This window comes from Stenella coeruleoalba (genome assembly GCF_951394435.1).
Source record: "Stenella coeruleoalba genome assembly, chromosome: 2".
NCBI lineage: Eukaryota > Metazoa > Chordata > Mammalia > Artiodactyla > Delphinidae > Stenella > Stenella coeruleoalba.
This window is the reverse complement of record NC_137147.1, coordinates 24,981,733-25,093,404: the sequence shown is the minus strand read 5'-3', so window position 1 is coordinate 25,093,404 and position 111,672 is coordinate 24,981,733. Positions and strand designations below refer to the sequence as shown.

General features: G+C 43.6%; 6 protein-coding genes across 9 annotated transcripts; 2 read left to right on the top strand and 4 right to left on the bottom strand.

Annotated features, from left to right (window-relative positions):
* Nucleotides 1-402: 402 nt before the first annotated feature.
* TMED8 (transmembrane p24 trafficking protein family member 8) lies at nt 403-33,116 on the bottom strand. 3 transcript variants are annotated; one of them, XR_013827274.1, is made up of 7 exons: nt 32,984-33,116; nt 19,509-19,590; nt 13,787-13,916; nt 11,914-12,040; nt 11,206-11,511; nt 8,501-9,950; nt 403-8,306 (listed from the first exon to the last, which is right to left on the bottom strand). XR_013827274.1 is itself a non-coding variant. In XM_079914434.1 (6 exons), exons 1-6 carry the CDS (start codon nt 33,099-33,101, stop codon nt 9,733-9,735), a joined length of 981 nt encoding a protein of 326 aa, XP_079770560.1. In that variant the 5' UTR covers nt 33,102-33,116; the 3' UTR covers nt 403-9,732. The 3 variants fall into 3 exon arrangements, 2 of the variants coding, with proteins under 2 accessions (XP_079770560.1, XP_079770561.1); XM_079914434.1 differs by having other exon boundaries at nt 403-9,950; XM_079914435.1 differs by lacking the exon at nt 32,984-33,116 and adding an exon at nt 32,096-32,523 and having other exon boundaries at nt 403-9,950.
* A 423-nt stretch (nt 33,117-33,539) lies between these two features.
* Nucleotides 33,540-67,642, top strand: SAMD15 (sterile alpha motif domain containing 15). 2 transcript variants are annotated; one of them, XM_079914431.1, is made up of 3 exons: nt 33,540-35,059; nt 35,898-35,996; nt 67,286-67,642. In XM_079914431.1, the coding sequence occupies exons 1-3, from the start codon at nt 33,560-33,562 to the stop codon at nt 67,583-67,585; spliced, it is 1,899 nt and encodes a 632-aa protein (XP_079770557.1). In that variant the 5' UTR covers nt 33,540-33,559; the 3' UTR covers nt 67,586-67,642. The 2 variants fall into 2 exon arrangements, with proteins under 2 accessions (XP_079770557.1, XP_079770558.1); XM_079914432.1 differs by lacking the exon at nt 67,286-67,642 and adding an exon at nt 41,723-43,310.
* On the bottom strand, nt 45,712-62,235 carry NOXRED1 (NADP dependent oxidoreductase domain containing 1; the record flags this gene model as incomplete). Its single annotated transcript, XM_079913186.1, has 6 exons — nt 61,937-62,235; nt 60,023-60,219; nt 55,532-55,712; nt 54,835-54,986; nt 53,977-54,199; nt 45,712-45,889 (listed from the first exon to the last, which is right to left on the bottom strand). The coding sequence occupies exons 1-6, from the start codon at nt 62,089-62,091 to the stop codon at nt 45,712-45,714; spliced, it is 1,086 nt and encodes a 361-aa protein (XP_079769312.1). The 5' UTR covers nt 62,092-62,235.
* On the bottom strand, nt 64,959-90,937 carry VIPAS39 (VPS33B interacting protein, apical-basolateral polarity regulator, spe-39 homolog). The gene is made up of 20 exons (XM_079914433.1): nt 90,803-90,937; nt 87,971-88,063; nt 87,010-87,115; nt 85,112-85,255; nt 83,966-84,004; nt 83,547-83,611; nt 82,770-82,826; nt 78,907-78,999; nt 78,225-78,258; nt 77,614-77,716; nt 75,331-75,358; nt 73,892-73,965; nt 71,862-71,937; nt 71,289-71,423; nt 70,641-70,682; nt 70,229-70,318; nt 68,837-68,923; nt 68,173-68,262; nt 67,649-67,753; nt 64,959-66,667 (listed from the first exon to the last, which is right to left on the bottom strand). The coding sequence occupies exons 2-20, from the start codon at nt 88,061-88,063 to the stop codon at nt 66,647-66,649; spliced, it is 1,482 nt and encodes a 493-aa protein (XP_079770559.1). The 5' UTR covers nt 90,803-90,937; the 3' UTR covers nt 64,959-66,646.
* Nucleotides 90,938-91,392: 455 nt separating this feature from the next.
* AHSA1 (activator of HSP90 ATPase activity 1) lies at nt 91,393-99,243 on the top strand. Its single transcript, XM_079914193.1, has 9 exons — nt 91,393-91,599; nt 92,967-93,157; nt 94,854-94,936; nt 95,338-95,455; nt 96,556-96,644; nt 97,499-97,627; nt 98,088-98,189; nt 98,681-98,732; nt 98,850-99,243. Exons 1-9 carry the CDS (start codon nt 91,520-91,522, stop codon nt 99,020-99,022), a joined length of 1,017 nt encoding a protein of 338 aa, XP_079770319.1. The 5' UTR covers nt 91,393-91,519; the 3' UTR covers nt 99,023-99,243.
* Nucleotides 99,244-104,145: 4,902 nt separating this feature from the next.
* ISM2 (isthmin 2) lies at nt 104,146-110,611 on the bottom strand (the record flags this gene model as incomplete). The annotated part of the gene is made up of 5 exons (XM_079913557.1): nt 104,146-104,943; nt 106,247-106,330; nt 108,412-108,763; nt 109,855-110,094; nt 110,459-110,611. The coding sequence occupies 5 exons, from the start codon at nt 110,609-110,611 to the stop codon at nt 104,426-104,428; spliced, it is 1,347 nt and encodes a 448-aa protein (XP_079769683.1). The 3' UTR covers nt 104,146-104,425.
* Between the last annotated feature and the right edge of the window lie 1,061 nt (nt 110,612-111,672).

Below are 111,672 nucleotides of genomic sequence, written 5' to 3'. Positions count from 1 at the left end.
GTGGCTGGCTACCCCCTCCCTCCCTGAATGTCTCTCTCCTCTTTCAGGGCCCTGGAAGATCATGAAGGAGCAAATATTTCCCCAAGTGCATAGACTTTTCTCTAGAGGTCAGACAATGGCTCCAAGGCTTAGCAATAATTAAGCTTCTATAAAGGGTTTTTAAAAACTACCCCCCCGCAATTCCCTCAAGTCTGCAAATAAATTCTTATTTTGGGGGGTCAGATGTATCTCTCAAACCAAAAACCATCACCTATTCAGAGGATGTTTTCCAGGAGGGGTTTCTCCCCAAAGGCTGACTGAATGGTGAAAGTCAGGTCCTTCTTCATTTCCACATCAGTTGTTAGATCTGTGAAGAACGATCCACAGACACCTGATCTTGGGACGCCAGGGACCGCAGGGAGATCTGATCTGCCATCTTCCCGCAGTGGGCGTGGCCACAGCGGATGAAGAACAGACGTTGGAGTGGCCTGATGCTGGTAATTAGATGTGGAGGATCTTCCAACTCTACGGAAGTAGTAAGTCCTGGCAAATAGTTTAGAAGGATGAAAGCAGGAAGGGGGTGCTGCCAGGAAATATTTGAGAACAAAGTTAAATACATACGATTTTATTCCAAAGCAATTTTATATAACCATTAAGGAAAGTAGTAAACTTACTGGACAAGCAGGTGGTGGACAGTACCTGGACACATATTCATAAGATAAGTACTCACTCTACTGGCTCCTCCTAACTTTTAAAGATAACCTATTTAGCTCTTGATTCCAAGGTTGTAAGCAGGTGTCATCCCATTTGGGCGAATACCTGAACTAAGATGGCTGCTGAGTGTAGCCAGAACCTCATGGGCTAAGGAACATCAGGCTGGATGTCAAGGCTGCAATGTGTGGCCTGCACAAATTCATATGATCCTGAACTATGTCAGGGTCAGTGATACGGCAGATATGAGTGCCTTTAAAAGTTAGCAATAATCTCCAGTATGTTCTGTGTCAGCAGTGACACACTACCTTTGGCTCACCCAAACACAAGGCATTAAAGGTCCCCAGCTATGTGTAGTCTGCCTGGGCTTTTTATTATTGCTTGTGGTGTAGTTTGGTGGGAAGAGTATACTCATTTAACTCACAATTAGTTCAGATCTCTTCCTCCTTTATACATCAGCCTCTAAAATATGTGGCAAAGGAAAGCAGGGAAAGATCTAACAGGCTCATCTTAGACCACAGATATCGCCGAAGAAAATATTTAAATGGCACCCCTCTCTGCTCAGATGTGAGTCCTTCCTGTTCTGTAATAGGCACCAACGATGTGCAGAGGCAACATTTTGAGAGATGTCAAAGATATCTTATGGTGTCATTTCTGTAAATGAAAGTAGGCTGGATTAATATCACCTAGACTATGTTAAATGATTACCGTGGTGTCCAAACTACTAATTCCAAATTTGAAAGAGTAAGTCAGTAAACTGGAAAATGAACATCACTGGGGACCAAATACTAACAAAACTCAGTAATATTCTATTAAGTAATCATTACTCTAAACCCAGTTTTTCTGCCCTTGGGCCAAACCCAGATCCCAGTTCATACTCAGCCATAAATTTAAATGCAGATGAAAGATCTATCATTAATCTCATTCTCCATTTTTCTTAATTTTTCTAATAATAGATTATAAAATAACTGGTATAGATTTAAAGAATACTTTTCTTAAGATGCAGACGAGAGATGAATAAAAAAATTTTAACTCTAAGTCACGTTCATTAAGATATAACTCAAGGGCTTCCCTGGTGGCGCAGTGGTTGAGAGTCCGCCTGCCGATGCAGGGGACACGGGTTCGTGCCCCAGTCCGGGAAGATCCCACGTGCCGCGGAGCGGCTGCATCCGTGAGCCATGGCCGCTGAGCCTGCGCGTCCGGAGCCTGTTGCTCTGCAACGGGAGAGGCCACAACAGTGAGAGTCCCGCGTACCGCAAAAAAAAAAAAAAAAAAAAAAAAAAAAAGATATAACTCAAATGTTTCAGGTGAATAGTGAAAAAGTTTATTTATGACAGATTTCAAAATTCGGAAGAGAAGACAAAGAATGCACAAAAGCATCACGAAACTGTTACATAATATAAAACACAAGAACTGAGCTATTTCAGGAACCATAGCTCAGTATCATCTATGTATCTCAGCAACACATTCAGTGCCACAGGGTGGTAAAAATATGGTGTTTTAAAGGAAAAACCACTCAGCAGGACATAACAAATAACAATTTCGGTAAGAGCTCTTAGAAATCATAGGAGATGCTGACAGCATTCCTCATGATAGGGTACATGTAAAACAAGTTGACCTCAATAAACGATCGCTTGGGATACTTTGATTTTAAAGAAAAGACTGTGACACTGTTTCCCTTCCAGACCCCTTTTTGTAACGTCAGCATCAGTGCACGATACAGAACGATAAGGAAAGAATGCCATTGTGGTTGCCAGTTGCTTAAATATTTACCAAGAAAGCGTGATCATCTTTCAATCAACTGATAGATCTCAGTGCATGGCACCAAAGCAGGCCTTTCAGAAACATAAGCTAAATGGCATAAAGTAGTTTAGGAAAATCCTTACCCAAAGTCTGGCTTCCTTATAATCCATCACTTTAATTACAAAGCAGCTTTCTTCTGGGGATTTCAAAACACTTCCCATTATTAAGGGAAATGGGTGCACCAGATTCATGGGTTACTGGATCGCTTTCTCCAGACTCTACTTGCTCTTGAACATGGCTAAATGGAAATAATTCAACTTGATTAAATAAAAACAAATCCATTTATGGGACAATAATCTCAGAAAGGGCTGCTAGTGTTTTTAATACAGAATTTCTTAGTAAAATGTACTGCTTAGGACATGAGAGAAGGAATTAGGATAATGTTTTCCAGATGATTCTTGCCTGAACCTGAAAACCAACAATAACAGTCACTTACAGGTAACATTACAGATGAGGCATTTCAAACCTGAGTGAGAGAAAGAGTTCAGGAAGAGAGCTCCTTTACATGACGGTGAGTTAAGGGCTCTTCTGTAATCCCATATACTATAATATTTCAAACCAAAACTTTACAATTGTTCATGACCCTATATCAGAACATTTAGAAAATACATTTTGTCCCCTGGAAATCATTTCACATATATTATTTTATCCCTAGATAAGTCAAAACTATCTGCTTAAAATGACAGAAAACTGTGGAATTTAATTTTGAAAAAGTCTATATCTCTAGACTTCTGGGGCACCTTTTCCTTATCTCTTAAGAGTGAAGAACAGCCATGAAATGAACTCTGGTCCACATGCCTGGGGGACTAAAAGACATCAGATCATGAGTTCAAACCAGTGACTGGGACTACAAATAATTTCAAAGCCAGAGTCTTGTGCCTTTGGACTTAGTTTTTGAGGGACTGACTGTAAATGAACCCCACTATCAAGGCTTTAGGCAATTAATTGGGTTTTCCCAGGTTGGTGATAAGACTTTTAAATAGGAGGAGTTTTGTTTGGCCTTCTTGGTTCCAGCAGGGACATGCAACACCCCAGAGGGAGCGGTGATTTCTGAAATCTGGCCACGCAATACTTAGCAAAGGTTCTCTCACCCTTTGGGTCCCAAATCCTACCCTAACCTCACTACCTAAATAACTGGGTAGATGTCAAAGGAATGCCCACAGGTGCTGGACTGGTTGGACAGAGCAAAGGGGCAACACTGACCATAACCAGGTACCAAGAGAGCCAAAGCAGCTCTTGCCGGGGTGTCTCCACCCATTCCCAGAAAAGAGACCACCAGGAACCAACTCCCAGAAGGTTCTCCTTTGCAGAAAGCCAGAGTCACTGCCCACAGAAGACTGGTTCCTTCAGTGGGCTCTAAAGCCAGACTCTGAGAACCTGCAGAGCTCACGCTCACTCTGAGATTCCACTCACAGCCGGTGACAGAATCTACTTCCCGTAGATGGAGGCCTTGCTCTGTTTCTTAGCCAACTCAATTAATTTGTCGTCCTCATCAGCATAGCATTATCACATCCTCTGCACTCACCTGGTAAAGTTAATAAGCGTTCCAACCACACAGTCATACACGAGTTACCCAGCTACCCCAATGTGGGACTATAAGTCATAATCCCTCCTCAGCCCTACTTCCAACCTAGGTTGATCGCCTTTATCTACCCATGTTATTATTTAATTCTGATTAACCGGTAAACTGAGGCCTTGGATACCATGCTGCCAGTGCTAAACAATACTATAAATGAGAGAAGTGGAGGGGGGCCTCGTCCCTCTCTTTACCTCTCAGCTGTGTGGAAATGAAGGCCTAGGGACAGGATCCCATGTGCATGAAAATTGGGACTTTGGCCATAGGAATATTCATCATCTACTGGATTGCTGGAGAGCACCCAACTTGTGACTGGCTTTAGACACCTGTTCCCTATTGACTCCCTGAAGAATCAGGCATCATGGCTCCGTGGGCACAATCAAATACGATGAATACAATGACTTGCTCTCTAAGGAGCATAAATCCCTTAACAAGCTACCCCTCACAACAACAAAAAATGAAATCACCTTCCTTCAGACAGAAACTCACTTTCCCTTTTCAACCACTGAGATTCTACATGGATGGTGCTCTTTCCTTTTCTAGCAAATTCAGGTTTCTAAAAGGTCTACACTTTTGGCCAGGTGGAGAGACTAGTTAAAGTGGTTGATTTGGACCTTTTAGACCCGGGAGAAATTCTAAATGGAAGCTCTAAAAGGAAGGACAAACTGTGTCTGTTTGGTTGGTCCCATTGCCTGCTGTGTGTATGACTGTCCCACACAGATTAAAGAAGATGGCGATTCCTACACCTCACAGGGAAGTCAGCCTACAGAGGGCAAAGCTTGTTCACAAACACACTCTTGTGGCTTGAGGCTCTTCTGGGATGTTGGTCAAAATTAACCTGTGTCATCCCTTTTTAGCCATAGTCAAAACCAACTGAGGCTCCAGTGACACAGCTGGAACTCCTCCTAGCCACTTTCTAAACTCACCATCTTTTTTCATGGCACTGGACTCACAAGTCTCAGAGAATATAGAGATGAAATCAATCTTCAGGTCAGGATTACACTTAGCAGAGGAGACCTACTGAAAAATATTTCTAAAGTCGATCCTGTTGGAAAAGACAGGTAGGTTTGGGATTTCTCCAACAAGCACAGTGAGAACCAGTGAGGCTTCTGGCTTAAAGAACAATTCCAACAGATGAAATGCAAACTAAAGAACTACACAAAATCAGGATATGCGCAGAATTCTGGGATACATTTGATAGCTTTTCTCTCTTCCTCTCATTGTTTTCATTCCTTACTATCAATATAAAAAGTCAGTTCACAAGCTGCATGAACTGTTTCACTCTTGCCCCTTCCTCTAAAACAATAGCCTTTTGTGTAAATATTAGGGTCACTCAGCTCTGTACCTTAGAACCTTATACTTTGGGGTTAAAAGGCAACCTTTTGCAGAAAAGCAGTCTTAAAATAAATACAAAAATACAGACTTTAGCGTTTGGGCTTCACCTAATTCTTTCAAAGAGGGACTGGATAGGGCTCATCAAAAACATGCAAACATGTATTTTCTCTAAATGATGTTTTACAACAATATCTAAACCCAGTGATCAAGATAAGACAGTGAGCTTTCAGGTTTAACTCTTCCATATACATATTATAAGGGATAATATACACTTTTTAAAAGTCTAAGGTTTTCTTTCCTAAATAACAGATAAAAATATTTTTAAAGTGCATGAATCAATTAAGAAAAAAATAACTAAGAATGGCCTAATTTCAAGTTGCTACCTACTTCCCTTTTAAAGCTACATATTATCTGAGGATTGAGTTTTAATTTCAGAGTCCTGAGGATGTGTTGGAAAGCAACAGAGACTAGAATAAAGTCCTTCCAGAGCAGTTTCACAATTACCTTCACTCTGACATGCCAGGTAGAGAAGAAAACATTAGAAATTATAGCCTGAGGGAGAGAGGAAATACAGCATGAGTTTTGAAAGATGGAGACCAAGAAACATTTTTATGAGGACCACCTCCCCAGGTAACTGGCATTGAATGAAATAATTTTGCTAATAAACCAGGAGCTCTCTGACATAGGAGAGCTTATGTCTGTGCAGGGAACATACTCTATTGAATACCTGTCAAAAGGAACAGAATGGCAGAATCATCTTTGTTTAAAAATTAGCAGTTTATAATTTTAACATCTATGTGCTGGATATACATAAGGGTGCTTACTACATAATTCTTTAAAAATTTTTTTTAAACATTCTTTTTTTAAAAAAAATTTATCTTATTTATTTTTGGCTGTGTTGTGTCTTCATTGTTGTGCGCGGGCTTTCTCTAGTTGCAGAGAGTGGGGGCTACTCTTTGTTGCGGTGCGTGGGCTTCTCATTGCGGTGGCTTCTCTTGTTGCGGAGCATGGTCTCTAGGCACGCAGGCTTCAGTAGTTGTGGCTCGCAGGCTCTAGAGCGCAGGCTCAGCAGTTGTGGCGCACGGGCTTAGTTGCTCCACGGCATGTGGGATCTTCCCGGACCACGGTTCGAACCTGTGTCTCCTGCACTGGCAGGCGGATTCTTTTTTTGTTTTTTTTTTGCAGTAAGCGGGCCTCTCACTGTTGTGGCCTCTCCGGTTGCGGAGCACAGGCTCCGGACGCGCAGGCTCAGCGGCCATGGCTCACGGGCCCAGCTGCTCCGCGGCATGTGGGATCTTCTTGGACCGGGGCACGACCCGTGTCCCCTGCCTCAGCAGGCGGACTCTCAACCACTGCACCACCAGGGAAGCCCGGCAGGCGGATTCTTAACCACTGCGCCACCAGGGAAGCCCTCTTTTAAATTTTGTTTGCTGAAAATTTTTTAAAGTAAAATGTTGGGAAAAATTAATACTCTAAACTTTCTAAAAGCCCCGTCTCTCAACAAAGTAGCAAAACTAAACAAACTGAAGAAACTTAAGAACTCAGCCACTCTGTGGAGAGACTTCCAGGCTCTCTCCTACTGTGAAGTACCTTCTTTCCATTGTATGTTAATACTTATTTATCCTCTAAAGAAGACGGTGAAGGTGAAAGCAATGATTTTCATTTGATTGTTTGGTTCTGTAAACTCAGATAGGGAGAGACTAAGGAAGTGACTACCTCTTAGGGTCTGGTGGACTATGAAATTCTCAGTAATTACCTGTGTTTGTTAAGTAATATTTTGTCCCTAAAGTTCACTAATTTCAGATACTTAATATAGGATAGTGAATTAATTGGATGGTGAATTAATTTACCTATTTTTTTGTGAATGGATCAAAGAAGCACTGACTTGTTAATGACACACCAGTACAGAATGAAATGTAACAATGTCCAGGACTTCAAAAGGGACCAGACAATGAGAGGCACACAGAGGCGATGGGAACAAGTCCCTCAGGCTTCCTTGATGCAACAGAACTAGGATTCCAAAGAAAGTAAGTACAGGCTCTGATGGCAAAAATAAACAACAATAAATGTTATCCCAGGGAGCTTCCGATGGCCTGACAGCTCCATTTTAAGAGAATGTCAGAAGTCAATAATAAACAGGAAAAATAAGCCAGGCTTTAGCTGACTGGAGAACAGCTCAGTAGAAAATTATTTTATAAAGATTCTACTCAATTAGCTAAGGCGTGATTCAACTTCAGTGATGAAAAGAGCAGTCATACAGTTACCAGATGGGATGACGCAGAGCAAGTTTGCTTTCACTGCCCAAATAGGCAGTCACTAAAATAATTTCTAACTTCTTACAAGGTATATAAATTTGGGCCAGTATAATCCTCTATAAAATGCACTCAAATATAAAATAATGGAGGTATGAGGCCGCTCAGAGGAGGCGGATGCTATGGTGGTCCACAGCATCCTCTCCTACTTGGGGCTTTGCCCCCAGAGGAACAGAAGGTGCGGCTGTATCACCCTTTGTTCATAACGTAGGTGCCACTACAGACCTATTGTGAGAAGCCCTGTTCTTTGAGTTTCTGCTTCTGTGCAGAGGGAAAACTTGGTGTGAGGCACCCACACAAGGAATGAATGAGCTAAAGGAAACATCGTGAAGAAGCTGACTCCTCAGAGCAGGCAAAGGACTTTGAAGTCCTAGAATCACAGGCTGCCTCTGGTTGGCTAGTCAAGTCCTCTGCACAATCTGGGGCAAATGGGCAGATTCCCTCACAATCTAGAATTCCTAACAGGCAGCGCTGGGGTAAGCTGGCGTAATCCATCCATCTGAGAAGGGGCAGACTCCACCCAAAGCATTACAGGACTGACCTGCAGGAGTGGAACATTATCCCTTCCCCACTTCTCCTGAAATCGCCAGCTTTAACTCCACAGAAGAGGTGCCCTCAATGGCTCAGAGCAGATGGAAGCCTTCTGAGAAACAGACGGAAACTGTCTCAAAGGCAAAATGAAATGTGCTTTAAAAATAAATAAAGTAATAAATAAATCTAATTATTCCTCAAAATCCTAAGGCAGTAACAGGCTTGACACAAGGGATAAGAAAGAAGGAGGTACAGATAATCGCAGTGGTCCCTTCTCTGCCCCCTCCTCCGCTGGGGCCCTGGGCACCCCCCTGCTCTGGTGACACTGGCTGCAGCACCCTGGGCCTCAGGGCCCACAGGGTGGAAAATGCAGTCGCCAGGGACTAAAGAACAAATACACCAGCAGCAACAGTGAAGTTTCATTATCACCTTTCCTGAGAGACTTTGAACACCAAAAGTTTTGAGCCCTCAACGCAAGAAACCTAAATCCAGAAACTCTGGAAATATGACTGGTTCCAAAGCAAAATTTCTAAATAACACTCCTAAAGACCAAAAAAAAAAAAAAAAAAAAAACAGTCGTGGGAAATCTGGAGTGTTGTTTTATTTGTTTTTTTAACATCCTCTCTCAGACTGTACCCCTCCTTCTTCGATTATACAAAAAAAAATAATTTAGTAATACTTGACTTTCAAAAATGTGGGTTCTGACATCAATCCAGTACCTAATTTCTACCCTTTCCCCTTCGACCACCAGTGCATCTTGAAATAGGAAGTGAAAAACTGGAGGCAGTTTTTCTTCCCAGAAGACCTTAGACTACAGTGATCGTCATTTTGGATTGCATGGAAGTTCTTGCTGTAATGGCAAAGACACAGACTTAGAAAAGGGAAAAGAGGAGAGAAAGAGGTGGAGTGAAACCACTAGGACTAATAACACCCCTCCAGAGGCAGTGAGGGCTCCCAGCCTGTGCTAGAGACCACAAAGAAACAGCAGGTGGGAATATGGCAGTGGTGAGAGGCTGGACAGAGCTTTCTCCATCCAGGAAACTGGGCTCCTTCATGGACAATGTGCTTTGCTCTCTTCCAGCCCTTGCAAAAAGTGAAGAGAGTGGGTGCCACTAAACACATCTGCAATAAAAGCTCTGGAAGAGAAGAGAACAGCAACTGAAATAATACACCTTGTACCAAAACAAAACTATATTTAAAACGCAACACCCAACTTCCTTTCAGGCTTTTGCCTGATGGTTTCCTCCACAGAGAGATTTTGCTGGAGTCTAAAGCCAGAAGAGCGTGAGTCAGGGACCACGGAACAGGGGCACTATACCACCATCTGCAGAAGCCTGGGCAGGGGAAAAGCTACATGGGGTCAACAGTCAGGCACGCCAGCCAGGGCGTGAGGGTCGGGAGCTCTTGCCTATCCAAAACAAGAGGCCCCAGCTGGCAGCCTGCTCCAGCCAGCAAACACCGCCTGCCCCCTGTCCCAGCGGGCCTTCAGCTGGTGTAGTAGATGTGGAAGTAGAGAGTCTTGTTGCGCAGCAGGGAGTAGGAGTTGTCGAACTTGAGCAGGTAGATGCCCTCGCCAGGGTAGTCGTGGCTGCCGGCCTGCACGTCTCGGTGGCTGTCCCGCCGGTACACGGGCATGACCTCCCCATAGCGGCCCCGCAGGGAGCTCCTGGAGCCTCGCTCCACGTCTCCAGCTGGGACAGGGTCTGCATGAGCAAAAGGCAGAGTGCCTGGATATGAGTTCAGAGACCAAATACGCCTACCTGAGGGTGAAAAGATGGACCAGGTAACCCAGTGGCTTTCACCCAGGGGAGATACTGTTGCCCTCCTATGGGCATTTGGAAATGTCTGGTGGCCTTCGGGCCATCAGAGTGACCAGTGGGTGATACGGGCATTTAGTGCTCAAGGGTCCAGGAGTGCTAAATATAGGGATAGTACCTTCTCAACAAAGCAGTGTCTCACCCCAAATGCCAATAGTATCTGCACTGAGAAACAGTGATTTAGCCTTATAGAGCCTTCCTAGCTCCAAGAGTATCTGGAAATTTCCAAGGGGGAGAAAAAGATACTTAGAAGGGAAAATTCTGACATCTTTTCATCCAACAGGTAAAAGAACTAGCTAAAGGAGGTAGGAAATGTGGAAAAGTGCTGAAATGCTGAAAGTGCTATATGGAGTGACCCCGAACTCCTACTGGTCCCCCGGAAGGGCAGCAAATAAGATCTGAGGTTCTCCTCCTTCCTGAACACATGCAGATTTCCCTGCAGACTTGCTTTTCCATGAAGAAGCAAGTTAAGGGAATGACTTAATGACTTAATCTTTCCCGTAAGATTATACGGGAAAATAAAGGAACAAGGCTAATGCTTAGAACCTACTCTTATACTACAAAACAAACAAACAGAAAAAAGCGGCTTCAGGGCCATGTGAGCAGGCGCCGCAAGTAACAGCTGGAACAGAGCACAGAGACTATTTTTAAAACTGCTCTTGTCAACCAGCTGTGACATTTGGAGGGCGGAGAGAATGGGTACATTTAGCAAATTGTAATCACTCAGTTTGGTTCCAGACCAAGAATAAATGTAAATATCCCACAAGTAAGAGAGAAACATAAAAGAATCTCAGATTTATACATGTGATCTGAAAACCACTGCCCATACATACACCAGCACGGATCCACCCCTTTTCCTGCCCCCAACCTATCCCTGTCCCCAAGGAGATCTTGGGGGACACGGCTAGGTACTGATTAAAAAGAAAAGAAGCTTTCCACTAAGGCATCAAAGCCACCCCACCAGAATGTTCTTTGAGGGTCTGACTTTGACCTGCATCACTCAACTTAGCTTGCCATGCTGAAAGGGATTCTTCACCTGCATTCTCAGGAAGAGGACGACTGGTACAACACAGGAAGTGATCGCTGCAAATTAGGTTGAGACAGAAAAGGAAACTGCAGATTATGTTAAAATTAAATTTACCTTCAATCTCCTCCTCTTCCTCCTCATCTTCATCCTCATCCTCACTGGAATCACTGACCTGCACCGTTATGTCAGTGCTGGTTACAGGGGTCCAGTCAAAGTAAACTCCAAAGCCAATGTCGTAGTCATCGGTCGCAAACTCCCAGCAGACACGCTTCCCCTCTGGGTGGGTAGGTACCCGGATGGTCACCACCTCACCCCGCTTCACCACCAGACGGCTGTTCTTCTCTTTGCCCAGCTTGCTTTTGAATTCCTTCATCTTGGCAAAGGTCCAGATGCACGGAGGTGCTATCAGAGGCGGGGAGACTGAAAGGACAGGCAGCTCACCACCGAGAAAGAGACCCGGAGGAAATGCTGCCACACCCGGCATTTTGCTTAGGGAGGTTGCCATAGTCGAAGACATTCTTCCTACTGGCTTCCCTGACTTCTTTTCACAAGGAAGGAGAGAGCACTGCCCTGAGGTGTGTCAGCTACTCAGCTTAAGAAATAGGTCTCTTTACGTACCATATATATACCTGGTACTCTATCCAGAATGTAATATTCAGACACTAGCTGTTTTTCCTCCTTTTGTAATATAATCACCTATGTAATCTTACGCTTTCTCCTTCCTTTCTTTCTTTCCTTCCATCTGTCTGTCTGCCTTTCTTTAAGTACCCACTGGGAACCAAAAAAAAAAAACCACACCTTCCACACCCCCAAAGGTCTCACCTCTCCTGTGGTCCCCCAGAAGGTCTGCAGATTCCAAATCAGCTGAAAGAATATCTACAGCTCCTGTGTGCTCAGACTGGATCATAACGATGTCCCCAGACCTTGGCAGACCATGGTACTTGGCCATCTGCACAAGAGAACTCTGGTTACAGGACATATATAAAGGCGGATTCCAATTAGCCTCTTTCCACCTGAAGGCTGCCTCCCCTGCCCTATTACCTCCACTCTCCCAACTCACAGTCTGAGTGCTAGTCAACATTCCTGCTCTCTCCTCCAGCCACAGGTTGCTAATAAATTCTACCAACTTTTTTTAATGCCATCAACATGTTCCCTAGTTTAAAGCTTCTTTCTTGTTCTCTCCTGCTTTTTGCAACTTTCCCACTTCAGACCCTTCATAAAATCCTTGCCCAAGAACATCCTCAAAATTTGCTACTGACTTTTCCATCGACAGCATTTCTGGGCGCAGCGTTTCTGGGCCATGCCTGCACAGTCTCTCCCTTCGGCTCCTCTCAGGACAGCTCTTGCATCTGGGCTTTAGCTCAACCTTCACTCGGCCACACATCCTCCTGCTACAATTTCCATCCACAGGTTACTTCCAGGTCACTGTCAATCAGTTCACCAAAGTACTGCAGAGAGAGAATCTGGCTCCTACTCTCTGGCTGTCTCTGTCTCTCTCTCTCACCCATGGCACACCTTGGATGTCTCACCCTATAGGTTGTCTCATTCACTAACAATGTTGTATAAATAATCACAATCTCACCTTACACCAGCCCCAGGATTTGCATTTAAACAGTATATTTGCTGCCTGACATCTAACTTGCATGTAAGTGCAAATATCACTTGATACTCACAAAGCCCTCCCTGACCCATGGCAGGAGCCTGCAGTCTCTCCCTAGTGGGTTTCACTTCAAACCACTCAGATTACCATTCCCCTATTTCATGCTATTATGACTTAATTTCCTGCCCCTCCTCCAAGCAGTTGACAAGCAACTCAAGAAGAAATGTACGCCTACTGCCAACACGGAAGAGCACATCGGTGAGACAGCAGTCCAGTTAAGGAATCAGAATTATATTTGCAATAAATGAATGAATGAATAAATGAATACTGTAATCCTCCCAGACTATTTTCTCATAATATCTGTTTCTGAAGAGTTAAGTTCTTCAGCTCTTATTTCCAATGTTAAATGAGGTAAATCAGACTTTGACTAACTTGCTTGAATGAGTCCTTCCTCTTACAGAAGGTTAAACAAAAGATTTAGTTTGCAACTTATTAGTTGCATAGACTTGGTAAAGTCACTAACAGCTCTGAGCCTCAGTTTCCTCATCTTTAAATTGGGGACATAATGGTACCTATCTCACAGGGTTGTTCTCAGGAGTAAATGACGTATTATGGATAAAAATGCTTTGTAAACTCTAAAGCATCATACAAATGTAACTATAATGTTCGGCATTGTCTTTACTGACACCATTTGTTATTCTAATATATATGTTAATAATGGTATGAACAACCCATCCCTCCATGGCAGGGAGACCACTACTACTGCTACCATTTCTATGGAATCTTTACCATAAATACCGAGTAGATCTACCACAAGAAAACTGAGACTAACACATAATCCAATGGTTGAAGTTTCCTCACATCGAGTGGATTTTAGACAACATGGGAACATTCATTATAACACTTCATTATTTGAATAGGTGCTTACTGGGTCCTAGTACAGTGATGGGCCCTGGGGAGGATACACATGATCATTCCCCAAATAATTAAACCTGAGATGACAGTGCTTTCTAATTCCAACCCACCCAAATGCATCTGAATTCTGTTGTCACAAACTAGTGCTTTTCAGAGAGAGAGTAAGAATGTGCGCCCTACCTTGCTGAGGACCTGGGCCTGGTCTGCAGACAGCAATTCCTGTTCCACCGAGGCCTGTGACTCCATGGCACTGGCTGCCTTCTGCTGATCTTCTGTGGCATCCTCCCTCACCGGAGATACCATCTGTGGCCTCCCAGAGAAAGAGAGCATGTCAGTTCAAGGACTCTTTTTTTTTTTCCCTGGCCACACCGTGCGGCTTGTGAGATCTTAGTTCCCTTGTGGGATCTTAGTTCCCCAACCAGGGACTGAACCGGGGCCCTGGGCAGTGACAGCATGGAGTCCTAACCACTGGACTGCCAGGGAATTCCCCTCAAGGACTCTTTTCAAAGGCACAATGGTCCTGGAGAAACTCAGAAAGAAAAAAAACCTTCAAAGGGTACCCCCAACCCCTGTTTCCTCTGGCATTTGGGCCCACCGTCATTTCAGCTGACCACTGCCCAGGGCTGAAATGGCCTACAATGAAGCAGTGACAGCATGTGAGGGCTCAGGACTGACAACACCACATCCCAGGCTCCGAGAACCACAGTAAACACACAGCTCAGTCATCTGAGATAGACCGCAGGTCTGGTTTTTATTCCTCAGTCTGGGACCGATGCCATTTGCTCTGCACAGAATTTCAACAAAAGAAGAGTTAGAATCCCAGGTCTGTTCCACACATAAAGCTGCTGTTAGAAGCAAAGGGAGGAGGCCTCGCCTAAGCCAGAAGCTGATCACAAAACAAAGGAAGTACAGACTGATTAGCAAGGCAACCCTCTCCGCCTTATCCCAGGAGCATTCAGCGTTTCCATTCACACCCTATCACTGATATCCATAGCACACCCAGTTCACTTTTTTAAGCACGTTAATCTACCATCCCAATAACTTAAAACACAACTATTGGGACTTCCCTGGTGGCGCAGTGGTTAAGAATCCGCCTGCCAATGCAGGGGACACGGGTTCAAGCCCTGGTCCGGGAAGATCCCACATGCCATGGAGCAACTAAGCCCATGCGCCACAACTATTGATCCCACGTGCCACCAACTACTAAAGCCCGTGCACCTGCCCGTTCGCCGCAGCTAGAGAAAGCCCGCATGCAGCAACAAAGACCCAACGCAGCCAAAAATAAAATTAAAAAAAAGAAAACCACTATTCCAATAGCTGATTTTAAAGAAGCAAGGGAATAATTTATGCTCTCTTCCATTTCTTCTGGCTTTGGAGAGACCGAAAGTGAGTTAAGAGCCGGGGCTGTAGCACAATACCCCAGGCTTCTTGGAAGCCTGTTGCCAACAAAAGGTGGCGTGGAGTCTTTAGACAAGCAGTTATCAAAGTATGGTCCAGGGACCCCTGGCGTCCTTAAGACTCTTTCAGGGGAGTCTGTGAAGTCAAAACCTTTTCATAATAATTCTAAAATATTATTTGCCTTTTTTCATTTTCATCTTCTCAAGAGTTTACAGTGGAGTTTTCCAGAGACTACATGACATATGATATCACAACAGAACGAATGCAGAAGCAGATCTGAGAATCCAACTGTCCTTTGTTAAGACACACATTAAAGAGATTTACAACATCCCTCTTCTCACTAAATTATTTTTTCTTTGGAAAACAATTGTTTTTCATTAAGGACATGTTATTTATATTAACATGTAATGAGTTCCTTATTATTTTAAATGAATAACTATTTTTTAATTTTCTAGTTTTAATTACTAGTAAACATTGTAAGATATAATTCACATAAACAAAAATTCTTTAAGGTCCTCAATAAATTTAAGAGTGTAAAGTTTTGAGAACTGCTGCTTTAGGGTATCGTCCATTTCCTCAGACAGGCTGAGCAAACAACTGGGAAACAGCACTACGAACTGCACGGGGAAACAGAGGGCTTATTTTGGAGTTCATTAGTTTCTTTCTTTCTTTCTTTTTTAACATAAACAAGAAAGATCACTCCTAGTTTATAAATTACCTCTTCTTCAGATAAAACAGAGCCATCTTTTAGAATATCTAAGTCACTCCAATTGACCTCAGAACAAACAAGAGGTAGTTACTATGAAAATCAGAGCTGTGGTTGATTATTCTGTGTGAACTGTAAATTGGTCTAGGCTGTGAGCCTATTTTATTCTCTTAAATCCAGAAATTAGAGCCCATTTTGGTTCCTTGGCACTACTTATTATGTCTCCTCCTCTATTAGGAGGTGAGCTTGATGGCAGGGACTGGGTCTCACTCCCTCTAGACTAACAGCTTCCATGGCCAAGCTTGTCGCATGGAACCCTGAGGCCCTTTGCACTCTGACCTCATCTCCTAGAATGACCTCCTCTTGCCTTGCCCAGTCCACGCCAGTCACAATGGCCTGTTGAATCTCTGAGAGTCCTCGAGCACCTCAAGCACTCCCCCACTGAGGGTCTGGGGGCCTGCTATGGCCTCAGCCTAGAATACTCTTCCCCCAGTTACTCAGGGCTTCCTTCCATCCTTCAGGTTTCTGCTCAGCCATCACTTTGGGAGAGGCTTCCCCTCCCTGGCTCATCACTCTTTACACCCGTACCCTGTTCATTTTTCTTCACTGCACTGATGACTGCCTGACATATTATGCACCATATTTTGTTGACTGCGAGATGCATATTTGTTTTCAGATTTTAATACAACTGAAATACAGGATGCCCTAAAAACTGCCGTGGGCCTGGAGTGACACGGAATCCCTCCTCAGGGGATTTGCATTTGCTTCTGCCAGGGCTTGGGAATGCTACCAACTGAGGTGACTTGAATTATGTTCTGTTTAAGAGTTTTGTTTGGACCACACTGGCAGAGTGGATTTACACAACAGACTTGTGGCTCATATTCTCAGGGGAGGTATTTTTCCCCCCTTACACAGCGCCAAGGTTGAGACATTCAAGTTGCCCTGCTCTCCTTTTCTGTGTGGAGCAATCTCTTTCCTCGTTTGTCTTTTCACTGAAGGTGCAGGCTTTTGCGGGAGGTCTCTTATTAGCCTATCTTGGGCATTCTTTCCTTTCTTGGTGGTATATAAAATAACAGTACATCTTATAGTTGATGACAACTTAGATTCTATGAAATACGATGTATACTTTTTTTCCATCTACCTCCCCCACTAGAATATAAGCTACATGAGGCCCGGGATGTGGATTGTCTGTTCATTTGTGGTGTCTTCAGTGCCTAGAACACTGCCAGGTAATAGCAGGCTCTCAATAAATATCTGTTGAATGAATAAATGAATAAGTTAACTTTTGTTTGGGAACAAAAGAGGACTATTCGGAATGTGAGAACACAATAGTTAATCTGACCAGCAGCCTGACCTTACTGTATATGGCAGCTAAAATGTAGTTTCTTCTTTGCCTTTGTGCATGCTACTTTGCACAAATATGGTTCTGCTTATTTAAAAAATATTTTAAACAGGACACGCATAAATTTAATATTCACATTAGCATTTTATGCTCTGAAGAATTAGTGAAAGGTACTTTGGGAAAGATAAATTGCAAATCACTTGATGCAGATGATAAACCATGTAAAGGAAAAACTCTCACTGTAAGCCTTCTGGTTTATGCTAACCCAGAGCAGGGAGGCCATCCCAAAGGGAGGGAGAGATTGGCCAGCCAGCCTCACTAGAAAAGATCAAGAGTCATGCCGTTTCCATTTCTAAAATATACAAAACACAAACACCAGACTTCAGGCGTCACGCATGCTGGATTATTTTTCTTCACGCATCAGATTTTAGAAACAAAACTTGAAATTTTTATCTCCTTTTTTCTAAGAATAGTCTATATTCTTCACTCAAAAAATTTATTTACTCTTAGTATGAAAACATCAGCTCTGTACCAAAAGCCATCTCCCAAGGATCCTTCAAATCAGCATGTGCAGGGACTTCCCTGGTGGTCCAGTGGTTAAGACTCTGCGCTTCCACTGCAGGGGGCAGGGGTTCGATCCCTGGTCAGGGAACTAAGATCCCGCATGCCACGGGCCATGGCCACAAAACAAACAAACAAGAATCAACACGTGCAGAAAAAGCGTGGTGGTAGGAAAACGGAAGGACAGAAGGACACTCTTCTCACAGGATTTGATGAGAACATGAATTATCTCAAATAATCAATGCCTGGAGGAGGCTATGTCTTCTAAAAGTATCCTTATATGTAATAACCTAGTAGCTCTAAGCATAGAACTCAAAACCCTTCTGTTGCTACTTATGAGAAATAAGCTGTAGAGTAAACAAAGCTAAAGCTGTGTGAACTTGGGAAAATTATTAAATTCACTGTTTCATTTTCCTCATCTTAAAAAAATACTTTATTCGGTTTGTTACGAGGATTAACTGAGATAATACATTTTAACACCTAGTACAGTATTGAACGAACAGAAATATTTGATAAAAAGTAACTATTTTATTATCATTATTACAAAGAGGCATTCAATAAAGGGTGGCTATTATATTATTATCACAAACTGTATTAAAATTATATTAATTATTATTATTTTCCATTGTCTGAATTCTGGGGGAAAAAGTTTTATTTCATATACAAAGGTAAGAAGAGAGAATTTCTACTTAAGAAATAACATTTTAAATATATCATGGGACTTCCCTGGTGGTCCACTGGTTAAGACTCCACGCTTCCACAGCAGAGGGCACAGGTTCGATCCCTAGTCAGGGAATTAAGATACTGCATGCCGTGTGGCATCACCAAAAGAAAAAGAAATCTTAACATACCCCCACCCCCAGCAATCAACTTTGGGTGGGGCATGGAGACCACAGGTTCTACTGGACGGTACTGCACCATGAGCTGATCAGTTGGACTATAATATTCACTAGCTCAGCATTCTCCAAAATAAGTTTTTCATTAATTATTCCATTAATGTTTTGTGGCTTCCACTTATTCTAGGGCACAGTACTACTATTCCCTTTCTGCTATATACTCTGATATCAGTGATGGCAGGAGGATGAGATGGGTGGAGAGGGAAATTAAGAATGACAACCTGAAGATCATCATCGTGGCTGCAACACTGTGTTTGTGTGTGTGTGTGCATTTTATGGGTAAAAACCAAACACATGTTCTCTTGAAAGTCCATCTGTGGACACTCTTTTTCTTTCTTTTTTTTTTTTCTGGGCTGCGTCAGGTCTTCGCTGCCGTGCGCTGGCTTTCTCTAGTCGCGGCAAGCAGGGGCCACTCTTCGTTGCGGTGCGTGGGCTTCTCATCGCGGTGGCTTCTCTTGTTGCAGAGCACAGGCTCTAGGCGCGTGGGCTTCAGTAGTTACAGCATGCGGACTCAGTAGGTGCAGCACACGGGCCCTAGAGTGTATGGCCTTCAGTTGTGGTGTGTGTGCGGGCTCAGTAGCTGTGGCACACGGGCTTAGTTGCTCCACGGCATGTGCGATCTTCCCGGACCAGGGATCGAACCCATGTCCCCTGCATTGGCAGGCAGATTCTTAACCACTGTGCCACCAGGGAAGTCCCTGGGATCCATTTCTAATGTTTTAACATTTTAACCTGGTCTTCAAGAGGAGATAAATGAAGACACTACACTATTTGTTACAGTTCTATTCTCTGAGAGTTAAAGAAAATTTTATAACCTGAAATAGACCTGCATTCCCCCTAAACACACTTAAGGATTGATTAATTAATGACAAAACACTCCATACTCTTCACTTCATCTTGTCTTCCCCCTTAAAGTCACTGTTTACTTCTTTCATCAATTACTACCTCAGAAGATAAAACTCCGAGAAGCATTATATCCCAAGTAGTTGCTGTCCCTACCTGTAGGATGAGGAATGGGGTTCCGGATCAGAGGCAGAAGCTGCTAGAGAGGTGACCTTGGTGACTTCTAGATCTTCATTCTCTAGAAAATCATGGGAAGAAAAATTCAATACCGGAGAAGGAACACAATCATAATTATCTTGTATCTTTTTAAAAAATCTGGCAGTTTCAACCAACTTTCTCTTTCTAAAAATAATCTAGGCACAAACTTTATACTCTGGGAGCCCCAGTACATAAATTATTCAAGTCATCACATCCAAGTATTCTCAGACCATTATAACCTACTCATAAAAAAAATGTCATTTTCCAAAACAAGTCCCCACAGAATTCATCCTAATTAAAGGATCACATTTCACAGAAAGCAAATGGTTAAACTAGGCAGAACGTAAAGGACAGAATGGAATGTAGAATGAAATGAACTAGAATTCAGTGCCAAAGTAGAGAGTGCCACCTCTACATTCGATCAGCTCACATCACTGTATCCAGGGTCAGGTAAAGGATTTTTGTAATTTCATTCATTTACTCACTCACTCATTCACCAATGACTTACTGAATAACTGCTCAGCATCGTCAAGGAATATACAGGTGAAATGTACAATGAAGACCAGTTTCCCAGGCTCACAACAAGCCTGTGACTGGTATTATCATTGCCATTTTGCAGGTAAGGAAACTAAGGCATAGAGATAGGATGCACATCCAGGCAATTATGCTCTTAACCATTAGGTGTTACTAAGTTTCATGGTGTATTCATGTAGCCTTTCCTGTGAGCACTCAGAAAAGCATATGGTTTAGTGTGTTTAGATAACCCCTGGTGAACCTCCTCTAGTTAAGACAGCAAAAAAACTGAAGCCCAAAGTTCACTTCTCAATATAAAATATAACTTACTGATGTAAACCTCAAACACTGAAAATTTCAGAATTTGGTAGCAACATAAAAGTATAAAAGGTAAATATTTGTGATTCAACTTTAGTCTCATTTTTTTTTTGTATGTGAATAGGATCTATTTTCTTTTTGTCAACTCACATTCTCATAGGTAGAAAGACCTTACAGCTTATGCTACCTGATTTTCCTCTTGTGAGATAATAGAAAATACATATATTAGTTTCTGCCCCCAGTTCCTGGCACAGAACTAAAACCTTTATAATTCCCTAAGTGATTAGAGCACTATGAGTACCTTTTGTTCTAATATTTGGTCTTTGATTTGGTTCCTGCCACAGAGTTCCTTAATTCCATGGAATTTCCTGGGTGATAACAATGTCTCTTGTTCTAATGAGGTACCTCTTGGGCCCCTACATGGGGGCTGGTAAAGAAAGAGACAAAGCCATGATTAGAAGCTTGGGATTTTCAACCCCACCATCCTTTCTCCAGAGAGGGGAGAAGGGCTGGAAATGGAGTTAATGATTGATCACACCTACATGATGAAGCCTTCATAAAAATCCCAAAAGTACTGGATTTGGAGAGCGGCCAGCTCAGTGAACACATCTCTATAGCAGGAGGGTGACCCACCCCAACTCTGTGGGGACAGAAGCTCCTTCACTTGGGACCCTCCCAGACCTCGCCCTCTGTATCTGACTGTTCATCTGTAACCCTACCATATCTTTTAATAAACTGGTAAACGTAAGTGTTTCCTTGAGTCCTCTGAGCTGTTCTGGCATTTAATCAAACCCAAGGGGGAGGAAGTCATGGGAACTACCAATTTGTAGTCAAGTCTGACAGAAGTTGTGGGTAACCTGGGCAACTACTACTGGCAATTGGCATCTGAAGTGGGATGGGAGCAATCTTGTAGGATTGAGCCCTTAACCAGTGGGATCTGACACTATCTCCAGGCAGATGGTGTTTAGAATTGAGTTAAACTGTAGGACACCCAGCTGGTGTTGCAGAGTTGCTTGGTGTGGGGAAAAAACTCCACACATCTGGTGTCAGAAGTGTTGAGAATGTGGCTGTGGGACAGAGTAAAGGAGAAACACAGGAGGACTGAGGTTTTCTTTACACCTCTCAACAAAGGAACTGAGTCTAAGACAAAAGTCAGACGTTCCCCAGGGTCCCCTAGTCTGTGAAGAGGCCCTTTTCACCAAGAGATAATGAGAATAAAAAGTTCTTCCCTATGTTGACCTAAGTAAAATTCGCTTCCTAATAAATTCTGCTCTTCGATCAATACTCCCCACAATATCCTTTCAAATATTTACAGCCTGCTATCACATTTCCTGCAAGTTCCTTCCCAGGCCGACCATCTCCAGTTCTCTCCATCATCTCTTTGTTCCATTTCAAGAAAAGAGCTAAAATGGACAACTTTTTCAGATGAGTCCTAAACCATGCAGAGTACATGGAGACAATCATCTCTTAATAAGGACACAGTATTTCTTGACGTAAGACATTAACTGGGCACTAGATTTTTTTAACTGCAAACTTACCCCATTGGCCTAAATAAGTCAATCAAGATCTCCAAGGGCTTATAAAAATAAACTTATTCCAAGCTCAGTCTCTCCTATGCTCTATTTTTGAAACAGATTTTTGGAACATAACTGACTTCTTAACTTAAACGCAGGACTTCATGTATCCGTATTACTGATTTTAAATTAGGTTTTTGAAATGATACAAGTACATGCTTTGCGCATTGTAGAACAAATTAAATACAGATAAGAAAACATTCCTTATTTACCCTTCCAGACTTTAATATACAAATAATCCATTATTCAGTGTAGAAAAATCAGGAAATACAGACAAGAAATAAACAAAACAACCAAACACAATCCCACTAGCCCAAAATAACCACTGTTAACATTTTGGTGCATATCCTCTCAGAAATATATTTATACATATACATACACATATATGTGCATATTTATATGTATTACACATATAGATAAATGTATACGTATAGACATCTATATATTTATATATTTTCCCCCCCTATCCCCAGCAATCAACTTTGGGTGGGGCATGGAGACCACAGTTTCTACTGGACAATACTGTACAATGAGTTGATCAGTTGGACTATAATACCTACTAGCTCAGGTATGAATACAGCTTTTCATTAATTATTCCATTAATGTTTCATAGTTTCTACTCATTCTAAGGCTCAGTACAAATATAAATGTATATATAATATTTATATATGTATTATATAAGTATTTATATAAAAATTCTATTTATATACCTATATTTCCGAAAGGACATGTACCTAATATTATTGAACATTATTCATGAAAATTTTTCAGGGTCAATAAAAATGGGACTAGGGCTTCCCTGGTGGCGCAGTGGTTGAGAGTCCGCCTGCCGATGCAGGGGACACGGGTTCGTGCCCCGGTCCAGGAGGATCCCACATGCCGCGGAGCGGCTGGGCCCGTGAGCCATGGCCGCTAAGTCTGCGCGTCCGGAGCCTGTGCTCCGCAATGGGAGAGGCCACAGCAGTGAGAGAACCGCGTACTGAAAAAAAAAAAAAAAAAAAAAAAAGGGACTAAAAAAATAATTTAAAATGGCAGCATATTACCCCATAGGCTGTACCATAATTTCTTTAACCAATCCCCAAGCCCCTATTGTTAGAGCTAGACTCTGTTTCAAATCTTTCCCTGTTATAGACAATTATGTTATATTAGAGATGTCTACAATCCTCTCTTAAGAACTTTGCCTGTCCACAGCCTTGAAGGGGCAGTCCTGTCACCAGGGAACACTATGTTGGCTATTGGTTTTGGGTGAACATCTGCCCCACAGTTTCCAATTCTCTTCCCCCGAGTCTGGGGTTGGTACCAGAGCCCAAAACAAACTGTGAAGAGCCTCAGTCGGGTCAGGGACTGAGGCTACCTTTTGGAAGAAGCCTTTGCATGCCATGCAAAAGCAGATGACTAAGCAGAGGAGACAACTGTCAGAGACAGAAAATAATGCATTCAAGCAAAAAGAAACAAGGCGTGGTGGGGTCCAGGCAGCTGGTGTCAGGTGAACCCGGATTAGGGACAACCAAAGGAAGCTGCACCTTGGCCTCCTCTGAGCCAAAAGCTGAGCCCTGGATTGTCATTTTATTATTTATAGGAGTTCTGGATACAAATTTTTGTCAATTGTATGTTATAAATACCTGCTTCCACTCTGTGATTTACCTTTTCACTCTTCTAATGGTGTCTGTCCTTTGATGAACCAAAGTTCTTAATTTTAATGTAGTCAAAATTTATCAATCTTTTCCTTTATTAGTCTTTGTGTGTCCTGTTTAAGATGTCTTTCCCTACACTGAGATCAAGAAAATATTCTCCTTTATTATTATTGTCTAGGAGCTTATTGTATTTTTTTTCACATTTTGATCTACAGTCCAACTAGAGTTGATTTTTTGTGTTTATGGTGTGTGAGATAAGGATCAAGGTTTTTTTTCTTTTCCTTCTTTCTCTTAGGATATTCAATTTTACCAGCAATATTTACCATTCTTGCCCCACTACTCTAAAGTACAATCTTTGTTGCAAATGAAAGATTTTGTTTCTAGGCTCTTATTTCTATTCCTAGGGCTTAACTGGGCTATTCTGTAAAAGCCTTAAAATAAGTCTTGATTGTAAATCAACTATAATTCAATAAAACTTTTTTTAAAAAGTCTCGATACCTGATAGACCAAATCTTCCCATCTTGTTGTTCTTACTTGAGTGTCTTTGGTATTGGCCTTTCATTTCTCTATATATTTTAGAACCAGCTTGTCAAACTCCACCCAAAAGGCCCACCAAAACCTTCTAGGAAATTTATTGGGATTGTATTTTATCTATAAATCAAGTTGGGGAGAACTGACATCTTTACAATACTGAGTCTTCCAAACTAAGAATATGGTAGACCCTTCCATTTACTTATTCTTTAATTTCTCTCAATAATAATGTATTATAATCTTCTGCATAAAGATTTTGCATGTATTTTGTGAGATTTGTTTCTAGGTATTTGAAGTTTCTTTATTCTATAGTAAATTACATATATATATATATATATATATACACATATATATTTAACTTCTTTGCTAGTATACATGAATGCAATGGAATTTTGCATATTGACCTATATCCAACAATCTGGACAAATTTATTAATTTCAATAAATTATCTATAGATTCTTTTGGATTTCCATGTACACAATCATCATCTGCAAGTAACAGACTGAATAGGATTCCTTTATAATCCTCATATATTTTATTTTTCTTGCCTGACTGTTCTAGCTAGAATATCCAGTAAAATGATGAAAAGCAAGTGGTGAGAGTGGACAACCTTGTCCTATTCCTAATCTCAAAAGGAAAACTTTCAAATTTCCCCATTAAATTTGATGCTGCTTGTAGGGACTTTGTAGATATGCTTTATCCAATTAAGAAAGTTTCCTTTTATTCCTCGTTTGCTAAGTTTTGAATCATAAGTAGAGGCTGAATTTTACCACTTTTTTCTGCTTCTACTAGACTGATAATTTTTATCCTCTACTGTATTAAAATGGTGATTATACAGCTGACTTTTTTAAAAAAAATGTTAAAGCAACTTTTCATTCCTAGAAAAACCCAACTTGGTCATATATATTGCTGGATTCAGTCTGTTAATCTTTTGCTAATGACTTTTTGCATCTATGTTAATGAGGGAGATTAAACTGCAATTTTCTTTTCATCTGGGATCATTTTGATTCTGCCTAAAGAATTCAGTTACCTGTAGGTGATAAATCCTGTTTTTGATTGCCTGAAAATATCTTTATTTCACCTTCATTCTTGAAGACTATTTTCACTGAAAAAAATTCTATATTGGTAGTTATTTTCTTTCAGTATTCTAAAGATAATCTAGCTTTCACTGCTCTGTGCATAAGTCAGCTTTCAGTCTAATTATTATTCCTTTGAAGGCAAACTGTAATTTTTTTCTGGCTACTTTTAATATTTTGTCTTTGCTTTGGTTTTATAGAGTTTTAATTTAATGTGTACCTACTGTGGCTTATATACCCCTACCTGGGGTGTACAGGGCTTTGTGAATCTGTAGATTCCACTAGTTTTGGAAAATTCATAGCTATTATCTCATCAAACATTGCTTCTGTCCATTCTTGCTCTCCTTACCTTCTAGGACTCCAATTATACAAATGTTAGACCTTTTTACCATATCCTCTATGTCTCATCTCTTTCCTGAATTTTCCATTGTTGTATTTTTACATATTTTCTTTTGACCTTTCTTCCAGTCCACTGTTCTCTCTTCAGGTCTAATAACTTGTTGTTAAACCTATCAACAGAATTCTTCATTTTCATCTGTATTTTTCAGTTACAGAATTGCTATTTGGTTCTATTTTTATAAATTTCAATTCTCTGCCAAATTTCTCAACTTTCTCTTTTACCTCCTGAACATAATAAATATAATTTTTAATTGAAGTATAGTTGACTTACAATATAATTATTTTTAAGTCTGTATCTGGTAAGTCCAAAATCTGATGCTCCTATGGATCCATTTCTACTGTCATTTCTTTTGATTTTTGTTCATATTGTGTCTTTTCATGCATTTGGTCATTTTTGATACATGCCAGAAATTGTTCCAGTAAAACTGTTTGTCAAAATAATTTGAAGACTACAGTGACCCTTCAGAAAAGATTTGCCTTTGCTTCTTCCACATACCTGGGGGCACTAGCACCCTGGGGTTAACTTAATCCAATTTCATGAACTCAGATGTTTCTGAAGCTGAGCTGTAGTCTTTGCAATGGCCTGCTTCTAACTTACCCTTACTTCTAGAACATGGCTTTTCATGGTCCTAACCCAGAGAAAAGGGGGTTAACCAGGGTTCCCCCTACTTGATTAACCCCTGTTGCTTTAGTTCAGAGAAGCACTTCCACAGTCTTGCCATTAAGCCTCCCCACTTAGGAGTTCACCATATCCTCTCAGAGGAGAAAGGAACCCCAAATTGGACTCTCATCCTTGGACCTCTATCTTTTTTTTTTTTTTTTTTGCAGTACACGGGCCTCTCACTGTTGTGGCCTCTCCCGTTGCAGAGCACAGGCTCTGTATGCGCAGGCTCAGCGGCCATGGCTCACGGGCCCAGCCGCTCCACCGCATGTGGAATCTTCCCGGACCGGGGCACGAACCCGTGTCCCCTGCATCGGCAGGCGGACTCTCAACCACTGCGCCACCAGGGAAGCCCTGGACCTCTATCTTTATACTTCTGCCCTCACATGGATCATAGCCTAATAATTATTCATTATCTGACTAGCTGACTAGCTTTCCAGGATCTTCAAGCAGATGTTTATATTTTGACAATTATTTCCTAATTGTCCCCAGTGGGAGAAATAATCCCAATTACCTAGTCTAACATTACACAAAACAGAAACCTGCATTGCCTCTACCCTTTTCAGTTTTAAGATACCTTAGTGAATAAAATGGAAACAAAATAGAATTTTTACAAGTCTGCCTTCTTTCTGTCACTGGCAAACAGTATCAGCCTCTGTAAGTAGTGGATCACAGTGAAGACTTCGATAAGGTTGAATTTTTAGACAGAAATGAAAATTAGCACAAGAATAAAGGAAGTCAGTAGTGGATTTAAAGAGTAACATAATAAAATAAGCTGTAAGGATATACTGTACAACACGGGGAACATAGCAAATATTTTATAATAACTATAAACAGTATAACATTTTAAAATTGTGAATCACTATATTGTACACCTGTAATTTATACATTATACATCAACTATACTTCAATTAAAAAAAGAGGGCTTCCCTGGTGGCTCAGTGGTTGAGAGTCCGCCTGCCGATGCAGGGGACACGGGTTCGTGCCCCGGTCCGGGAAGATCCCACATGCCGCGGAGCAGCTGGGCCCGTGAGCCATGGCCGCTGAGCCTGCGCGTCCAGAGCCTGTTGCTCCGCAACGGGAGAGGCCACAACAGTGAGAGCCCCGCGTACCGCAAAAACAACAACAACAACAACAGAATTGTATGAAAATCATCCTTAAGGAGATTTACAAACTGTATTTCATAGAAACTTTATCCGAGATTAAAAAACCCCAGAAGAGGTCAGTTCCTGATGAGCAGAAAGGCAAAAAGAGATACACAGAATGGCTCCAACTTACAATATAAACACAGTGAAGAATCTCATGACATGCTTGTGTGTATTTTTTTCTCAATAGGTAATATATGCACATTATTCAAAATTCAAAAAGCATAAAAGTATACAGTGAAAACTTCCTCCCATCTCAGTCCCTACCTCCAATGTTACTAGGTTTTGGATAGTCTTCCAGAGATATTTTGCATTAAAAAAGTGTGTATGTGTGTATAAAAAGAATATATATATACTTTTTCACACAAATAATGCACATACTAGACATGCTAGCATACACGTTGTTTTTTCTACTTAACATCTCAGAGACCTTTCCATAACTATATATAAAAAAACTTCCTCATTCTTTTCCACAACTGATTAATATTTCAATGGCTGGATATTCCATAATTTATTTAACCACTTCCCTATTGACATTTATGTCCTTTCTAATCTTTTTTTTTTTTTTTTTTTTTTTGCGGTACATGGGCCTCTCACTGTTGTGGCCTCTCCCGTTGCGGAGCAACAGGCTCTGGACGCGCAGGCTCAGCGGCCATGGCTCACGGGCCCAGCCGCTCCGCGGCATGTGGGATCCTCCCGGACCGGGGCACAAACCCGTGTCCCCTGCATCGCCAGGCGGACTCTGAACCACTGCACCACCAGGGAAGCCCCTTTCTAATCATTTACCATTACAAGCAATGCTATAATAACCTTGTGTCTGTGTCATTAAATAGGTGTGTGATCTATAGGATAAACTCCTGGAAAAAAATGGATCAATGAGGACATATATTGTAATTTTGAAAGATATTGACAAATTGCCCTCCATAGCATTTGTATCAATTTCCACACCCCTCAGCAATACATGGAAGTTTGTGTTTCTGCACACCGTTGCCAACATATAGTGAGATATTGAACTACCCAGCATAGTTACAATTTTCACTTCCCTTATTGTGAGTTAGGTTGAGCATCTTTCATATGTGAAGAGCCACTTCTCATAGCATCTTAACAACTTAATGTATGCAGGGAAAAAAAAGTGAAAAGAGATATTGCTTTTGATTTTTAAGGTTAAATATATTCGCTAAACTATGTAAGAACTACTGGTAAAACAACTTGTAATTGGATTCAGAGAGGCAGGAAGTAAGAAAAGGAGAAAGAAATATATGTTTATTTCCAGAAGTTTAAAGTGTGGAAGATGCAGTCCTGTTTTAAACAGAGAGAAAACAGGGCTTCCCTGGTGGCGCAGTGGTTGAGAGTCCTCCTGCCAACACAGGGGATGCAGGTTTGGGCCCTGGTTCGGGAGGATCCCACATGCAGCAGAGCAACTAGGCCCGAGCTTCACAGCTGCTGGGCCTGCACTCTAGAGCCCGTGAGCCACAACTACTGAGCCCGCGTGCCTAGAGCCCGTGCCCTGCAACAAGAGAAGCCACCGCAATGAGAAGCCCACACACCGCAACAAAGAGTAGCCCGCGCTCGCCCGCCACAACTAGAGAAAGCCCGCGTGCAGCAACAAAGACCCAACGCAGCCAATAAATAAATTAATTAATTAATTAAAAAAAAAAAAACAGAAACCCAAAAACCACTGGGGCTCTTTGGCATAGACTTCCACTCTTTTGCTCCACCTAATATAGTAACCACCAATTTTTAAATTTTAATTGAAATCGAAATAGCCACAGATAAGCAACATTTCCATCACTGCAGAAAGACTTATTGCACTGCTCTAAGTCCTACATAAGAATAATGAACAAGTTCACCTGACCTGTTTGCAGTCCTTGACGTCTACATGCATCGATAGCTCTCAGGGTCATATATACCAGACCAAGTTCTGCTCACTTCAAGGTCATAACAGATTTTGCCCTTTATTTTCCCCAAAGCTCCCTAAACTTAAAAAACAAACAAACAAAAAAACGATGAAAGAAAGAAAAGCCCTGTTCTTAAGTGATGTAACATATGCCTCAGAGAGTTTCACTATATAAAGAGTGATCTCTCTCTCCTCTTGGGAACTGAAGGACCCAGGTGCCCCCAAATAAAAGACTATTAAAAACAATTACAGTTCATAAAACAACAAGAACACCATGACCAATGGAGAGCTTAGTTCAGAAGAACATCAACATTTTTCTTACTTTATTACCAAAACCGCAGCTGACAAACACGAAGACCCTCCAAAGGTATTCTTTGCCTAGAATACCTTTAAAAAACAAGTCATGGTTATTCTGGATAATTATAAATTCCTGCTTTGAAGAACAAGACACATTGAAAAAAATCAAAACCCTTAATTCAATAACAACTCCAATCTCATTTCTTATTGCTGAGAGAATGACACAAACCTCTTTTGTTGTTATTGTTGTTTTTGGCTGCGTGGCATGTGCGATCTTATTTCCCCAACCAGGGATCGAACCTGCTCCCCTGGCAGTAGAAGCACGGAGTCTTCAACCACCAGACCACCAGGGAAGTCCCCCGAAACCCCTTTTGATTTCATTCTTAGGCCTCTATTGCTTACTCATTGGATCATTTTCCAGAGGAAGGTGGCAGAAAGATCCAATCAAACAAACTGCTAGTTCCAAGCAGTGTTTTGAGTTTACTCCCAAGCCTATACAGCTCTGAGTTAAGCCAAATGCATGCTTTGCACACCACTTTGGAAACCCAGCTGAACTCTAACTCATGGTTTCTCAACAGCTGCACTACTGACATCTGGGCCAGATAACTCTTCATTGTGGGGGCAGTTCTGTGCATTGGAGGCTGTTTAGCAGGTTCGCTGGCCTCTACCCACAAGATGTCAGTAACAGCGCTTCCCCTCCTCCCCAACCCAAGTTGTGACAATCAAAATGTCCCCTGGGAGAGGCAAAATCGCTGCTGGTTGAGAACAACTGCTTTCACCTAAAGAGCATTCTTGATATCTCAACCCTAATTCCTCATATTCATTTGATGCTCCTTCAAACCTGTTGAGACTTTGTCTCACAATCCAGCAAATATTTACAGAACCTCTAGGACACATCAAGGACTCTAGGAGAGAAACAGACAAGATAGATTCTGTCCTTACCCTTAAGCTGGTTTCTTGGGGGTATGTACATAAAGAACTGTAATAGGGACTTCCCTGGTGGTCCAGTGGTTAGGACTCTGTGCTTCCACTGCAGGGGGCGAGGGTTCAATCCCTGGTCAGGAAACTAAGATCCCACATGCCGCACAGTGTGGCAAGAATTGCAATAAAAGACACCCAATTATATAAAGTTTTGAATGGTCGATTTTTCTTCCTGGGTACTCTCATCTTACCAAACTAAAAACCCCTAGACAGCAAAGACCGTAACCTGCCCTAGAATGCCAATACTTGATTAATGGCCAATAAAAATAAAAATAAACTATTCTGAACTTCATCATAACAAGGTGACAATTTCAGACAGACAGTAAAAACTCCACACCTAACTTGAGCAAATAAGTTAACTTCTCTCAGCTGTAGTTTGTTCTTCCGTAAAATGGGGAGGAAATGACTGTTGACAGGATTAAGTCAGATAATACAAGGAAATCTTTTTCCACATTCTGGCACAGAGTAAGCATTCAATTAATGTAAGCTATCATTACTATTATTTTATTAGCTATTTTATTAGCAACAAATCTTACCTCAAGGGGAAGAGCTTGCTCTGAGCTACAATAACAAACCCCTACATGACATAAAAGAAATCAACACTCACCCTGTTTTCTGAGGGCAAGAAGAAGAAAGTAATCATAAGTATTTCCATCAACATCCTGGGAGGAAAATGTGAATGCAGGAACCAATTACAAGGTTTGGGGGTGGGGGGAGAGACACACTCAGAGACAAACCCACTATCCTCCAATACATTCCTGGACTATTCTTAAGACCTTTCTGTTTAAAATGCTTGGGTATATTTGCCACAAGGATCTAAAGAGGAAGTAAAAAAAAAAAATCCTTAATTTATAAATATTAACACATGCAAGGGACAGATGTTTATGAGACTTCCTAAGTGTTCATTTGATTAATCGTTCAGAAAGTATGCTTAAAATTTCTATTGCTATAATGTTAAATACATGCCAGCAATTCTGAATTTACTACAAAGCATAAGAGTTCATAAGAAGGAAAAAAGACAATTGTTAGATATTTTAAAGTAAGAGAATATAAAGTCACATGAAAAAGCTGGGTGATTCAAAGCTTGTGGGTGTGTGTGTTTGACCCAAGCAGCATTAGGAAATGGGAGATATTTAGGATAGAAGTAAAAGACGGGGAAAGTCACCATACCCGGAGATACACATCCAGGAACACCACCTCTGACAGCACGTGGAGTTTCGGTGAGCAAAAACAGACCTTATTCTCATAACGGATAACACCGGTTTACTGTGTACCGTGGCTTAGGCACCAAGTGCCTCATACATAGTGGTCCATGCAATCCTATAGTGCCCACATTTTACAGATGAGGAAACAAACACAGATGAGTGATTTGCCCAAGTAAATTCAAGATTCACACTCCAACCCAGGCATCATGGTACCACCTCTACCGCTATACTTCATGGTGTCTATTTTAATTTCAGAACTGGAAATTTAATTTTTACTTGCTACTTAGTGAGCCCAGTACTCTCCCCCTACCTACCCTTCCGTATTTCAAATGAGCATCTTTTTAGTTGCATCCCGTGTGGTGATGATAAGGAGGCTCGGAAGGTAAGTGTAATCGCTGGACACTTTCGCCTTCGGACACTGACAATGAGGTAATCCACACGGAGGAACTAGCGTGGGTGGAAGTAAGACAGTCTCCGGAACAAGAGGAGGGTCCCGGAGAATGAGGGAGGGTCGCCAAAGTTCCTATTTCAGCCCCGATTTCCTGCCTTGGCTCTGGCCGCTATGTTCATTCAAAAGACCCCAGAGCCCACCTATTTCCAACTGCGCTTTTCATCTCGCCCACTCTAAAAGGCGGAGAGGATGGATGCGAGGTGAGGCGCGGGGCCCTATATGCAGGCAGGCTACAGCAAACGGGATTCTGGACAGAGCAAGGCGAGGCTGCCTATTCGGATGGGGGCAGAGAGGCGCGTGGAAAGGCTGGGACCTGGGACAGAGGTGAGGATCGGGGTGGGGAGCCAGAAGCAGGGGCAGCAAGGCCGGTGGGGTCGGGGTCGGCAGCCAAGGAGTGATGGGCAGGCGTGCTGAAGGTGAAGAGGCGCCAGGGTCAGAGATGCCCTGTCACTACCATCCGGGCTGTTCTGCGAAAGGAAGCGGGGCAGGAACCAAGGCATTTCGAAACAGGAGTAGAAAATAATCTCGAGCGAAGACCAGGCCCGAAGGATGGCGGCGGCGGGGGCGGGAGTCGCGGCCCGGGGGAGCCGGGCCCGGGCAGGAGCGAAGGCAGGGTCTCCGCGCGCGAAGGGGCTGCCCAGGCCGGTCCGCTCCTCCGGGCAGCGCGGGGCAGAGCGCGGCCGAGCCTCGCACCGAGGTGCGGGGTCCCGAGGCCGGCGGCACCCACCCGCCGGCGCCCGGCCTTGCGTACCTGAGGCGGCCGCCTGGCTCCCCTCCACTCCCGGGCCGTCCCCGACGCCGTGCGCCGGCCCTCGGCGGGCTGCGGGGCTCCAGACGCCCGGCCCCTCAGCCGCCCGCCGGTCCGACATCTGCAGCCCGCGTCCGCAGCGCCTCCGCAGCCTGCCGCAAGTGGCTCCGGAAAGAGCCGAAGGCCCAGCGCGCCGGGAAGAGCCGAGCGGAGCCCGCGGGCCGGAAGGGGCAGCGCGTCGGCCCCGAGCGGTCGCGAGAGCTCTGGCTAGCGGAGGCCTGCGACGCAGGCTCGGGGAGGGTTACTGCGTGCTTATGATCGCAGGTTTTTAAAGTCAGTGCTTGAAAGAAGAAACGAAACCTGGGCAAGATTCAGTGAGACCCGGCCGGAAGTCGTGGTATCCATAGACACGCTATCGGAAATTGGGGTTGCTAGGAGGCCTGGGCGCGTCGGCTAGTCTGCGTCACGGCTGAAGTCCCAGAAGGTTACGATTCCGGCCCCGGTGAAGATGAAGACCTGCAGCCTGAGAGACCAAAACTTCAGTCTCTTAAGGTGACTGAAGATGTCGAACCAGGCAGCATGGAAGAGGCAGGGCCAGAGCTGCCTGTAGGGACTGACCAAGAGCCACAACCAGAGACGCAAGAAGAGGGCTTCAAAGAGGAGACACCGGCGAGTGCTAAGAATATACACCTACGTCTGAAACCCACCTGGACGTCCGAGGAAGAGGCTCCCCAAAAGTCCAAGACAGACATTTCTAGCGAGATTGAGCTAGGGATTCCCAAAGAGGTAAAGTCGGAGACATCCAGACAGATAGAAGTAGAGCTTTTCAAGGATTTGGAGGTCCTTGTGGACGAAAAGCATGGGGAGCCAGAGGAGGAAGCCAAACCAGATGTCACAGAGGATATGCTCATAGAGGCAGCTAAGGAAACAGATCTAGAGCTACGAAAGGAAGCCGAGTCTGAGGTTCCAGGGGCCACAATCAGTGAGACAAGATTAGAGTTAGTAGAGGGGACCAAACTAGAGGTTTGGGAGGAGTCACTTAGAGAGCAACATGGAAAGACGGGTCTGGAACCTACAGAGCAGACCAAACCGGAATTTCCAAGTGAGAAACTAAGAAGATCAATTGAAGAGGCAGATCTTCAGCCACCAAAGATGACCACACCAGAGATTCCAGAGGAGACACAAAGTAAGTCACCTGAGGAGAAAAGGACAGAGCCACATGAGCAGGCCATACCAGAGTTTCCAGAAGAGAAACCAAGTATGTCTACTGAGGAGACACAAAGAAAGTCAACTGCAGAGAAAGTTCTAGAGCCACCAGAGGACACCAAATCTCCAGATCAAAAAGATAAGCAGAAAAAATCAACTGAGGAGACAGGTCTAGCACCATCACAGAAGTCCAGATCAGAGGAGACACTAGGAGAGTCAACTGAGGAGCAAGTTCCAGAGCCACCAGAACAGACTAAACCAGAGTTTCCAAAGAAAGAACCGAGAAAGTCAACTGAAGAAACAGGTCAGGTGCCACCACAGAAGATCATACCAGAGGTGCAAGAGAAGACACAAACAGAGCTAACTAAGAAGATAGATTCAGAGTTACCATATAAAGCCAAACCACTACTTAGAATAGAGACATGTGTAGAATTTGCCAAGGAAGATAGGCCAGAACCAATCAGACTTAAGTGTTCTGTAGACAGAGATGAGCCAGAGTACTCTGACTATCAAACAAGAAAGTTGTTAGTAAAAGAAACTAAAGACGTTTCAAAAGACTCTGTGTTAGAGTCTCTTCCAATAAGTGAAGTAGACTCAGTGAATATAGATTATGAGTTTTCTAAAGAACTCCAAAATCTGTTTCAGTTTTCTGATACCAATTATGAATTCTACTCATATTACTCTGAGTCTCAGAGGGATTTAAAAGAGTCCTCTAATGAAAAGAAAGATCTGTCCCCAGAGTCAGTGACACTGGTACCTAAAGATAAAGAAACGCAGCCAAAAAAAAGTACTGACCTACAATTTGAGTATCTTGAATGGAGCCCAGAGAAAGTTGCAGAGTGGATTTGCCAGCTAGGCTTCCCTCAATACAAGGTATACAAAAATAACATTTTTTGAAATCGTATACTCTCATTCCTCTACCTCTTATTCCTCTATCCTTACCTGAGCTTTTGCATCTTCACTAGAAGGAGTGTAGAAGAGGCATGGACTATGGTAGTAACTTGGATTTTAATTTTGGCCTTTCCACTGATATATATTTGTATATTGGAAGAGGAAGGAAAGGTCATGTTTGTTTTTCCTATTCATCACAGTGATTATACTTCTCTGCAATCCTTGAATAAAGACTAAGAAATTTATGTAGGTTTCTTTTCATAGAAATCTGTATTTCCAAAAAGATTTCATCCAAGGTAGACTTTTTGGTACTTTGTTAGGTTGTTTTAGTAGCAACTCCCTTAACTTGAACTTGTACTATTAATCTTAGTGTCTGCCCCAAATGTGTTATACGTATCATGATCACCTAACAGTACTAATTTATATAGCCAATTAACCAAGGATAGTTTTCTTTTTTAAATAGGGTGAATCCTATTATTTCACTGCCAACTATGTTCCACAAACAAAACAAGATCTGAAATCTTTGGTACCACTGTAGTTAAAAATGTAGTTGAGGCAAGAAAGAAGCACTGGTTGTATCGTGCCAAAAAAAAAAATTAAGCAGCAGTGTGAAATTTAATCAAGAGTTTAGATGGAAAATATGTGGGATTATTAAATTACAATTTTTTCTCAGTACAGAGCTAGAGACAAATATGATTTATTTATTCCTCCTCCCCTCCCTCCCTCTTTCCTTCCTTCCCACCTCCTTTTCTCTTTCTTGCTTTTTTTCTTCCTGTATTTGCCATACATCTTTTGAGTAATGTTCTCATTGTACTGACAGGAGTGTTTTACCACAAACTTCATCAGTGGCCGAAAACTCATCCACGTAAACTGCTCAAACCTCCCTCAGATGGGTATAACAGATTTCGAGGACATGAAGGTGAGTTGTGTATAATTTCCCACTAGAGCACTGAAACAGTGCTACCACCTCAAACCATCCTCCTTTTATTCCAACGTGGCCTCCAATTTCTCCCAAAGGTGTTATCATACCCCTAGTTTCCCAGGCTCAGAGTGGTTGCTTCCTCTCTTTCCTTTGATCCCCACAAAGATCCCAAGAACTATCAGTTCCTCCTATAGCATCTGGTTTTCTGCATTCCCACTTGTTCAGACCTTTATCAGACCTTTACTAGAATGTACCAGTAGCCTGCTTTTAGCCTCTGTCTATAGGCCCTTTGGATTCAAGGACCCTGCTTTTAGACTTTCACCTTCCAACTATTTATACAGCATACTACTCAAAGCTTCTTTGGATCCCCTCTACTTACAAGGTAGTCTCAACTCCTCAGCTTAGGATTCAGGCCCCTCCACAAGTTTTCTCCCACCACTGTTCTCTCACCTGGTACTCTTCTATGTGAATCTTCTGCTTCAGTCTCACAGGTCCAGCTCACACCTCACAAACCTGTCTTGTGCATTCTTCCCTCTACATCTCTGCTCAGTTCCCCGCCTCCCCCGCAAGACTAATATGAATCTTAACCATCCCTCAGGACCCAACTCAATTCTCATCTCCCCATGAAGTCTTTCCTGATCTTCCCAGCCCACAGTAACCTCTCCTCCAAAGCTGTCATACATTTTATGTCTCTAACACCTACAGAACTGACTCACCTTTCCCTTTGTTCTTCCTACAAAATACTAAGATGACAGAGAATGTATAGGTGAGACTGGTGAGGGGTGCAGGAAGAAAGAAACACTAATTTTTTTCTTTTCTTTTTTCATGGAAAGACATTTTAAATATAGCAGTGTGTACATGTCAATCCCAAACTCCCAATCTACCCCTCCCCTCCCCGCTGGTAACCATAAGTTCGTTCTCTAAGTCTGTGAGTCTGTTTCTGTTCTGTAAATAAGTTCATTGTATCGTTTTTTTTAGATTCCACATATAAGCGATATCATATGATATTTGTCTTTGTCTGACTTACTTCACTTAGTATGATAATCTCCAGTTCCATCCATGTTGCTGCGAATGGCATTATTTCATTCTTTTTAATGGCTGAGTAATATTCTATTATATGTACCACATCTTTATCTGTTCATCTGTTGATGGAAATTTAGGTTGTCTCCATGTCTTGGCTATTGTAAACAGTGCTGCAATGAACACTGGGGTGCATGTATCCTTTTGAACCATGTTTTTCTCTGGATATATGCCCAAGAGTGGGATTGCTGAATCATATAGTAGCTCTACTTTTAGTTTTTTAAGGAACCACCACACTGTTGTCCATAGTGGCTGTATCAATTTACATTCCCACCAACAGTGTAGGAGGGTTCCCTTTTCTCCACACCCTCGCCAGCATTTATTGTTTGCAGATTTTTTGAAGATGGCCATTCTGGCGGGTGTGGGGTGATACCTCATTGCAGTTTTGATTTGCATTTCTCTAATGATTAGTGATGTTGAGCATCCTTTCATGTGTTTGTTGGCAATCTGTATATCTTCTTTGGAGAAATGTCTCTTTAGGTCTTCTGCCCATTTTTTGATTGGGTTGTTTGTTTTTTTGATATTGAGCTACATAAGCTGTTTGTAAATTTTGGAGACTAATCCTTTGTCAGTCGCATCATTTGCAACTATTTTCTCTCATTCTGTGGGTTGTCTTTTCGTTTTGTTTATGGTTTCTTTTGAGTTAAATTAGGTCCCATTTGTTTTCTATTACTCTGGGATATGGATCGAAAAAGATATTGTTGCAATTTATGTCAAAGCGTGTTCTGCCTATGTTTTCCTCTGTTTTATAATAACCAGTCTTACATTTAGGTCTTTAACCCATTTTGACTTTATTTTTGTGTATGGTGTTAAAGAATGTTCTGATTTCATTTTTTTACGTGTAGCTGTCCAGTTTTCCAGCACCATTTGTTGAAGAGACTGTCTTTTCTCCATTTTATATTCTCGCCTCCTCTGTCATAGCTTAGTTGACCATAGGTGCATGGGTTTATTCCTCGGCTTTCTATCCTGTTCCATTGATCTGTATTTCTGTTTTTGTGCCAGTACCATACTGTTTTGATGACTGTAGTTTTGTAGTATAGTCTGAAGTCAGGGAGCCTGATTCCTCCAGCTCTGTTTTTCTTTCTCAAGATTGCTTTGCCTATTCGGGGTCTTTTGTGTCTCCATACAAAGTTTAAGATTTTTTGTTCTAGTTCTGTGAAAGAGAAACACTGATTCTTCTCACCTGGCCAAGGGAGCACTGGAAACCACTATCCTGTCTTTCCCATTTATAGTGATGCACTAGCTTGGTAAAAAGGGGAGAGAAAGTCAATCTTATTTATTCTAGGGACAAGCTAGACAAGATAGCACTTGCTTCAGCTTTCTGTCTTAGAAAATAATTCACAAAATATTTTAAACTATTCACTCCATCAAGTGAACAAAAGAACTCTGTGATAAATATTTGGAGAAGAATATAGATGAATTGCTTATTCCTTTCATATGCATGATTTTATGTTACAAAGTAGAGCCTTATAAGCTTAATAATATCTCAGGAATTTTATTACACCTGCCTTATTGCAAGCTATTTAAATAGCACAAATTCATAACAACATGTCAGCAATTGTCACTAAACAAAAATATATATTTTTTAAAATTTTCAAATGATTTTAGTTTTACAGAACAGTTGCAAAGATAGTACAGAGAGTTCCTATATACTCTTTTAAAAATATATATTTATTTATTTTTTGGCTACATCATTCTCAGTTGCAGCACATGGGATCTTTCATTGTGGCATGCAGGCTCTGTAGTTGCAGCACTTGGGCTCTCTAGTTGTGGCGCATAGGCTTAGTTGCCCCGCGGAATGTGGGATCTTAGTTCACTGACCAGGGATTGAACTGGCGTCCCCTGCATTGCAAGACCAATTCTTAACCACTGGACCACCAGGGAAGTCCCCCATATACTCTTAACCCAGCTTACCCTAATGTTAACATCTTATGTAACCATTTATCAAACCATTTATATATTTATCAAAACCAAGAAATTAACACCAGCACAGTACTATTAAACAAACTACAGACTTTGTTCAGATTTCTGCAATTTTTCCATTGATGTCCTTTTTTCGTTCCAGGATCCAGTTGGGGATACTATCTTGTATTTAGCTGTTATGTTTCCTTGGTCTCCTCCAATATATGACAATTTCTTGATCTTTATCTTTCATGACCTTACTTTGAAGAGTAGTGATCAGGTATTGTGTAGATTTCCCTCAGTTTGAGTTTGTCTTATGTTTCCCATGAGATTATGCTTTGTGGGGAGAGTATCACAGAGATGATGAGCCCTTCTCATCTAATCATATCAGGGAGTACATGGCATCAATGTGATTTATTACTGGAGATGTTAACTTTGATCATTTGGTCAAGGTGGTGCCTGCAGGTTTCTTCACTACAAAGTTACTGTGTTTCCCTTTTCATATTCTATTCATTAGAAGTGGGTTGCTGAGTCCAGCCCATACTCAAAGAGAGGGGAATTAAGCTCCACCTCCTGGAGGGAAGAGTATCAAAGAGTTTATGGACATACAGTAAATACCACAGTAATAGATATACTGGGGGAGGTGGTTTGAGGCTATGCAAATTACCTGTTTCTTAAAGTTTTGCCCACTAATTTTAGTATTCATCAGTGTATCTTGCCTGCATCAGTTATTACTATGTTGTTCTAATGATAATTTGGTTTCCTCATTCCTTCCATGTTTAATTGGAACTCTGCTTAAGGAACTCTTCTGTTTAATTGTCCCTTCTTCCCTATTTGGGAACTCTTTCAGTTTGTCTCCTGTGTCCTTTTGACATGTTCCCGTTATTTCATTTTATTGTTTTTTAGCATTTTCTGGCACTAAACTTTACTTCAGACTCATTTTCTATTTTCCTTGCTACAGCCCTAGAAGCAGGCATGTTTCCAAGGAGCCCTGGTTGCTTTTATAAGAGAATGGTATTTAGAAATTAAGATGTGGTCACTAGTTGTGCTTGTTGCTACTGAGGTGTTACTGCTTCTAGGCACTCTCAGCAGAAGGATGTAGGAAATATATGTATATATACTAACCCATGTATACACAAATATTTATCTTATTTCTGTAAGCATGTGTTCGTACTGATATCCCTGACTCTAGTCCATCACCACAGGGTTCATACTAGCTTTCATCCTTCCTACTCCCTACCCCACTTTGCTTCTTTATAACTTCTTTCTCTGACAGTGAGAAACCTGGCTCTGCTTATTTATAAATATGTATCCCTATAAGAAACAAATTTACCAAAAGAGTACAGTATTTGTGTACGGTTCTTTTTGTCATTAGCCTTACACTAACTAGACAAAGCACTGTTTTTCAAAGTGAAAGTTATTTAGGTCAGCTCCTTTCTTCCCAGCCCCCTTCAGTGAGCTTATGTCTTAATTTGTAATAAAGTTAAGATTCATCTGCGCAGAGTTTATATTCCATCATGGGTTCCCACAACATCCTGGCTTTTAAAAATTTTACCTGCAGTAAAGTCACTCTTTTTAGTATACAGTTCTGTGGGTTTTGACAAATGCACAGGGTCATGTATCCACCACCACAAAACTGTATAGAACGATTCTATCACCCTAAAACTTCCCGTGTCCCCACAGTAGTCAGCCTATCCCTCCACCTAATCCCTGGCAACCATTAGTCTGTTTTTTGTCCCTATAGTTTTTCCAGAATGTCACACAAATAAAATCAAATAATATGTAGGCCTTGAGTCTTGCTTCTTTCCCTTAGCAAAATGCATTTAAGATTAATCCACACTGTTATATGAATCAACAAGCAGATCTTAAGGACATTATACATCTGCTTTAATAATGGTATTTTACCTATCTAAAATGTACTCCTAATGGGCAGTTTTGCATCAGGTTAAGAATTGTCTGTGGTGTGAATTTTCCAGCCTTGTAACTATGGCCAGTAGTTTTAAACAAACAAAAATCCATTCCACATACTCCTTTGACTATGTTCTAGCAGCAATTTCACGGACTACATTCTCACCCAGAGGCAGAATATGAATTCAAATAGCAGTGTTATAACAGACCTGCAATTAAAACTAGACTTTGAAAATGCAGTGACAGTTTAGGATACCAAGTGGCATGGTACTCAATGAATACAAAGTATGTTTTAGAGACACTGAAATTGTGGCAAAAGATATTTTAAAAGAATATACAAGTATAGGCACTGATAAAATAACTGGAACTTTAATGTCTGCTTTTTAGTGTTTGAGATTTCTTTCCAGGCAAATAAATTGAATAACTGAGTAATAATTTTTTTCTTAGTTAACTGAGTCCCTTATAAAGTTATTTATTAACCTTCCTAGAGAAAGTCATGGCTCCTAATCTGAACATATTATCTGCTCATATCATTGGTCAAATTGCTCAGCCAAGAAAAAGAAATGAACCCATCCGCGGCTATCTGATGCAAGGGTCTAGAAACATCTTTAAGTGGCACTTTTAAAAAGATAAATCATGTGATGTTTCTCTTAAGAACTGTGTTTTGATAATGCCAGGGTAGGAAGCCTTTCAATGTGTTAGCTCGTTATTATTTCCCCATAGAATTAGCTTAAGGGGTTAGCATTCAAGAGGTCTAGGAAACTAAGTAAAACTTACTTGATTTAGTTGTATTTTCAGGTTAATCCCATTAAAAAATTATCCTTGCATTACAGGTAATTTCTCAGCATACCCGGGAGCTACTGGGAATTGAAGAGCCATTATTCACACGCTCCATCAGCCTTCCCTACAGGGACAATATTGGCTTATTTTTAGAGCAAAAATGTCATAGTGGAGTTAAATCTGATTCCTTGACCTTGTCTGAATTTGTGCAAGCAGCGGGATTACAGGATTATGCTCCAGAAATAACCACCCCTGAAGAGGATGCAGCATTATGTTCCATTGAACCATAGGGCAAGCCGTTTCACTTAGCTTGAAAATCAAATTATATTATGTGGGGGAAGAAGTGTGGTATTTCTGCATTTTCTTTTTCTCTTCATTCAGGATCAGAGTTAGAACTGCTGGCTCCATTCCTAGTTCTGCCACTGACTCACAGCACCTTCCCTTTATTTGTGTGTCAATTTAGTCCCTTGTTAAAACAAAGATAGCAATATTTCTCTTTCTGGGTAATTGTAAGAATTCCTGATAAATTCTAGTACTTCGTCTGGTAGTAGGAGCACGATGGAGAAACAGACTAAAAGTAAAATCACCTGCCAACCCAGATAATCCTCTTCATAAGTGCAGACAAGGAAACAGTTGTATTATTGAATCAGCATAAAATCAGACTGTGATGCACATTACAGGCAGGCCACTAAAGAGATTGCCAAGTCAAGGAAATCTCACCCTTCTATATAGCCAGGCAGATATAATCCATTATTTACATGTTGACTGTCTGTATCCAAAGGAAAAATAAAAGTTCTCATATCTTAGTGACAAACAGAAAGTTACTCCCTGGAGCCAAGCACTTAGGCTAAACCCCCAGCGTCAGGGAGACAAAGCGCCATCCTTCTAAATGCCCGCATTTCAAAGAGGCGGCTCCAAGGGCCCCTCCCCCAAAAGACGGTCCCGGGATGGAAAACTGGCAGAAAGTTTAGTCACCTTTTTAGAAGAGTAGCATACATCTCAAAAACAGAGAAAAAGAATGTATATTACAAGTTTTTAAAAGGAAATGTGTTATGCTGTTGGTGGGAATGTAAATTGATACAGCCACTATGGAGAACAGGATGGAGGTTCCTTAAAAAACTACAAATAGAACTACCATACGACCCAGCAATCCCACTACTGGGCATATACCCTGAGAAAACCATAATTCAAAAAGAGTCATGTACCAAAATGTTCATTGCAGCTCTATTTACAATAGCCAGGACATGGAAGCAACCTAAGTGTCCATCAACAGATGAATGGATAAAGAAGATGTGGCACATATATACAATGGAATATTACTCAGCCATAAAAAGAAACGAAATTGAGTTATTTGTAGTGAGGTGGATGGACCTAGAGTCTGTCGTACAGAGTGAAGTAAGTCAGAAAGAGAAAAACGAATACTGTATGCTAACACATATATATGGAATCTAAGGGAAAAAAAAAAAGGTCATGAAGAACCTAGGGGTAAGATGGGAATAAAGACACAGACCTACTAGAGCATGGACTTGAGGATACGGGGAAGGGGAAGGGTAAGCTGTGACAAAGTGAGAGGTTGGCATGGACATATATACACTACCAAACGTAAAATAGATAGCTAGTGGGAAGCAGCCACATAGCACAGGGAGATCAGCTAGGTGGTTTGTGACCACCTAGAGGGGTGGGATAGGGAGGATGGGAGGGAGGGAGACGCAAGAGGGAAGAGATATGGGAACATATATATATGTATAACTGATTCACTTTGTTATAAAGCAGAAACTAACACACCATTGTAAAGCAATTATACTCCAATAAAGATGTTTAAAAAAAAAGGAAATGTGTTATGAAAAAGGAGAGGGGAAGTTCTCATTCCTTTTTGGCATCAGAGAACAAAATTTTAAAAATATTTTTTTAGATTTGTATTTACCTGTTAAAACAACATGGCTTATAGAAGTATATCATTGACCATGGACTAGGGTCTGGGTTTGTTTACAAGGCGTTTTATGTGGTAACTCCAGACTTTTATAAAATGAAATTCAGGGCCTCCCTGGTGGCGCAGTGGTTGAGAGTCCGCCTGCCGATGCAGGGGACGCGGGTTCGTGCCCCGGTCCGGGAAGATCCCACATGTCGCGGAGCGGCTGGGCCCGTGAGCCATGGCCGCTGAGCCTGCGCATCCGGAGCCTGTGCTCCGCAACGGGAGAGGCCGCAGCAGTGGGAGGCCCGCGTACCGGAAAAAAAAAAAAAAAAAATGAAATTCAGACCAGAGTCTGCCTGTGACTGGACTGTTCAAAAGAAATTAAAAATACTTCTTGTTGCTTGAATGACTCCAATTCCACTCTAGTTTTATAGACTAACTTCTCTTTCTCTTCCCAGCCACACTTCTTTTTTTTTTTTTTTTTTTTTTGCAGTACACGGGCCTCTCACTGCTGTGGCCTCTCCGGACGCGCAGGCTCAGCGGCCACGGCTCACAGGCCCAGCCGCTCTGTGGCATGTGGGATCTTCCCGGACCGGGGCACGAACCCGTGTCCCCTGCATCGGCAGGCGGACTCTCAACCACTGCACCACCAGGGAAGCCCCCAGCCACACTTCTTAATCCTAAGAACCACTGTAGGGCTACCATAATCCAGAAGGGCAATGATGTACCCTATCCAGTTCCTTACATCTGAATGAATAGTCAAAGGAATCCATTTCTTTTCCTACTGAGAGAAAGAACAGTACCTCAAATTAGCATTCATGTCACGTGTTAATGTTTGATGATGAACCTAATTTTTTCCCAAGTGGACTAGCAAAATTTTATCTTATACCATTTAACACCATACCATTGAGTCTGCTTCGCTCACAAGCATGCAAAAAAGAAAAATGTAAATGACTTACCTAAGACCATGGTGGTTTACATGTAGAGTGAATGGTTTTGTTCCAAAGTACTTTAGCGTTTGGCAAACAATAGTTCTGTTCGGTGACAGAGCATAGTCAGCGCCATGCTTTCTCAACTTTATGGTTACTGCTTTGTTTTCTACTCTATTATAATTGACATAAAGTAATTGCAAAATGTAAAGGAAATAAATTTGAACTGTAGGTATAAAATCTGTATTTTGCAGAATTATTTTTAGCCATTTAATATAAATGCTGGCTTTTTTTTGTTGGGGGGGTGGGGCTGTGTTGGGTCTTCGTTGCTGCGCACGGGCTTTCTCTAGTTGCACCAAGCGGAGGCTACTCTTCCTTGCGGTGCGTGGGCTTCTCATTGCGGTGGCTTCTCTTCTTGCAGAGCATGGGCTCTAGGCATGCAGGCTTCAGTAGTTGCATCACACGGGCTCAGTAGTTATGGCACGCGGGCTCTAGGGCACACGGGCTTCAGTAGTTGCGGCATGTGGGCCCAGGGCACGCAGGCTCCAGGGCACGCAGTCTCCAGTAGTTGTAATGCCAGCTATTTTTTAAAATGGTTTTATGGTTTAAAATAGTTTAAAGGGGAACAGCTTTAAATAAGATAGTACCAGAACAGTCATGTTTAGCTGAAATAAGCCTAAAATGAGTCATAATTCAATTAAGATTGTTTGCCACACATTTTATTTTTCTACTCAAAGTGTGGGACAATCAAGGTGTATCATTTGTCAGCTACATACTGCTAAAGGGAAAGAATGTAACTACATACTGTAGCTACATATTGTAGGAAAAGAATGCTACAGAAGAAGTATGTAACCATTTAATAATGACAATATAACTTCTTGAATTTAGCTTTTAGACAAGAGATAATTTGAATTAACTGAATTGATAATTAACTGCTGGGGAAGCAGCTTACTTAAGTGTGTCAGGTTATGTGGTTTCATTCAGTTGCTTCCAAAAGCCAGACACACCCAAATATACTGATGTAAAGAACCTTTTGTTTTATTCTAGATTTTAAAGAGCCATCAGTACAATTTTCTAATTCCTTACTGCCTAACATATGGCAAACACCATACAGGCACATGACTTCCACTGTCAATTATGATAATCAGGGCATTACCACTGTAGAGGGAGAAAAACATCCTGATTCCTGAGGTCTCTTCTCTTATTGGGATGAAAAACCTGTGGAAACCTCTGGCTCTTGTTCTTTGGTTAGGGTGATACCAAATGAATCACAGTATAGGTGGGTAAGGTTGTCCTGAAAAGTAGTGCTGTGTGAGAGATACTGGCTAAAGGGAGTTTCCTTGAGTTGCACAGCAGTCAGATCAAACCAGGGGAAAGGCCTGGGGTAAGGAAAAAAATAGTGTTACTTTTTTATGTCTGTTTAATACATCTGATTTTGCTGTTAAACATTTCCTTTAAAGAAAGTTCTCCTCCACTTGGAAATAAGGTTCTTCATTTTCTATATCAAACTAATTAAAATTCTTAGTTAAATTAAAAATTCATCTGGGTCTATTCAACATGTGGATTTAATTGTACTTATGAGTTTTCACACTTACAATTCTCTAAGTGCATTTAGGGAGGAATTCATAATTAGAGAATGATTATGACAATAAAATCAACATCCTTTTCAGTATATTTTCCTTGAATTTAGAAAGAAAATACATAAGAGGATCATGGACATTAGGAATGGAAGAGACCTCATTTCTTTTACAATATCCTCTTCAAAAAAAAAAAGATACCCTCTTCAACTGTATAGGGAAAGAGGTAGGAGTTAACATGCAAATAAAAATGGGGCAATGTTAAGTATTAGTCTGTAGTGGAATTCAACTTAACAAGCATTAAGACATAGGGTTTTATAGTATTAAAAAAATCAAGAGTAAAGCAAGGATATCTGCTCTCACCACACTTATTCAACGTACCACTAGAAGTTGTAGCCAGTGCAATAATGCAAGAAAAGGAAATGAAAGGCACACAGATTGGAAAGGGAGAACTGAAACTGTTGCTATATATAGATGACATGATGGTCCATGTAGATAATCCAAAGGAATCTAAAAAAAAGAAAAAATCTCCTAGAACTAATAAACGAATTCAGCAAGGTCATAGGATATAAAATAAACATAAAATAAATTTTATTTATATATATTAGCAATGAACTCTTGGGCAAAAAAACCCTAAAAATGCAGTTCCTTTCACACACAAAAAATAGAATACTTAGATGTAAATCTAACAAAACATGTACAGGACTTGTATATTGAAAACTAAGAAATACTGATGAAATAAGGAAGATATAAATGGAGAGATATACTGTGTACATGGATGGGAAAATTTAACATTATAAAGATGTCAACTCTCCACAAATTGATCTATAGATGTAATGGTAAAACAAAAATTAGTGACAACATCAAATGCTGGTGAGGATGCAGAGAAACTGAATCATACATTGCTAATGATGTAAAAGGATATAACAACTTTGAAAAACTGTTTGGCAGTGTCTTAAAAAAATAAACATGCAGCCAGTCATTGCACCCTTGAGCATTTGTCCCAGAGAAATTAAAACTTATGTTTACACAAAAACCTGTACATGAATGTTCAAAGCATCTTTATTCACAATAGCCAAACACTGGAAACATCCTAGATGTCCTTCAACAGGTGAATGATTAAACAAACTATGGTACATACATGCCATGAAAACATAACTGCCATGAAAACTACTCAGCAATAAAAAAGGAATAAATTATTGATACACACAGCAACTTGGATGAATCTCCAGAGAATTATGCTAAATGAAAAAGGCCAATCCCCAAAGGTTGCATAATATATGATTCCTTTTATATAATATTCTTGAAGTGACAAAATCATAGAAATGGAGAACAGCTCAATGGTTGCCAAGTTGGGGAGGAAGGATCAAGATGAAGGATGCCTAGTTATAGAATTGTTCTGTATCTTGACTGTATCAGTGTCAATATCCTGGTCGTGGTATTGTACTATAGTTTTACAATATCTGTGTATAGCTATTGTACTATGGTTTGTTCCATTGGGGGAAACTGGATAAATGGGTACATGGGATTTCTTTGTATTATTTCTTAATAACTGCATGTGAATCAAAATTATCTAAAAAGTTTTTTTAAAAGGGGGGATACAATTAAAAAGTATAATCTACCAAGAAGATGTAAAAAGTACAAACTTCTGTTCATCAGATGATATGGCTTCAAACTTTATAAAACAAAGATTATAAATATAAAGAGAATTTGAGAAACTACAATCATAGTAGAAATATTAATATGCCATGCCTCCCATTCTAACAGGTCATCTGATGTAAAAGACCATATAGCAGCACTTTTCCAACTTTAATGGACATATCACTTGGGAGCTTGTAAAAAGGCAGATTCTGATTCCATACATCTGGGGTGGGGACCCATAATCTGCATTTCTAAACAAACTCCCAGATGATGGCATGGTTATCAGGCAGTTTGAGTGGCAAGGATATGCTGAAAAGGGGAGAAATAAAGTGAAAAAATATATTCTGAATGATAAGACCACCCCTCTCCCTACACATGTGCAGCTTTCTTTCCCCAAGTTGGGTCCCAAAGACTTGAAGATACCAATATTCAGGGTTTCCCAAGGAAAAAGCTGATCAAACCACTCTGTAGTAAAGACCACAGTAGCAAACACAGAGTTTCCAAGCATCTTTTTAGTAACCAGGATCTTAAATATGAGCAGACAGGACTTCCCTGGTGGCACAGTGGTTAAGAATCTGCTTGCCAGTGCAGGGGACATGGGTTCGAGCCCTTATCTGGGGAGATCCCACATGCCACAGAGCAACTAAGCCCATGCACCACAACTACTGAGCCTGTGCTCTAAAGCCCGTGAGCCACAACTACTAAACCCACGTGCCTAGGGCCTGTGCTCCATAACAAGAGAAGCCATCGCAATGAGAAGCCCTGCACTGCAACAGGGAGTAGCCCCCGCTCGCCACAACTAGAGAAAGCCCATGCGCAGCAAAGAAGGCCCAACGCAACCAAAATAAATAAATAAACTTATTTTTAAAAAATATGAGCAGACAATCAAGGTTCTCCATATACTTGAAGAAAGCTCTAAAATGAATGATAGAGACCAAAATAAATGGTCAAAAATATCCTGAAGGAAAGACTCCTCAGAGAAGAAAAAACTATCATTTACATTCTCAAAGGGATAAAAGATGGTATTGCATAGGGAAATGACAACAGGATGCTACATAAAAAAGGAATATTTGGAGACTAAAAAAATCTTTGAAAGTCAAAATATAGCAAAATGAAAAAACGTTCTAAATATAATAGTAAAAACAGGATAGTTGAGGAAATCTCTCAGAAAGCAGAACAAAAACACAAAGATAATGAAAATAGGAGAGCTAAAGAAAATCAGAGGATCAGCCCAGGAGGTCCAATATTTGGCTAATAAAATATTCAGAAGAGAGAACAGAGAAAACAGAGGGAAGGGGAGTAAATTATCAAAGACATAATAGGAGAAAATTAGAGAACTTGACATGCAGATTGAGAAGGACCATTGAATGTTCTGTTTCTTTTATGGGTGGCAATTACATGGATATTTGCTTTACAATAAGTCATTAAACTGTATATTTATAAATGTATGGAATAGGTACTTTTCTGTGTACATATTTTACAATCTTTTGTTTTTTAAGTTAAGGGGAAAAAGGGAGAGGCCCACCAACTGCCCAACACAGTGCATTAAAATAGACCCACATCATGACGCATAATAAAATTTCAGGATGCTGAAGTCAACAGATACTATAAGCTTCCAGAGAGAAAAGGAACAGATTTCAGACCAAGCATGAATTGAAGAATTAGAAGGGCACTGTACCTCTCAACAGCAATTTAAAGCTGAGATGATGGAACAATGCCTTCAAAATTCTGAGGGATGGGCTTCCCTGGTGGTGCAGTGGTTAAGAGTCCGCCTGCCAATGCAGGGGACACGGTTCGAGCCCTGGTCCGGGAAGATCCCATATGCTGCAGAGCAACTAAGCCCGTGCACCGCAACTACTGAGCCTGCACTCTAGAGTCCGTGAGCCACAATTACTGTGCCTGTGTGCCACAACTACTGAAGCCCGTGCCTAGAGCCTGTGCTCCACAACAAGATAAGCCACCGCAATGAGAAGCCGGCACACCGCAACAAAGAGTAGCTCCAGCTCGCTGCAACTAGAGAAAGCCCACATGCAGCAATGAAGACCCAACACAGCTAAAAATAACATAAAATAAAATAAAAAATTCTGAGGGAAAATTGTTTCTACCCTAGATTCTTTTTTTTTTTAATTCTTTTTGTTGCAATGATGAATGGGATTGTTTCCTTAATTACTCTTTCTGATCTTTCGTTGTTTGTGTATAGGAATGCAAGAGATTTCTGTGCATTTATTTTGTATTCTGCAACTTTACCAAATTCATTGATTAGCTCTAGTAGTTTTCTGGTGGCATCTTTAGGATTCTCTATGTATAGTATCATGTCATCTGCAAACAGTGACAGTTTTACTTCTTTTCCAATTTATATTCCTTTTATTTCTTTTGCTTCTGATTGCCATGGCTAGGACTTCCAAAACTATGTTGAATAATAGTGGCAAGAGTGGACATCCTTGTTGCTTTGTATTTCTGTGGTGTCCGTCGTAACTTCTTCTTTTTCATTTCTAATTTTACTGTTATGAGTCCTCTCCCTCTTTTTTTGATGAGTCTGGCTAAAGGTTTATCAATTTTATCTTCTCAAAGACCAGCTTTTTGTTTTATTGATATTTGCTATTGTTTTCTTTGTTTCTATTTCATTTATTTCTGCTCTGATCTTTATGATTTCTTTCCTTCTACTAACTTTGGGTTTTTTCTTCTTTCTCTAGTTCCTTTAGGTGTAAGGTTAGATTGTTTATTTGAGATTTTTCTTGTTTCTTGATGTAGGCTTGTATTGCTATAAGCTTCCCTCTTAGAACTGCTTTTGCTGCATCTCATAGGTTTTGGATCGTCGTGTTTTCATTGTAATGTGTCTCTAGGTATTTTCTGATTTCCTCTTTGATTCCTTCAGTGATCTCTTGGTTATTTAGTAACGTATTGTTTAGCCTCCATGTGTTTGTGTTTTTTACGTTTTTTTCCCTGTAATGGATTTCTAATCTCATAGCATTGTGGTGGGAAAAGATGCTTGATGTGATTTCAGTTTTCTTAAATTTACTGAGGCTTGATTTGTGACCCAAGATGTGATCAATCCTGAAGAATGTTCCATGTGCACTTGAGAAGAAAGTGTAATCTGTTGTTTTTGGATGGAATGTCCTATAAATATCAATTAAATCTATCTGGTCTATTGTGTCACTTAAAGCTTGTGCTTCCTTATTAAGTTTCTGTTTGGATGATCTGTCCATTGGTGTAAGTGAGGTGTTAAAGTCCCCCACTATTATTGTGTTACTGTTGATTTCCTCTTTTATAGCTGTTAGCATTTGCCTTATGTATTGAGGTGCTCCTATGTTGGGTGCATATATATTTATAATTGTTATATCTTCTTCTCAGATTGATCCCTTGATCATTATGCAGTGTCCTTCCTTGTCTCTTGTAACATTCTTTATTTTAAAGTCTATTTTATCTGATATGAGTATTGCTACTCCAGCTTACTTTTTTTTGTTTTTTTTTGCGGTACGCGGGCCTCTCCCTGTTGTGGCCTCTCCCATTGCGGAGCACAGGCTCCGGACGTGGAGGCTCAGCGGCCATGGCTCACGGGCCCAGCTGCTCCGCGGCATGTGGGATCTTCCCAGACTGGGGCATGAACCCGTGTCCCCTGCATCGGCAGGTGGACTCTCAACCACTGCGCCACCAGGGAAGCCCCCAGCTTTCTTTTGATTTCCATTTGCATGGAATATTTTTTTCCATCCCCTCACTTTCAGTCTGTATGTGTCCGTAGGTCTGAAGTGGGTCTCTTGTAGACAGCATACATATGGGTCTTGTTTTTGTATCCATTCAGTGAGCCTGTGTCTTTTGGTTGGAGCATTTAATCCATTCACGTTTAAGGTAATTATTGATATGTATGTTCCTATTACCATTTTCTTAATTGTTTTGGGTTTGTTTTTGTAGTTCCTTTTCTTTGTGTTTCCCACTTAGAGAAGTTCCTTTAGCATTTGTTGTAGAGCTGGTTTGGTGGTGCTGAATTCTCTTAGCTTTTGCTTGTCTGTAAAGCTTTTGATTTCTCCTTCGAATCTGAATGAGATCCTTGCTGGGTACAGTAATCTTGGTTGTAGGTTCTTCCCTTTCATCACTTTAAATATATCGTGCCACTCCCTCTGGCTTGTAGATTCCTACTGAGAAATCAGCTGTTAAACTTATGGGAGGAGTTCCCTTGTATGTTATTTGTCATTTTTCCCTTGTTGCTTTCAAAATTTTTTCTTTGTGTTTAATTTTTGTCAATTTGATTATTATGTGTCTCAGCATGTTTCTCCTTGGGTTTATCCTGCCTGGGACTCTCTCACTTTCTGGACTTGGGTGGCTATTTCCTTTCTCATGTTAGGGAAGTTTTCGACTATAATCTCTTCAAAGATTTTCTCGGGTCCCTTCTCTCTCTCTTCTCCTTCTGGGACCCCTATAATGCAAATGTTGTTGCGTTTAATGTTGTCCCAGAGGTCTATTAGGCTGTCTTCATTTCTTTTCATTCTTTTTTCTTTATTCTGTTCCGTGGCAGTGAATTCCACCATTCTGTCTTCCAGGTCACTTATCCGTTCTTCTACCTCAGTTATTCTGCTATTGATTACTTCTAGTGTAGTTTTCCTTTCAGTTATTGTATTGTTCATCTCTGTTTGTTTGTTCTTTAATTATTCTAGGTCTTTGTTAAACATTTCTTGCATCTTCTCGATCTTTGACTCCATTCTTTTTCCGAGGTCCTGGATCATCTTCACTATCATTATTCTGAATACTTTTTCTGGAAGGTTGCCTATCTCCACTTCATTTAGTTGTTTTTCTGGGGTTTTATCTTGTTCCTTCATCTGGTACAAAGTCCTCTGCCTTTTCATTTTGTCTATCTTTCTGTGAATGTGGTTTTCTTTCCACAGGCTGAAGGACTGTAGTTCTTGCTTCTGCTCTAACCTAGATTCTCTACCTGGCTATGTTCTCAATAAAATATTAGGTTAGAATAAAAACATTTTCAGACACAGTCCCTAAAAATTACTTCCTACGCAGGCTTTTCTAAGGAAGCTACTGGAGAAGGACAGATTCCACCATAATGAAGAAGGAAATGAATCCAGAGGAAGAGGGGTCCAGGAAAAAGAGATCCAGCATAAGAGAGAGGCAAAGAGAATCCCAGGATAAGGGGGAAGGAAAATTCCCAAACTGAAAGTGTACCACAGGTCATTGGTGATTAATTAGAACACAAAAGATAAGAGGGGGGTAAGATCAAGGATTACTTCCAGGTTCTGGCCTGAACAACTCCACAAAGGAGCATGTAATGGCAACCTAAGTCCCCGAAGTGGAAAAGATCACCCAGGAACAAAGTGTAGAATGAAAAGAAAGGAATGCCTAGGACAGAGCCCTGAAAACTCCCAGATTTAAGGATAGGGCATAAGAGGAGCTGGCAAAGGAGGAATCGGAGGAGCAGGAGGAAAATGAAGAGAATGTGAGGGTATCATGAAAGCTAAGAGAAAAGATTGTTTCAAGAAGGAAGGCATGTTCAATAGCCAAGGAAGAAAAGGATAAATTTAGTGACATGGAAGTCACTGGTAACAAGGGCAACCATTTGTCTCTATTAGATTATTAAAGATTAAAAAGAATGATCTAATAGTTATCAAGCTATAGTGAAATGGCACTCTCATACACTATTGGTAGAAATATAAGTATCACTTTTTTGATAAGCAATTTAGGAATACCTATCAAACATAAACTATATATAACCTCTGACCCAGAAATTTTACTGGTACAAGTGTGCAAAGTTTAAGGATGAAATGTTCAAAGCAGCCCTTTGTGCAAAATGTGGGGCAAAGAAACTACATTGCCATCAAGAGGAAATAGGATGAATAAATGTAGCTAAAGAAATGTATCCAATGGATGCCTGCACAGCACTCATAAATGAAATAGATATGACTGTACTAACATAGAATGGTACCTATGATGTAGTAAGTATAATCCCCATGTTTCTAAAATGTATATATAGATACAGATATGCATATACATTATAATGACAATATAAATATATGTTTGTAAATGCATAGGTAGAAAGACAAAAATACAAAAACCATCAGAGGTAAAGTCTATGAAAAGGGATTTGGGGGGCAAAGGAGGGCTCTCACTTTTCCACTAGTTGGATTTTTTTTATAAGAATGTATTCGTTTTATACATTTCTAAAGATAACATGAAAGGAAAAAGATAAAAGCATCTTCTAAGAAAACAGTGTGGGAGAAGTTAGAATGGCCACTCATCTAATACTTTACCTTTTCCGAGACAGGTTCTTGGCATAGGCTTTGCTGACAAAATCTTGTGCTTGAAATTTTTGGAAAGATGCTCTATCTTTCTCACAGGCTTCAAAGTGCTTGGCGAGGAACAGTTCATTCAGAAGCTGCAGCACTTGTGAGTGGGGCATGTCCTTTTCTGTGCAGACATTTATGGCTGCATAGAACACTCCCTCCAACCATTTGATATTGAGGATTATTCCCCCTAAACATCAATGAAAAAGGAAATACCCGTTAGCACCACCAAAAAGGTTTGCAGGGAACCTAGGACAAACCCCAGACGGTGAACAGCCACCTTCTGTCCAAGACAGTTTGGTTACATGAACCTCAAGATAAGCGCTCTTCCTTTCTAGGCCAAGAACCCTGTTTGTGCCCTTTATAACACATTGCATGTTGACCCTACCAGAGGAAGACAGATATGTTAATGTAGGCATTGCTGATGACAAATGCATCTCTAGAAATCTCTAGAATGGTCCTTGCCAATAAGGCAAACTGCAAGGTTACAGTAAGGAAAAGCCATTTAGTCCCAGACACTGCATCCTCTGGTTTAAATAGGCTCTCTCCTCTGGTTGTTTCCAATTCATCCTTAAAGGGTCCGATTAATCACACTTCTTAGCTTTCCCTAAAAAGGCTACTTTTTGCCACCAAAGCTGTTCCCATGTAAAACCTAAATAGCTGAGAATGTATCTAGCTTGTACTTATACACACACACACACCCTCAGCACACATGCATGCACGCACACGCACACACACACACACACAGGGATTTAATAAGATAGCAGTAGGCCAAGAGGAAGGTAATTTTTAAAAGTACCAAAAATACCGTGAGCCATTCATTACCAGCAGGACTGTAGGGACAGGTAGCCTGAAGAATCACAGGGTCTTGGAGAGCAGCTGTGATTTCCTTATTGGCCCCCCAGATGCTGGCAAGATCTTCAACACACTGATACTGAGGCCGCAAGACATTGGTGTGCTTCAGTAGGAGTTTCAACCTGAAAGTAAAGCCACCAACGCAGGAAGTGCAGGGCCCAGACTAGAATAAAGCACCACGTGACCCACTGAGTTTACATCCAGCCCCAACAATGTAGTCCCCTGCACAGCACTGCTCACAGGCAAACGCAGGTGTGGGTCGGCACTGGGGCACTAGATTGTTCACCCATCCACTCAAAACTTACTCAATGTCACCCCAAGCCAGGCACTGAGCTAGACACTCGAGGTACAAAAATAATATCTGACACATGCTCCACATCAATTTTCATGCTGTTGAGTGGCGTACAAGGGGAACACTCATCAGCTTCAAGTAGTTGGAAGTAATGCTCTACTGCAGTTCTAAACATTTGCACATCAAAGAAAAGGTCCCACCCACAAGTGCTGGAAAAGCGGGGAAGACACAGTTTCAAAGGCTGGCTGGTCCTTCTGCCAATGAAGCTGCTTCCACCTTATGACTGGGAATGACCAACTCCAAGAGGTAGGGGCCAGGGTGGAGATGAGCAGACAGAGCAGTCCTGCCAATCCTGTGCTCACCCTAACAAGATACCTGGGTAGTGGGACGGCAGCCACAAAGCTGTACACAATGCAGGCTTTTCCAAGGCTGGTTTGAATTTCTGCACAGATATTAGACAGCTGAGATGGCAGGCAGCAGAGGAATATCACGTTGGCCCACTCCACCAGAGAAGAGTTACAGTAAAAGCACTGGATCCCCAGTTTCTTGAATTCATCTGGGAGGGAATAAAGGAAGTCAGAAAGATCACAGTACAAAGAACTTCGAACTCAACATCAGCTGTGGGGAGAGGATGACAATTATTTTATCTCAAGTCTTGCCACCACATTAATCAGAAGAGATTCCCTCATGCCTTCTAAAAGCCACGCAGCAAAGCCCTGACCCCATGACTATGGCAGGAGGTGCCACTGCAGCAGTGCTCGAGATTGTAAGATAATTCATCCCTACCTTATGTTTTAGACCAAATGCTAGAATTTTTCAGAGTTTCTTTTTTTAGGAAGAAAAAAGGTCTGAATGAAGCCTTCTCCAATTAACAGAATTCATCGTGTACCAGATAATGTACAAAGTACATACGTTATCTAAGGGAATCTCATAAGGACCTTATGAGACAGAGGCTAGTGTTATTCCTATATTATAGATGCAGAAACTGAGGCTTCAAGAATTCTGTGACTGGGCTGAAGTTAAACAGCTTAACTGGCTTGAAATGATGGGAAAGACTGAGAGAGTGGAAGAGTATAGGGCAGAGGTTGGGAGGAATTTGCCAAAATATGCTTACAGTTTCAGTATACACAATTTAATGTCAATAAGATGTTTATAAATGTAGAAAGAAATGTATAACTCATGTAGTTGCTAAAAACACTTCTTGGTAGTTAATCATTTAATTGTACTTATTGTGATCTGGATCCTCAAAAGTAAAAATGTGAACTCACATACGGTAGTATGTTTTAAGTGTTATCAGAGAACAGGATGTTAGACATTGCAGAGGTCAGTTCTTCTCTTAACCACCACAAGTATGTGATAAAGTTGATGCTGAGGTTATCTGGGTACTCAGGTACTTCCAGGTAGGAAGATACACAGGACAAAGAAGAACTTTAGAAAACATGCATATCCACTTTGCTTCCATATGTGGTTCTCAAAAGTGCACAGAAGCTGATGCTGAGCATTTTGAATTCTTGCTTCCTTAATACAACATACAGTGATATTCTATGACTGTAATTTTATTATTAATAAACATATCGCTTCCCAGAAGAATATATGCATTTTATTGAAATGTCATATATACTGGTCCTATTGATGAGATTTAAGAAATCTGCCTTGAGGGGTTAAGATTTTTTTAGTTTCCTTAATATAGAAGGAACATTTACAAATCAATAAGAAAAATCATACAGGCATCCAACAGAAAAATTGAACAAAAAAGAACTCAAAAATGATGAAATAGCAATAAGCCTATAAAAAATTTTAATTCTTCTAGTGATCAGTGAAAGACATATTAAAATAAGAAAAATTGTAAAGGCATATTAAAATGGTGATTAAAAAAAAGATTCCCAGAATTGACAAGCGTGTAGTAAAATGGGTATTCTTACACACTGTTGATGAAAGTTTATACCTGAACAACATCCTTTGTAGGTCAGTTTGAAAAAATATATTAGAAGTTTCTTTAAAAATTAAATATACCTATCATATGACCCAGCCACCCCATTCCCAAGTGTTTACTCAAGAAAAATAAAAGCATTTCTCCACACCAATATTTGTACACAAATGTTCATAATAGCTTTATTTGTAATAGCCCCAAATTGGAAACAACCTGAATGTCCATCAACAGAGGAATAAATGAACTATGGAGTATCCATGCAATAAAACACTACTCAGAAATAAAAAGAATATCAATACATGCAACACACGGATATATCTCAAAATAATTATGCAGAGTGAAAGAATTCAGACCATTGCGGGGAGGGATAAATTAGGAATTTGGGAGTAATATATACACACTACTATATATAAAATAAACAATAAGGACCTACTGTATAGCACAGGGAACTATACTCAATATTTTGTAATAACCTATATGGGAAAAGAATCTGAAAAGGAATATATGAATATAGAATATATTCTGTGTAATATATTTTCTATATATATATATACATATAACTGAATATACATAACTGAATCACTTTGCTGTACATCTGAAACTAACACAACATTGTAAATCAACTATACTTCAATAAAAAAATTAATTATAAAAAGAATTCAGACCAAAGAAGAAGTACAAACTGTATGACTCCATTTATACAAAACTCTACAAAATGCAAAGTAATCAGTAGTGACAGAAATCAGATCAGTGGGGATTTCCCTGGTGGCGCAGTGGTTGGGAGTCCGCCTGCCAATGCTAGGGGACACGGGTTTGAGCCCTGGTCTGGGAAGATCCCACATGCCGTGGAGCAACTAAGCCCATGCGCCACAACTACTGAGCCTGTGCTCTAGAGCCTGCAAGCCGTAACTACTGAAGCCTGCGTGCCTAGAGCCTGTGCTCCGCAACAAGAGAAGCCAATGCAATGAGAAGCCCGCGCACCACAACGAAGAGTAGCCCCCGCTCTCTGCAACTAGGGAAAGCCCGCGTGCAGCAACAAAGACCCAACGCAGCTAAAAATAAAATAAATAAACAATTAATTAAAAAAAAATCAGATCAGTGGTTTCCTGAGTGGGTTCTGCAGGGAGGTAGAGAGATTCATTACCTTGATTACGTTGATGGTTTCACAGGAGCATACACGTGTCACAAAACATCAAACTGTACACTTTATTTTTAAAATTTATTTTAAAAATATTTATTTACTTAGGCTGCACTGGGTCCTTAGTTGCGGCACGCAGGATCTTTCAGTTGCGGCATGCAGGCTTCTTAGTTGCAGCATGCGGACTTCGTAATTGCGGCATGCATGTGGGATCTAGTTCCCAGACCAAGGATTGAACCTGGGACCCCTGCATTGGGAGCTAAGTCTTACCCACTGGACCACCACGGAAGTCCCTGTACACTTTTAAAAAATATTTATTTATTTATTTTCTTTTTTTTGGCTGCGTTGGGTCTTAGTTGCAGCATGTGGGATCTTGGTTGAGGCATGCAGGATCTTTTTTTCATTGCCGTGCATTGGCTCTTCATTGCGGTGCTCAGGCTTCTCTCTCGTTGTGGCTGTGGATTTTCTCTCTCTAGTTGTGGCACGCGGACTCCAGAGCACGTGGGCTCTGTATTTGCGGCTTGCGGGCTCTCTCATTGAGGCGCGTGAGCTCAGCAGTTGTGGCACACGGGCTTAGTTGCCCTGCAGCACGTGGGATCTTAGTTCCCTGACCAAGGATTGAACCCGCGTCCCCTGCTTTGGAACGTGGATTCTTTACCACTTTTAAAATGTGCAGTTTAGAACTTCCCCAGTGGTCCAGTGGTTAAGACTCCGCACTTCAATGCAAGGGGCACGGGTTCGATCCCTGGTTGGGGAACTAAGATCCCACATGCCTTGTAGCCTGGCCAAGAAATTTTTTTTTAAATGTGCAGTTTATTATATACAAAGTATATCTTAATAAAGCTGTACCTGTACTTTGACCTAGTAATTTTGTTTTTTAAATTATGTAAAAGGAAGTCCTACTAAATAAGGCACAGTTACATAAATTATCATACAGTCATACTTAGGAATACTATACAACCTTAAAATCATGAGTTTGAAGACTGTCAAATAATATGAGAATAGGCTCATGATACATTAAGTGAAAAAAGCAGGATACAAAAAGCTTTGTGGAGTGTTAATTACTGATATAATGAGAGGAAAAAATGGGAAAGAAATGATAACCCTGCTAGAATTATAGGTAGTTATTATTTACTTCCCTATAGTTTTCTAAATTTTCTATAACATTCATATATTACTTTACATTAAAAATATTTTGAAGTATAATTTACATACAATGCAACACACAGATCTGAAGTAAATAGTTTGATCAACTTTGACAAATGCATACACCTATGTAACTCACACCTCTCTCAAGATACAGAATATTTCCAACTCCCCAGAAAGTTCCCTTGGGCCTCTTCTCAGTCTCCCCAGAAGCAACCACTGTTCTGATTTCTATCACCATAAGTTAATAAATGGAATCATTATAAAACTTTAAAAAAAAATTTCAGTAAATGTTATTTTAAAAGAATAAGGCCAAATATTTGGAACTGGTAAACACCACTCAGACTCTAACTGGTCCAGTTAGAAAATTTGAATTCTGTTTGGAAACCTTCTCTATATCAAAGACCCAGAAAGATATCTCGCCACCAAGGGCACAGGGAGGAGATATGGATATAAATATTTAGGTGGAGAAGAAAGTTGCTTTAAGGAACAAGTTAAAAAACCATCTTCCTGGCTTTTCTGGGGGCTAGCAAGCTGAGAACTCGGCATGCTGTATGCGAGGATTCCTCTTTTGAGGGACCCTTTCAAAATGGCCTCGTCACCACCTAAAGAGCACACCCAAGCCTCCCTTCTATTGCGCAGAGCTCCTCACCTAGGGCCTCTGGCCTCCGAGTGGAGATCCTCAGGCTGTCAGCTGGGATGGGGACAAGCTGAAGCAGTGTGTGAGCCAGCTGCTTCCCAAGGTGGCCGCCTCCAATGATGCCCACCTTTAACGCATCGTCATCAGGAGTGTCTTCACGCAATCCAGCCAAGCGACATCTAGAAGTTTGCTTCTCCTGTAATGATTTTCTGGAGAATGAGTCTCTGGAGAATGAACACAGACACACACCCAAGTAAACGCAGACCCTTAGTCCTTCTTGACCGTCAACCTCTGACGTTCTCTGGTTTAACTTCCTCACATGCAGCCTGCTGTGACACCATAAGTACTTCAGAGAGTAGAATTCCAATTATGTCCCACTGATCCAGCTTCACTGATGGAATGAAATGTTCCTCCTGAGTGAATTTTCCAGGAAGTAAAGCATACCCCTTTCAAAGGATCAGAACTTGTTTAAAACATTCTTAAGTGAACATTTTTTGGGTTATATGTATCGTGCATTTCCCTGCCTTCTTAAACACAAGGTCTGACTACTTAACCATTTCTTTGACTCAGGACCATCACTGTGAACAGCCTAATTACAATTACACCTTATCCTGGAACATGGGGAGCCAGTTCCTTCATTGTTTCCCGTGCAGACAGCTGTCAATTTCCATCTCCATCAGGATGAGTGCACCCCTCTCCTACTATACACCTCCTCTTTCTAGTTTGTTATTTCAGTTCTGCACAAACCCAGGAAACCATGTAACTTAGCTTTTTTCCAAACGTAATGATTTATAACAGTAAATGGTTTATAAGGGAAAACAGACCTAAGAAACTGAGGATCAAGGATCTGAGGCCACTCTTTCTGGAGGTTCACTTGACCCAAGATGAACAAAGTCTGACCTCTGAATACATAAGGCATTTTTATGTTGTTATATGGCAATCTTGTATTTGTTCTGTATTTCTGTGAAAATTGGAGTCTTAAAGCTCTGGAGTTTCCATGTAAGCATCACAAGCCCCATTCTAGTTAAGGCTTCTCTTTTGGTTAAAAGGAGAGCATTTTCTCTCTGTGCCTGATCCTTCCAAACAGAAGATGCCTCCTGGAAGTTTCCCATATTGGTTTCTCATCACTCACCTTGGAGACAGCCAATAGGTTTACTACGCATCCTTATCAGTCAGCCAGTCAGCAAACTTCTTGAGTAGTCTGCCTCCTCGGGTATGTGCTGTATCTATAACATGTTTAATTCAGATCTGGTCCCACCATCTAGGAATTAATCTAATTTCAGAGAAAAGTAAACTGAGAAGCAGACTGAGGGGTTGGGGGGTGGGGACAAATGCTCTAGGAGTGACCTAGAGTTACAGAATCCAGGAGCCTAGTCCTAGGTACTTGGCTCTCACACACCTCCTACTTAAGCATCAGAAGCCAGGACGGGACTGAGAGCTTCTTTGGAAATCAGTATTCCTGGTTTCAGGCAAGTCATCCAGCCATAAGGACCCCCAAATTTCCAGGAAGCTTTCTTGTGAGGAAGCATTCCACTGTTAGCTCAGCCCCAAAAGAAAAAAATGACCCCATTTTCAGCCAGTAGCCATGGAATGGCTAGTGATTAGTAGCTGTGGCAGACAAGCTGGTCATCCTGATGAGGGAGTGAATGATAGGATGGATGAACGAACGAATGAATGGATTATTTAATGTCTACTCACTGAAAGGAAATCACCACTAATCCATGCTTTATTACATAAACACAGCCAAGGGACCCTGGTATGCATTTCCCTGGTGCTTTCAGACCAGCAGTACTCGAGTGTGGGTTGTAAAAGGTAGGAGGACACTCCCCCTGCCAAAGTTACTCTCCAATATAAAAAGTTTAAGTCATCTGGAGTCTCTGCAGTGAAATTCTTCTCCATCTGCCTGACCTTGGAGACCCAGCTTACCTCAAATTATGGAGTAGCTTGCAGAAGAAGGTTGCATGGGCACAGGCCTTGGTCATCAGCCCATGAGAACGGCCCAGCAAATACAGCCAGCTGTGGTCTTCCTCTTGAATCCCATACTCAAACTGCAGTGTCTCAAGGCCCTCTAGCATGTCCATCTCCAAACCAGCATCTCCTGCAACAACAGACACCAATCAACTCGGCTCCCTGTCCGGGAAAAAGAAGGAGTCTACGCAGGAGGGTGTGTGTGCCCAAGTCTCAAGGTCTCCTGATGGTGGCTTCAGCACCTCTCCTCCCGGTTATGAACTGGCAGCTCTCATCCACTTCTCTGAGTGTGAGTCCTGGAGGATTCCTAAGCACTGACTACCCGTGAGTCAGGAATACTGAATTCATGGAAAACCTGGACAAAATCCATATAGGCTCCAGGCACAGTTTTCAGCAGGTGCATTTACATTAACAATGGGTTTCACAGGCACATTTCTCCCTTCCATTCTCTCCTAGGTTTTAGACATAGGACTGAACACTTAGACCACATTTCACAGAAATTCTCCCCTTTCACTAAACTCTGTGTTCCCCACAGGGTAGAAAAGAACCCAAACTAAATATCACGGTCCTTTATCTAGGGCGGGGACATCTAGATTTTAGAAAATGAAGCCAGAGAGGTATAAGCCCATCCACATATATCTCTCACCAACCAAACGGAGGAGAAGATGGCTCTGCTCCTCAGTGGTTCTGGAACTGGAGGGTAAGAACTACATTTTCAGGGAGAATTACCCAAGAAGGTTGTCATTATGACTCCTTAGCTACCGGATTACTTCAGTCTTGGAGCCTTAAAGGGGCCAGCCCCACTTAGAGCTTTTCCAGACCTGCAACATGAGGGCAAGAATTCCTTCACGACTTCTTGGAGTACTACACCAGGGCAGTATGGGATCCCCCTTTTCCCAACAGAAGTTTCTAGACTTCTAGTTTTTTTTTTTTTTGGCAGACTGCAATATCATACAGATCTTAGCACTACTCAGAGTTATTTTTCAAACCCCTTCTTTTTGTGTTCAAGAAATCAATGAATAAATAATAAAATAAACAAAATAGATAAAATAAATTCTGAGGATCTAATGTACATCATGGTGACTATAGGTAAGAATACTGTATTGTCTACTTGAAATTTGCTAAGAGTAGATCTTAAGTGTTCTCACCACCCACACAAAAAAGGTAACTGTGAGGTGATGGACGTGTTAATTAACTTGACTGTGGTACTAATTTCACAGTGTATATCAAATCATTATATTGTTATCACTTAAATATATACAATATTTATTTGTCAATCATACCTCAATAAAGCTGGGAAAAATAATATTCAAAACTCTAATCTATTTTATAGCAATGGCAAAATTGAGATCAGAATTCAAAACTGCTCCTCTCTAACCTTTTTAAATTAAAAAAAAAATTTTATTGAGGTGAAATTCACAAAACAGCCATTAAAAAGTGAACAGTTCAGTATATTCAGTGTTGTTCACCCACTACCTCTAGTTCCAAAACATTTTCAACTCCCACCAAAGGAAATGCTACACCCAATAAGCAGTTACTCCCCATTTCCTCCCCACCCTCCCACTCAGCCCCTGGCAACCACATATCTGTTTTTATCTCTGTGGAATTACCTTTTCTGGCTATTTCACCTAAATGGAATCATACAAAACGTGACCTTTAGTATCTGGCTTCTCTAATCCCTTTTGTAGGAGGGCTGTTAGGTCAATCGCTTTAAAAGCAAAGTCTCCAGCACTTGAAGTGAAGAGCAGACAAGTTTTCAAGTCTAAGAAACCCTTCCTTAGACCGTAACAGTGGGTAGGCCACCTGAATGTTGCAAGTGATGTTTCCTGATCCGAAGGAAAGAGACGCTCAAAACCTTCCAACTCAGCATGACAACGCAGCACACATTAACTTGTATAAGCGTGGATTCTAGACCCATCCTTTACTTACGCATTCTCAAAAATGGGGATCTGCTGCTTGTGGCGTTGTAACACATCGAGTTGGCTAGGCTGAACTACATTTTCAGCCTACGTGTGTGCCACCACAGGAGAGGTTTCGTGCGGATCTGGAGGTGGAAGTGCAGCAGCCGTTTGTGCTTGCGAGGCTGGGCAGGCACTTCCACTGTCTGTGGGCAGCGCTGTTGCTGTGGGGCAGCAGTTGGGCCCGCAACTGCTATACCTTCCCTGGGATCCTCCTGTCGCTTCTCACACTCCTGGGCCAGGGGTGTGTTCAGCTGTGTGACAAAGGCCACCAGTGAGCTTCCCCTGCAGGTCATCCACTTCCTCAGGTTGGGGGCGGTGAGAACTGGCAGGGGTTCCAGTCCATCCTCATGGGCTCCAGCTCATCCTTGCTCCCCCTCCCCTCACTTTTTATCCATCTTCCCTTCCCCACTGCCTGCCCTATGGATTTCTAGCTCTACCACCAGACATGAAGATAACCTTCCAGAGACTGTACCAGCTGCCACACTTGAGCAAGGTCAAAGCCCTGTAATGAATCCCATATGTAGATTAGACAGGTGGACAGACTGGCAGACTATATAATCCTAGTGGCTCTGCTTCTCTAAATGAACCCTCATACACTAGTTAGGTCACCACTGTTTATTTGAAGATCGGTCAATAACTTCAGCACAATTTAGCAAATTAAACTCCTGTTTCTTCAATAGCAAAAGGGTTGATCCGGAAAGGAACCAAATATGAGGTTACCTGGAATTGCAAAGGCCATTACAAAGTACAGGAGCAAAAGATGGAATCTGATCCCCTTAGAGCAGGCTTTCTCCACACTGGCACTACTGACATTTGGGGCCGGATAATTCTTTGTTGTAGGGAGCTGCCTGTGCATTGTAGGATCGTTAGTAGCATCCCTGGCCTCTATCCACTACATGCCAGGAGCTCCATCCAGTTGTTGCAACAAAAAGTGTCTCCAGGGCTTCCCTGGTGGCGCAGTGGTTAAGAATCCGCCTGCCAATGCAGGGGACACGGGTTCGAGTCCTGGTCCAGGAAGATCCCACATGCTGCGGAGCACCTAAGCCCATGCACCATGACTACTGAGCCTACACTCTAGAGCCCACGAGCCACAACTACTGAAGCCTGTGCACCTAGAGCCCATGCTCTGCAACAAAGAGTAACCCCTGCTCGCCGCAACTAGAGAAAGCCCACGCACAGCAACAGACCCAACACAGCCAATAAATAAATAAATAGATAGATAAATAGATAAATAAATAATAAATTCTTTAAAAAAAAAAAAGTGTGTCCAGATATTGACACGTCTCTTGGGCGGCAAAATTGCCTCCAGATGAGAACCACATTGCCTTAAAGCCTGCTGTGTGCCTCTGTACGGGTGTCTTCTCTTCCCCCTACCACTTCACCCACTCCACACAGCCACAAAAGCACAGAATCCTACAAGCTCTGAGAGAATCGTGCCCTCCCCTCACAGATTAAGATAATGAGTCCAGAGAGAAGGGGACTCGTCCAGCACCACACAGCTTGTCAGTGGTAGAGCTGGGACGAGAGGCCGGGTCTTCAGCCAGGGGGCAGTGCTCCCTCTGTTAACCACACGGCCCTGCTTTGCCGTAAGCACTGTTATTCCACAACCTGAAGTGCTGACAGGCTGCTGAATGCTGTCACCAAGGCAGATTTGTAGTGGTCCCAAGAGACGGGGCAGATGCTTCACTGTTCTGTACAAAATAACTGGGAGGGAAAGAGAAGGCACCAAGGAAGCAGCAGCTTTATTAGGAGTCTAGGCATGTCTGGAAAACCCAGTTCAGTCACAGAGAACAAAGGCTAATATTGGTACAGGAATGCAGGAAACTGGCATTACAGAATATCCTCTCGAAAACCAACATGAAACTAAAACCTCCATCTTAATAGCCTAACAGAAAAGCTGCTGAGTTTAGCCCCGGTGAAACTTGTGGAAGGTCCTAGTGAAATAATGAGATTTGTGCAGAAAAGGAGAGCTTCCTCCAGCAATGCTGAATCTGAGCTCCATATAAGGTTAGGGGTCTGGGTGGGAGGGAAAGGTAAGGGGGATGCTCTCATCTCTCACACAAGGCCACCTCGGGGTGCAAGTGAGAGAGGAACCAGTTTTTGTACAAAGGGAAGACCATGGCAGCAGAGGGACGCTGGCAATCTCTGTAATGAGGCGGAGGACTCTGTACAGTGTGAGGGCGCCTCCAACAGGTCCTGGCAACACTGGCAGCGCTTCCTGAGGCCCCCTGGGAGACAGCCATTCCGGTTCTGTCCTGACTTCCTTCAGAGCAAAACTGCCATTGTCCAGCACCAAGTCCAGGGTCATAATTAGCTGAGGGGAATGGAGTGGCCACCCTAGGACACCTGTACCTCTCAGTCGAGGAGACTTCCTTTCTGGAGCAGTCACTTTCCGCAGACCAAGAGAGATCTTGCCCAATATGGGCCCAATCTAGAAATTATTCCCACCTCACATGAGCACCAGGTGGAGAGATTCTCTCATGAGGCAAAGCTTTAGATCTTGCCCCTCAGATGATGGCCCCTGGACAAAAGATCGGTCTGAAGCTGTCGGTGCCCAGGTGCTAGTCTCTGTCCCACGGGTAGCAGGCACTGCCTGCTGACGATGGGCCCAAGCGATGTGATGCTTAACTCTCCCAAGAAGAGCGCTCTCTACTTTCACAGGCAGGAAAGGAAGAAATGAGGCAGGTTTCAAGGGAGCTGATGCCACTTAATTCTTCCATCGAATTTGCTGTGAAAAAAACAAACAATGATCAGTTTTTCACTGATCCTTACAGATAGGCAGATGGAATTCGATAAAACAAGGCCCACAGCTAGGTAATGTAAGGAAAAGAAGGATGCAGGGGGGAGGTTGAGAAAGAAATTTTTTTAATGTGGGGGGGAGTTCATTTATTTAGAGATGGATTAAATACCTATTCTGTATCTTACAAGCCTGATTTAGGGCATTTATTCTGGTTCTGCCTGCCTGAGGACAAAGATTCACTAGCTTTAGCTTGTGGAAGGTTCCAAAATATCTAACAGGGACCTACGCTCCACATTAACAATAAGCTCAGCAATTTTCTGCTATGAGAGATGAGTCAGCTGTGTTCCTCAAATAGCTAAAATCTATTTCACCCACTTCCCTCTCCCAACAGGAAAGTCACATCCAGCCCCAGGCAACTATGCAGTTTGGATATTCTGAATCTGTAACGTTTGTTTCTAGACTCCCAGTAGTTAGTCCTTCCTACCTGCTAGGTTTAACAATGATCAGAGGGCTACAATTGTCAGCCAAGGTCCCCACATCACCCTTATGTCATCCCATATCTCAGGAGTGACTTCTGCTGTTCTAACCAGTGCTTTTGCCGTGTAGGCCCATAGGAGACCCTTATCAAGAGATCCACAGGGCTTCCCTGGTGGCGCAGTGGTTGAGAGTCCGCCTGCCGAAGCAGGGGACACGGGTTCGTGCCCTGGTCTGGGAAGATCCCACATGCCGCGGAGCGGCTGGGCCCATGAGCCATGGTCGCTGAGCCTGCGCGTCCAGAGCCTGTGCTCCGCAACAGGAGAGGCCACAACAGTGAGAGGCCCGCGTACCGCAAAAAAAAAAAAAAAAAAAAAAAAGAGATCCACAGGCTTGGCTGACAGCAATCCCATCCAGGCCGTGGGAATATAAACTCAATGCTACGCTATGAACTGTTTACTGACACTGCTGGAGGCGTAAGCTGCAGCTGCTCACCGAGCTGTTGAGAATGGCATCAATCTTCTCCTCCTCGGCAGATCCTTTATCCACCTTGCTCCTGTACACCAGCAACTGCTGACGATCCTTCAGGTCCCGGCAAGTCTATCACCAAAACAGACAACAATAAAAACCACCAATCAGCCTTCTCCAGAAGGGCCTTTTTCCTTTTGTCACTCCCGTTTTGAGCTAAGTTTCAAGGAGAAGCCAGGAAGCTACAGTGGGATAGCAGTGGGGTCAAGCACCCACTGAACTTCATGCTGAAGAGAAGTCTACAGAGGTTACGTGGCTTGATTCAGTTCTATGAATTCTCCGAGTGCAACGAATTTATAAAAGCAGAGAGAAACCAGTCAGAGGGCTGGGAAAATCATACAGGAGTGCTGGTCTCCAAACTAACTCTTGCCAGACCACTTTATCCACTGAGTTGAAACTGACAGACGAACCTCAGGATCTAGGACTTGAGACTATAATCTCCCACCTCCCACTGAGGTCTAACTCAGGGTTTTCATTTCTTACGGACTCACATCAATGACGACATCATGACACTTGAACTTGGTGGCTAAGTTCAACTTTGTGTCCACATCTTCCACCAGATTGACATACTCCTGTAATATCTGTGAAAAGAAGTACTTCTGATTAATGATTCCCAGATGTATTAAACCCAGAGCTCTGAAAGGTAGAAAAAAAAATCCTGAAGAAGGAAAAGAGTCAGTATCTGCAGTCTACAATTCCCATCATCAACCACAGGACTAGTTTTGCAGAGGGAAATGAGGTAGACTCTCTGCAGTACCTCCATGCTCCCCCAGGAAAGAAGGGAAGGGCCCATTCCTCCTTATCCCAGAGCTAGATACCCATGCCAGCAACAGGTATGCCCTAGACCTGACCCCGTGCTGTGCCCCCTTGCTCCTTGATGTCCTTTCTCATTAAGTTCTCTTTTTGCATCATTTGAATAGTATGTCAGTACTCCACCCGGGCTAAACACAGTAGATGCTCCTCAGAGAGGGCAGACTTGGATTACTTCTTAAGCGCAGAGAACTTCCTTCCCTGGCCTTTTCTATGTCAAGGTACAGTACAACCATTATGCTGCCTTTAAGATAAGACCAGAGCAGGTCAAGTCTCCCATCGCTGAGCACTAGAGGCTGAAAGTTAGGTTTCCTAGAAGATCCTGTACCCTCTAAGAGCCATTACCTGGACAGGGGCACTGTTCTTGTGCAAAATTTCCACAACTCGATGGAAGCCAATGGGTGCTCTCTTCTTGGTATAGCCCAGCCAGTTCTGCAAAAGGAAGATGGGGCAGCCGTGGGTAGGCCAGACATCTGAGCTAATCTCCCTATGTTTTATGGTCAGACTAGAATAACATGGTGATGAGGAGTGGATGAATGGGAGGCGGGGGAGAGAGAAATGAAGAGAGATGAGAGTTTCAGAAAAGTCAAGGAACTCAGGAGGGTGGAAAAGAGTCAGAGGTATGAAATAAATTCTTAGATCTATAGGCACGAATGCAGAAAAATGTCTGTGAAATATGGCTAAATAAAATAAGCAATTTACTTAACAATCCTTGTAGTATGAACTTATCTGGGTAGACTAATCCTACCCTTTACATCTTTATATTCATATAAATGTTTACTTGTCAGTTCATGAGGAAAGGTCTGGAAAGCCACCCGTCAAACTTTTCACACTGCTTGCCTTGAGGAAGGGACTGAGAAAGGAACAGGTGGACAATGGAAGAGGAACTTCACTCTTTACCCTCTACACTGTCATATCGTGTTTGATTTTGACACAGGCATATATTGCTTTGGTAGTTAATGTAGCCAATTAAATAACTAACAAAGAGGGAGAACAAAAAACTGTCAAACCCATAATGGAAAAATGGATATTTAACCAATTTTTTTTTTTTTTTTTTTTTTTTTTTCCGGTACGCGGGCCTCTCACTGTCGTGGCCTCTCCCGTTGTGGAGCACAGGCTCCGGACACGCAGGCTCAGCGGCCATGGCTCACGGGCCCAGCCGCTCCGCAGCATGTGGGATCTTCCCAGACCGGGACACGAACCTGTGTCCCCTGCATCGGCAGGCGGACTCTCAACCACTGCGGCACCAGGGAAGCCCCGGAAAAATGGATATTTAAACATAAACTAATAGAGACATGACAACCAAATGTAATGCAAGATCCTTGACTGGATCCTGACAGAAAACAAAAACAAACAAAAAACAGCTCTAAAGAGCTCATTTATATGTATGATAATATTCTTATATTAATGTTAAATTTCTTGAGAATGATAATATTGTGGTTACAAATGAGATAAATGCTTAAGTAATTAAAGGAAAAGTATCATGGTATCTGCAACTTACTTTCAAATGTTTCAGCAAAAGAAAAAAGCATATGGCAAAAATGTTAACAAATTAGTGAAGCAGGTGAAGACTGTTAACTACTCTTTCAGCTTTTCTTTAGGTTTGAAACTTTGGAAAATAAAAATCTGAAGGAAAAATGTCTACCAGTAACTAGAATTAGAGATCCCAGGAGGCACGGGATGACAAGATGGTATTGCCAAGGCATCAGCGGCATGGAACAGTCCCAGGGCACCCACCTTTGTGGTAAAGAGGGCATCGACATCATGCCAGGCCCGAAGCTTGGCGCGAGCAGCCAGGGCTGTCAGCACATACTGTTTTTCTGGGATCTAGAAAACAGAGGCCAGGGGAAATTCAGGAGGAGTAGAAATGCATCAGGGGATGTGCTTGAGAATTTGGAAAGATAGGCAAAAATATTCCCTGGTGTTGATTCTGCCTCTTAAAATCCACAAATCTCTCAGGTTTCCAAGCCCCAGCACTGCTGCAGGCCATTCGGTTAAAGCCTTCCCTCACTTCCCACAAACTTACTCCATTTTCCCCTTAACCTTGAATGTTAAGGGACTTACTACTGTGCAGGGATAGAAAGCAACATCCACTCCATGCAGTTACTCTGATACTACTTTTACCAAACACTGACTAATTTATATCTACCTTAAATGTCTTCTTCAGGTTGACTGGACTGCTGAATGTGCCCTAGGATGAAAGTGAAGAAGGAATTTTAGTGGTATTTCTCAAATACTACCAATCTCCCCTTTTCTTTTCCACTACATAGACAGTCTACATTTCACTCCGCAACCATTTAAACCCGGAAATTAATTTAAGAGAAAAGCTCCGTCAGGTCTAACTGGATATCACCATAACCCAGCTTAAGAGGACTGGATTAACAGGTATGGTGTATTTCCCAACTTTATGCTAATCCTATTATCATTATGATCATGCCCACCTATAGTCATTAAATTTACACCTCTTCAAAAAACTTTTTTAAAGTACCCACAAGTAACTATCCCCCGCTGCTCTTCTCTGTACTGTGCGAATCCATTTGAAATGGAACCTTTGAACAAAGACTGCTATGGGAGCAGCATCGTTCCATGCCAGCTCACTGGAAGCCATGCAAACCCTTACAGACCTCTTTTCTCCTCTTGGTTCACCCCTGCTGAGAGCCGGGAAGGCTTCCCAGATGGATTGCCGAGAATTATGCGCACCCATTGTAAATAGGATATGCTGAAGTACTGGCTTTGAAATATGCTCGTCTTGTGCAGTGAGAATGTGTGGGGCCTTTCTTTCACATTCTGCCTGTACCTCAGCCTCTGTGTAGTGGTAGAAGCAGGAGTAGAAAAGCGTCGTCACTAACGGCATGTTGAGGATAGAAGCTTTGCGGGGGTGCTTCCGGAAGATTTCAGTCTGTCCTGCTGATTCTAGATGTCGATCATTTGCCTGTGGTGGCGTGAGCCAAGTGAAAAAAAGGACAATGTCCATGGAGTAGAGGCAGGAGAGAAGCCTTTAATATTACAGCAGTTGTGCTTCCTACCCTAGGAAAGAGGCAAAGAAGAGAAAAAGAAAAGGAATTGCCTAGGATGGCCCAGAGGAGCTTAAAATCCAGAAAATGATGACAGGCCCAAGTTGGATGGAGGAAGACCAGAGAAATAGTGATGAAATGGAGTTCTGGGAAATACTTCCAGGTTAATAGCAAGTGAGAAGAAAAAGGATGCCTGAAGACAATGGACAGAAGGCTACCACGTAGAGAGAGAGAATGAAAGGCTCTTAGAAAATGTAACAGGAAATGACCTATGTGGGCAGAGCAGAAGTCTCCTAGCTGCTGAATGGCAGTGAGCTTTGGCACTGAAGCAGAAGTGTAGAGACAAGGAGTCTAACCTCGATAATGATCTGACGTTCCAGGAGCGTGTAATGGTCTTGTATGTGTGCAGAATCTTCTGCTGAAAATGGCAAACTGGGAGAGGGCCAGAAGGTTAGTACCTCATTCTCTACTCAAACAGGAAACAAACCCAACTAAACCAAATCACCACTGTAAGCATAAAAAGCTCATGGGGCTTCATAAATCTGATCTCAGTTCACCTTTAGAGCATCCCTGAAAGGCAGAGAGAGAGAAAGCAGAAAATAGAGGAGACCGTTGGCTGGGATTTTATATTTAAGGTTTTGTCAATTCGAGGAGCCTGAAAGTCCACGAAATATACAGTCACTGGTGATTTTGCTGAGGAATGAATTAGAATCCCCTCATTGTGGGAGTTGGATTTTTTTTTTTTTTTTTTTTTTTTTTTGCGGTACGCAGGCCTCTCACTGCTGTGGCCTCTCCCATTGCGGAGCACAGGCTCCAGGCGCGCAGGCTCAGCGGCCATGGCTCACGGGCCCAGCCGCTCCGCGGCATGTGGGATCCTCCCGGACCGGGGCACGAACCTGTGTCCCCTGCATCGGCAGGCGGACTCTCAACCACTGCGCCACCAGGGAAGCCCTGGAATGTTTGATGAACGAGTCACTTAGCTAGTGAGTGAGCCTAGCCAGCTGCCTGTCATCCACATCCCCGTGAAGCACAGCGGTTCCTATCATTGCTTAATGTCAATGCTTAACTCTCCTTAAGGGGCACTTACATTTGTTAGCAATTTTTTTTTTTGAGCAATTTTTATTGGGGTATAGTTGCTTTACAATGTTGTGTTAGTTTCTGCTGTACAGCTAAGTGAATCATGTGAGCCATTTTTTAATGCAGAGTAATAAGGTAAAATCAAGTTACACAGCACGGCGGTATGTTTGTAGATTAGTAAAGATTTCAGAGCTCTACATATGTCAAGGGTCCCATCTTCAACACTACATTATATTTTTACACATGAAGAAGTTGAGGGACAAATAGTGTGTTGCCTAAAAGCTATATGGTAAGTCAATGGGTAAGGCCAGGAATAGAAGCCAGATTTTAAACTCCCAGTTCCCAGACCTTCCTTCAGAAAGTGCTGCCTTATTCCCCTACTCCACTCACTCCAGGAAGAATTCTGAAATTCAATTACACTCTCCCAGATAAGTGTGATCCCCAGCCAATTTTTGGAAGAGATAAAGAAGCCAGCAAAAGGTTCCAGTTACTTCACTATTCTAACTTCTCTTTGTTTACGAGAGGCCATACGACGCATCAGCTCAGTAGCTGATAAAGTTAAAATTACGGATTGCATTGAAATAAACAAATTTCTAAATGTGAAACCTGGAAATCATGTCACATGAGGAATGATTAAAACAACTGTGACCACTGAACCTCGAGCAAGGTCGACTGGGTAGACTCCACATCTGTCTTGACAGATACAGGGAAGCAAGTTTTAGCTCAATATAAGGAAGCACTTTCCAATAATGAAGGCTGTCTGACAATAAAATAAGCTACTTTCCAGAGAACTGTGTGCCCCATCACTGGAAGAATAATATGTGGGGCTGGTTTTTACAGGGATTTATATTCTGAATGAAAGCTGGACTGAATCAGTAGTTCTTGGACTGTGGCGTTTCAAGGACCCGTAACACTGAAAATAATATATAAGGTAAAATGTTGCCAACTTTTTCTTTTAATATATAAGGTCACACAAAAAAAATTATAACCCATTTTTCTACCAAAAAGGGGGTGGAGGACGAGGGGAAAAAAAAATCCCAGAATAAAAGGCAGTCTTTCAAATTAAATAAATATAGCTTTAGGAGAAAACTCTCTACATTGTCCTTATTATTCTCAACTTACCACCTATCAGAGAAAACTCTGTGGGGGACTAGTGTTTGGAACCACTGAATGAGATGATCATTAACGATGCTTGTATGATCCATTGTTAGCCTTTCCCTGCAACCATCTATCCATTCTACCCTTTTTTAGTCTCTTCATTGCTCTGTATAAGAGTATTTATAGTTAAAAACATTTCTCCCCCACTTACCCAATGCAGGTCTTAAGAAATTCTTTTCGTTTCTCGGGGTCCTGAATGTTCAAATGCTCTCGATAATGGGTTAGCTACAAAAATCAGAGAAAGGCTTTGAGCTATTTCTTTTCCTCAGAAGGGCAAGGTAGCTCTGTAAGTAGATTTCCCATGCTTAAAAACTAAATTCTCATTACCAGAGATTCCTCTGTGAATAGATTAGGGGGCAGGGGGTGGGGAGGAGGGCAAAGAATGATTCAAAATTATTATCTCTAACTGCATTATCCAGTATGGTAGCCACTAGCCACTAGTTTCAAGAAAACGTTGTTCTTAGGAAATCTTCATACTCTACGGGGATAAACTAAAAGCAGACTCTCAGCTTTGCCAATTGCAAAGTTTACAAGGTTGAAAAACTCCCAATTTATATACAACAGCATGCATGACAAATCATCTTCAATTCAAACATAATACAGAATATGAAGAAAATAAGAAAGTTTTAGATAAAAATAAGTTATGCAAAACACATTTATTTTCACTGATTAATCAAACTTCAAAATAACAAACTTTATAAGAATGCTATTTGAAGAAAATTCCTTATAGTTTTGAACCTACAGAAATAAAAAATGTAAACAAAAAGTTTTTCAAAATGATTACTACAGATTCCCAATCATTTTGAGTAGATTTAGATAAAGGGTTTTTGAGATTTTCCCATGCCCTGAATATTAAGTACAAGTTCCTTTTACAAAATATTACTGAAAAACATTTTCCTGAATTATATTCTGTTGCGCAAAGAAGGTTAAAAATATATTACCACCAATGTGTGGTACAGCGACTAAAAGGACAATCCTGACATTGACGGCACTGAGAAATTCTTACCCCTGCACTATAATGTTCAACTTTTTAAATGGATCACTGAAGTCTGAATAATACAATTACATTTTTGGTAAAATTTCAGATTTATTCTTGTATTCCAGGAGTTTCTTCTCTAATGGTGAGAATTTGCCCCAAATCAATTTTAACAGTCATTGAGCTCTCAGCCAAAATGTGTATTGGGTGCACCACCAGCAGCCTGACCTATCTTCCTTCATGACCTGTATCTGGTTTCTTATCCCTCTTTGCTTTCAGTATTATCTTTAGTATTAGAAGCCAAAACCCCAAAGCTCCAACAAACCAAGAATTGAAAACAACTAGAAATTAAGAAACAAACTCCAAATTGACCAGGCCAATTTTCATTCAGCTATTAAAAAAAATTATTCATAAGCCCAATCAAAACAGCATATAAAAAGAAACAAAATGGTACATCATTTGGATTGTTTTTAGGCTTCCCAGATGCCTTTCTCTCCTGGATATAATCAATACAAAGGAAAGAAAATATTCAATCAGTTTGGGATCTTGGAGGCTGGGTTTTGGCTTAGACTTCTGTTAAAGAGGCCCCCAACTGAAACAAAGGCCACACTTACCGCAAGCTCTTCTGTTCTATCTAGGAACCTGGGAAGAAGCAGAAGGCAGCAGGGCATTTTTATTTATTGATGTGTGGCAGTATAACCTCACAAAATAGGATGACTGCTCTAAAAGAAACACAATTCAAACTCACTTGCCTCTATACATAAGATAAACCCTTCTCTTCTTAAACTCTCTACTAATCAGCAACACCTTGAGAACACATGGTGGATCAGGTATCATCGTTCCCCCATCTACCTAGCTGAGCAAAGAGCAAAGAAGACACTGCAGGGCACTAATAACTGTAATGTTAACAGATCTGACAGAAAGGCTCAGAGCCTCCGCAAAACCTTAGCCCACAGCAGTCTTCTGTTTTTTGGTTTTTTTTTTAAATACAGCTGAAGAGTTTTTTTTTTTTAATAAATGTATTTATTTGTTTATTTATTTTTGGCTGCATTGGGTCTTCATTGCTGCGCACAGGCTTTCTCTGGTTGCGGCGAGCGGGGGCTACTATTCATTGCGGTGCGCAGTGGTGGCTTCTCCTGTTGCGGAGCATGGGCTCTAGGCACGCAGGCTTCAGTAGTTGTGGCTCGCGGGCTCCGTAGTCGTGGCTCGTGGGATCTAGAGCGCAGGCTCAGTAGTTGTGGCGCACGGGCTTAGCTGCTCCATGGCATATGGGATCTTCCTGGACCAGGGCTCGAACCCGTATTCACTGCATTGGCAGGCGGATTCTTAACCACTGCGCCACCAGGGAAGCCCTGGTTTCTTGGGGTTTTTTTTTTTGTGCTACGCGGGCCTCTCACTGCTGTGGCCTCTCCTGTTGCGGAGCACAGGCTCCAGACGTGCAGGCTCAGTGACCATGGCTCACGGGCCCAGCTGATCCGCAGCACGTGGGATCCTCCCAGACCGGGGCACGAACCCGCGTCCCCTGCATCGGCAGGCGGACTCTCAACCACTGCGCCACCAGGGAAGCCCCCTGTTGTGTTTTCTTTTTTTTTAAAGATGAAAACACTTTTCTCTGTCATTAGAATCTTGGAAACAGATTGTCTATACTGCCCTCTGTTGTTTTCAGGTACAGCATACAATGTGTTTGGTCTCTCCCCAAAGGTGGTAAGGCCTTGGAGAACAAGGACTTGTCTTCTTACCTTAAATGGACCACTATAATTAACATCACTAATTTGGCATAGAGGTGATACTTAATAAAGCCTTGCTGATTGGGAGGGAAAGAAGGAAGGAAAGAAGGAAGGAGGGAGGGAGGAAAGGGTTGGGGGAACAACCTGTCTCGATGAACATGTCTTCTGCAAATTCCTGGCTAACCATCTGTAATCTTGATCCTGCCCAGGTGACCTGCTTTCCCCACCTTAGTCTTCGGGGCAGCTCATCGCTGTGCTGAAGCCATGGGGTAAATGAAGTTACCTTGGGCCACATGTCAGCCTAAACAGAGGTTCCAGCCCCTTCTCTGATACTGAAGAAAGGACATAAAATAGCCCCTACCAGTTGAAATGAGACAGGGAAGAAACACATGATAGAAGACAGCCGCCCCCAGTAGATACGCCTACCTCTTGCCTCTCTACCTATCAAAATCCTACCTAGTCTCACAGGCCCAACTCAATTCCTAATCACTTCCATGAGGCTCTCGGCGATATCCTGACTGAAAATTATATATGCTTCTTCTGCTCTTCCACTGTACTTCTCACTGGCATCACTGGGGATCAAGTAATAAAAGATACCTTTATTCTAGGTCTTTTGTAAGAAAATACGTCATAAATATTAATACTACAGACTAGGCATTATGCTGAGTGTTTATACACACGAACTCTTTTCATCTTCATAATGACCTGTGGGGTGGGTATCATCATCTCCATTTTACAGATGTGAAAACTGATGCTTGGAGAGGTTGAGTAACTTGCTCAAGGTCACGCTATGAACTAAGTGGTGGAGACAATATTCAACGCAGGTGCTTGACTCCAGAGCCTGGTTCTTAACCACCTGCTGCATGGTCACTTTATCACAGGTTGTGGTACATTATTAGTTATCCCATCACGTTTCTTTTTTTCTTTTTGGCCGTGCTGCACGGCTTGCAGGATCTTAATTCCCTAACCCAGACTGAACCCTGGCCATGGCAGTGAAAGTGCCAAGTCCTAACCACTGGATCGCCAAGGAATTCTCCTATCACGTCTCAATATCCTGTCTAAGCATTTCCATAAAAGAGGGGCAGTGTCTTCTCTTTCTCTGTATTATCGCCCAGAGTGCTTTGAACAAAGTACTTAACGAACTTTATAGACCAGATGATCAATTCTTACCTAAAGAGGTCCAAAAGCAGCTTTTGATCCCCTATCTCCTTAAGGAAGTGAATGAGATGTCTCAGGGCAACCTGCCGTACCTCCAGCTCTCGGAAGAGGATCTCTAGCAGGCAGGAAGAAGGAGTTAGATGGGGAAAGATTAAAGCCTATTACTCAATAGGAAATTGCTCTCCCTACTCACACATTCCAAACATGATCTCCTCAAAATCCACCAGAAGCTAGGAATGGTTTTCTATGGTGCCCATCCCAATGGCTCAACCCACCAGCAACATACTCCATGGTCCAGGGCAATGCTTAGCCTTTGTGCTAACTTTCAGTTCTCACCAACCCAAACATCAGGCACTGAGCATGGACTTTCACGTCCTCAAACCCACATAGCCATCTGTCTGTCCAATAAATGGAGGGGCTTTGTAGTTACTGCAGTTATCACCCTAAAGGAAGAACAACTGCCCTCAGGGTTGTGACGTGTATTCAGAAGTCTCAGGCCATCCCAGCTGTCCCTAAAGTAGACTTGATGCTGGTAAATTCTGGTATGAAAGCCACAATGCCATTCTCCCTTCAAATGTAGTAGACACCTTACTGACTGAAGATTTCCCTTAAACCACGCTCACCTTTGCTCAATGTCCTCTTCAGGAAGATCAGAACCTAGAGGAAAAAGGGAACTAAGAATGAATTATCCTGTGTAACCTTCCAAACGCAAGGCCCTGCCTGAGCACCTGATGTCTAGGAATGAGGTCAGCAACTCATTAGGAATCTCTGCTGGTCTATACAATAGGTTTCTCTATGTGATAGAAGGACAGGTGATGGACATATGGAATGAGCTGTGTCTTGGGAGTCCACATACCTGTGCCCCTACTGGTGAGAGGCACCTCCCTCCCTGTGTGAGAAGCTGCTCTCACATCTCTCCTCCTTCAGATTATTCTTGAGAACACGAAGTGGCCAACCTACTGCTTCTGGGTCATAATCAAGAGTGCCACACACAATGCATATCCTGCCAGCTAAGCCTTAGAACACGTACTTCTGAGAATCTTCCACTTCAAGAGGAAACCCAGGGTCTCTACTTGACATTACCAACAAGGACCTACTGTATAGCACAGAGAACTATACCCAATAGAATCTGAAAAAGAATAGTTACATATATAACTGAATCACTTCACTGTACACCCGAAACTAACACAACACTGTAAATCAACTATACTTCAAATAAATAGGTTTTTAAAAAATCTATTCTGATTAGACTTTCAGAAACAAATGAAAACAATACTTAAACAACAAACAAAACCCACAACTCACCGCAGTAATGACGTTTCCATCATGCATGCTTACTGCTTCTTCTAGGAGTTGTAGCTTGTCCTGTAAGGAGCGGAATCTTTCCAGGGAGCAGACCTGGCAGAGTAAGAACAGAATTGGTGTGCAAGGAAGACAATTTCCTATATTCTTTTGTCACTGGATACTGAAGAATGGGCAAGAATAAACTAAAATGTCCCCAAGGAGAGCTTCTTTGTTTTTACACAACAGCCCCCAGCACTCTATGAGCCAAGAGATTCCCATCATACCCTCCCTAGTTCAGCCTTATGCCCTAGAAGATGCTGATGTCCTGATGAACTCTTGCCAAAGTCAACGGGTAGAGAGCTCACTTGTTCTCTTTTCCTCTTTTTCTTTAAATCTGTTTTTTCGGTTTGTTTGGTTGTTTTTTTTCAAACCCTTGTGTCGAGGGCCGACTTTCAGTAGGTCGCAGCGAGGGAGCTGCTCTGCTACGAACGAGACGCTGATCCAGAAGCAGGTTGTCTACGAATAGTTTAGGACCAGGTTCCCCAGGAACGTGTGGTGTGTGATGGGCAAGGCGGTGGCTGCCTTTCCAGCAGCGCCCTATGTCCTAGGACGAAGGGCTCTCTGCACTGGACCCCGGTCCCGAAGTTCCACAGGGTACGCCACGCCACCGGGGACAGTGGGGGACCAGCTATCTGTGGCCAACTTGTTCTCTTTTTAATGGGGCATAATTTACATAGCATAAAAGCTACCCTATTTAAGTGTACAGTTCAGTGAGTTTGGCAAGTAAATAATTCCATGTAACTACTACCGCAATCAAGATACAGTACATTTCCATCACCCCAGAAAGTTCCCTTGTCCACTCTGATGTCAATACCCTTCTCCCATCCCTACCCCCCAACAACCACTGATCTGTTTTGTCACTAAAATTTTGCCTTTTCTAGACTTTCAGAAAAACAGAATCATACAATATGTACTCTTTCGTATCTGGCTTTTCACTCAATATAATGTTTCTGAGATGCATCTATATGTTGTGGTATTAGTAGTTTGCTCCTATTTGCTGCTGAGTAGTTTTCCATTGTATGGGCATACCACGAGTTTTTAATCCATTTACTGATGGATATTTGAGTTATTTCCACTTTAGGGGCCGTAACAAATAAAGTTACTATGAACATCTGAGTACAAGTCTTTGTATGAACATATTTTCATTCCTCCTGGATTGTAAATATCTAGTAGTGAAACTAAATGTGTTTAATTTTGTAAGAAACTGTCAGACTACTTCCCAAAGTAGTTTACCATTCTACCTTCCTGCTTGTACTGTATGAGAGTTCCAGCTGCTCCGCATCCTCCCAATGTGTGGTAAGATCAGTATTTTTAAATTTAGCCATTACAGTGGCTGTATAGTGATATCTCAGTTTTAATTCATGTTTTCTTGATAACTGATAATGTTGAGCATCTTTTCAAGTGATTATTGGCCACTTATGTATCTTTTTTGTGATATAACTAGTCAAATCTTGAGCCAATTTTTATTTTAAAACATTTATTTATTATTTATTTATTTATTTAATTTATTTTTGGCTTCGTCAGGTCTTAGTTGTGGCACACGGTATCTTGGTAGAGGCATGCAGGATCTTTCGTTGCCACATGGGCTATTCGTTGCGGCGCGTGGGCTTCTCTCTAGCTGTGGCGTGTGGGTTTTCTCTCTAGTTGTGGCGTGCAGGCTCCAGGGTGTGTGGGCTCTGTAGTTTGCAGCACAGAGGCTCTCTAGTTGAGGCACACGAGCTCAGCAGTTGTGCCTCGTGGGCTTAGTTGACCCATGGCATGTGGGATCTTAGTTCCCTGACCAGGGATCAAACCTGCGTCCCCTGCATTGTAAGGCAGATTCTTTACCACTGGACCACCAGTGAAGTCCCCTTGAGCCAATTTTTAAATTGGATTGTTTGTGGATTGTGGCGCAGCAGTTAAGAATCTGCCTGCCAATGCAGAGGACATGGGTTTGATCCCTGGTCCAGGAAGATCCCACATGCTGCGGAACAACTAAGCCCGTGTGCCACAACTACTGAAGCCTGTGCACCTAGAGCCCGCCTGCTACAACTACTGAAGCCCACGTGCCTAGAGCCCGTGCTCCACAAGGGAAGCCACCACAATGAGAAGCCAGCGCACTGCAACGAAGAGTAGCCCACGCTTGCCGCAACTAGAGAAAGCCTGCGCACAGCAACAAAGACCCAACACAGCCAAAAAGATTTTAAAAAGTTTAAAAAAAATAAATTGGATTGTTTATCTTCTTATTATTGAAGATAATTCATTATATTTTATATACATATTCTGGATAAAATCCTTTATGACACATGTATTTTGCACATATTTTCTCCTAGCTATGGTCTTTTTGTGATTTCTTTCGTTTGTTCATTTGAATTTATTTCATTTTATTTATTTTTGGCTGCACTGGGTCTTCGTTGCTGCATGAGGGCTTTCTCTAACTGCATCAAGTGGGGGCTACTCTTCTTTGAGGTGCATGGGCTTCTCATTGTGGTGGTTTCTCTCGTTGTGGAGCACAGGCTCTAGGCATGCAGGCTTCAGTAGTTGTGGCTTGTGGGTTCTAGAGCGCAGGCTCAGTAGTTGTGGTGCACGGGCTTAGCTGCTCCATGGCATGTGGGATCTTCCCGGACCAGGGCTCAAACCCATGTCCCCTGCATTGGCAGGCGGACTCTCAACCACTGTGCCACCAGGGAAGCCCGTCTTTCTGTGTTTTTAACAGTGTTTTTAAAGAACAAAAGTTCTGGGCTTCCCTGGTGGCACAGTGGTTGAGAGTCCGCCTGCCGATGCAGGGGACGTGGGTTCGTGCCCCGGTCCGGGAGGATCCCACATGCCACGGAACGGCTGGGCCCGTGAGCCACGGCCGCTGAGCCTGTGCGTCCGGAGTCTGTGCTCCGCAACAGGAAAAGCCACAACAGTGAGAGGCCCGCATACTGCAAAAAAAAAAAAAAGAACAAAAGTTCTTAATTTTGGTGAAGTCCATCTTTTCAATTTTTCCCTTTCCATTTGATGGTTTTTGTGTGCTTAGGTAATAAGTCTTTGCCTAACCCAAGGTTACAAAGATTTTCACCTATATTTTCTTCTAGTTTTATAGTTTTAGCACTTATTCTACATTTAGGTTTATGATCCATCTTGATCCATTAATTATTATGATGTCAATTCTCCCAAAATTGGTATATAGATTCAATGCAATCCCAATCAAAATCCCAGTAGCTCTTTTGTAGACACTGACAAGCTGATAGTAAAATTTATATGGAAATACAAAGGATCTAGAATAGCTGAAATAATTTTGGAAGGGAAGAATAAAGTTGAATAACTTATATTACCTGATTGCAAGATTTATCACAAAGCTACAATAATCAAGGCCTTGGTAATGGCATAAGGATAGACAAATAAATCAATCAACCAGAAGAGAGTCCAAAAAGAGACCTACATATATATGGCCAATTCATTTTTGACAAAGGCACCAAAGTAATTCAATGCAGAAAGAATAGTCTTTTCAACAAATACTGCTGGAACAAACGGAGAACCACATGGGAAAAAATGAATGTCAATTTTTACCTCACACCATATACAAAAGTTAACTCACAATGGATCAGACCTAAACATAAAAGATTGTTCTCATGCTTACAGGCACTACTTTTCACTCTCATCCATCACTCTTTCCCCCCTTCCCCATCAAAGCAACACTAAACCCTGGAGAATCACAAATTTTGCAGCTGACTTGTCTTCTTAGTGGATTGATTTTCCTCCTGAAAACCACTTCATTTAACAAATATAACTGAAGAGAAAGGTCAAGCTGCCCAGCTTCCCAAAAAATCTCACAAGAATTCTCTCCCCAGTGGCCTTACCTTGCCCTTCCGAAGGCGTCGCACTGTGTCACTGGGGCTCCAATCATTGCTGTAATCCTGAAATATTAGCAATGCATGAATCCCAGGAAGTTAAGGGATCAGAATTGTAAGTGTGCCTGCTCCTCATCTCAAACTCATAAACTCAGTCCCTAAAGGGAAGATATTTTGTGGAAGGAAATGGATGAAAAAATAAGAACTGGGATGGTCTTGTTCTGAGTTTCTTAAGGAACTAGAACAGAGACAATATAGGCAGGAGGAGTTGGATCATACAGGGAATGGATCAACTAACAAAACCAGCAATGCTATGCCTAAGTGGTTCAGGATTTCAACCCCTAAATGCAGTTTTGGGACTCTAATTAACGGCTTTGCCAACAGAGGGAAAGAGAGGAACGTGTTCCTTTTTTGGACCTTATGATATCGTTTCTTCCTTTTGAATCGATTTGCTTTTTTATGTGCTTCATGGGAATATGAGTTCCACCAAGCTTCCAGACCACAGTGGTGATCAAAAGTTTCAAAGTACAACCTAAAAAAGGCAGCATAATGGGTAAGGAAAGTGTGCCAGGACTGAACCAGAAAATAGAGATTCTGAGTCCAAGTTCTACCATTTAACTAGCTGTGAGACTCCAGGCAAGTTCTGTTTAGAAATCCAGTTTTCTTACCTATAAAAGGGGTTTAAAATCATACCTGCTCAAAGATTTGAGAAAATCGAGCAAGACAACATAGGTCAAAGTATGTCAAACTGTGTAAAGATATAACACAATGTAGGATATAACTCACCCTATACTCCCCCTTGGGTCTCCCTAGCTCTGGAGCATAGCTCTTGGCAGGTGTGTCCGACAGAGCTGAAAAAGAACAGGCAACTGATTCAGAAGGGCACCATCTCCTGCCATTACCTTCCTCTACTGCTTCCTTCTCAGGCACACTTTTTTTTTTCATTTGGCCCCCAAGGTATCATTATGGCCCAAAGTAGATCCCATTCCTCCCCCAAAGACAGCATCCCTAGAAGTTACCCTTTGCCCCTGTAACCAGAATGGTCTTGACCTCCTTACTCAGCATCAGAAAATCTTTCTAATAATGATGACAGATTCAGAAGAAATGTCATCATCTAATTATCACTTGTCCCCATGACTCCCCAGGTTGTACCCCAGATCAGTAACATCTCCCACAGTAATCAAGAGAAGAGGGTCAATGCCTACCATCAGAGAGGGACTGGAAACTTCCAGGTCTAGTTCTCCCTAAAGGTAAAGTACACATAAGGTCAACAGTTCATGTCAGAGCCATTCAGACTTGGTTAAGGATGCAGTGCACACAGAACTTTTTTATGCAATATGAGAACTTAAGGCTTAAAAAAGTTTTTATTCAACTTCAGAAATTTGAGGTGCTGCGAAAAAAAAAGGCACTGAGGAACAGTTTTAAAATTGTGGTTAAAATATACATAACATAAATTTTGCCATTTCTAAGTACACAGTTCAGTGGTACTGAGTACATCCACAATGTACAATCATCACTACTATCCATCTCCAGAAACTTCTCATCATCCCAAATTGAGACTCTGTACCCACTAAACATTACCTCCCATTCCTCCTCACTCTCATCCCCTGGTAACCACTATTCTACTTTCTATCTCTATGAATCTGACTATTCTAGGTATCTCACAGAAATGGAATCATACAGTATATGTCCTTGTATGTCTGGCTTAATTCACTTAGCATAATGTCCTCAAGGTTCATCCATGTTGTAGCATGTATGAGAATTTTGATCCTTTTTAATGCTGCATAATATTCCACTGCATATACATGCCACATTTTGCTTATTCATTCTTCAGTCAATGGACATTTGGGTTGTTTCCATATTGTGGCTATTCTGAATCATGGTATTATGAACACTGGTGTATAAAAATACCTGTTCAAGTCCCTGCTTTGAACTCTTTTTGGTATATACCTAGAAGTGGCCTGCTGGATCATATGATTGTTCTATGTTGAATTTTTTGAGGAACTACCAAACTGTCTTCCACAGTGGTTGTACCATTTTATATTCCCACCAGCAGTGCACAAGGATTTCCAACAGAAACGCACAGGGGTAGGGAGGAATTTTGACCTAGGCAAATTTCTTCAGTACCTGTCACAGGGTTAACGTCAGTTTTGTTCATCATGTTCTAGAAACCCAGTCCAAGCCCTGTGAATTCCCCTCATTTCTGCCCTGCCTGATCCCCAACGGCCAGCTCCAAAGATTTTTTGTCCCTCAGTAATCTTTTTCTTACAGAGTAAATGAAAATTATAGCCTCAGCGGTTTTTTTTAAAAAAAGAAAAGGACTTCCTGTCCCTTTAACCATCACTCTTTACCTCTAAAAAAGCTGCTCAGGGAGTAGGTAGAAGCAGGTTTGGGTAGTTGTGCATAGGAGGAGAAGCTGTTTCGGTTCTTTAGCTGTTCACGCTCATGGTTTGACCCACTATTACTAGCAGTCTCTTTGATGGACCATGAGATACCTGCAAGATAATAAGATCTAGATCAGTAATTCTCATCCAAAATAATGCCTTGGCATCCAGCATTCCAATAAACTCTAAAAGCTTTTCATTAGAGGCTCTGGTCTCTTGTCAACATGAACTTAAAAAATTGGGGCAGGGAGAAAGGACAGAATCAAATAGACCAATCAACAGAAAAAAGGGGCAAAGGAACTGAACAAATGGATCACAGAAAAGGAAATACAAGTGGCTATTAAACATGTGAAAAGATGCTCAACCTCACTCTTAATAAGAGAATTACACAAAATAAAAGTACACTGAGATACCACTGGCCCCCTATAAGACTGGCAAAGACCCAGAAGTTTGGTAATACCCTGTGTTGCCAAGGCTGTGGTGGAGAAAGGAATACTCTGACACTGCTGGTGGGAGTGCAAACTGGTGCAACCCCTGTGAAAGGCAACTTGGCAATATCTAACCAACACAGATGCAAATACTCTCTGCCAGTAATTCCACTCTAGGAATTGATCTTTCGGACACTCTTATATGGGCAAAATACAAGGTTATTGACTGCAATATAAACAACAGAAGATTGGAAACAATCTAAAGTTCATCAACAGTGGACTGGTTAAATAAATTATGAGAAATCCATACAACGTATACTATGCTGCTATTTTTGAAAAGGAAGAGGCAGAATGAGAAAGCTCTTTATGTACTGATACGGAAAGATCTTCAAGCTATACTGTCAAGTAAAAGAGCAGGGTATAAAGTATGCTACCACTGGTGTAAAAAAGGGAGTAAAAATATATACTCCTATATGTATTTCCAAATACAAAAAGAATCTTTAGATGAATACACAGAAAGCAAACAACAGCAGTTGTATTTTGGGTGGCCAGGGCCTGAGAACTGAGTAGATGCATGACAGTGGGGAAGGGAAACTTTTCACTGTGTGCCTTAAATACTTTTTACTTTTTAAATCATGTGACAGTATTTCCCAGTTTAAAAAAAAAAACCTTGGGCTTCCCTGGTGGCGCAGTGGTTGAGAATCTGCCTGCTAATGCAGGGGACATGGGTTCGAGCCCTGGTCTGGGAAGATCCCACATGCCCTGGAGCAACTAAGCCCATGCGTCACAACTACTGAGCCTGTGCTGTAGAGCCCGAGAGCCTAGAGCTCCGCAACAAGAAGCCTGAGCACGGCAGTGAGAAGCCCGAGCACCGCCCGCCAGCAGCAACGAAGGCCCGAGGCAGCCTAAATAAATAAATAAATAAATGAAAATTAAAAAAAAAAGTCAGATGGACTCTGCAAAGGTGTTAAGTGGTATTACAGAACAGCTAGGCAGTGAGACTTGGTGGCTAAGTAAATCAGTTCTGCTAGCCAGTTATGAGCATTTCAGTCAGCAGTTCCCAAATATGACTGCATATCAGAAGCATTTACAGTGCTTATTATCAATTGAGACCCCACCCTACCCCCCAACCACCCCCATACCCAAGACCTACTGAAGCAGAGTCTCTGGAGTGAAACCTAGAAATCTAATTTTAACAAGCACCCCAAATAAGTCTGAAATAGCCAGCCAAGCATTAGCCCTAGGGTAGCAGGCCTAGATAGCCATATGGAAACTACTGCTGTACTTCCCCAGTATCTTCTCCTGGGTTAAATTTCCAGATGTGTGCTCATCTGAAAATAGTTTAGCCTCATTCCCTTCCCTGACAAGTATTGAGGAGACTTTACTAGTGGTAAGAACCCTGAATAAGTAATCCTTCCTAGGGCCTCTTCTACTTACTTCCCACAGGTTCCCCGCTCCAGCTGACTCTCTCCAGGTCATCGTCATCATCATCATCATCCACGAAGTCTCGAAGGCTATTCACTGCCCGCTTGGATTCCTTTAACTGCAGACAGACATAAGGCAGGGCACTCAGGCAGTCATCACTTCTCACCTCTCCTTCTGACAGCCAAGAAGGCTGAGGAACTGGGTCTTGAAGATGGCCAACATTTTCACCCTCTGCAACTGAAAGCCTAGCCTGCTAGACATTTGCCAAGAAAACAATTTGCTTTTTAGCCAACACTGGAGTCCAGCGACAAAAGGTCAGGAGGAATCAAAACCGCTTTTGAATTCTAATCACACTCCTGGTATTGACTTGCTTTGTAGTGAGGTTATCCATCTCTCCAAAAATGAATCTGCTTCCCCATTTGTAAAATAGACACAATAAAGACAAACTTCCAATCCAGTTCATCCTTCAAAAATAATAAATTGGGCTTCCCTGGTGGCGTAGTGGTTGAGAGTCTGCCTGCCGATGCAGGGGACGCAGGTTCGTGCCCCAGTCCGGGAAGATCCCACATGCCGCGGAGCGGCTAGGCCCGTGAGCCATGGCCGTTGCGCCTGCGCGTCCGGAGCCTGTGCTCCGCAATGGAAGACGCCACAACAGTGAGAGGCCCGCGTACCGCAAAAAAAATAAAAATAAATAAATAATAATAATAATAAATTATACCACATGATAAAAGACAGGGTTCTTGAAAAAAAAAACTCAAAGAAATCAATCATCTTAAGAATGTAAAGGAAAAAGGGCAGAGAGTTGATTTTTACAATCCCCCTCTTTTCTCAGAGTTCTTTTCCATGAAGATTTTTCTAAAGATCTGACTGAAAACACTTCTGAGCCTCATGGAGACAGGTTACTGAGGATGCAAGGGGAAGGGTACACAGTGGAAGAGGGTGAGACCTTCAGCAACTGTTCATGGAAACCTACCTGTGACAGCTCGTCATCTTCGTCATCAAAGGTGAAAGCCTTGAACTTGGAGCTATTCCAATACTCCTCCTCATCACCCTTTGTCCGATTCATCTGGAGTGAGAGGAAGATAGATATATGCCCCTTTCTGGATTCCCCTCAAAAGAGCTCCAAAAGTTTTAAGTTCCTAGACTACAAACTCCCCACAGTAATCAGGGATGTGTGAAAGTGTCTGGTAAAGCAAATACTGAACACGCCATATAAAATCAGATCCTTGGGTCTCCAATCAAATCATACTTTTGATCCTCTGATTACCCACAAGTAGTCATTCATTCCTAGAGCTGCTACTTTCTTCACGGTACTCTCTCAGGTGCTGTAAGGAATATTTAAAGTGCAAAAAATAGTCCCTCTCTGAAGGACCCTACAATAGAACTCGGGTATTCAGCATAGGTTATGTATAAAGGTAATAGTACAAAGCAGGCAAGTGTTAAAAGAATGCATCACAAACTTTGCTGAATATACAATACCAATCAAAGCAAGAATATAACAGATAATAACTGCATTCATGTACTCAACATATATCTATTGAGTGCCATCTCTGAGGCACTGTTCTAGGCTCTGGGAATACTACAGTGAATAAAACTGACATATCTTGCTCTCATGTGTGCTTGTTAAATGCCTTAAGGCAAGCAAGCAATTAAAGGAAGCTAAATTATCCCCCTTGTATCTTCAAATCATGATTAATTTATTAACAAGTATTGGCCAAAATGTGGGAAATGAGGGCATGGCCAAAAAAGTATATAAAGAATCAGGCAAAACACAAGTCCCTCTCATAACTACTCTAAAATTAGATTTCACCCCGAAAAAAAGTTTTGCCTTAGAATTACAGACTAAACTATCAATGCCAACTGGATTAGAGTGAAAACTGATGTAAGCCAAGAACCAGGTACTGAACCTTCCACAACACCCAAAATAACTCCAAAGGCTACAAAGTGTCAAATTCTAAAATATCAATTTGCTTTTTCTTTCATCTCAGTAGCACCTTTCTCAATAGAAGGTTAAGAAACACTCATCATGGCAGCCCCATTGAGGCTCCCAATGGCCCTTAACATACTCTGCTCTCACTGTGTTTTCAGGGGATCCAGGGATGGCAAAGGTAGGAAGAGAACTTTTTACTATCTGGTTCTTTCCCATTGCGGACATCACTAATTGATTTCTACTGAACCCAAATATGGCTTAAAAATCTTTTTGTATATTTAATCCAGGGAGTCAAAACCAAATAAAAAAGCTAGCAGAAACAATAAAATCATCCCTTATATTGGAACAAGCATAGGCTTTGTCGTCAGGCAGACTTGAATTCAAATGTCGCTTCTCCAATTCTGAGCAAACTGGGTAAATATTGTTATTTACTTCTAAGCCTTGGAGAAAGTGATATCCTACCTCACAGGGTTGCAGTGAAGAATAGGAGTCAAGAAACAGCTAACAAACTGCCTAGCATAAAGTAAATACTAAATGTTAGTTGTTTTTAGTATAGGATATCTTCTGCCATCTTTCTATCTCAGCCATCTGCAAAATTTGGGCATAACAATAGAAACCTACCTTTTAAGACTGGTGTGAGGCTTAAACCAGTTAAAACAATACATGTAAAGCACATATGCTGACAGAAAATTAATGTTCAGTATTAATTTTTATTATTAATAAATCGCTGTCTTGGAAAAAGCTAGAAGAATATTTCAAAGCATTCCTGAAGCTTAAAAAAATTTTGATACAAAAATTCTGAGTAGCCATCACAAACACTGAAGGTGTGCATACAGCAGGTGAATGCCTCTGATACAGATGCCGGTTTATAAAGCACTTTGTCATCCTCAGAACAACCCTGTAACGCAGGCCTGGCAGATCCCATTTCACTGATGAGGGTAATGAGACAAAAAAGGATTAATTATCGAAGTATTAAGCTAAAGCTAGCTGCTCCTAGCTGATCCAGGTTTTCTGTCTCCAGGGTCATTTCCACTCTGATTTGCATGGTCCTTTTATCACTCTAGGGAAAACGAGGGCAGGTCATTACTACAGTAAATAAATGTAAATATCTACGGATGGGCATAGAATGTGTCTGACAAACCCAAAAATCCACCAGAGGATTTCCGGAATCTTTTTTAACCATGCAACAGCAGTGGACATCTGACACTCATCTGTATTTCTAGCGCTAAGTCAGAACACAGATTTACTTAGCAAGTAAAAAGATAATGATTTAATGGTTCTAGAATTTATAAAGCAACCAGGTACAATTTTAAGCGGAACTGAGAAAACTGCTTCAACATGATTTAAAATATTTCAAAGGCTTGTCCTTGTCGCTTGTTTACTGAGATCCCACCATATAGGGTAGTAGACCCGAGGGGAGAACAGGACATGACAAAGAAAGGAAAACGATTCAACCAAAAATATCTATAACCAACACGCTCCCGGCCTTAGGACACGCCAGAAACCAGCTACTAAGAAGTTACATTCGGATTCATTTATCATTTTTAGAGCCAGGCTACGAACTGAGACGAGGAAATGTGGGTTAAACTAATAAGACTCTACGGGCGAACGTCCAGGAAACACGGATCAACCGCAGTGGCCAGAGCCCAGAACCCTGGTACAGTAAATGCTCGTTCAAAATCCGTTGTCTGGCCTCACTCGCGGCCCCAACCCCGAGTGGACAGCGGCTGCCTGCCCACGGGTCGCCGGGACTGGAGTAACAGAGTCAGGCCTGGGGGGCCTAGGGACGCCTCAGAGAACAGGGTGAAAGGATATGGATGCGGAGAGGCTTGACTTGGCCAGATATGTGGCCCAAGGGCTTTGGGACACCCTCACCTCTTCCGCACCGAGCCCTCCCTCTCAGGTCAGCGTCAGAGTCCTCAACCGTTGGACCGGCCTTTCTAGACAGGCTATGCGGCATAGAAAAGAGGCGGAAAGGGATAGTTCCGGAGAGAGGCGGTCGGCTGTGGGGATGAAGACCGTGGGGTCAAAAAAACGGCCGCAGGGCATGCTAGAAGTTGTAGTTCCTTCCGCCTCTGTCATCGGGCGCTGCCTTGACGGGCCACAGGGGCCTGTTGACTACAACTCCCAGAATCCGCAGCGTACCGGGCTTAAGTCCTTTCCTCTACATTTTCCGCGGTTATCCTGCGGGTCAGTCAACAAGACTACAACTCCCATGAGGCTTAGCATGGCCGATTAAGGGTTCAGGGAAACAATGAGAAGTGTCCTTTGTGTCTCCACGGGTGAGGAATGACCGTGTGAGCGGTAGCATTTCGTGTCTTTTAGGCGATAACCCGAAGGAGTTTGAAGGATCCCTAGAACAGACAGAGGTTAAGGTCCGGCGAGGCGGAACGGAAGCACCTGGGAGGGAGGAGGAGCCGGAAGTTGAGGCGGGGAGGGGGCGGGGGCGGGGAGGTGGAGGGAAAAGCAAGCCAGGAGGTTCTGCGGCCGCTTCTAGTAGTTTCCAGGCGCTGCCGGGCGGCTGGGTCCGCGCGGTCCTGAGGCTGTGGCTGTGGCTGCTCGGGAGCTGGTGGCGGCGCGACCGGAGAGCCGATGGCCAAGTGGGGTGAGGGCGACCCACGCTGGATCGTGGAGGAGCGGGCGGACGCCACCAACGTCAACAACTGGCACTGGTGAGGGCCAGCGGGCCAGGCCGCGGGAGCGCTCCGGCCGGGCCAGGGTTGCAGGGTTCCTGGAACCTCGGCCGGGACAAAGCTGGGGCCGAGGCAGCCTTTCCTGCCCGGAGATGGGTGTGGGTCCTTCCTGTTAACAGGGGTCCGTAGTCCCAGGTCCTTCCACCCTCCGGCCTCCGTTTCATTGGCGGGGGAGGCGGGGGGACGACATGGAGGGCTGCGCCCCAGACGAGGGGTTTCAGATATGAGAACAGAACCCCTTGGCTGCTGCATTCAGCCTGAGCGGGGAGATGCTTCCCACTCGTGGCCGCAGGAGTCAGTGAGACCCAAACCGCCGTGGATTGTGTTGGGAGACTGCAGTGTTAGTCTCGGGAGGGTTGGAATTCCTATTTTCCGGCTTACGGGTGGAATTAAAAGTCAGTCATAGGGGACTGCTGCCTCACTCCAGAAGGCTAAGGTTTAGAACGTGTTCTGCCGGTGCCCAGAGCCCAGTGATCCTGAAGGCGCCGTGGCCTGTTACCCGGAACTATTAAGTTAGTTGTATTGTAGCTCCAGGGACTGCCCCTGGTTGCCGGGCAATCATGGTTTATAACCCAACCACTCTTAAAAGTCTGCTGTCCTTCATGAAATCCTCTACAAGTAATGTCTTATCTTTTGAGTCCAGTGAACTTTGTTCATACTGTCTTTACTGTATTTTTACTTTGTTGCAGCTCTTTTTACTGTTGTTTTCTCTACTAGTTAGAAAATGGGGAGGTAGATAGTTTTTCTTCTCTATATCTCAGCCTGCCTCCTTTCCTCTTAACACAGTGTTTGACTTAATTTTTGTTTGTTTTGAAGTGCTGGACTTACATTGTTTTCATGGCCATTTAGAGGGCATAGAATGTGTAGAGCCTTTATAGCATAGCCTGAATTTGACAGGTCAAAACACTGTGCTAATGAGATCAAGATTATTGGTTTATTCGTTACTGGACCTTTTAGCTCAATACTGCATTCTGTTGGCCCCGTTGTGTGCTCCTGACTTCAGCAAGATGTGCACAGTTTTCCACTTGGTCAGACGGGGGCGCCACGTTAAAGCGTCTAATGCTGACCCCAGCACCATCATGCTGAGAAAGGAAAGCAGAATTTTCCATTTAGTTTGAAACCACTCTATTACAGCAGTTGTCCTTATTGACATATGGGACTCCTGGTCTTCCTTTTAGGAGTCCCATACTGTCAATAAGGAGTAACACGTTTGTGGACATGCTGGAGTGGGGCTGAGGGTTTTGTGTTCTTTTCCAGCCTCCTTTAGCCTTGGATGCTCTTGCATAAAGCGAGCAGTTGTATCCTTCATTTGGCTGCTGGTCCATAGCTTTGTTTCTGTTTTGCAGGACAGAGAGAGATGCTTCGAATTGGTCCACAGATAAGCTGAAAACACTGTTCCTGGCAGTGCGTGTGCAAAATGAGGAAGGCAAGTGCGAGGTGACAGAAGTGAATAAGCTTGATGGAGAGGCATCTATTAACAATCGCAAAGGCAAACTTATCTTCTTTTATGAGTGGAGCATCAAACTAAACTGGACAGGTAAGTCTATGCTTGGCTTTCAGGACAGAGGTTAACCGCGTTTTGATTGACCTGTTCAGGAGCCGGGGAGAACAGTTTTTGAGAGGTTATGAACTTTTTTCAAGGGAGATAATGCTGTTTTGGAGTCCTATTGAAAACAGTATTGGATGCTGAAATTCTTCTGCCACTGTGGGACACTATTAATGGGTTTCCTCTCTCAGAGTCTCACAAGTCCCCAGTGATGAAGCAGCTGAGCTGCTGAATCTTTGGACCTGGTCTGTGTTGGGACATACAATGTGACATTTCTCAGACTAGCTATTTCTGCCTCTTGGATGATTTTAAAGTGGGGAGGGGGAGTTTTTTGGTTTTCTTTCTTTTTTAAAATTTTTTTTAACTCTCTCCAGTGTGACCCTAACAGTTCAGAGTGCTGTGGTAATGAAGCTTGCATGTGATTATAACTTGGGTCAGTTTTATTCTCTAGCTTAATGTCCCTTTTGTGAAGATATTAACATAGAATTGGGCCCATGGTTAGATGGTCCTGACTGTTGGGAGGCTGAATTTTAAAAGACAGTAAAGTTAAAAGGGTACATGGTATGGGGCAAAGCATGAAATAAATTTTTGTTTCAATAAACATTTCTCAAGTGAATGCTAATAAAGAGGGGAAATGTATTTATCGTCTTTTTTTGTTTTTTAAACTACTAAAGCACAGCAGTCTGGAAGGAACCTTAGGTATCATCTTGCCCAGTCTCCTTTTTATAGATTGAGAAACTGAGGCCTAGAGAAGTAAAGATAAATAAGTGTTGTGTGAGTTAACTTTGAAATACAGTTAGTTCTGCTATAACGTGACACATATGTTTCTAAAAATCACCACACTATGCAGAGTCTCTCAACAAAAACCACAGGGCTTGTAGGGAAGATGGGGTTAGGGACGTGACACTATACCCAAAAGTTTTATCAGTGATTTTCTTTAAATTTAGGAATGTAAAAATTGATGGCACAGTTTACACATGTTAAATCATAAGAAATACATAAATAACATGATAAATATGATGCTTTACCTTGACAAAGACCTGAAGTTTGCTTGTGAAAGTGGGCGTCAGAAGCCTTGGGGCATGTGGGTTTTTGTGAGGTGGTGGAAGGGGAGTCACCTGAAAAGAGAAGGAGCGTTATAACACCATTGGTGGATGGCGTGGCTCCTAACACACTGTGAACTGAAGTCACTGGCAGACAGATGTTTGAGATGTGTATTTCGCGTATTCCTATACAGCTCCATTCAGCTGGGTTTGGGTTTCTTTGGGTTCACCTAGTGTTTCTCAAGGATGAAATCACATATAAGCAAACATGAAATTCATGTTATGATCAAATCGTCCCTTAATATATCAATAGTATTGGAACAAATTTGTATTTTCCAGACAAGCGTTCTAGCAGAGCTGTCTGTATTGACTATGAACCAAGTCCTCCTTAGCAGAGTTCATGCTGGTGCCAAATTCACATGATTCTTGGTCCCACACTGTAATAGCACAGCCTCAAGAAATCTGATGGGGAAGGACATTTCGGGGGGGGGGCAGTGGCTGCATCCGGCATGGCATTCTCTCAGAATAAAGAAGGTCAGTTCAGTTGTCCAAAAGAAGCGTAAGCAGAATAGTAGTTAGCACTCCAGAGCAGAAGAGGAGGAGAGAAGAGAAGGAGACTGATAACATTGCATTACTTTTGACAGGTACCTCTAAGTCTGGGGTGCAGTACAAGGGCCATGTGGAGATCCCCAATTTGTCTGATGAAAATAGCGTGGATGAAGTGGAGGTTTGTGCTTTCTGTTTCCTCATCTGTCTGAGTCTTCCACATCCTCTTATTCTCAGATGAGAAAAATGACCTGTCATTCAACATGACAGGCCAGGCTTGGCCCCAGCATTCAGAACCCCAGTCTGCAGATGATTCTCTGGGTCTTTGGTGCCAACGGGAGCTCCCAGAGCAGCTTGTGCTTATTTAATTACTTTGCTTTAGTGAGTAGTGTGGGTTCTAACATTAGCCACCTTTGTCTTGGCAGAGAGACCTCGAGAAGCAGCACTCATGGGGATTGTACAAAAACCTCAACCCTCATTTCCTTTGGAAATGTTAGCAGTTATCTGATTGCTCAGCACTGACATTCCACAATGTGGGTGCCTCTCAAGTTATTTACCACCTACTTCTGGTCTTTCACTCAGATTAGTGTGAGCCTTGCCAAGGATGAGCCTGACACAAATCTCGTGGGCTTAATGAAGGAAGAAGGGGTGAAACTTCTAAGAGAAGCAATGGGAATTTACATCAGCACCCTCAAAACAGGTATCCCTTGAGTACTTGCGAGTGCCTTGAGAAGATAGTTTTCCACCAGTCAGATGCTAATTAAGGGGCTTGACAGGTCTTTCTTTGGCAAATGGATAAAAATTTGGGGGGAGGAGGCTTATTTCATCTAAAAATCAGTCTATAAACCTTAAGTAAGGGAAAGATCTAGAGACATGTTGTCTAATGTGTCGGCTGTTGAGCACTTGAAAGGTGGCTAGTCCAAATTGAGATGTGCTGCGAGTACAAAAAACGCTATGGATTTTGAAGACTTAGTATTTAAAAGAAAAGTAAAATGTCTCAATAATTTTTTGATACTGATAACATATTGAAATGGTAGTTAGGATATATTAGGTTAAGTATATCGTTAAAATTAATTTCACCTGTTTGTTGTAACGCTTTAGTGCGGCTACTAGAAAATTTAATATTACATTTGAGGTTGAGATTGTATTTCTGTTAGACTTGCTGATCTAAAGAGTTGGCAGCCCCAGACTCACCACGTGAGCATAGTGTCCTGCACCATTTTTGATGCACATTCTCCAGGGACATTCAGAGGGTTATGTGAATAGTAGTCAGCTCAGCTGTCCCCTAGAATTCTAGTTCTGCCAGTGTGTTCTGATCTTGGCGTCGGAGTACAGATGATCATCAGAGGGAACCGGTATAGAGGTGGAAACCTTCTTTGGTGGGAACCAGTGCTCTGATGCCATAACTGGTTGCGGCTGTCCTACAGAGGCAAGGCAGAGTGGAGAAAGGGGACTAAATTGCAGCTGTGGGGATCTTGGCACACTCTTGAAGTCTTTGGAAGTGCCACTGCGCTCATTGGCTGCCATCCACAGTAGACCTCACGTATGCTTAACAAGTCGTGATGCTTCTAATTGAGTCGGGTTTAAAATAATCCCAGTGAACATACTGTGTTCTGTAGCATACACTCAGATACCTGTCTGGCATAGATCAAAGTTAAAGACGCTAAAGTGGATTACTCTTCCCTCCCTTGTCGTGACCTCCATCTGAGTTAAGATGGCCATGTTTGTCAAACTACAATGAAACCCTGAGTCTCAGCTACTAAGAAATAACTTCCAAGAGCTGGGATTTTATCTTTTCAGAGTTCACGCAGGGTATGATCTTGCCTACAATGAATGGAGAGTCAGTAGACCCAGCCGGGCAGCCAGCACTGAAAACTGAGGAGCACAAGGTAACCGGTGTCCCCATGTGCTGGGGCGGGAGGCTGTCTGGAAAGGGAGTTAAGGCACTGCCTCCTTCATAAGTCTCTATATCAGCTCTTTCTCTCCCACCCTAACCTCTGACCCAGAGCTGGTGCTTTGTAGAGAGTCCACAGAGTGTAGTTGTCTGTCTCCCCATCTTTAACCTGGTGTTTATTCATTTATAACAGACCCCTTAGAGCAAATGGAAGCCATCAGGGACTTCAGAGTCCGACTGTTGCGTTTAACCCCAGTGAGGAGGTTATGAACGCAGGGTGGTCTTCACCTATATGCATCTTAAGTATTATGTCTACATTTCATACTTTGATACTAAAGGTGTCATCAAGGTATCAGGGGTTACTTAGATCACTACACCTAACAGGAGACTGATCGATTTCGCTGCATTTGCAGGGTGAGCAAATATTTTTTCTGGAGATGGAACTTGTGTGGTTTGGGTTCAGCACTTGGTTTTCAGCCCTGTTGCCCTCTTGTCAGCACACTGAAGGATATTCTGGGGGTGCTGCTTCCAGCTATTTAAGCATAGAAATTCTGCTTGAGAATCACGTGGGGCTCTTCAGAAGTACCTTATGATTTGGTGTGCCCTGCAGCAGTGGGCTTTTAAATGAGTGTCACTCTTCTTTCACCTAGAGTGGCACTGAGGATTTTCTGGGAAAGTTCTCCTTCTGACTGAAGTGCCCATGCACATAAATTTCCTCTAACTCTCTGGAATAATTAGCCTTGGAGGTGAAAAAGTTTGTGAGAATGAATAGCAGGGCTATCCCTGAAGACCTGTTAATTGAGGTTTCACCATTACTCTAAACTGACAATTTCACTGCCACTTCCACAGGCTAAGTCTGCTCCTTCAAAAACCCAGGCAAGACCTGTTGGTGTCAAAATCCCCACTTGTAAGATCACCCTTAGAGAAACCTTCCTGACATCACCAGAGGAGCTCTATAGAGTTTTTACCACTCAGGAGGTAAGTATAGTCTTGTCCTTCCAGCTCCTGGCATCTGCCGTCCCGAGTGACTGGAGTTGTGGGCACATCCCCGCATTGTGCGGAGGAAGTGCTGAGTGGAACCGTGAAGCTTTCCTTGTACACTCAGAGGCAAAGGGAAAACTCTTTTGTTCAACCCACTCATCAAAGTGGATTCGTCTTCTTTTTTCTCTTTTATGCTAGTTTTGGGTCATGTAAGTGGGAACCACTGGAATCATTCTTGTTAGAAAAGTAAATGGATTCGAAGTAATGGCATCCTAGGTTCAGAAAGAGTTACTTGAGTCGAAGCCTGGTCTCTAGTGGAACAGAAAAGAGCCTAAACCTGGTTCTTGGGCAGAGTAGTGTCTTTGGAAGTGAGAGCTGAGGCATACAGGTGTCAGCTGGCATTTCTCCTGGGTCCCACTGAGAGCCATGCATCTTCTTACCTCCTTTTGCTCTGCAGCTTGTTCAGGCCTTTACCCATGCTCCTGCAATGTTAGAAGCAGACAAAGGTGGCAAGTTTCACCTGGTAGATGGCAATGTCTCTGGAGAATTCACTGATCTGGTGAGTACGTGCTTGCCAGGATATAGCTTTTGTCTGGTCAGAAGAATAACATTTCCTCCTTTTCTTTTTCAGCTCTGTAGATAAAATTTAAGGCTGTAATCTCTTTGGTTAGTAAAACCTCATTTTGTTTTTCAAAAGAATGCTACAATTGAATTCTCTTGCTTTCATATAAATTTTTCTTTAGTGGGGTAAAATTGCTTCTTCCTGGAAAAATCAAACATGGAAGAGAGGTTAGATACATTGGTGGCTTACGGCTTTCCGTTTGTGGCACTGAGATTTCACGTGGGCACAGGTGACTGGACCCAACTTAGGAGTAAGAGGAGAGGCTGTGGCTGATGTCAGTGCAGGAGCTACCAACTCTGGTCCACTTTGTCCTCATCAGTAGTACAGCTGCAGATGGTGGGCTCCGTATGAAAGGCAGATGGGTGATACTTGCTAGGATTGGATACGTTGCAGTCTATAGTATAGGCTGACCTCTTTGATTATTTTAGATCCCTGAGAAACATATTGTGATGAAGTGGAGGTTTAAATCTTGGCCAGAAGGTAAGTAAGCATATGTATTTATTGCCATTGCCCCCAGAACTTTTTCTTTTCCCCTTAGCCTCAGACCCACATGGAAACCCTGGATCTGAAACCTCCTTCCCCTTTGCCTTTCCCCAGGGCACTTTGCCACCATCACCTTGACCTTCATTGACAAGAATGGAGAGACTGAGCTGTGTATGGAAGGCCGAGGCATCCCTGCCCCTGAGGAGGAGAGGACACGGCAGGGCTGGCAGCGGTACTACTTTGAGGGCATCAAACAGACCTTTGGCTACGGCGCACGCTTATTTTAGGAATAGCAGCAGAGGGTACAGCCCGCCGAACACTTCAGTCCAGCCCTCTCCTGACTGGGGCTTGTGACTTACAGGATTGCACCATCCCAACCACTAACTTGGGGCCGGGGCCCCTTCCCTTCATGTATACCTTGGGTTTGTGCATGTTTTCTGCTGGGTGGGAACAGAGGGTGATTTCTCTTTTATGTGTACATACGCTAAATAAACGTAATTTAAAAATCGTGCATGTCTGGAACCTGTGTTGACGGGGTGGCTGGTATTAAGAGTTCCCTTGAAGGTTTTGAACAAAAAAAAGCAACGGAGGGGTTTTATCTCCGTTCTGCATAAGTGTATGTAATTAAGAGGCCTGAAAAGAGCCTACTTCTCACCAGCAGGCATTCCTGAGCTCATGTCCTTTCATACTGCAGACTAGCAAAACGGGTCTCTTCCCCTCACTGAGGGAAATGTGGGGTGGAGTTTCCCTGGGGTGAACGGTACCAAGAAACTTTATCGCTGGTCCAGGTGGCATCCTGGGCTTCCCACTCTGCATGGCCTCTTATCGTCTTCCAAGAAGAGGTGATCAACCAGGTGCTGGTTTGAGGCGTAGAAAGAGATTCCCCACCCTGTGACCAAGGGGAACTGTGGGCTTTGGGTTTCTGCTCACTGAGCTTCTGTTTATTGAGCGGTTACTATGTACCAGACACTGTACTAAGCAGTTCCCTTACAGTAGCTTATTTAGCCCCCATAATTTAGCCCCTATGAAACAGATACTAGCATTATTTCTGTTTTACAAGAACCTAGTCCTTGGATTTCTTAACGCATATCCCAGACCCTACAACAGATAATTTAGCAGAGTTGGAATTTGGAACAAGGACCATAACGGCAGAGCCAGTGCTCAAGTCCAAACCACTGTCTACTGCCTCGTCGCGTTCATCCCTGAAAAGAAGCAGCTGCATTTCTAGCATGTTAGGCATCCTTCCTGGAATAGGAAATTCCAGGCCTGTTGTTACTCCCAGAAAGAGGAAGAAACGAATATATTTTTAAATACCTGGTTCCATTAAGCAAGTTTACTGAGCACTGACGAAGGGGTTCCAGTGGGGTCCAGATTGCCACGTTGCAGGAAGAGGTAAACTGTACCTTCACAGGGAGGGTCATTTTCCTCGACAAGCCCTGCCCTGGTGACCTCAGTGTGAGTCAGCACCCTCTAATCCAGACACTACCTCCTGCAGTTACAGCTATTTCCTTCATCTGTCCTTGCCTGTTTTATTAGGTGGCAGTGAGGTCTGCAGGCTAATCCAACCAACATGACTTGGCCAAAATGTAATTAAAGTAGGAAATCAGTACTGATCCGGCTAATTTAGACCCCCAATATCCTCCTTCGGCTTGAATTAATCAACAAGTGCTGGGCTGAACTAATTTGCATCTAGTTCAGCATTATATCTGCTTCCTGGGGCTTCGAACAGATACTTTTTGATAAACTACCTGTGCTCTAGCTTGAATCAAATCAAGGACCCCTTGGGACTTCCCTGGCAGTCCAGTGGTTAAGACTCCGTGCTCCCAATGCAGGGGGCATGGGTTCTATCCCTGGTCAGGGAACTAAGATCCGGCGTGCTGCACGGCGTGGCCAAAATCAACAAAAACAGCAAATCAAGGACCCCTCTTAACACAGAGACCAGTGACAAAAAAGGACCCCTTTCACACCTGGCGGGAGAGTTACCAATTCCAGAATACCTAGGAAAAATCTGAAGTGAAGTTTACAAGTGTCTTAGTAATAACCAAAGCACCAGGCAAAGTTCCTGTTATATGACAGCTCGGTAACATTCATATCCCCAGGACTGATGGCTGTTCCAATTTTCACCACTTCCATTTCACCGATAACATTTTGGTTAGCCATCGGAGCCTAAAAAGCAGAATGACAGAGCTAAAAACAGAACTTTGGACTTGGGTTTGAATTGTAAATGTGTCACTTCCTAACAAATTGGGCAAATTTCCTCATCTGTAAAATGGGTAGTATAATAGGTACCTATAAGAGCATTAGAGATGGATGTAGGAGCTCTGGCCCCCGGTGGCATGTTACCTGCTGACTTCTGGGCTCCCAAGCCCACACATTTTCCCTTGAGCAGGAATTGATCTTCTGAAAATCTGGTTAATTGGCCAAATTGCAAATCCTAGGCCAAGGGTTCTCCTCAACTAAGAACCTCCTGAGGGGAACCTGTTAAATGCAGGAAAGTGGGCTCCACCCCTAGATACTCTTAGTGGGTGTGAGGTGTGGCCTGTGAGCTTACATTTTAATATCCCAGGTGATATTGATACCAGGGGTGATTTTGAGAAGCACTTCAACAGGTTAAGAAAATCTAATTGTAATAGAGGAGCCAAAGAAGCACATCTGGGTCCCTTTTGTGAACGAGACAAAGGATCTGAAACATCCTGTCTTCCAAGAGACGAGGGAGGCCAGCAGGATCTGGCAGGTTTGTACTGTTGGTTGTTTTAAACCCTAGTAAGAATTCAATGTGACCAGTCTTTTTTTTTTTTTTTAATTTATTTTTGGCTGCGTTGGGTCTTCATTGCTGCGTGCCGGCTTTCTCTAGTTGCGACGAGTAGGGGCTACTCTTCGTTGCGGTGTGTGGGCTTCTCATTGCGGTGCCTTGTTGCAGAGCACAGGCTCCAGGTGCACAGGCTTCAGTAGTTGTGGCACACGGGCTCAGTAGTTGTGGCTTGTGGGCTCTAGAGTGCAGGCTCAGTAGTTGTGGCACACGGGCTTAGCTGCTCCACGGCATGTGGGATCTTCCCGGACCAGGGCTTGAACCCATGTCCCCTGCATTGGCAGGCGGATTCTTAACCACTGCAGCACCGGGGAAGCTCTCAACGTGACCAGTCTTGCCTAGCCTAGAACCTTTTACGAGGTAACCCAGAGGAGGAAAAATGGGGCAAAAACAAACATCCAGGTGGCTGGAGCAGCTAAGTTAGAAACAGCTGTGGTGTTCGTGCTGGATGCGTAGCCACGGATGGCTCCTGGTGTCCGGGATGGGAAGAACAGCCAGGTGAGCCAGGACGGCCTACACTGGACCAGAGCGGGGGAGGGTCCTCTCTGATTTCATGGGCCTCTCCTGGCTCTGACACCAGCGGCTCCTGAAATCCTCCCTTTAACAGGGTCAGTGACCCCTCTGTGATTCTTTCTGCTCACACACAGGTGTTCCCTAAGCCGGCAGCCACCTGCACAGCATCTCTTTCTCCTTTGTACAGTTTGAATAAACACCATTTTATAGCTGATCAACGCCCCAGCCCCTTCAAGGCTCCTTTTCAGCCCCCTTTTCTTTAGTTTCTCTCACCTGTGGCCTGACGTGGTAGCAATTTAGCATGTCACTTGGATTAAAAATGGGGCTGGTTAAGTTCAGTCTGGGTAATAGACAAAGCATTAGGCATAGATTAAATTTAGACAGTGTGTTTAAGTGTCAAGGTAAATTATATTAGGAAGGAGGGGAATTAGTCTGTGAAAACAGACTCTGGGATATCTCTATCTTGTTATTTATTTTTTTTAAGTTTCGGCTAAAACATAATTGAAACATTCCTGTGCTAATCGTATTGAACTCCCCAGACAAGAGACAGGGAAGGGAACTTGGCTCCCACCTAGTGACCCGAGATCCTGGCCTCTCTGACCCTGTGATATTCTAGTTGCACCAGAGTGCTGTTAGACGGTGATCCCGGACCAAACTAATAAACCTCCCTCTAGGTGTGATGTAATTGGAAATATCTGGCTTTCTGAGTTTCTCCAGGTAGTGGCTCTGAACACACCTTGTCTCATTCTGCTTCCTGATGTGACTTCCCCAAATGCCAGAAGTGACAGTGGAGTGTGTGGTAAGGGTACCAACTAAGGTAGGGGTCTCTCATAGGTGTAATTCTTGGGACAACTCTGCATTGGATCCCCTTGCAGCAAGTTGCTTGGGGAAGTGGGGTCACTTCCTCTGGCGTAAATGCAATTGATCTATCTGACCAAAGGACTTGGAGTGAATGTGCCCCTAAGGTCCTGCTAGCTCTTCCCTGCCTCCTAGGTAACCCTTTACGAGTTTGAGTAAAGATGACCAAGTAAAGATTACCTAACTGATGTTTAGTCTAAACTAAACTCTGCACCCCGGAGCTCTGCCTGCCCAGCAGGGTTAGGTAATCACAAACGCAGTCCAGGGGAGCTTGGCTTGGACTGTAAGCAAGGGCTCCCTACACCCCTCTGCTCTGCTGGGGCTCCAAATTCTTCATCAGACAGAATTTGAAAATAAAGTGCTTTATTGCTGAGGTTCCCAGAGAGTTTCAGGGCAGCTGCCTAGGGGCTAGGACTGAAGTCCCTACTTTTGGAGGCTTTCATGAACAGAGACAGTTGGGATATCAGCATTTCAACCCCGCAGAAGGCAAGAAGGTGTGGTTGCAGAGGGAAGGGGGAGATGAGGGCTGAGGGGAGGCAGGGAAGAGGCACGAGGTGTGCTGGGAGAGCTGATCATAGGCATCTCTTCCCAACTCTGAGCTCAGCGTGTTCAGCGACATCACCTTGGGAGCCTGAAGTGGGCCACAGTGGGAACGTTTACACCACAGAAATTGCCCAAATGCTACAAATTGGGGCTGTCCCCCTGCCACCCCCCCGGGAGAGCTGATTTATCAGCTCACCCTGCACATGACTCATCCTTCTGGGCTGGTTCTGAACCCACCCCAAGCCTGGCCACTGTGCTCATTCAGGGCGCTGTGATCTCCCAGCCCCACACATTCCTACAACTGGACAGAACAGAGGTGAGCTGGACAAAGAAAGGGACCAGCATTCACTGATCCGTTCTGCACCTGGATCCTGCCTTGTCTTGGCTGCCACGGCCTGTCTATCCACTTACGGTCCCACTGATGGCCTTCAGCCCTAGACTGAAGTGGTGTCCAATAAAAGGCCGCTCGGGGCTGAGGGGGTGGGCAAGTGGGCCACGTGCGACCGCTCAGCGCTAAGGAGGGCTGCTGGCCCAGGGCTGGTTGGCTGCTGGCCCGCGGGCCGGGATGACGAGACTGGCCCTCACGGCTGGGGCTCTAAGTGACTCACTGCAGGTCCCGGGAATCAGGGTGTGTGGAGAGCCGGGCACACACCTGAGCACAGAGGGAGAGGGAGGATAATGGGTGTCCAGGCTGCGACAGCGCCTCCCAGCGGGCAAGAGGTAAGGCCGCCACAGCTACGCATCTCGGGGCAGCCCCGGGGGCCTTGGGAGCTGAGCTCCCTCCTTTCACCCTGGGCCTTATACACTCTTCAACCTTTTCCCCAACCCCACACCAACACCTGGGGTGCTGACCTCCCCGCCTCAGGTTCAAAGGCAGAGGGCTCGAGGCACCAGACTGGCCTCACCAGGTCTGGGCCAGGCAGGGTGAGCGGCCCGTGAGGAAAGTTCTCCAGCACAGCAGCCCTCATTAGAACTCCTTGGCCTCCTGCAACTGCGCCAGGTATTCCTCCTCGGGGGGGTTGTCCGTGCAGGCCCGGCCATTGTTCGGGGGCCGCACGGCGTGGTAGCGGCTCCAGTCCCCCTTACACAGGATCCAGGGCAGCGTGTCCACCTTGAAGTGCAGCTCGGGCGAGAAGTCGGTGCTGACGAGGTCGGGCGCGCCGGCGCCCTTGCCTCGGGTCAGCAGCCGGCTGCCCGCGTCGTAGCAGCAGTGCTGGGCGGCCAGCGTGCTGCTCTCCCCGGACAGCAGAGAGCGCAGGCAGAAGCGGGCCGTGGGCTGGTACACGTCCAGGCGCTCGCGTGGGCCGCTGGCGTCCCTCCACCGGAAGCTGCGGCCCTGGTGCTCGTCCTGCAGGCTCACGGCGCTGGACACGGCCTCCAGCGGGTATGCACACGGGCAGCTGGGCAGGTCCCGCAGCACCTGGCTCAGGTACTTGGCTAGGAAGTCACTCTTGCAGTTCAGCCACTTCTCGCAGCTGTCCACATCTGCAGAGGGCAGGGGAGTGTGGGAAGGGGACCGGTCAGCCCCTGGGGTGGGGGGTACTGGTCAAGGGCCAATGCACGGAGGGGGAAGGCCTAGGCCCCAGCTGGTGCAAAGCTGTGCCTTGGTAGGGCCGTAGGGGCAGGAGGGGAAGGACCCACACCAGAGCGGGGGGCAGTCTGACGTGGCCACCGCTGTTAACAGATAAGGGCAACCACACACCACCCAGGCAAGCTGAAGCAACAGGCCGTAGCCGAATGGACATCGGCCAAGGGGCTGGAGGAGGGGCCTACAGCCCCTCTGCGGAGCTAGGCCTTGTCCCTTTAGATGCTGGATGGCGGGAAAGATCCTGGGATCGTGGGGAATGAGCTGGGGTGGGTGGGGGCAGGGACAGCAGTTTTAGCCTCTTGGTCAGAAAATGTTCACTGTTTTCACCACTGGCCCATTCTTGTTCTTAACTTTGCCTTTCTTAGGCTCACTCTGTCTTTCTGGGCCCCCTGTGACCCCTCTGTCTATGCTGCCCTCCACCCCTCTCCCTACCTTGGAAAATGTGGCCTCTTGGAAAATGTGGCCTCTGACCCTGGCCACCCAGAACAAACTGCTCCTCCCTCTTTGCTGCAGACCCTTGGGCCCACTTGGCAGTGCTGTACCTAAGTTGGTTGTGTGTGTCTTTCCACCGAAGACCTGAGCCCCTTGAGGGCAGGGACTGGGCTTGGCCTTCTGGGAATCCCCTGCCCCACACAGGGCCGGGTGCACCCTCCCGGCTCAGTGAGCTTCTGTGGCGTTGAGCATAGGACCCATCTGCAAGGGGGCTGTGGGCAGCTGCCTGCCTCCTTGTGGGGTGCAAGAGACACAGATGTGGAGTGTGCTGGGGAAAGCGCGGCCCGCTCCAAGCTGCCGGAAGGGGCAGTCCTGGAGCTCTGGACCCTGACCTGTTTTTGAGGGCAACTGCTCCCCAGACAGAGCCTGCCAGGAGCCTCCAAGAGTGACCAGGGAGTGGAAGCCAGAATGTCCCCAGCCTATCCTACTGCCAGGGAGCGTACACCCCACTAGATGGTCTCCAAGCTCTGGGCTCCCCTCAAGACCTTCTTCCCAGCAGGAATGTCAGGCTGGGAAAGGCCAATGGGCCTGGCTAGGGGGTTTGGAAATGTTACGGTCCCCTTGCTGGGGGGGCTAACCTTCCACCTGGAAGATGTACCCTCTGCCTCAGTGGATGGAGGCAAGATTCCTGCCCGCGCGGTGAGGCTCCACCCTCCCGAGAGAGGTTTCCCCCAAACCCCCAGGGGCAGGGCCTAGCCCCCCACTGACCTGGGCTGAGCTTGTCCGTAGAATTGTGGGCCAGGGGCCGCCACCCCTCACTGGGGAAGCCCAAGGGGTCCTTGTCCTCAGCGCCTTTGGGAAGAGAGGAGGCCAGGCTGGTGGTGCCGCAGGGCACCTCTGTGCTCCCGATGGGAGCCCAGCCCTCACTAGGCTCTCGGTGCCCGCGGCATCTGGGACAGGCCTGGCACGGGGCAGGACCACCGTGTGTGTGAGCTTCCTGCCTCCCCTCTCCCAAGCCCACCCTATACAAGGCTTACACGCCCACATTCCCAGGGGACCAAGTCCAGCGTGTAAGCCGCTCCGTCTGCAGGAGCTGCGGCTCATCTCACCAGGACGGGGGGCAGGTCGCAGGCATGGGACTCAGTGGCAGTGCAGGTGTAGCCACAGGGCCGAGTCCTCTGCCGGCTGCCGCTGCCGCAGCTCCCACTGCAGGGAGACCAGGGGCTCCATTCCTCTTGAAGCTGAGTCTGCGTCAAGGCAGGGAGCCAGGGGTGAGGGAGCAGAGCCCACGGGGTGCCTTGCTGCGAATTAGCAGAAGGCACCCCTTCCTTGGGAGGATCCACCCCGGGCCAGGACGCCCCTAGCGGACGGAGCATGGGCTGAATTTCAGCCCCACTAGTCTGCTCATCTGGGTACCCCTGTGCAGTGAACACCCGGGCAAATGCAGGAGGTGTCACAACTCCCAGCCACCCACTCTGTGCCCACACAGCAACGAAGAGGTAAAGCCACCTGGAGGCCACCTGACCACTGCTGAGGGGACCTTGGGCAAGTCCCCCGACATCTCTGAGCTACAGTTTTTGTGCCAGTCAAAACCAAGAGTGACAATACTTCCCTGGCACTGGGGGTATTAAAGAATGTCCCTGCTCCCCACGTCCTGGTCTGAGGGACCCAAAATGCACCATGACAGTACCCACAGGCCTTTGGCTGCATGGGCCTGAGACCCAGGGCTCTCTGTGGAACCCCCAAAGTACTGACACACACACCCAGCTCTCTCCTCGCTTCCCAGGCAGGCCTGAGCAGGCTGGTACCAAGTGTTTAAGGAAAATCAATGGAAGAAAAGCTGAAAGTCATGAAAATTCTGCCTGTTAGCTTACATGACTTTGGTGAAATGGAAAAAGCCTGCTACGACTTAGTCTGAACCAACGATGAGACACCAGGGCTCTGGGGAGAAGTGCTGTAACTGTGTGTGAAACATGTCTGTACCCAGGGAAAATTGAAACTGCAATATGCAAAAATAAAAATGCCTGTCATGGGGCGGGGGACAGGCTTTAGGCGATATTTTCTGAATAGTCTACGTTGTTATGTTGCTTTCTAAAAAAAAAGTAATAGCCAATACTTTATTATGTACTGGCACTTTAAAAGTACTAACTCACGGGCTTCCCTGGTGGCGCAGTGGTTGAGAATCTGCCTGCTAATGCAGGGGACACGGGTTTGAGCCCTGGTCTGGGAGGATCCCACATGCCGCAGAGCAACTAGGCCCGTGAGCCACAACTACTGAGCCTGCGCGTCTGGAGCCTGTGCTCCGCAACAAGAGAGGCCACCATAGTGAGAGGCCCGCGCACCGTGATGAAGAGTGGCCCCGCTTGGCACAACTAGAGAAAGCCCTCGCACAGAAACGAAGACCCAACACAGCAAAAATAAATTAATTAATTAATAAACTCCTACCCCCAACATCTTAAAAAAAAAAAAGTACTAACTCACTTACTACCCTCTACACCCAATTCTATGTAGTCAGGGTTGTGCCCATGTCCATTTTAGAGAAGAAGGAACTGAGGCCCAGAGAGGTTAACCTGCCCAAGGTCACTCACTGGTAAGCAGCAGACCCAGGGTTCAAACTCACACAATCTGAAGGTGAGGTCAGTTGTGAGTGGTGGGATTTATAATATTTCTTAATTTGTTGGAAACGGATATGAATATATATATATTATTAACAAATGTCTGTTCTGCTTAGGGGATCTCAGGGCTGTTGTGAGGGTCAAATGTTTGAAAAACAAACAAACAAACTTTGCAAGCTATGGGTAATGCTTGCCTGATGATGGCGTCTGCACAGGCCTAGGCTCCAGGCCTCCCCAGCTGCCCCTGCCCGGGAAGCTCTCACCCCCATTTCCACTCAGGACCCCCAGGGCCGGGGATGTCAAGATGGGGGAGCTCACCGGAGCTATCAGGCTCCTTGAAGGCCCGGTCCCCAGGGGACAGCCAGCCCCGCTCCCAGCCTCCTGCGGCCCCACTGAACCCATGCTCTTGGTCATCGTCGTCTTCCTCGTCGTGGTCCTCTTGGTCCTCACTCTCACGGTACTCTGGAGGGTAGTCCTCCTCTTCCCCTGCGGCTCTGCCCTTGAGACCGGGCCTCCCTTCCTCGCCCTCCAGGTAGCCCCAGAATAGGGGCCAGAAGAGTTCCTTGGCCGGCAGCCAGCTGGGGGCCCCTTGGGACCAGCGATTGCTAGGCTCAGCCAGCAGGTCCATCTCCACCTCAGCCTGGGGGTCCTCCACCACTTCGATGGTCACCTGCAGAGGTACAGACACACCTGGCCAGTGAGGGAGGGCTCAGAGCCAGACTCCAGAGGCAGGGGAGAGGACAAGCCTGGGGGGAGGGGCAGGGGCAGGGGGAGAGGCCCGACCTTTTCTCCAGACCAGCCCATTCTTTTGGTCCACCTTCTTGGTCTCCCCGGGCACAGAGGGTCACAGTGTAAGACCTGGCTGTGCATCAGAATCTTCTGGCGATTCCTGAGCCCCTGACCCCACCCCAGACACGGATTTAACTGGTGTGTGAGGTAGGGCCAGGCGTAGTGGTCCTAACACGTGCCAGGGTGGAGACCCATTCATTTAAGAAAAGCTGGGTTTGAATTCTGGCTCCACCAGCCCACAGGCTGAGCAACTGCTGGGGCCACGGACGGCCCTGAATCTCCATTTCCTCATTCTAGGGCCGGAAAATGAGACCAAATGACAGCAGATCCGCACAACAGCCCTGGGGAGGGCTCTCGCCCACTACATCGTGGACAGGAAAGAAGTAACGTGAAACCATTTATGTGAAAGTGAACTTTAAAAACGTCACTTTGGGCTATTACAAAACGATAGGAGGTCACAGAACAAAATTTGGGGAAAAGAACAAGCAAAATATAAAGAAGAAAATGGAAATCACCCATATTCCATCTCAGGTAACATTTTGGTGATTAACCTTCCAAGTTTAGATATATAGACACACACACACACACACACACACTTTTAAACAACTTTAGAATGTTGTGTGTTCTATATTTTTGTGACCTGTTTTCTCTTTTGGTGAAAGTGTTTTGTAAGCTATAAATGGTACACAAAATGCAGGAATTATTGTCATTAGGGATTCGGGACTGATGGTGGAGTATGTAAACTGGAATTCCATCAACCCCTCTAGTTTTCTTTCCCATAAAGCCCCTCTGGTGGGCAGGCCACCACCCACTGCTCCACAGGCAGGGCGGGGGCTGTCACCTTCTCCGACCTGCACAGGACCCCTGCCCTCCAAGCAATACCGGATGGGACGCCTGACTTCAGAGCTGAGCTCTTCAGCCCAGCTTCTCTCCAGGTGTCCACTGGGCCCACGGCCCCCCCGTAGCTCTCACCTGGATATTGGGGTTTGGGGCACTCAAGTCTGTGTTGGCCAATCCCGGCAGCTTCTGCAGCTCCAGCAGCAAGGGAGCGTCCTCCAGGGTCCCGGGCAAGGAGGTCTTGTCCAGGGTCAGGGCTGCTGGCTCAGTGAGAGCCCAGCGTCTGTGTCGGCGCAGCCCTGCCTGGAGGTGGGCTCTGGAGAGCAGAGGGGGCTCCTCTTCTCTAGGAGAGCTGGGGTCTGGGGAGGCCGAGACCTGAGGGAGAGATGGGAGGGAGGGGTGCCTGAGGTCAGCGCCCATGCGAACCCGGAAAAGGCTGGTGGGGGGCGGGAGCAGGGGGAGATTTGGGAGCCCTGGGAGCAGACCAGGTCACAAACTTGCCTGGAAACCGTGTATCCAAACGTGTCTGCTTTAACACCTCAGAGGGTGGACGGCGTCCACAAAGCGCTCGGGCAAATGATGCCAGCGCGAGGCACGAGAAGGAGGGTTCAAATCAGGTTTCTACACGTGGAAGAGACACAATCCAACCTGCTCATTTCACAGATGAACAAACTGAGGCCCAGAGGGGAAGTGAGATGTGCAAGGCAGTGGCTCCAAAGTGCAGTCTGCAGACACTTGCCTCAGAATCCCCCAGGGCCCTTGTCAGAGAACAGACACCCAGGCCCTCCCACGTCAGGGCAGGAAGGCTCAGGAAGGCCGACAGGGGCGTGGGCAGCAGACCCAGGCCCTTCCCCTCAGCACACTCCCCTGCCACCTGGCCTTCCCAAGCCATCCGTGCGGGGGCTGTACTTCTTGGCATCCCTGACCATAGCAACCTTCCTCCGCCTGCTCACGTGGGGCCCGGCCCCTTTTCCTATTCCAGGCTGCTTGTGTGGCCGTCTGTCTGCCAGTGAATCCCCTCCACCAGCCAGTGCCATGAGGTCCACACTGGGACTGTCCTTGATGCAGCTCAAATAGTAAGTGAAAGCAGTCCTGGCTGTCTCTGACTCTTGCTCTGGCCTTCCCTGCTCAGACGGTGGAGCACTGGGTCGGCACCTACCTCCAGGCTGCAGCCATTGCCCAGGTCTCTACACCAGGGCAGAAAGAGCCCTGTCCAGGGCTGCCTGGTGAGCCTCAGGGGCCAGGAGCCTGTGGACCCTGCCTCACCCAGGCCACAGCCTCACCCAGGCTACAGCCTTCTTTCTGCCTCTATACCAGGGCAGAAAGAGCCCTGTCCAGGGCTGCCTGGTGAGCCTCAGGGGCCAGGAGCCTGTGGACCTCACCTGTGGGCCACAGCCTTGAGCCCACCTCCCGCCTCATACCTCGGACTGTGTGGTACGGCTGAAAAACATGGGTCTCGAGAGTCAGATCAGCTTGGGTTCAAATCGCAGCTCTCCTTCTCACTTGCTCATTCAATTTGATGATTTCCCATCAACAAAATGAGAATAATAATTCCTACCTGGAAGGACTGTCAGAATTTTCTTTATCAAACACTTCCACAGCATCCCCTGTGGCAGGCACTATTCTAAACACTTAAATCACTCGTTTAATCCTCCCAACAACCCTCAGAGGTAAGGGCTAGCTGTCATCTCCATTTTGATCATGAAAACTAAGGCACAGAAAAGGCAAGTAACTTGCCTGAGGTCACACAGACATTTACTGTTAGAAGCAGGATTTGAACCAGCCAGCCAGAGCTCACACTCTTAACCAGCATGCTCCAACACTGCAGGCAGGAGCGCTGAGAGTCTACTTCACAAATCAGGGGCTGAATCAGTCTTGTTTCTCATGTCTCTCCCCTTTGACCCCCTCCTTCTGTGGTCCCCAGAGGCCTGGCTCCAAGGCTCCTGCACTGGG

Excerpts from the sequence above, each read along its gene's own strand:
- VIPAS39 (XM_079914433.1), bottom strand. The coding sequence starts at position 88,063 with ATGAATCGGACAAAGGGTGATGAGGAGGAGTATTGGAATAGCTCCAAG. Across the intron at positions 79,000-82,769 it reads GACGCCTTCGGAAGGGCAAG|GTCTGCTCCCTGGAAAGATT; the intron begins GTAAGGCCACTG and ends TTACTCTGCCAG. Across the intron at positions 75,359-77,613 it reads CTGCTTTTGGACCTCTTTAG|GTTCCTAGATAGAACAGAAG; the intron begins GTAAGAATTGAT and ends GCTTCTTCCCAG.
- SAMD15 (XM_079914431.1), top strand. The coding sequence starts at position 33,560 with ATGGAAGAGGCAGGGCCAGAGCTGCCTGTAGGGACTGACCAAGAGCCA. Across the intron at positions 35,060-35,897 it reads TAGGCTTCCCTCAATACAAG|GAGTGTTTTACCACAAACTT; the intron begins GTATACAAAAAT and ends TTGTACTGACAG. Across the intron at positions 35,997-67,285 it reads CAGATTTCGAGGACATGAAG|GCCCATAGGAGACCCTTATC; the intron begins GTGAGTTGTGTA and ends TTTGCCGTGTAG.
- AHSA1 (XM_079914193.1), top strand. The coding sequence starts at position 91,520 with ATGGCCAAGTGGGGTGAGGGCGACCCACGCTGGATCGTGGAGGAGCGG. Across the intron at positions 95,456-96,555 it reads CATCAGCACCCTCAAAACAG|AGTTCACGCAGGGTATGATC; the intron begins GTATCCCTTGAG and ends TTATCTTTTCAG. Across the intron at positions 98,190-98,680 it reads CTGGAGAATTCACTGATCTG|ATCCCTGAGAAACATATTGT; the intron begins GTGAGTACGTGC and ends TGATTATTTTAG.
- TMED8 (XM_079914434.1), bottom strand. The coding sequence starts at position 33,101 with ATGTCGGACCGGCGGGCGGCTGAGGGGCCGGGCGTCTGGAGCCCCGCA. Across the intron at positions 12,041-13,786 it reads AGGCCCAGGTCCTCAGCAAG|ATGGCCAAGTACCATGGTCT; the intron begins GTAGGGCGCACA and ends TCTCTTGTGCAG. Across the intron at positions 9,951-11,205 it reads GGAAGAGGAGGAGATTGAAG|ACCCTGTCCCAGCTGGAGAC; the intron begins GTAAATTTAATT and ends TTGCTCATGCAG.